The sequence below is a fragment of the Engystomops pustulosus genome, chromosome 3 (genome assembly GCF_040894005.1).
Source record: "Engystomops pustulosus chromosome 3, aEngPut4.maternal, whole genome shotgun sequence".
Taxonomy (NCBI): Eukaryota; Metazoa; Chordata; class Amphibia; order Anura; family Leptodactylidae; genus Engystomops; species Engystomops pustulosus.
This window is the reverse complement of record NC_092413.1, coordinates 56,706,069-56,850,247: the sequence shown is the minus strand read 5'-3', so window position 1 is coordinate 56,850,247 and position 144,179 is coordinate 56,706,069. Positions and strand designations below refer to the sequence as shown.

Sequence of the window (144,179 nt, the reverse complement as noted above, 5' to 3'; positions counted from 1 at the left end):
GCAGAGGTTGAACAAAACAACTTACAGTTCTTTATTGGAATCGACAGGAACCGCAGCAACGTGCCTTAACAGAATGGTAGATTGCTGAGATGTAGTTGGAGGGAGCCACAGGATGTAGATCACCGGCCTGGATGCAATGGCAGGCTGGGAGATAGCTGTGTCCTGGAAGGATGCTTCAGCTTGTCCTGGGTTGCTTCAGGTATCACCCTTAAAGGTAGGATGATACCCCTTCCCTCACTATACTAGCTATTAGTTCCACTCTTCAGGCAGGGGCTAGGCTCACCTGCTCTGGTCTGGTATGCTAGCTGCACAGACTCCTCAGAGTCTGTACTGGAGTAACTCCAGTCTGCTTCTGAGCTACTGCTCAGCTAACTGCTCTCTTCTTCAGACTCCTGGGTCTGGCTGGAACTGAGCTCTAGAAGTTTCTTGAACAGGGATCTTGTAACTCCCCCTGGTCAGGTGGTGGCTGCTCCTCCAATTACATCTCAGCTCACAGAAACAGAGTGTAACACATGTGATTGGCTGACACATATTACATCACAGGAAACAATTAACTCCTGCCTTACCAGGCAGGATCTACCACTGCAGAGTTCATCTGTGTTATCTAGTGTTATGTAGTGACATGCTGTGAGGCTAATCAGACCCTACACAGGCTGCAAGCTACATGGTGGGATGTATTCGCAACCACTCCTCTGACTTGCATCGGCGAGGGTGTTGCAAATGTAACGGTGCACAGTGCTATCAGCTCCTTGCTCCACTACAGACCCTACAACACTGCACACTAGGGCTGAGAGCTCTGCAGATGGAGGTAAAGTCAATACATCAAGGAGGTGCCTTAAATTGGGTTGAATTTCTGCATTCTGTCTGGCTGGGGATATGGGTCCCAGAGGTGGAACCCAACCTATCATGTATTAATTACATATCCTGTGCATATGTTATAAATATAAGAGAATACCCTTTTAAATTTAGGGGCCACAATGACTGGATATAAGAGATGGGGAGTTCTTTCTATAGCTGCATATGATAAGAATTGTTATTTTATGCAGCAAAAGCATGTGGGGGTATACTGTAAGAATGGATGCTACAGAGAATTTGAAACATGCAACTTTGGGCCCATGCCCCAGATCTTTTATGACCCCAGCAACGGCCCTGGTTGAATGAACATATAACCGGCACAATTTGACCATTCTAAATTTCACCTCCATTTCGATTCAATTACTATGAAGATCTCAAGGGTTTAACAATCTTTCTAAAAGATGTTTCTGATAGTTTGAGGGATGCACATTTCATTCAAAACTAATAGTCAATTCTGAAATCCCGGAAAAGCGATATTCAATTTGTAAGCCGAGTGACATCAAAATAAATTATCCAGACATTTCAAAAATTATGAAACTGTAAAGGAGACATATGGGAAATGTTATTCAGCAATTTATTTAGGTGGTAAATCTATCTGCCTGAAAACGCAATGATTTTGAATTTCATGATTTTTTCTTTTTTTGTAAATAAACGCAAAACTTATGAGCCAAAATTTACCACTAAAATGAAGTACAACATGTGGGGAAAAAAAACTATCTCAGAATCGCTTTGATAAGTAACAGTGTTCAAAAGGTATAACCATATAAAGGGACACAAGTCAGCATCCAAAAAATGGGACTGAGCCTTAAGCTACAAAATGCCTGCGTCCTTAAGGGGTTAAAGGAAACCTCTATTCCTTTATAAATAAAATTAAGGAAACACTGCTAAGTGCACAAGTAGCATTAAAATGGAATAGTTATGCACACCTAATCCTGTATTGAAAAACAATCACCTGAAAAATGTTTCCTGACGAAGAAGGTATTTGCAAGAGGAGCCATTGGTAAAGAAAGCACACTCTCTCACAAATGCTAAAACATGAATGAATAAAACAGTATATGACCAATGTTCAACTCTCCTTTTGGCATCACAGATATAAAATTCTAAATAATTATATTCCAAAATAATAAAAGGCATGAAAAAACAGTACTTTCAAGTTGGAGGTCACGTACACCACTCCACCCAGTTTCCGAAATGGAAGACTCTCAGTGCTTCAGGGCTTGACAATTACTCCCAGTCTTAATATATGATGTCGGCATTATTCCCTTTGCAAGATCTCACTTTTAAATGGGAAAGACAGTCATAGATCCTATTAATGAGCGGTATGCCGTGCAGATCACCACAGATAAGAGAGATAGAGAGTAATTATTGTCAAAATACTCACAAACATCATTTTAAAAATGTACATATAAAGATTAAAAGTTTCCACAGGACCCCACAGCACCTTGCCCGATCTCTGGTTTCACCTCTTCCGGATTCTTCCATACCCCAGAAGAATCTTCTACAGGATTGGGAGACAACATCCTATGGTCCAACAAGGAACCATTAAGATTACTCTGGTCTGATTGGATTTTTTGAAGGGTCCTTGGAATCTGAGTTAATAGCGGAAAAGGTATAGGCCATGTCCATGTCCTCTCTTAGAGAATGAGAGAAGAAACTCTGTTTGTGAATTTTTTTCTTGTAGCAAACAGGTCTACTGAAGAACATCCCCATCTTTGGGGCAAAGACTGGATGACTGCTTTGTTCTCACGAGAGGAGACCAAGACCTCTGCAGGAACTTCCCCATCCAGTTAGGCTTGAATGTGTTTGAAAAAATAGCATATGAGATGGATCCAAAGCTCCTCTGTTGAACAGATTTTATTCTTCTGTCCACCAATTTAAAGAGTGTTTTTCTTCTAATGGAATGACTCTCTTGAGTTCTACATGATTCAGGTTTTTGTCCCAAATATACTGAATTTATATCTGAATAATTCTTGAGTGATTCTGAAAAGTCAGATGTTCCAAAAGTTTCATTGCAGATCGGATGCTGAATTAGAGTTATTACGACTTCTCTTTTGTTCTTTGGAACAAATGTTTTCTGAAGATGGGAATCCGGAATAACCACCAGAAATCTCTTCTTCATACTTGGGGTGAGATCTGACTAGCGATTTATTTTCCACCATAGACTTTCCAGTTTACGGATTATCCGGTCCCTGTGGCATAGGAGGGTTTCTGCCAAATTTGCTATAGTAAGAAGATCGTCAAGTTATTAGAATCCCTTCTATTCTAAGTGAAGATGTAACTTCCTTTATTCTTATTGAAAAAGTCCTTGGAGATTCCATAGGGTAGTGTCCCGAATTGAAACTGAAGAATCTGACCCTGAGGAGACTATGACAAATCTCAGTAGAGATGGGTACATGGTAGTTGGCCTCTTTAAAATTGATTGTGCACGTATGCAACTAGCATCCATCTTAAACTGTCCATAGGATTGTGTAATGGGGAAGCATCATCAAATGGAAGGTCCATTTGGACCACTTTAGATACTTTACCTCTCACCATGGAGAAATTTTGGAGGACCAAGTCTGATTTATTGGAAAGACTCTTTCTTTTCATTTTCAGACCCCTAATTAATTAAACCTGAATTAATCTAGGTTCAATAACATCCACTACATTTAGCCCCTTAGTGACCACCCATACGGTTTCTCCGGCAGTCACTAAAGGGCCTTAGGCTAGGTTTCTCTGGATCAGATTTCTTCCAGATCGGAATGAGTTCCAATTCGGCTGTTAACCCGTTAGATGCCGCAGTCAATGCTGACGTGGTCACCATCACTAAGATGTACATGGTAAAATAAAAAATGTATTCATTTTTGAAAGTGGGAGCGATAAACAGAAAGTAAAATGGAAAAAGCCCATCTGGGACAGGGGGTTAAAATGCCCCCGATACCATAAGATAAAAAGTTTACAAATTCTCTGGGATAAAGGTTTTGTGGCACCTGAGGCCACATTCACAAGTGGCATTTTGGTTGCATTTGGAAACACAATCCAAAGGCTCCACTCGTGATAACATATTTTGGTAACATTGTGTTTCTAACACATTAACTAAACGCGAATAAAATACAATCTTACCTCAACATGCAATCACGGGTTGAAAATATGCCATATGTGAACGTGGCCCCAGGGGCTCTTCAAACATTTCATGGCACCTGAAAACTATTCTGCCCTACAAAAGCTCAATGGTGCTCCTCCCCTTCTACGCCCCACCGTGTAACTGGACAGCGGGTTACATCCACATATGGGATATCCTCTTACTCGTAAAAAGCTGCACCATATATTTGTAAATGCATTTTCTACTTTTATTCAACTAATGTAGGTAAATTTTGTGGCAAAATGAATGTATTAATGATAAATATAAGTGAATTCCAAATCAAACCTTCATTTTGTTTGAAGTTCTGTGAAATACATAAAGCAGTGGTGGCTAGCCTATGGCACGGGTGCCAGAGGCGGCACTCCGTGCCCTTTCTGTGGGCACCCGGGCCAGTGCCCTAGCGCACCAGAGAGGACTCAAAGAATTTTCCTGCAGTTCCAAGTAACTTGGAAGCAAAGCTGCTGCTTTCAATGATATTTTAAAGTGACTTACTTGGCTATTTGGAGGACCTCCTGCTGGCCACATGATTCTCTTTGTACAGAGAGACACTGGAAAGAAGCTACAATGATGCAAATTTTCCCTCCTTCTTTCTACTGTGTTGGTGTCCTCAGGAGGCCAGTATGATTGAACATTGTTGAGCAGCAGGCAGCAGTAAGTTACCTCTTTAATTTTCGGTTGGCACCTCATGATAAATGAGGGTTTGGGGTTGCAGTTTGGGCACTCGGTTTGCTAAAAGGTTTGCCATCACTGACATAAAGGGATAACAAACGTCCTACCTGCAGTTTTGAATAGTTTGAACAGTGAAGTTAATAGAACAGGGTGATATGATGGGGTTTCTATTAACAGAACTTCCAAAACCCCTATAGAAGTTTGAGAGAATGCTGTTCTATTTCTGATCTTTCTAGTGTCGTAATAAAACAAAAGGACACATAAAAGGTCACCAACACATAGCTGAGAGATGGTAAATGTTAGTTAGTAACCAATTTGGGTAGTAAGATTATCAGTTTGAAAAACAGAACATTTTGAAGTTTACCAAATTCACCTTTTTTCATAAATAAATGCCAAATATATGAATCAAAATTTACCACTAACTTGAAGTACAAAATGTAATTGAAAAAAAAATTCAAAAACACTTGATAAAGTTAATGCCTTCTAAATGCCTTATAACCTGACATAGTAAAACATGCTGGTTTTGAAAAATTAGGCCTTGGTGCAAATGAGCTTGGCCACTAAGGGGTTAAAGTACTTATTACTGCTTTAAAAAGGTCATTCAAGTACTTGGTAGAACTTTGTTTTTCAGTGGCAATAGATACTGAATCATCTAGCAGTGAGTTTTTCCAAGAGTAGGATCGATCTATTTCTATCTGATCTTGACAATGTATTTGCTGGTCTAGACCTTTTACGATGAGGTTTAGAGGTTTGGGATTGAGGAACAAAACCTGCAACAGAGGGTCCCAAAGGCTGCCTTTAATTAATTAATTATAAAGGATATCTCTTAATGTAGAACTCATTTACTAAGGGCCCGATTCGCGTTTTCCCGACGTGTTACCTGAATATTTCCGATTTGCGCCGATTGTACCTGAATTGCCCCGGGATTTTGGCGCACGCGATCGGATTGTGGCGCATCGGCGCCGGCATGCGCGCGACGGAAACCGGGGGCGTGGCCGAACAAAAACCTGACGTATTCGGAAAAACCGCCGCATTTAAAAAACTAAAATGTGTCGCTTGGGAAGCGATTACCTTCACCTGGTCCAGCTCGGTGTATTCCAGTGCGTTCAGATGATTTTCAGCGCAGCAGCGCCACCTGGTGGACGGCGGAGGAACTACCTTCATAAATCCCGTCCGGACCCGAATCCTGTGCAGAGAACGCGCCGCTGGATCGCGAATGGGCCGGGTAAGTAAATCTGCCCCAAAGTGTTTTAGCATAAGCATCTGGTAATTTAGCTTTACAAATGCAACATTTCTTAGATTTTACAGCTGGTTTATTTTTATCTTTCTCCATTTTCTTTTTCTCTTTGTCCTTTGGTTTAGGTTTGTCCTCCTAGTACAAAGAGACAGAGATAAAATACTGCTTACAGGTAAAGAAATCCTATATAAGGCGAGTGTTACTCACACTATGACCAGGGAGGAGGACCCAGAATCATCCACAATAATAAATGGTGGCTAGAGCATACCCATTGCGTCAAGCAAAGCAAATAGACCAGAACCATTGCAGAAACCTTCTCCATCAATATTGGTACAGCAGTGAAACATAGCATAGAGCATTTTTAAACTTACCGCCCACAATGCTTATAAAAAAAAGTGCTTCAGAAATTTGTTACTTCTGGTTGCAACTCTCCATGTGTTATGCGACTGGAAGTGTGCTGTATAGTAGCTGTTTGGCACCCACACAACTGGAGTTGCCAACGAATGGAGCTACACACTGCACTTCCTCTTAGCAGCCATATCAATGTTTCAGGTATGGCTGCATGATGCCATGGAGCGGCTCACAGGGGGAATAGGAGGATGCTGCCTTAGGAGTTAGGAGCTCACTAACACCTAAGCCCCCCTCAGCTTAAACAAGAACCTACAGGAGGAAGGGGACTCTAGACCAAGCTTCTGAGGACCAGGAAGGAGGGAGTTTATCTATCACATCCCCTCCTGGTGACATGCACCATAAAAATAGCTACAATCACAACTTGTATAAACATACAATTGATACATAGAGAGTCCAGATGCAGCGCCATATTTAGACTTGATCCTGCCCTAGACACCCACGCTACTTATGCCCCCTATTGGTGTTATCAAGTTATCACTTATGTCCATAAATGTTACAAAGCTATTGGAAAAAAGCTATAAAGGTCAGCTGTCCATTTGGGCACAATTTTTGGTGCCAATTGACTCCAGTCCCTACCCTGGTCTATGTGCTATGACTTTTGATATTTTTAGTGTCTTTTTTTGCAACATTTTTTCAAGGGCAAAAAGCCACTTTAATAAATCAGAGGGAAGCGGAGCTCCAAATATTGACATAAATATGGCTCAAGGAGCCTGCCTCATATATTATCCTCATTGACATAAAAAAGCTGAAACTATTAAGCTACACTATTTATGATTATGTCTATGTAATAACTAAATCATAAATATATAATACAGTAACAAAAAGAAATAATGTTTGAATTATTTTAATAGTTTTCGCTATCAAAATTAACACGGCAATAATAAAGGCTACTGCTACATATTACAGAACAGACATACTATTGCACTTGGGAAATATATTTCGTAAAACCTGCTTTTAGTTTAATAGTAATAAATAATAATACAAATAAACAACAATTAGTGAAATTATTAAATATTTTGTGTAACCTTGTTGATGTCCAACAACGACAACAACATGGGAATACTTAAGTAAATAAACAATAATAATAACAACAAATAAAAACAACAGTAAATAGTTATAAATAACAATATTAATTAAACCCTAAAAAGTATTGTTGCACACACATAACAACATAGTTAGAGGTTCAAAACTTCTTGCGACATGGTCTTTGGGATGAATTTGGTCAATTATATTGCCATAACTGAGAGCCCTGACATGGTCACTTTCAATTTCCAACATGGCCAAAGCATTAAGACGATCTTCAATCATGCTAGATCACAAATAGTTCTATACAGGCCGTCCCCGGGTTACATACAAGATATGGTCTGTAGGTTGGTTCTTAAGTTGAATTTGTATGTAAGTCGGAACTGTATATTTTATCATTGTAATCCCAGACAGAACTTTTTTGGTCTCTGTGACAATTGGATTTTAAAAATGTTGGATTGTCATAAGAATCAGGATTAACAATAAAGCTTTATTACAGACACCTTTGATAACTGTTACAGCTGTTTATTGTAGCCTAAGACTAAAGTACAGTAAATTACCAATATCCAGTGGTCCGTTTGTAACTAGGGGTCGTATGTAAGTCGAGTGTTCTTAAGTAGGGGACCGCCTGTATTTGTTTTAATGCAGAAAAAGAGCGTTCTGCAGAACAGTTAGTTGCCGAAGTACAACAAAACATTCTTAATGCAATGTCTACATTAGAATAAATGGTAGTAAGTTCTTCTTTATGAATCTGTCTGAGGTTTAAAAGTTGTTCACGCAAGTGAATGCATTCACCAATGAAGTCAGGCATCTCAAGGTCTGTTTTGTACATATCAACAAGTTTTTCAGCCTGCTCACTTATAACAAAAGTATCCAGTCTGGTTAAATTTCACAGAGTTTCAGCGCTCTAATTCACAAATTAGACTGTCCCAGATGACAAAGTGAGTATTTACATGGAAAGCTGTTAATAAATCTTGTTGAGTTTCACTTCTGCCAAACAGCCTTTTCCCAAATCTGTCAGGGTTCTGGGTCTGTGGACCCTCTGGACCACCGTGGGAGATGGTACTAGCCGACACCTGGGACCAGAGTCCAAGTGGCACCTAGTCTTCACCAGAGCCTGCCGCAAAGCGGGATGGTCTTGCTGCGGTGGGATGTCACCAGGTTGTTCCACAGTTGCGACTAGCCCACAGTGGCAGCCAAGGTAGAAATGCAGTGGGAGAACAGCAGTGGAAGGAACACAAACTCACAGCAGGAACACGGGAGCAGGAACACGGAACAGGAACAGACTGGAACACAGGAACAGACCAGAACACGGGAACACAGGAGCAGGAACTGGAACACAGGAACACAGAGGGGCTTTCACTTCACAAGAATGGCTTGATGATCCGTCGAGGAATGATGAGAGCCGCCAGATTAAATAGCAGAACCAGAAGTGGCCAGTGCGCTGGCCCTTTAAATCTCCGAGTGCCGGCGCACGTGTGTGGGGCCTAGGCCGTATGGGAGCGGGAGCATGGAGAGTTAAGTTCGGAGAGGGGCAGTGCCACGGATCGCTGGGCCACCCATGACAATCTCAGATCATACTCTTCCACACTGGATTTACTTTGGTTTCAAATGTATCAAACATTTCCCTGATCTGCTTGACATACTCTAAAAAAAGGCTAGTAAAGTTCTACCACAATACTCACATCTATATCTACCTGTAGTTATTTCTGACTTACAGCTTGAAATCTTTCTAGAATGGATCCCCACAGGTTTGCCATAAACAAAGTTTCAAGTCATTCTAGATGACTATACGTCTTTCTGAAGTGACACAGATCTTATACACCATGAACAGAGAAGTAATGCAAACAAAATTTAAACAAAAGGACAATAGCAATAACAAAGTTGAGACAACAGGTCCTTAATTAGAAGACTTGAGCAGTGTGGTAGTTTATTGCCTCCAAGTTATATTCCTGCTGTGTCTTGGGGATTTGTATCTTGCTCCTACTCACGATATTCCTCAGGTTTGGGGGGTCACCAAATTTGACCAAATTTATCCTGAAGCACACTTATTTTTGCTATGGGGAGAAAATCTACCTACAGAAGACTGGAACTGCCATGGGAACAAAGATGGCACCACAATATGCCAACCTCTTCATGGCACTAGAAAATTACTTCCTGGAATCCTGCCACATCAAACCCTTGGCCTACTACCGCTTTACTGATGATATTTTGTACATCTGGACAGGTTCAGAACAACAGATTATTAAATTTCATGAAAATTTCAACAAATTCCATGCTACAATAAAGCTAAAAATTTAACTTTTCACACAGTGAAATACATTTCTTGGACTACCATAAAAATACAGAATAACTGTATCCAGACGTCCCTATTTCAGAAACCTGTTAATCGGCCTTTATACCTGAGATGGGACAGCTTTCACCCTAAACATATAAAAAAATCCATCATCTACAGCCAGGCCATCCAATATAATCGGATCTACTCCAGTCCAACGTATAGAGACACTCATCTAAAGAATCTTAGAAAGACATACCTAAATCAGGGAGCCACCAGGATATCCAGAAGCCATCTTCCTCAATATAAAGAAAAGGTGAGCAACAATCGTGTACCACTGGTTGTGACTTACAATCCACATTTGGAAATACTAAGAACAACCTCAAGAAAACTCCATCACATACTCCACAAAGATGACCACCTAAAGACAATGTTCCCAGACCCTCCATTGCTGTGGTACAGGCAACCCCCATTGGACATTCCCACCTGAATCTCCTACATAAAAAAAACCAATCTCTAAGATACAGATGCAAATGATGTACAGAGCAGCACAGATCCTCTGGAGGACCCAGACAGCATGGAATGACATCACACTGCCTGCGTCCTGAAACAGAGCACAAGGAAAAAGAAGAGCCAGGAAAATGAAGAGACGCGAGCAGCCACGTGGGAGGGTGACTGGAATCAAGGTAAGTAATTGCTTTATATTTTCTAGAAATGGGTAATTAAACACACAGACAAGGGACTGCATAATATATAAGGGGGACTGTATATAATAGAAGAGGGGATCTATATAATTCAAGGGGGCTACATATTATATAATAAGAGAGGTTACATTTCATATAATAAGGGGAACTGCATATTATATAAGGGGTGTTGTATATTATAGGATAAAGGGGCTGTATAATATAAAAAGGGGGCTGTATATAATATAAGGGTACTGCATATTATATAATAAGGGGGCTACAGCCTCCATCCAGTATATAGCTAGATAGCCCCCTGTCCCCGCATATAGCCTGCCAGCCCCAGTATATAGCCTTCCAGGCTCAGTATATAGCCAGCTCATGCCCCAGTATATAGCCAGCCTGCCCCAAGTAGTATATAGCCAGCCAACCCCCAGTATAAAGCCAGCCTGTCCGCACTATATGGCCAGCTCTTGCCTAAGTATATAGGTGCCAGTCCCTAGTATATAGCCTACCCATCCCCAGTATTTAGCCTCCCAGCCCTTTCCCCCAGTATATAGCCAGCATCTGCACTCAGTATACAGCCAGCACCTGCCCCCAGTATACAGCCAGGCTCTGCCCTCAGAATACAGCCAGCCCCTGCCCCCAGTATTGCCAGTCCATTTCCGCCCCACACAGATACTGGCATTAGCTTTTGGGCATGGACTTTGATACATTTCAGAGCTTTCTTGGCTCTTTCTTCAGTAGCTACTTATAATTATTGTTGTACAATACAGCAGACACCTACCCTGTATGGAAAGAGCAGAGTCAATAAGCCTTCTCCATATACCTCTGACAGCATAAGAATATATATATATATACACCAGTCTTTTGCATGGGGTTTAAAAGTTATTTCTCCATTAAACCAGCAAACGCACATAATACAATTCACAAACAACTCACTTGATTTAGTATTTATAGTTGAAAATGATTCACATACCTAATGTTCAGCAAGTCATACAATGCAAGCTTAATAAAATTAACAACATTTCTAATTATCTGTTAAGTGGCTGTGTTATTTTTATTTTATATCATCAAGAAAACATTATTGAATTAATGAATTGCCACATAAAAGCCAATTAATAACAGTAAAATGATTTGTTATTTCACAGATAACAATAAAATTAATGTTTTGTTTACTTTCTGTAATAGGCTAGTAAACCATTTATGCAGATTTTAACCTTGCATAAAATAAAATAGATATTAGCCTGAAACAAGCGAACATTTTTTATTAAAAGCACCTGGCTTTATTGACATCCAAAGGCTATGTTTAACACCTCATAGTTTCGTTTAGTGTTTTGTTGTTTCCATAAAATAGCAAACTCGGCCGACCCATGGCAAAATGTAATAAGAAGAGCAGTAAAAATGATAATGGAAATCTTACGTATTTGTGTGTTGACTAACAATCCACAGCAGCATACAAATACAACTTTCATATAAAGCTCCAACATTAATACATACTGGCCCAGTTATTTGGTGGAGAAGCCATGTATTAATCCCACCCCTGGCAGTTTTTGAGCTTTTCCTCCCTGCACACCAGCTTTTCCCATCCCAACCACTGCCACGCAACTGCTATGGCATTAGATTCAGGATCATCATCATCGCGATCATCTGCCTCTGTAAACAAACAGAAACCCAGCAGTGATGGGAGGTGGCGAAGGTGAATAGGTGGCCTGAAGGAGGTGAATAGAAGTAGTTCATTGTTGTTAAATCCATTTTTTAAAATCCAGGACAACCCATGCAAGTGCGCAAGTAATTGTAATTTTACTATAGGCAAGTTGTCTTATCAAGAAACCCTCTTTTGAATACAACAGGAGCTGCAAATACTTGTCACAGGTAGACAACTCATTTTGCTAGGAAAATTCCCCACTGGCTTCTAATGTTCACTGATTTTTCAAGAAAAGGGAAGGACAATCAATTATAAATTACAGGTCAATATAATGATTTATCAGTTATATTGATTAATATATTTCACGTTTTCTAAGGTTATTTAATGTTTGACCATCCATTATTAATAAAATTATAGTAGATATAAAATGTGAGCTATTCTTTTACATAACCTACATCTTCAGTAGAATATAACTGAACCCATCATTGTAAAAATGCAGTGTACAGATCTTTACAAATCACGGGCTACATACATAATTAGAGACAAACACCTTTGCTTATCTAGACAGGATAGCAAAGGTACTGCCTAATTAATAGTGCAGTGTGGCCATCTAATTAGTAGCCCTTATATACTTCTGTGGTCTGTTTTCTGTGGTGGTTTGCAACCAAATCTTGTTGCAGTGAACTCAGCGGCTTATTTTGGCATCCAACCTATTTAATAGCAAACAGAAAAGCAAATGTGCAAGCTTTTTGCGAGTGTGCATTAATCATAAGTGGTGCAGTGTCCAAAGTGTGATTTAGGATTAAGGGACTTAAGCTTGAGGTAATTGCTGGTTTTGTTTGTGGTACACTTTTTCTGTGAATTCTTCTTTTCTTCCATATTTTCTCTTGCATTCCCCATTAGTACAATTGACTTCATAACTGGCAATGCTATACAGTGTACATCCTGTGCCATGTATGCTTTCCTTGAACAGCCGTTCGATGGGGAATACAGCTGTGTGGGATGTGTGAAAATTGTTCATCTGGAAGCCCAGATTCTGGATCTAAATAAACAAGTTTCAAGGCTGAGAGCAATTGACAATATGGAGAGAAGTTTGCTGGAACACAAACTCTCTGGGGAAGATTGTGTGGGGATGGAAGTGGGAGTGGGGATGGTAACATGTAAAAGGTGGGGTAGAGGGAACACTTGTTGGGAGTCTAGCCCTGATCTGGTACACCCAAATGCAAAGCTGGCGGATGAGGGGGATATCAGATCAGGAGTAGCAATGCTGCAGCAAGACATGTTCTCTAGCAACCAGGGGACTGTCTGCTCCAGTAAGAAGGGTAATGGCAGTGCAGGCAAGATCAGACAAGCGTTTGCCGGGTGTTCGGGTTCAGCATGTTGCTGATCAGGTTGACCGATTACTGGATGGGGCTGGTGGGGATCCAGCGATCATGTTCCACATTGGCACCAATTACAAAATAAGAGGTAGGTGGAAGGTCCTTGAAAATGATTTAGGTCATAACCTCACCGCAAGGACCTCAAAAGTAGTTTTCTCTGAAATACTACCTGTACCACGTGCCACACCAGAAAGGCAGTGGAAGATTAGGGAGGTAAATAAGTGGCTCAAAATTTGGTGTAGGAATAAGGGTTTCGGGTTTATGGAGAACTGGGAGAACTTTGTGGTCGGCTACCGGCTTTACAGTAGGGATGGGCTGCACCTCAATGGGGAGGGTGCAGCTGTTTTGGGGGAAAAAATGACTAGAAGGTTGGAGGAGCGTTTAAACTAGAGACATGGGGGAGGGCAACTATACTTGCAGGGCAAGAGGACAGTGTAGATAGAGAGCTGGGAAGAGTCATAGTCCATGTGGGAGGATGGGGGGGCTGGGATAGGATCAATGAATAAGAACCAAAGGAATAGGGATAGGGAATAACATATAAAGTGCATGTACACTAATGCCAGGAGCCTCACAAACAAAATGGAGGAACTGGAACTCTTAATGTTGGAGCACAAATATGATATAGTGGGTCATGGCTGGACAATAGCTATTACTGGGGTGTTTCTATAGATGGTTATAGTCTTTTAGAAATTATTTTATAAACAAAAAAGGGGGAGGGGTTTGTTTATATGTGAAATCTTGCCTCAAGCCCGTCTTGCAAGATGACATCAGTGACACAAATGAAAATGTGCGGTCCCTATGGGTGAAGATAAGGGGAGGGAAAAAGAATAATAAAATATTACTAGGGGTTTGTTATAAGGCTCCAAATATAATGAAGGCTGCAGAGGAACTGCTGATATGTCAAATGGATGTGGTTTCAAAGCATGGTGGGACTTCCAATACCCCAATATTGACTGGGAGGCAGAAACCTCCAGGTCCTTCAAAGGTAGCAGGTTTTTGTCAACAACAAAAGACAATTACCGTATATACTCGAGTATAAGCCGACCCGAGTATAAGCCGAGACCCCTAATTTTACCACCAAAAACTGGGAAAACATATTGACTCGAGTATAAGCCGAGGGTGGGAAATGCATTGGTCACAGACCCAGCCAAATACATAGCCAGCCAGCCCCCTATAATATACAGTTTGCCCCCAGTAGTATACAGCCTGCCCCCAGTAGTATACAGCCACCCCAGCCTGCCCCCAGTAGTATACAGCCACCCCAGCCTGCCCCCAGTAGTATACAGCCACCCCAGCCTGCCCCCAGTAGTATACAGCCAACCCAGCCTTCCCCCAATAGTATACAGCCACCCCAGCCTGCCCCCAGTAGTATACAGCCACCTCAGCCTGCCCCCCAGTAGTATACAGCCACCCAGCCTGCCCCCAGTAGTATACAGCCACCCAGCCTGCCCCCAGTAGTATACAGCCACCCCAGCCTGCCCCCAGTAGTATACAGCCACCCCAGCCTGCCCCCAGTAATATACAGCCACCCCAGCCTGCCCCCAGTAGTATACAGCCACCTCAGCCTGCCCCCCAGTAGTATACAGCCGCCCCAGCCTGCCCCCAGTAGTATACAACCACCCCAGCCTGCCCCCAGTAGTATACAGCCACCCCAGCCTGCCCCCAGTAGTATACAGCCACCCCAGCCTGCCCCCCAGTAGTATACAGCATGCCCCCAGTAGTATACAGCCACCCCAGCCTGCCCCCCAGTAGTATACAGCGTGCCCCCAGTAGTATACAGCGTGCCCCCAGTAGTATACAGCACTGCCCCCAGTAGTATACAGCACTGCCCCCAGTAGTATACAGCACTGCCCCCAGTAGTATACAGCCAGCCCAGAATTTAAAAAAAAAACAACGAACACTCTAAACTTTGGGAGGGCAAATTTTTAGCAGCTAAGGGAAGACTTTATAGGCATAAACTGGGACAATGTTCTCAAAGACAAAAGCACCCAAAAAATTGGACTTTTTCACAAATATTCTAAAAAAAAGGCCTGTGAGAAACACATACCATAGGTAAAAAGCATTAGAGAAACAAGAAAACGCCAATGTGGTAAAATAGTACTGTAAAGAGAGCAACAACTGAGAAAGATAAGGCGTTTAAAGGTGCTACATAAAGGTAGCCATGCGGCGTTACAGGATTATAGAGAGAAAAATAAATTCTGTAAAAAGCAGATAAAGGCCGCAAAAATAAGGACAGAGAGATATATCGCCAGGGAGAGCAAAAATAATCCCAAATTATTTTTCAAGTATATACATTTTAAGAAACTAAAATTTTAATAATTGAAGATTCTCTGAGGACTGGTTCTGTTCCACAGGACTAGTGCAAGGCAAATGTGGTACCAATATACAAAAAAGGATCAAAAAGCGATCCTGGAAATTACAGAACTGGGAGTCTAACTGCTGTTGTGGGAAAAAAATTTGAGGGGTTTGTTGGAGATGCTATCCTGGAGTGTCTCATTGTACATAACCTTATAACCCTATGTCAGCATGGTTTTATGAGGGATCGGTCCTGTCAGACTAATCTGATTGGCTTCTATGAGGAGGTAAGTTCCAGACTGGATCTGGGAGAGGCTGTGGATGTTGTATATCTGGACTTTTCCAAGGCATTTGACACCGTGCCGCATAAAAGGTTGGTACATAAAATGAGTCTGCTGGGACTAGGGGAAAACCTGTGTATTTGGGTATTTAATAGGCTTAGTGATAGAAAACAGAGGGTTGTCATTAATGGCACAGTAATTCTCAGATTTTAATAATACATTAATATTTTTATTAATGACCTTGTAGTGGATTTACACGGTCACAATTAAATATTTCATGATACTAAACTGATTCTAAGCTGTGTAAAGTAATTAATACTGAGGCCGATTGTATACCATTACAGAGGGATTTGTGGAAGCTTGAGGAGTGGGCAGAGAAATGGTTGATGAGGTTTAATGTAGATAAATGTAAAGTTATGCACTTGCAAAGCAAAGTGTTTTCTTATCCACTTACTATTATCTATGTCACAGTTAATTATAGTATTCAGCCAGACTGATTTTTAAGCCAAAAATGTGGGCAAATTATAGTTTGTTACTATGAGGCGTTCTAGCTGGTGAAGAGTTAGATGCTTAATGTATGAAGTGACACAACCCACTTAATTAAACACATTTTACTTGGAGACAGCCTGCATTGGGACTGCAGAGAGAGAGAGAGAGAGGACCAAATGCCCTTTTTGGCCCTGTTACATTTGTAGCTAACATATCTCAATAAAGCTTATAGACCAGGGGTCCCCAAACTTTTTACATAGGGGGCCGATCACTGTCCCTCTCAGACCGTTGGAGGGCCGGACTGAAGTTTAAAAATAAAAAAAATAAGAAATTACAGCGCTAGCGGTACATGCGACTGCATCCGTAATACACTGGGCCCCCCTCAATTAATTATTTAATATACTGCACCCCTTTGTGAACTATTTTATTTATTGGCCCAGTTAATGAATTAATTGGGTCAATTAATTATTAAATATGCTGCCCCCCCATTAATTACTAGACTGCCCCTCATAATTATTTCCTATGCTGCCCCCCACCATTAAAGGAAACCTACCACTTGAAGTGGGAGGTATAAGAAGGACATACCGAGCACCAGCTCAGGGTGAGCTGGCGCCGTAGCTTATTTTTGTTAGTGTTTTAAACCGCTGTATCGCAGTTTAAAACACTTTTTAAACTTTATGGCCGAAGCTGCTTCGGCGCAGGGAGGTACGCGCTCAGCGCATACCATGCGCACGGCTCTCCTTCACTTCCTAAGTAGCCGCGCGCATGGTAAGCGCCGAGCGCGTACCTCCCTGCGCCGAAGCAGCTTCGGCTATAAAGTTTAAAAAGTGTTTTAAACCGCGATACAGCGGTTTAAAACACTAACAAAAATAAGCTCCGGCACCAGCTCACCCTGAGCTGGTGCTCGGTATGTCCTTCTTATACCTGCCACTTCAAGTTTTCTATGCTGCCCCCCCGCCATTAATTATTTCCTAAGCTACCCCTCATAATAAATTATTTCCTATGCTGCCCCTCATAATTAATTATTTCCTATGCTGCCCCTCATAATAAATTATTTCCTATGCTACCCCTTATAATTTATTATTTCCTATGCTGCCCCTTATAATTTATTATTTCCTATGCTACCCCTTATGAGGAAATAATTAATTATGAGGGGCAGCATAGGAAATAATTAATTATGAGGGGCAGCATAGGAAATAATTAATTATGAGGGGCAGCATAGAAAATAATTAATTATGAGGGGCAGCATAGAAAATAATTAATTATGAGGGGCAGCATAGGAAATAATTAATTATTCCCTATGCTGCCTCCTCATAATTAATTATTTCCTATCCTGCTCCTCATAATTAATTATTTCCTATCCTGCTCCTCATAATTATTCCCTATGCTGCCCCTCCATTATTATTTTCTATAATGGCCCATAATCCATAATTTCATATATTAGGGCAGCCACAATGTTTCTACTGCTGTTTAAAAAAAAAAAATAAAAACCCTGTACTTACCTCTGGCTCCCGCATCTTCTTTCTTCTGGCTGCTGCCGGACAGGAAGCGGTACGCGGCCGCGTGATGACGTAATCACGCGGCCGCGCATCCAGGTTCAAGGAGCGATGTGCGCCGGGGTTGTCTTCCGGCCACATCGCTCCACCTGCAATAATAGTGCTCGAGCGGCCGTTTCCGGCCGCATCGAGCACTATTCAGTGACGGGCAGGAGCTTCCTGTCCGGATGGACGGAGGCCCCTGCCCGACTGCCGAACTGGATACGGCCCGACTGCCCTACTGGAGCGCCAGCCCGGGGGCCCCCAAATAACAAATCCAGATCCCGGGGCTCGGGGCTGGATGGGACGGGCCGTAGTTTGGGGACCCCTGTTATAGACCAATAACGCTGCAAAGATCAGAAAAACAAGCTCTTCTCAGCAATGTTCGGGACTAAAAGGACCCTGATGCTTCTCTCAATATAAACTTGGCTTTTCCTTAAATTTTCGGAGTCTCCATTTCTTTTTAATGAACACAAACATGTTTAGTATGCAAGCTGCTATGCTAAAGTAAATACATGCAATGTGTAGCAGCGAGATAGATGCATTAATACAAATTATACACTGAAGCTGCTTTTTAATTAAATTAAAAGAATGTAGATAAGAGATGCAGTGAAGAGGAAATATTTATTTCACCTATTTCTTTTTGGGAAAGACATAGTAAATTTTACAGAACAGTAAACTATAACTGTGTGGAAATAATGATTTCAATGTCTCCATCTGCACTGAAGGGGCCAGGATAAGGTCATGAAAACAATGTGGATGGGCAGTAAACCGATACCAGCTGTCCAATCAGTTTAATTAATATTTTACCATAATTAAACCACAATGTTCTTGCAAATCAACTAATTATATGATTGGAGATGATGTTCCCTAATTATAAAAATGTAAAAATAGACACTTACTCACAATTAAAGTAAAAGTAACAGGTTCACTAATTAGAGCAAAGCCTCATAGGTCAATGGACCACAAAGTGTCTTATGGCAGAGTTGGATTTTGTAAATTTGACACAAAATAACACTATAATGATTATTAGGATTTACAGCGGAGCAGGAGCTTATTATTTGGAGTATCTCAGCTGGCGTGATCGTTTAGCTGGCAAAAATTTATGATTTTGCAATTTAATAAGGAAAGAACAGAAGATAATTCCAGTGTGGAACTAATCTTCAGAGACTGAGGTTCAGCTGGTAGGTAGATAGGGTGATACTAATATTTAATTCATTTAACTCTAATAGAGTATTAAATTAATTGCGGTTAGAAAAATGGTTGCTGTTTTATTATGATTTAGGCATCTGTTAGAGATATCTGTTTTAAGTATTTTCCATTAAGTGTGTTTGAGACCTAAAGCGGGCTTTACACTTTAGATACCTGTAAACCTCATTCTGACTTCCCCTTTCTTGCTTGCATCAAGTTTTACATTTATTCTCATTTATACCACCGTCTCAGCAGTCAGACCCTGGAGAGATATTACATTTATCCCCTATCATGTGTATATGTAGGATAAGTGTAAAATTTGGCACAACTCCATAAAAGGGCATATGGTCAGATGTTTGCTCTAAATAAAAACATTTTAAAATTTTAAGTGATTCCTTCTCCTTCAATCCTATTGGCATGTATCTTTATTTGATACATGATGAACTTTAAGTGAATAATAGAGATGAGCGAGCACTAAAATGCTCGGGTACTCGTTATTCGAGACAAACTTTTCCCGATGCTCGTCTCGAATAACGAGCCCCATTGAAGTCAATGGGAGACTCGAGCATTTTTCAAGGGGACCAAGGATCTGCACAGGGAAGCTTGGCCAAGCACCTGGGAACCTCAGAAAAGGATGGAAACACCACGGAAATGGACAGGAAACAGCAGGGGCAGCATGCATGGATGCCTCTGAGGCTGCTTAATCTCACCATTATGCCAAAATTATGGGCAACAGCATGGCCATGACAGAGTGACCGAATGAGGCTAGATAGCATCTAAAACATCCAATAATTGCCCCTGACACTATAGGGGACTATGCAGAGGCAGCGGCAGCAGCGGCAGGCTAGAGAGTGTCTTGGCAACATACCCCAAATGGACTCAGGCTTAAAACCAATGGGTGGCAGAGAGGAACCAAAGGAGGTGAGCAAGAAGCGCTCAAATAATATCGGTAAATGATAAAAGTTTGCCAGTATATTTTGTCGATTACACAGCAGTCTGGCGACAAAGTTAACAAGTTTGATGAGGAAGCCATGAAAACAACCCAAAATTCTGCCTGACACAGCTCGTTTGATAAGGGGACCATGTATGGAGGCAGTGAACTAGTAGTAGATTAAAGGTGCTGCAGTTAAAACTATGTTAGTTGGATCTTGGGATGGAGCTGGCGCTCCGCTGCCAGGCGAGCTTTCGCCAATCCAAGCCCCTGTCTCTAGGCTACTCCCCAAACAGCACTTCTAAGAACCTTTTGTATAAGATCAAGTGTAGTAGCGTTCTTATAAGTTTGGGTTCTGGCTGGTGAGGGGAATGTAAACAGATGCGCAAGAAGCGCTGAAATAATATTGGTAAATGATAAAAGTTTGCCAGTATATTTTGTGGATTACACAGCAGGGTGGCGACAAAGTTAACAAGTTTGATGAGGAAGCCATGAAAACAACCCAAAATTCTGCCTGACACAGCTCATTTGATAAGGGGACCATGTATGGAGGCAGTGAACTAGTAGTAGATTAAAGGTGCTGCAGTTAAAAGTATGTTAGTTGAATCTTGGGATGGAGCTGGTGCTCCGCTGCCAGGCGAGCTTTCGCCAATCCAAGCCCCTGTCTCTAGGCTACTCCCCAAACAGCACTTCTAAGAACCTTTTGTATAAGATCAAGTGTAGTAGCGTTCTTATAAGTTTAGGATATGGCGGGTGAGGGGAATGTAAACAGATGCGCAAGAAGCGCTGAAATAATATTGGTAAATGATAAAAGTTTGCCAGTATATTTTGTGGATTACACAGCAGGGTGGCGACACAGTTAACAAGTTTGATGTGGAAGCCATGAAAACAACCCAAAATTCTGCCTGACACAGCTCGTTTGATAAGGGGATGATGTATGGAGGCAGCTATATGGACTACTTTTGGAGGCAGCTATGGCGATGACGTGTGGAGGTAGCAATGGAGACAACGTGTGAAGGCAGCTAAAAAGACGACGTGTGGAGGCTGCTATGGAGACAATGTAATTTGCATAGTGCCTGTATGTGGCAGTCCAAAAAAGTTTTCAAACCAGAGGAGCAGGTAGCTGGTCCTCCAGAAAAATTACATAGATTGAGTGCCTGTATGTGGCAGTCCAAAAAAGTTTTCAAACCAGAGGAGCAGGTAGCTGGTCCTCCAAAAAGATTAAATAAATTGAGTGCCTGTATGTGGCAGTCCAAAAAAGTTTTCAAACCAGAGGAGCAGGTAGCTGGTCCTCCAGAAAAATTACATAGATTGAGTGCCTGTATGTGGCAGTCCAAAAAAGTTTTCAGACCAGAGGAGCAGGTAGCTGGTCCTCCAAAAAGATTAAATAAATTGAGTGCCTGTATGTGGCAGTCCAAAAAAGTTTTCAAACGAGAGGAGCAGGTAGCTGGTCCTCCAGAAAAATTACATAGATTGAGTGCCTGTATGTGGCACTCCCAAAAATTGTTTAAAACAGAGGACAGGGTAATTGGCCCTCCAGAAAAATTAAATACATAGAGTACTATAGCCAGAGCCAGTTGGCCCTGGCAAAAAAATAGCCAGTTTCCTCTGCTTTAGTGTACAAAGAGGAGGAGAAGGAGGACAATGAGGAGGAGGAGTGTATACATTATTCAGGTTCAGCTTCTTTCACCTGGTGGAGAATGGAAATGCGGAGAAATCCAGGCTTTATTCATCTTGATAAGCGTCAGCCTGTCAGCGCTGTCAGTCGACAGGCGTGTACGCTTATCGGTGATGATGCCACCAGCTGCACTGAAAACCCGCTCGGACAACACGCTAGCGGCAGGGCAGGCAAGAACCTCCAAGGCGTACAGCGCCAGTTCGTGCCACATGTCCAGCTTTGAAACCCAGTAGTTGTAGGGAGCTGTGTGATCATTTAGGACGATGGTATGGTCAGCTACGTACTCCCTCACCATCTTTCTGTAAAGATCAGCCCTACTCTGCCGAGACTGGGGACAGGTGACAGTGTCTTGCTGGGGTGACATAAAACTGGCAAAGGCCTTGTAAAGCGTACCCCTGCCAGTGCTGGACAAGCTGCCTGCTCGCCTACTCTCCCTCGCTACTTGTCCCGCAGAAGTACGCCCTCTGCCGCTAGCGCTGTCAGAAGGGAAATACTGTTTCAGCTTGTGCACCAGGGCCTGCTGGTATTCATGCATTCTCACACTCCTTTCCTCTCCAGGGATGAGAGTGGAAAGATTTTGCTTGTACTGTGGGTCCAGGAGTGAATACCCAGTAATCGGTGCTGGAATAAATTCTTTGAACGCGAGGGTCACGGGATAGGCAGCTTAGCATGAAATCTGCCATATGCGCCAGAGTCCCAACCCGCAAGAATTCACTCCCCTCACTGGCCTGACTGTCCATTTCCTCCCCCTCCAACTCCTCCAACTCCTCTTCTTCTGCCCATACATGCTGAACAGTGAAGGACTGAACAATGGTCCCCTCTTCTGTCTCGCCAACATTCTCCTCCTCTTCCTCCTCCTCCTCATCCTCCTCCACCTCCACCTCCTCCGATATGCGCTGAGAAACAGACCTAAGGGTGCTTTGGCTATCAACAAGGGAATCTTCTTCCCCCGTCTCTTGTGACGAGCGCAAAGCTTCCGACTTCATGCTGACCAGAGAGTTTTTCAACAGGCCAAGCAGCGGGATGGTGAGGCTGATGATGGCGGCATCACCACTGACCATCTGTGTTGACTCCTCAAAGTTACTCAGCACCTGACAGATATCAGACATCCACGTCCACTCCTCATTGTAGACTTGAGGAAGCTGACTGACCTGACTACCAGTTCTGGTGGAAGTTGACATCTGGCAGTCTACAATCGCTCTGCGCTGCTGGTAAACTCTGGATAACATGGTCAGTGTTGAATTCCACCTCGTGGGCACGTCACACAACAGTCGGTGAGCGGGCAGTTGGAGGCGGCGCTGCGCTGCCCTGAGAGTGGCAGCATCTGTGCTGGACTTCCTGAAATGCGCACAGATGCAGCGCACCTTCGTGAGCAAATCAGACAGATTGGGGTATGTCTTGAGGAAACGCTGAACTATGAGATTTAACACATGGGCCAGGCATGGCACATGTGTCAGTCTGCCGAGTTGCAGAGCTGCCACCAGGTTACGGCCGTTGTCACACACAACCATGCCTGGCTTCAGGTTCAGGGTGCCAGCCACAGATCAGTCTGCGCCGTGATGCCCTGTAATAACTCTTGGGCGGTGTGCCTTTTATCGCCTAGGCTCAGCAGTTTGAGCATCGCCTGCTGTCGCTTAGCGATGGCACTGCTGCTGTGCCTAGAGCTACCGACTGATGGCGCCATGCCCACGGATGGTAATTCAGAGGAGGAGGTGGAGGAGGGGTGGGAGGAGGAGGAGGCATAGTAGGCCTTTGAGACCTGGACCGAGGTAGGCCCCGCAATCCTCGGCGTCGGCAGTATATGACCAGCCCCAGGGTTAGACTCGGTCCCAGCCTCCACCAAGTTAACCCAATGTGCCGTCAGCGATATATAGTGGCCCTGCCCGGCAGCACTCGGCCACGTGTCCGTGGTCAGGTGGACCTTGTCAGAAACAGCGTTGGTCAGGGCACGGAGGATGTTCTCTGACACGTGCTTGTGCAGGGCTGGGACGGCACATCGGGAAAAGTAGTGGCGGCTGGGGACCGAAAACCGAGGGGCGGCCGCCGCCATGAGGTTTCGAAAGGCCTCGGTCTCTACCAGCCTATAGGGCAGCATCCCCAGGCTAAGCAACTTGGAGATGTGGACGTTGAGGGCTTGGGCGTGTGGGTGGGTTGCGCTATACCTCCTTTTGCGCTCCAGCATCTGGGGTATGGAGAGCTGAACGCTGGTGGATGCTGTGGAGGATCGTGGAGGCGAAGATGGGGTTTTCGCACGGGAGGTGTTTGGGCCGGGGTCCTGGGCAGGGGGCTGACTAGCAGATGACACAGGGGAAGGAGCAGTGGTGTGCCCGGCCGGAGGTGAACGGGCTTGGTGCCATTGAGTGGGGTGTTTAGCATTCAGATGCCTGCGCATACTGGTGGTAGTTAAGCTAGTAGTGGTGGAACACCTGCTGATCCTGGTTTGGCAAAGGTTGCACACCACAGTCCGTCGGTCATCCGGTGTTTCTTTAAAGAACCTCCAGACTTCTGAAAATCTAGCCCTCGCCACGGGAGCTTGACTACGGGCAACATTTGGCGCTGATGCACCAGCTCTGGCCCTGCCTCTCCGTCTGGCCCCACCACTGCCTCTTCCAACCTGTTCTGCTATAGGACTCGCCTCCGTCTCAGAAGCACTGTGTTCACCCGGGCCTATCAACCCAGCTTGGGTCTGTCACCTCATCATCCTCCGATCCCTCAGTCTGCTCCCCCCTCGGACTTCCTGCCCTGACAACAACTTCACCACTGTCTGACAACCGTGTCTCCTCATCGTCCGACACCTCTTTACACACTTCTTCCACTACGTGAATAATGTCATCATCACCCACAGACTGCGACTGGTGGAAAACCTGGGCATCGGAAAATAGCTCAGCAGCAGCAGGACAAGTGGTTTGTGACTGTGGGAAGGGTCCAGAAAACAGTTCCTCAGAGTATGCCGGTTCAAATGCCAAATTTTGGTGGGAGGGGGCAGACTGGGGGGAAGGAGGCTGAGGTGGAGGAGCTGGAGGAGTGCCGATTTCGGTGACATGGGTGGACTGCGTGGAAGACTGACTGGTGGACAAATGGCTAGAAGCATTGTCTGCAATCCACGACATCACCTCTTCGCACTGTTCTGGCCTCAACAGTGCTCTACCACGAGTCCCAGTAACTTGAGACATGATGAACCTAGGGAGTGTACCTCTGCGGCGTTCCCCTGCTCCCCCATCAGCAGGTGGTGTCTCACCCCGCCCAGGACCACGGCCTCTGACCCCTGCAGTAGTTGGACGCCCACGTCCACGCCCTCGTCCTCTACCCCTAGCCCTCGGGTTAAACATTTTCCAAATTAAAGTGTAAACTTGAAAAAAAAAATTTTTTGTGTTTATTTTTTTTTAGTTTTTTATTTTTTTTAACAAAACGATGCTATCCTATTGCTATGGCTAGTTTCTAACTTACACTGACAGCACACAACTGGATTTTGTGCTTTGCAAGATGAGTTTGAGCTATAAAATGAAATAAAGGTAAAAAAAAAAATAAATCAGCAGACTCTGCCTAATTCTAATCAAACCCCTAATAAATTGTCCCACTTCGGTGTTTGAGGTGGATATGCGTGTCACTAAGAGCTAAACACAACGGTCGCAGGTCTCCCAGCAAATTCCTCACAGTATGGTACTACCTGCACTACTAGTGCCAGCAAGCCCAGCCACAAGCAAGCAAAAAAAACGAAAATATAACGCTATTGTAGGCCTAAGTAAGCCGTTGGGGTTCTCCTATGGCTATTTTGTAGCCTACAATGAGAGCACACTGCTTTGCAAGATGAGTTTGAGCTATAAAATGAAATACAGCTAAAAAAAAAAAAATCAGCAGACTCTGCCTAATTCTACTCAAACCCCTAATAAATTGTCCCACTTCGGTGTTGGAGGTGGATATGCGTGTCACTAAGAGCTAAACACAACGGTCGCAGGTCTCCCAGCAAATTCCTCACAGTATGGTACTAGCTGCACTACTAGTGCCAGCAAGGCCAGCCACAAGCAAACAAAAAAAAGGGAAATATAACGCTATTGTAGGCCTAAGTAAGCCGTTGGGGTTCTCCTATGGCTATTTTGTAGCCTACAATGAGAGCACACTGCTTTGCAAGAGGAGTTTGAGCTATAAAATGAAATACAGCTAAAAAAAAAAAAATCAGCAGACTCTGCCTAATTCTACTCAAACCCCTAATAAATTGTCCCACTTCGGTGTTGGAGGTTGATATGCGTGTCACTAAGAGCTAAACACAACGGTCGCAGGTCTCCCAGCAAATTCCTCACAGTATGGTACTAGCTGCACTACTAGTGCCAGCAAGCCCAGCCACAAGCAAACAAAAAAAAGGAAAATATAACGCTATTGTAGGCCTAAGTAAGCCGTTGGGGTTCTCCTATGGCTATTTTGTAGCCTACAATGAGAGCACACTGCTTTGCAAGAGGAGTTTGAGCTATAAAATGAAATACAGCTAAAAAAAAAAAAAATCAGCAGACTCTGCCTAATTCTACTCAAACCCCTAATAAATTGTCCCACTTTGGTGTTTGAGGTGGATATGTGTGTCACTAAGAGCTAAACACAACGGTAGCAAGTCCCCCTGCAAATTCCTCACAATATGGTACTAGCTGCACTACTAGTGCCAGCAAGCCCAGCCACAAGCAAATAAAAAAAAAAAAGTATAACGTTATTGTAGCCCTAAGAAGGGCTGTTGGGTTCTTGTAGAATCACTCCTGCCTAACACTATTCTAATAGAACACCCTAACGCTTTCCCTGACCAGCAGCAGCTCTCTCCCTAGCGGCATCCAGACACAGAATGATCTGAGCAGCGCAGGCAGGGGCTAGTCTATTCCAGGGTCACCTGATCTGGCCAGCCAACCACTGCTATCGACGTGTAAGGGTACCACGTCATGCTGGGTGGAGTGCCATGTCTCTTGGCTTGTGATTGGCTCTGTTTCTGGCCGCCAAAAAGCAAAACGGCGGGAGATGCCATTTTCTCGAGCGGGCGAAGTATTCGTCCGAGCAACGAGCAGTTTCGAGTACGCTAATGCTCGAACGAGCATCAAGCTCGGACGAGTATGTTCGCTCATCTCTAGTGAATAAGTTTCAAGTATGCAAAAGACATAGTATGGAGCACTATCTTAGCACGTCCATATAGGAGAAGGCGAAAGCCATGTTGGGCTGTGTAGGGATAGTGACTTGTAGCTAAGCACGTGGTGGTGCTCTAACTTCAAAGATATACAAACGTAGTCTTCATATACAGAGAAAAGGTTGGCACTCACCATTAGTAAAAACTTCTTGTCTTAAAGAGAGCAGGGGATTAGAGTGGTGGTGCCCGAAGGAGTGTCTGTGCACACACATAAATAAATTCTTCTAAAATCATCTGAGAGGTTAAGAACAGAAAGATGGTTGTGCCTATTGCACTCACCCCCATCCAGGCAAGAAACACTGATCGGACCTGTGAGGAAACTTCTGCCCTCTGTTTTGGCCTGTCAGGTAGAAGGTAGGAAGGCCTTCTCATTCCTGTCATTTCATCAATGACGCGTGGAGCTGTGGGTATGTCATCTGATTAGGCGGGGTTTAGAAGAAGACCTGCCTAAACAGATAAGCCACGAAAATAAGAAAGAACTCTTCTATGAGGAACCTGATAATGGACCCTGAGATACCCTGCAAGGGAATAGGGGGAACTTACTTTGTCTGGCAGCTTCTGCATGGTGGAGCAGACAGGTAACAGGAGGTCAGAGACAGACCACAGATACAGACAAAAAAGTAGTCGGCCAGAACTGGGTCAAAACCAAGATGGTGGCCAAGGCACAGAATGGAATCACTAAAGAGAGGTTGAGTAGATGTGGTAGAGGTCGTATACACAGATTAGCAAGTAATAACAGAAGATAACAGGTAAAAGGAGACTGGTAGAACAAGTAAGGTGTATACTGGGCAGGTATACAAAAGGAGCACCTCGATGCTACCTCCAGCAGCTAACTGATTTGGTGGTCCATCAATCTAGTAACCATTGCTGGACAGGCTTAGCCTGCAGAAAGCCGGGTGTGGCTCAATCAATCACAACACAGCAGCAACCTAAGCCACAGGTCGCACACACAAAAGGTAAATTAACCCCACCTAAGCATAAACATCCTGTGACCATGAGGGCCACCAATAAGACCTGACCAAAGAACACTTGGTATCAGCTAGCGGCTGTTCCGCTAGCACAGAATCGTGAACCTCCTCCAGTACCTTGCGGAATTGAGCGGTACAAACATCAATCCACATTAGTGTTTCAGCGTGACAGATCTTGACAATTAGCAATGTCACGAAGTCATGATCAAAAGTAGCTACAAGATTCTTAAAGGGGAACTCTCAGAGTTATTATCCTGAGCATTATCTTGCTTAGCCCCATGCACTTGATGAAATAAACTGAAAATCCCTTTATTTGGGCACTTAGACCTTGGGGAAATATCAGTCACACAGATGAAAGGCATATACAAGGGTAATGACTCTACAGACACTTAGTCAAAAACATGAGAACAATCAGAAATATATTCAGGCAATTAATTTTCCTTTATCTGATAGAAACAGGCAGTGGTGTGTAATGAGGGGAAAACTTAGGCCCCCATTCAAGTAGCTCCCCAGAACCCCAATCAAAGATGGATTATACAATAATAACTATCGGCAGGGTCGCATCTGCCATGAGGCTAGATGAAAATCTCACCTCGGGCGGCAGAATGCGGATCCCTTCAAAAGCGGCATTTTGACGCTCTAATGTGGACGATTCGGGAGCCCGTTGGCGCCCAAATCGCCCACCAGGTAAATCGCACCTTTCTCTTTAAGACACAGGTGCGATTTACATTCGGAGCAACGCAGCGCCTTTAAGGCTGCTGGCGTCGCTCCGTACCATGCAGGGACACAGGTGGCGGATGATGACGTCACGCCGCCTGTGTCTCTGAGCTGACGAGAGCTGCGTGTAGACGGGACCCGCGCTGTGGGAGCAGCCTACCGAGGTAAGCATAAGTTTTATTATTTTCATATACACTTTTTAATTAAATAGATATAAGTGGCTAATACTAATATAATGGGGTGGGGGGGCTGTATACATTTATACAGGGGCACATTATTCTTATACTCGGGGTGGGGGGGCTGTATACATTTATATGGGGGCACATTATTCTTATACTGGGGGTGGGGGGTTGTATATATTTATATGGGGGCACAGTATTTTTATACTGGGGGTTTGGGGTCTGTACACATTTATATGGGGTCACATTATTCTTATACTGGGGGTGGGGGGCTGTATACATTTATATGGGGGCACATTATTCATATACTGGGGGTGGGGGGCAGTATATATTTATAGGGGGCCACATTATTCTTATACTGGGGGTGGGAGCTTTATATATTTATATGGGGGCACATTATTCTTATACTGAGGGTGCTAGCTGTATATATTTATATGGGGGCACATTATTCTTATACTGGGGGTGGGAGGGCTGTATACATTTATATGGGGGTACATTATTCTTATACTTGGGGTGGGGGGTTGTATACATTTATATGGGGGCACATTATTCTTATACTGGGGGTGGGGGGCAGTATATATTTATATGGGGCCACATTATTCTTATACTGGGGGTGGGGGGCTGTATACATTTATATGGGGGTACATTATTCTTATACTGGGGGTGGGAGCTGTATATATTTATATGGGGGCACATTATTCTTATACTGGGGGTGGGGGGCTGTATAAATTTATATGGGGGTACATTATTCTTATACTGGGGGTGGGGGCTGTATATATTTATATGGGGGCACATTATTCTTATACTGGGGGTGGGGGGGCTGTATATATGCATTGGGGGGGTGCTATATATTTACATTGGTCAGGGGTAGCACTGAATATAAAATCATATGTAACATAACAGGGTGGGATATATTAGTTATAAGATACAATAGATTACTTTGCATCATGTAGACCAAATGTTGGGGGGGGTCTGTATTGGATTGGAGTGCTAATGAAGGGATGTTTTATATGTGGTGAGAGTGAGGTCAGTTGTGTTGTGAGGGGTATATATTATTTAGGAGCACAGTCTTGTTATCCAGGAGACTTCATACTGTAAGTGACTGTGGTATTTTTAGGGACGCCGGGTGGAGAGGCTGCACAGAGCTGAAGATATCTGGTAGTGAATTCAGCAGTGATACGTCATGAATGGAAGAACCCGGAATAAAGTCCTCCTGATGGAAGAGATTGTCATCTCTAAGGTACTAGATGCCACTAATGACTCCCAAAACCTGTAGCCAGTCACACAGTTTTCAGCATTTACTGAACAGGGAGCGGGGAAGGGGGGGGCAGCATTTGAAAAAATTCGCCTCAGGCAGCAAATATGCTAGAATCGGCCCTGACCATCGGATACCCCAAATAACACTGGAGGATAAATTATTAAAGACAAAAAACTCCAACTGCTCAGTGTGAACTGAGTCAACATGCGTGGAAACCTGAGGAGTCTTTAAACAAACTTTACCCCCCCCTTAAAGGCACAGAATCGACAGAGGGCTGATCAGGGTCTGTTCTGGCCTATCATCCATTTCTGAGTCCATGGTCAATTCGGACTGCTAGAGCCATAGTTCTAATGGCTAATCCATGCATCTCTAATAGGCTAAGAAAGTCCCTATTTACACTTGTGGAATTGTATACAATACTCCTCAGCAGAGAGTTTGCCTTGCAATAGGGAGAGGAGTTGAGATTCTGTAAGTGCAATGTAATCATATTTAGCAAAAATGGAACCTAAGCATCAAAAGAATATACACAGGGATGACTATTAATCTGCTCCTGGAGGAAGTTTCAAGGCCCAGGATTGGGGATATCCCTGAAATAGAGAGATCTGGGCTTGGGAGACAGTCGGTTTAATTTTAAAGTACATGAAACATGATTCCTGAAAGGTTTAACATTTTTCACAGTCACCTGAGAAACGATCTGGAAACAACATTTTCACTTTTTGCTGTTGGGCTGCAAGTGTTACTACAGAACTCAGAAACCAAGCCTGACAACCAGGGTCGGCTCCAGGTTTCAGTAGGCCCTTGGGCAACAGAGCCTTAGTGGGCCCCTTTGCAGTAAACTGCCGTAGCAGCATGGATTCATTATATACAGCCTCCTCACCCCCATAAATGAATTATATGCAGCCCCCCCCATGGATCAATTATAAACAGCCAAGGCCGCCATCACCACCCATAGTTTAATTATATGCAGCCCCCTCCTCATCCCCCATACAATATATCCAGCCCTCTCATCACCCATTCATTATATATAGCCCCATCCTCATACAGGGCTGGCCCATTCATTGTATACAGCCCCTCCTCACCCCCCCCCCCATTCATTTTATACAGCCCCCTCCTGATCCCTCCCCCCACTCATTGTATACAGCCCCCCCCCCCCATTTACGGGGCCAGCACCTGGACCAGGCTGCTGAGGACGGGGATGTGGCCACAAGTGGACCCTCGCAGCAGCTGTGGGCCCTGGCACTTGCCCGGGTTTGCCTGCTGCTGGTGCCAGCCCTGCTGACAACCCCTCAACCCGGTTCACAAGATCTATAATAGGACAGCAAAAAGGGAAGAAAAAAGCGCACACCTCGTATAATATTGCTAGAGAGGATGATATGGATCGTGTGGTCAGGTGGTAGTAGCAAGACTCTAACCGGGAATAAATGATGTATGCACTTATCTGATGGTTATGAGTCTGGCAGCCAATTGGAAATGATCACGTTCATCCAAAGACCAGGGTTATGGTGTCGTGAAAGAAGTATGCACAAGGACCTGAGTTGGGTGGTAGACCAGCGCCGTTATCACTCAAAAGAATGGCAGGATGTATCCGAAGATGTTTTTATTAAAGACACAACAGTGTCTTTAATAAAAACATCTTCGGATACATCCTGCCATTCTTTTGAGTGATAACGGCGCCGGTGTACCACCCGACTCAGGTCCTTGTGCATTTATTTATTAATGATATGGAGGTAGGAATTAATAGCACTGTGTCTATTTTTGTAGATGTGTAGTGTAATACAGACTATGGAGGATTTTCATAGGCTGCAGGGTGACTTGTACAAATGAAGTTCAATGTGGATAAATTTAAGGTTATGCACCTGGGGATTAATAAGCCACATGCAACATATGTCCTTGTGAGAGTAAATTTAGGAGAGTCCCTTGTTGAGAAGGGCCTGGGGGTACTAGTAGATCATAAATTAAATAACAGCATGCAATGTCAATCAGCTGCATCTAAAGCCAGCAAGATCTTGTTATGTACCAAAAGTGGTATGGACTCTTGGGATAGGGATGTAATATTACCACTGTACAAGGCATTGGTTGGGCATCACCTGGAATATGCCATCCAGTTCTGGTACCGCTCCATAAAAAGGATGCCCTTTATCTGGAGAAGGTACAACAAAGAGCCACAAAAATGACAATGAGCATGGAGGGTCCCATCATGGAGGGAGTTATGAGATAATATTAAAACATCTAGATTTATTTAGTCTGGAAAAGAGACTACATGATTAATTTATATAAATATATGAATGGTCCATACAAAAACAATAGAAAAAGAATCCAAACCGGCAACTGTCTCTTACACGCAGTATAGGGAAAGGCAACCCTCGGAGGTAACTGTGGAAAGTATACCCAGCCATAATCTCTTGCACGTGAGTGATACCGGGTGCACAACGTGGTGAAATATTTCTGGCAATATATCAGTCCATGTGAGAGATGAAAGAAATACAGGCACTCACCGGTGTAGTTCTACCTCTTTATTCACATGTGGCCAGCGTAAACGGGAGGGGCCGGACACACTACAGAAGACGACGGTCCGTTTCACATAGTGTGCGCTTTCTCAAGCCTGTGACATCTTGAGTAAGGCGAAGTTACGTCTTACGTGTGTTCCAGCAGTATCACCATGGTGATTCTAAACAAAAACTAGCATGCACACACATCTAGAAATTCGAGTTGTGAATCTCTTGTTCATAGAGTTATTATTCAGGTATGACGCGAATTCCTCGAAATCTATGGCGGAACCAGCCCACATGATGAAGACATTGGGGCAGATTTATCAAGCAGTCTGAAAGTCAGAATATTTCCAGTTGCCCATGGCAACCAATCACAGCTCAGCTTTCATTTCACCAGTGCTCATGAATATTTTAAAGGGGGGCTGTGATTGGTTGCCATGGGCAATTGGAAATATTCTGACTTTCAGACTGCTTGATAAATCTGCCCCATTGTCTACATAACTGAAAAAAGCATTAATTACACAAACAAAAGCATTGGGTCTGATTGGACTAAACGACCGTAATGAATTAAATGTGTGCTTATGAACTTTTGTCCTTTGAACTGCTACATGCTTTTTTGACCTGTGTCTGCCAACTAATATGTCTAAACTTATATTGCACTGTCTTGTTTTTATCATGAAGTGTGCTTTTGTTTATAATCACCATGGAACTCCGCCATGCTCAAGATGTCACAGGCTTGAGAAAGTGCACATTGCGCAAAATGGCCCGTAGTCTTCTTTGGCGTGTCCAGCACCGCCCGTTTACCGTGTCCGCGTGTGAATAAAGAAGTGAAACTACACCGGTGATTATCCGTATTTCTTTCATCTCTCACATGGATAGGTCTACACAAAAAGTATGGTGGAAAGTTGTTCCAGATTAAATCAAATCAAAAGACAAGGGGGCACTGTCTCCATCTGGAGAAAACAAGGTTTAATCACCAGAGACGACAGGGCTTTTTTAATATGACAACTGTCAATCTGTGGCATAGCCTGCCTCAGGTGGGACAACAGAGAGCTTCAAGAAGGGTCTGGAAGCCTTTTTACACCTAAATAACATTGATGGTAATGTTGTATAGAATTGTTTCCCCTAAATCCCTTCCACATCCAATCCCTTCCTTTCCTTGGTTGAACTTGATGGACATGTGTCTTTTTTCAGCCGTATAAACTATGATATTTAGAAGTTTGCATTTTTCCTCTCTGTGAACTGTACATGACTATGTTCAATCCAAAACAAGAAACACAGTTCATGTGCAGGCCACCAGCCATAGTCATGTTAACCAAACTCATTAGATCATAATGAGATATTGTTTAATGCAATGATTTGGAAAGGCAGAAACTCTACTGTGCCAAACTTAAAGCTTTATATGAGATTGGTACAGTAGCGCTCCATCTGATCTCACTTCATAATTTCTCACATCATAATTCACTATGCTTCTGTGAGTTTGATTCACACATCAATGATCAGTCCACAAAATGTGGGCAGCACACAGACCACATATCATCAACATAACATGACTCATTGGTGTCATTAGTGTTATTTAGGACATTATAGAGCAGGGGTAGGGAACCTATGGCTCGGGAGCCAGATGTGGCTCTTTTGTTGGCTGCATCTGGCTCTCAGACAGATCTTTAATAAATAGTGATGGCTGCTGTGTCTCTTAGACTGATCACTGGACACAGGCAGAGATGTTACCACTGCCTACGTCCTTTGTACAACCCAGGTGCCATCGCCGCCATCATCTAAGCCTGGGTCAAAGAGAAGAGTGTGGGAGAGATATGAGCTGGCTGCAGGGAGCGCTGGTAAATGAATATTCTTTTTTTTTTTTTTTTTGCTGTGACTTCCTATCTACTAGGGGCGTGTGCTGTGGCTACCTATCTACTGGGAGCATATAATGTGGCTACCTATCAACTTGGGGGCATGTGCTGTGGCTACTTATCGACTGGGAGTATGTTCTGTGGCTACCTATCTACTGGGAGTATGTTCTGTGGCTACCTATCTACTGGGAGTATGTTCTGTGGCTACCTATCTACTGGGAGTATGTGCTTTGGCTACCTATCTACTGGGAGAGATTTGCTGTGGCTACCTATATACTGGGGGACATGTGCTATGACTACCTATCTGGTAGCCACTGGTCTTTATAGGAACCCAGGAAGTGGGCAGCACCAATAAGCAGCGCACTGGCCCTTTAAATCCACAAGTGCTGGTGTGCGCGTGCTGGCCAGCTGGGAAGGGAGCCGGAAAGTGGTGGGTTGAGTGAGCTCGGAAAGGGGCTGGGGTGTGCCTGCGATCCGAGACCTAGATCACAGGGGCACCCGGGACACTCGCACTACCTATCTACTGGGGGTCATGTGAATATGGTACGGCTCTTACGAAATAACATTTTAAAATATGTGGCGTTCATGGCTCTCTCAGCCAAAAAGGTTCCTGACCCCTGTTATAGAGAAATAAGAAGGATTGATGCAAACAAAGCCCTTGGGTTATATAGAGGCTTACCATTCAGCTCCAACTGCCTCTCTTGCTCCTCTTGAACTTGGATCCTGCTACGCAGTACTTTATTATTGATCATATGATAACAAATCATCATAATGTGGAAATATGCCCAATTGATGAAAAGGATTCTCTGGTGATAGAAAACTAGGCCCTAACCTTCTGCTTGGTGGAAGTCTCAGTAAAGGGATCTAGGATCAAGAGAACAGGGGTCGTACATGCGCCTTCTGGTCCATTAATCTCTATGGCACTGACGGGAATAGCACTGTTGCGCATGCTCCAGCTCTATGGAGCTGACGGAGTTAGACAACTCCGTCTGCTTCATAGAGCTGGTGCATGTGCAAATGGCTGCTGAGAATAACAACAATAACAACAACAACAACAACAATAACAAGTAAAACCTGATAATATTATAGATGCCTCCTTTATCCTTTCTCTATATTATCTAATAGTCTGCTGAGTCCTCAGTAGAAGAACTCAGCAGCCTAAATGAAGCAATATAATGCAATGGTAGTAATGCAATGGTGGTAGCAAATGATACACTTCATTGGGTGTTAACATATATGTTAACAAATTATATTTTAATTTTCTCCTCAATAACGCAACTGGCTTCTCTGGTCATCTCTGTGCCATGGGGTTACAACAGAAGGTTCTTGTGATCCATAGGGTCCCATAACCGAGACCCCCATTGATAAGTAATTTAGGCCCCATTCTGTTCATAGGGCCTAACTTGCTTTCACTAGAGAACCTTTAAATATGTTGAAAAATGATTGCATGTAAATAATTAACACCTGCAATTGCTTTTTAGAGTTTGGAATAAAAAATAAGGTGAAAAGAGAAAAATATTAGTCAGGGAGGCAATGTCGATCTGCTTGACGTTTAAAGGGAGGCTACTTTGCATTTTAATAGCATTTCTTAAACAGTGCTAAAGCCATCTCTATTAAAGTCATGTATTGATTCCCTTTATGAATTACATTTCATACTGCAGTTCTCTATTGTGCTTATTCAACTCTCTAGCTGCAAGGGAATGAGGCTTCCAGAAAAGATAATAGAAAGTGTCCCCACTGGCTGAAAAAGGTTATTGCCAGGGCTTCTTTTCTGTATTTTTCTCATTAACATCTCTTCAGTTTAACTTTAACTCCCAGCAAAGGAACGTTGAATTTTCATGAGTTTAAAAAAAAAAAATTCTCACCAGTTTTTGTGCTTTACTCCTAAGATTCTGCATACTTAAAAGGTACATTTAAAGGATGCTCCTGTGTCACTTGGAGAGTTAACAATGATGTCAATCTATCTTCAGAAAATAACCTAATTTAATTGTTTTTATTATAAGCATATTTTTTAAATTCCACCTTTGAAATATTTTTTTCTTTTATTCTAGTTGCTTCATAAAAGGCGCACACTTACTTTATGCTATCAACTCCGGCCTCCCAACCAGCTGTATGTTAAAAAAAATCATATTTCCAGAAAACCCCTTGAAATAAATCATTATGTGGAGTGACTATGTGGTCACAGAATGAAAATTATAATTGGCAAAATGCAGCCCCAGGATAAACCAAATCATAAACACCCACTTTCAGAGGCGTTTACCAATTTTATGTATCGATTGGCCTCAAAGCTACAATACTTTTAGACTTTTCTAATCAGAGAAGTAAAAAGAGTTGAAATTGTGTCTAGGGCACTGAAAGTCACTGTACCTGCCCACCAATGGCGGATACGCATAGGCGTGTGCCCGGGGCCTTTGGATCTCCAGCAGCTCCTGGCCGCCCAAACCCTAATAGTAAGGATTTACCATACCAGCCCTCTGGTATATGTAAGTACCACAGCAGACACGTCCCATGCCTCCAGCAATGCCGCTGAAACCACACACAGGTCCTGTGCAGGGCTACATTAAGAGGAAAGGAATAATTCAGTACGGCATCAGTTAAAAATCTCTGAAGCCAGGAAGACGAAACCAACCTATGTGTGTTCACATGCCAAAATGGGTTCAGTGAAAAGTTACTGATGTGAAATCATTCATTTTGTGTCCTGTGTGCATGAGCAGCTATGAAGCCCTCCCGAGTGTGTCTCTAATACACATACAGACCCCACCCCACACTGTCCCCCACCAGTGCATTTCTGTAATATATAGTAGTATGTAATGAGTTTCCGCGGTGGGCGACGAATGTATTCAGAGGTTCTGCAGAGGCTGGCATGTGTACTGGGAGATTTGGCAGTGGCTGGCGCTTATTGGGAGGTTCTGCAGCTGGTGCGTGTCTTTAAATGCATTTCAAGCACATTGATAATAACTGCATTTAGCCTTATACAACATGTGCTGCTAATTCTTGTAAGAATGCAAGGTCAAAACATATATATACACATTTGGGAGGAGTTACTCTTCATCCACTTTAAACAAAAACTTAAGCACAATGTGTTAACCTGGCCTTACACACCCACCTGATTTTTCTTAATAGCATTCAGGCAACCTCAGGGGCCATTATTCAATTTAGGAAAAAGGATGGGGGGAGAGGAACAGATCACATCCACAATAAAAGAGGACAGGGGCACATGAAAAGGAACATACCTCGGGCGCAGGGGACAAGGGTCTTCTGTGTTTCTTCCAGTCTTTAATCTTCCTGCCTTCTCCCTCTGACTACAGAACCAGTGGGTTATACCATTACACAGAGGGGAAGCTGCTGTGTGGAATAACTAGCAGTCTGCAGTAAAGTCTCAGAGAGTTGGCTGTCACAGAGCAGCCTGCCGGGCCCCACTCTGTGCAGGGCCCATAGCAGCCTCTACAGCTGCTATTGCAGTAGTTCTGCCACTGGTAACAAGTCATGTTTACATGGCCACTAAATTTTCAATAAACTTTCTATAAAACATTACAAGTGAATTCAAGCAAGAAACACATCTTATCAGAGAAAAGTGCTAACTTCTTCTAATTACTTTGTCTTTTATCATGCTCTCTGTCCTATCATAGTTTTTTTTATTTCAGTGGTGAATTTTTGAGACATTTGGCAGCTCTTTTTTGCACCTTATGTATGATCATGTCTTTCTACTTGTGATACATGTTCAGTTTTTCCTATCCTGGCAGGCGCAAAATCCACATGGACGCAAGCCAAGTGAGGGGGTTATATGCAGGAGTGGAAACTACTGTAAATTGGATTTGAGGATGTGTTCTGCAGTTTTAAGCACTCTAGTTACACTTCAGGGAGAGTGCTAGGGTTTCCCGACGTTTTCGAAGATCGCGCTGGGGATTGCGTTGCACGGGATCGGATTGTGTCGCAATTGCCCCAGCTGTCACGCGACTCAAATCGGGGGGCGAGCCGATGGACGATCCTACGGATTAGTACAACGTTCCGGATTTAACATTTAAAATTGGGTCGCAAGCCAAGCACTTACATTCACCGGGAAGAAGAAGGTGAGGTGAACTCCGGCAGACTTGATCAGGGACGCAACAGATGCAGGATATCGGGCGCATGCTGGTAGTGAATCCCAGCAGACTTCATCCTCGTCGGACATTCCGGATCAGGGATCACGCATGGATGGGGTAAGTAAATGTGCCCCATGGTGTTATGGGTGAGGTCACACGTTGCATTTTGATTGCGTTTTGAAACAGCTGAGGAGAGGTGATTTGTCACGTTTACATTGCATTTTGCAAACGCAAATGTTCACAGTAATGTAATTAGACAAATCACCTCTCCTCAGCTGTTGTAATGTGTTTCAAAATGCAATCAAAACGCCACGTGTGACCTCACTCTTAGAAGTAACCAATACATTTTAAAAAATATATAAATGCAAAAATGTGTGAATTTTCCAAAAACAGGTTACTATGTAAAATTTTAAACATTTAAAGCATGTGAAATAATTCCAATTTACATGTTAAAACAGGGTTCATGAAAAAAAATCCTTCCTTTGCACCTGCCCTGGACCAGGTGCAAATTTGCGCCAAAATAGTTGCAAAAATAAGCCAAAAAAGTGATACATAAGTGAAAAGTTGCACGGAACATCTGGAAACTAAAGACACATAAGGCACACTGCACAAGGTGCAGACCAAGGGGTACAGCAAAAGTTGCAGTGAAAAGTTCCAAAAACGACAAAAGTCACAAAAATTAGACAATTTGACTAGCAGAAATAAAGATACATGTCCCCCATAATCTGCTTTTAACACTGACAATTCTGCTTAACTCCATTTTGCAGATGGACAGAATATCACCAAGTTATTAGATTACATAGAAGCTCTATAAAGAAGAAACTGAGGAGTCAGCAGAAGTTAGACCTCCGCCCACTGGCACCTGGGGGATTGCAAAACACCAAATAGACTAAAAAGAAAAAAGAAAAATCCTATAACAGAAAATTTCAAGTAACATCATGTCCAGTATCATTTTTCATAAACACACTGGAATACTAATTTCTGTAAAGCTTTCATGATGGCGCTTGTTTAGTCCTTGTTTACCCTATTCAGTTATCTTTACACAGAACATAAAACTTCAGAATGACCTATATGATCACTCATTGATTCATTCATTGGTTTTGCTTCAGTAAAGGATTACATAAAAAGTTAATTCTTTCTTTCCCATTACACCACCAATTAGATGGATGTTCTCATTTTACAGAAATCTATTAAAGAACATTAGCATCTTAATGACTTATCATCTGAATTGTAGATAAAAATATACCATCTAAATTCAACCTAGAATGTTACACTGGTAATTATAAGCTCAATTTTATTAAGGAGATGTGCCAAAAAAAAATCAGTTTTTACTTCATCTGAGATTTTATAAGGTCTAATGTTATTTCATGCTAGACTTGTTTGCTCATAGAAAAACCTATGGTACCCCTCAAGAAAAGGGGAAAAGATATGAGGTAAAAGAAATTGCTGACATTAAAAAGACAGAATTTTATTGAATATATGGTAAAAACATATAGCAAAGATACAACATTACTGTATATAAAAAAAAATTCAGTATGTTTGCTCATAGCAATACTGAAAGGGTTTTACTACTAAAAAGTAAAAAAGACAGATCAGAAATCCCATAATTGACTTAAAGTTTCCTTTGCTATGATACATGGACCACTACCTCACTCCATGTGACATTTATTCACATCATGATTCAGCAGTTAGTTCTCCTCTGAAACTATACATCCTGGATGGAATTGCAGCTCTCCTCTCACCAAGGCCTCATTCAGACGATCATGTGCTCGCCCATCATGGAGCTGCTCACCTCCTCCCCTCTCTATAATTTGCGCCCCACAACCTTTCTTATGGCCAAAGATAGAGCAAACTCTATCTTTTTTGTAGGCACAGCACAGAACAGTGAGTACACATTGTGCTCACCTTACCGAACCCAGGCAACATAGCCGATTATGAGAAAGTACATCCCTCTGATGGTTGTGTGTGTCAAGGAGATATTAATTGTGAATGTATAAGATTGGTTTAACTATTGGGTAATTACAAACTTTGTTTAAATATTTGGCATCTATTGAAGCGTCCAGGCAGCTTTTATGACATCCTGGAGCTTTAACAGCCTGATAACCTCTGACCTGAAGACTGGTCTGTTCAGACCCCAAAGGACATTTGGTCTCCCTTCCCCCCCCCCCCCCCCCTCTTCTGCATCAGGATTTGGAAACAAAAGACTGTTTAAATATTCCTGGACTCTCCCCCCTCATTAAAACTTTGCCCAATCGTGAATGACCCCCTGGACTAATTAATGAATGGGAGGTTCTGAAATCTGAACCAAACTGAGAAGTTATAAAACAATATGAAATCCATGAATTGGTGTTCACATTTTGGGGGCTGCTTGACAAGCTGAATGTGTCCCGTATTTCTCCCACCTCCAGGGATCAGGATTTACTTTAAGTTGTAAGTTTCTGTTATTTTTCTCCCTTTTTATTTTATAACTGTTTTGCCGTGTTGTGTGTCATTTTATTTTGTAATTCTTTTGTTTTTAATATCTTTTTATGCACTGATCAACTTTTTGTAATTAAAGCTTTTCACTTTAATTTTGGTCCCTGTATGCTCTGCGAACTCATAGCCTTGTTAACTGTGTGACTGCTGGAGTGCTGAGTGTGCATGTCTAGTGGTGTGACAAAGTGACTGCTTGAGAGCAAGAATTGATGTAGAGTGGGATACTTATTGGTCCCAGTATAAATGCAATAAGTGGTGGCAGCGGGTCTGGTCTGGTGCTGGAGCTGTATGAGGTGTGATTTAGGCTCAATTTGTGTCCTGAGTGAAAGGTGAGCGCAAGTTTGAGTAGGCTAAATTAACCCGTACAGTTGCACCCCACGTCACGTGACGAGGCGGCGGCGTCTTCGCCGTGACAAATTGGTTGGCAGCGGTGGGATAAATTCATTTTTGTCAGAGCATTAAGTGTTGGGATTAAGTAACTGACCCCTGCACTTAAGGACTAGTGGAATCCTTGCGAGGAGTACCCTAGTTTTACACGGACCAAATCAGTGCTGTTCTAAGACACACGTGCAAACAGTTCCCCTTCCCCGTTTTTCTTTTCTATCTTTTATTTGGCAAAGGTTGCACTCAGTGATGGCAACCATCTACAAGAGACAGAGCAAGGAGGCTCTAGTCCACCTCTGTGAGCAGAGAGGTATCGACCCGGCTGACAAGTCCAAAGAGCTGCTGGTTTGTGCTTTGATGGAGCAAGATGCAGAGCAAGGATCGGGCATGGCTCAAGGGAGCCAAGATATGGACATTAATCCTGGAAGAGTTTCCCCTGAGGCTACCCACAGCAGGAGCCCTCAGGAAGGCATGGATGTGTCTCTACAAATGGCCCTACAGCAGCTAGGTGAATGTGATCCTAGCCTGCGCCTGCAGCTTATCCTTCAGTTTAATCAGGCGGCCACAGAGCGAGAGAAGGAGAGAGCGGCCGCAGAGCGAGAGAAGGAGAGAGCGGCCGCAGAGCGAGAGAAGGAGAGAGCAGCAGCAGAGAGAGAGGAGAGAGCAGCCGCAGAGCGCCAGGCTGATAGAGAATTCAGGCTGGAAATGGCGCGTATTGAAAGGGGTATCAATTCTGTGCAACCCCAATCCCAAGATGTAAACCCCAAAAGACCTCGTCAAGAACGTTTTCCAGTACTGGACAAGGATGGGGACTTGGACATTTTTCTGCGATCTTTTGAGAAGACCTGCAGACAATACCATCTGCCCCGTGAGCAGTGGGCACAGTATTTGAGCCCAGGGCTAAGAGGCAAAGCCCTGGAAGTATTTGCTGACCTTCCTCTTGAGCTTGATGAGGACTATGATGCTATAAAAGCTGCTTTGATTAAAAAGTACAACCTAACTCCAGAGGTGTACCGCAAGAAATTCCGGAGCGTAAAGCGGGGACCAACTGACAGCTACGCTGATGCAGTAGGCAACTTACGGACTACCTTTCTACAGTGGACCCGAGGACTTTCTGTCAACAGCCGTGAGGATCTGGAGGATCTCATGATAAAAGATCAATTTCTGCACATTTGTCCTGTGGATGTACGACAGTTTGTTTGTGACAGGGAGCCTAAAACTGCGGATGAAGCTGCGCAGATTGCAGACTCCTATACTGCCAACCGGATGCCTGAAGCCAAGAGGGAAACATCCCCCCAAAGGTCCACCAGCTGGAAGGAAAAACAAGCCAGGATAACATCACAGCCTTCTGTCTCCAAAGTGGGTGAGAACATTACACTGAGGGAGTCTATAAATCAGGGGGATATGCGCAAATGTTTTATTTGTAACAAAGTGGGTCATCTGAGGTCTGCGTGCCCAGAGAGAGGGGCGACTGTCTACTCTACAGCACCAGTAGTCATGCTGCTTTCTGGTGATATGGACAAGTTACAACCCCATATGCAGACTGTGATAGTGGGTGATAGAGTCACCCAGGGATTAAGAGACTCAGGGGCAAGTTATTCATTGGTTCGCCCTGAGGTTATAAACCCTAAGGACATCATTCCAGAAAAGACTTTGCCTGTGAAGGGGATAACTGGATGCCATCCAGGAGTGCCCGTTGCCAAGGTTTTTATGGACTGGGGTGCTGGTAGAGGTATCAGACAAGTGGGAGTGTCACAAGAATTGCCTGTGGATGTATTGTTGGGAAATGATTTGGGAAAAATGACAACTGTGTATGTGCCTGATGTACAACCATCATATGAGAAAATGGGCAGAAGCCCAAGGGGACTGGTCTGGGAAGGAGGACAGGATAGCAAGAGCAAGGCTATGCCTGCTCCAGAACCAGAGGTGTCCCAGTATGAGGAAGCTACGGGGGAGGGGGTGGTGAATGGGCCCCCAGAGATAACCCTGCAGTCAGCAGATATGATGAAGGGTGTGAGAGGCTGCCAAGATGGAGTCTCTGAATCTGCACCTCAAAGCTCTAAGGTCCTGAGTGTGGATCTGGTGGATGCCATTACTCAAGGAGAGGTCCTAGAGCAGACAAGAGGTGTCAAGATGAGTAAGGCTCAGAGCATGAGCCACAAAGATGCCTCTACTCAGACTGGGGAGATGCAGTGTGTCTATGAGCCAAAGACAGCGTGTACACTAGAACCAGTGCTGAGAGAGGAGACTGGGGAGATGCAGTGTGTCTATGAGCCAAAGACAGATTATACACTAGAACCAGTGCTGATAGAGGAGATTGGGGTCCACAGTGAAGTTGGGTGCCCAGTGATGAGTGTTGCCAGTGCAGTTTTGAGGAGCGGTCAGGAAGTGGAGCAGGAGCATAGGGACTCTCAGGAGAGCGTTCCGTCAGTGGTCCAACCTAAGCCCTGTAGTATCAATGGTAGAGGGAGGAACCCCAATACCTGTACAGAAATAAGACCAATACATAATTTAACTGGATACAGTAGTCTTCCACTTAACTCCACTGGTATTTTGTCCAGCAGGGAGAGGGTTAAACATTTCACACTTGGGAGAGGGGACACAGAACTTAGTGTTTCTGCAGCACAAAGCCATAAAGTCAGCAGGGGGTCCCAGCACAGCAGTGTACAAGTGACCAGGGGAGATAGTACTTGGCCTTATACACAGGACAAAGGACCAGATGGTTGATGTGCCCAGGTAATCACATCTTATGGCAATGATTTTTATGGTACTGAACTTCTGCAATGTATTATTGGTAATTGGCTTGGGAAAATTTAAAATGGCGTGGGTCATTTCAAATTTGCCCAATCTTGAAAGGGGGAGGTGTCAAGGAGATATTAATTGTGAATGTATAAGATTGGTTTAACTATTGGGTAATTACAAACTTTGTTTAAATATTTGGCATCTATTGAAGCGTCCAGGCAGCTTTTATGACATCCTGGAGCTTTAACAGCCTGATAACCTCTGACCTGAAGACTGGTCTGTTCAGACCCCAAAGGACATTTGGTCTCCCTTCCCCCCCCCCCCCCCTCTTCTGCATCAGGATTTGGAAACAAAAGACTGTTTAAATATTCCTGGACTCTCCCCCCTCATTAAAACTTTGCCCAATCGTGAATGACCCCCTGGACTAATTAATGAATGGGAGGTTCTGAAATCTGAACCAAACTGAGAAGTTATAAAACAATATGAAATCCATGAATTGGTGTTCACATTTTGGGGGCTGCTTGACAAGCTGAATGTGTCCCGTATTTCTCCCACCTCCAGGGATCAGGATTTACTTTAAGTTGTAAGTTTCTGTTATTTTTCTCCCTTTTTATTTTATAACTGTTTTGCCGTGTTGTGTGTCATTTTATTTTGTAATTCTTTTGTTTTTAATATCTTTTTATGCACTGATCAACTTTTTGTAATTAAAGCTTTTCACTTTAATTTTGGTCCCTGTATGCTCTGCGAACTCATAGCCTTGTTAACTGTGTGACTGCTGGAGTGCTGAGTGTGCATGTCTAGTGGTGTGACAAAGTGACTGCTTGAGAGCAAGAATTGATGTAGAGTGGGATACTTATTGGTCCCAGTATAAATGCAATAAGTGGTGGCAGCGGGTCTGGTCTGGTGCTGGAGCTGTATGAGGTGTGATTTAGGCTCAATTTGTGTCCTGAGTGAAAGGTGAGCGCAAGTTTGAGTAGGCTAAATTAACCCGTACAGTTGCACCCCACGTCACGTGACGAGGCGGCGGCGTCCTCGCCGTGACAGTGTGCATGTGGCCTAAGCTTGCTGCAATGCTGCAAATCAGTACTGATGTTCTGTCAAGAAGCCCCTGCTGAAAAAGAAGTAGACCAAATAAACTTTCAATCTACAATACCATCAGCACAGACAAAGTAGAAATAGTACAGTAGAAGTTATGCAACCACTTGGGAGACCACAAAACAGTAAAAAGGGAAGAAATGTAAGTAATGTTGCAGTTTTGAGGACAGGGGTTTAAATAATAGGATTTGACACCAGAATACCCCCTTTAACTCTTCCCTGACCACCCACTGGCTAGACACATTAGCTGGTGTGGTCCCTGATTCTGCAGCAACGTCGGATACAGCCAGAAACCCTAGGGCATTGGTGGCAAACCTATGGCACTGGTGCCAGAGGTGGCACTTAGAGCCCTCTCTATGGGCACCCGCACAATCACCCGAGCACAGAGTTCGCCAGACAGGACTCGTGCTAATTGAATTTGTGCTGCTAATTAAATTCATGTTCTCTGCAGCGCTCTTGACAATGGATGTCCCTCCTGCCCCTCACACTGATTGATGCCCTCCCAGTAATTGATGTCCCCCAAAGCCCTCCCAGCAATCGATGTCCTTCCCAACTCCTTCAAAAACGGATATCCCCCCAAGCCCCCAACAATGGATACATCCCAGCTCCACAGAAATTGTTGTCCCCATCCCCAGCAATGGATGTGCCCATAGACCCCCAGCAATTGATGTCTCCCACAAATCCCCCAGAAATGAATGTTCCCATTACCCCATAGCAATGGATGTCATATGTAGCCCCCCATAAATTAATATTCCACCCCAGCCCCCCCCAGAGCAATAGATGTCGTCCACACTCCCTCCATAAATTGATATTCCCCAATTCCCACACCCCCGAGGAACAGATGTCCCCCCCAAAAGCCCCTCTCAGCAATTGATGTTACCCTCAGCCCAACTCCCAGCAATGGATGTGCCCCATAGATCCTCAGCAATTAATGTGCCCCCCTCTCAGCAATTGAAGTGTCCCACAACCCCCCCCCCCATGTTCCCATTACCTCCTAAGCAACGGATGTCATCCACAGCCTATCATTAGCTCCCCAGTAATTGATACCCCCCCCCACCAGCAATGGATATCCCCCCCCCCCCCCAGCAATGGTTCATACACCCACAGGAATTAATTGAATGTCCCCACAGCTCTCCAACAAATGATGCCCCTGGTCATTAAATGTCCCCCAAGAAAATTGATCCCCCCTAGCAACTTCCTACACTGTGAATTAAAAAAACAACCTAATGCTCACCTACCTTCCTTTCTTACCTCTCTCTTCGGTGTGCAGGACAAGTCACGGTGATGTCTCCAGCTCCTAGCACTGTAGTTAGCTGGTAGAAACAGGGGACCTGCTTTAATTACGTTGCCTTGTTTCCTGCCATTTGTAGTGACGTATGGTGCTGATGGGTCCGTTCTCCACTGCAGCACTCGCCTTTATCTGCGTCTGGAAGGGATGCAGATAGAAGTAAGAGTGGGGAGAGGACCTGGACAGTGGGGGCTCAGGCCAAAAGATCTGGGGCACAATTTTGATGTAGGATATTGTGTTTCTTTGTTTTTCTGGTGTTGTATCCCAGAAAATAGTTACCATAGCTGCAGTCCATGCTTTTTAAAGATATGTCTTGTGTATATGTCTGTGATTGTAATTGTAATGGTGTATGCATGTTGTATACAAATTACAATTTGGTAGCACTGTAAAGTGTATAAGTGATGCATGCCAGCGCATTTTCCTTCTGTTTTTCATTCTAACCCTATCCTTGCACTAAAAGTTTAGTTATCACTCCTAAGTCAATGAATTGCTAGGAAAGAATTTAGCTGCTTCACAACTTATGCTCCTCTCTCTAGAAGGGCAGAGTACAGGTTATGCCCTTTTTACCACCTTAAAAAAATATAAGTTAAAGAGGACCCGTCACCCCCGAAAAATACCCCCACCAAATTAGTTCCCCATAATCCTGTCCCCAGCCCCTTTATCTTTATTGAATTTTTATTAAAATATGTGTGCGCATTCTTATCAAATAAGAGGTTGGATTGTCGTACAGGTCCCCGGGCAGTCGGCCGTATTCATGAGGGGGCCGGCCGACACAACCCCTCCACGCCCTTTTCAGTCAGGGACCTGTAAGAATCGCCGGAGTTTCCTGGATACACTTTAATTATCCATAAGGAAGTGTAGTCCTGTCTGAAATAAAATGAAATGAAAAAATGAAAATAAAAACAAAACCCCCTGTGTTCTGGGCAGTAGCTCTTCTCCCCCTGATCTACTGGTGATTCTGACCATTGCTTGTCGACAAACTCTGGGATAAGTTTACTTTTACTTGCTACCTGAACCCAGCCCTGCCTCTCCATTTTTGAGTCATTGGGGCAGATTTACTTAACCGGTCCATTCGCGATCCAGCGGCACGTTCTCAGTCGAGGATTCGGGTCTTCCAACGATTCACTAAGGTAGTGCGCCCGATGTCCACCAGGTGTTGCTGCTGCGCCACTGTGTCGAGTGTCCCCGATTTCCGTCACATGCATGCCGGCGCCGATGCGCCACAATCCGATCGCGTGCGCCAAAAACCTGGGGCAACTCGGAGCAAATCGGTAATTTTCAGGCAAACCGGCGAAAAAACGCGATTCGGGCCCTTAGTAAATTTCCCCCATTATGAATTGCAAAGTTTTTGTATAGCTTCAGAGCTTCTCTCAACCTGTTGTACAAACTGAACTTGGTTTGCTGCATTGCTTTACTTCAATCAGTGCCTCCTGTTACAATTATTAAGCCTGGACTTTTCTTAGACTGTATTTGCTTTAGTAAACCCCAGATTAACAGACTGCCTCAGCGACTTGACTCCTAACATTGTTGTGTGCAATGGCCTAAACCTAAATGGGTATGTGCTGGGGTTGTGCAACATGCACTTGATAAATGGTGGATGGGACATAGCTGCATCCAAGCAAAATACATTCGCTTGCTGTTTGATTTGGTCATTTCCATTATGCATATAAAGATTGAAAACTTCTTCAAGTCTAAGAGAGGACAAGCAGTGTGGTATATACAGAATACAGTCTATGAATAACATATAATTTTGCTTAGAAAATGTAAACCCTAAGGTTTATCCTCATGACATTATATAGGATTCTAGGATCTACAATATAACACCTGGGGAAAGCTAGCAGTGGGCTAAATTCAGTTTAGGGTGACTGAGATAAGCTTTAGGGTGCTACTTGACACTAAGCGCAGCTATAACCCTTTGGGTGGAGTCCATTAAAATGTCACAGGCTGCGGCAGTGCATAGATTGACTACACTAGTCTAGTGCTGCACCAGATTCATCATTGTGATGACTGTCCGTTTTCACTTTTAAATTTGCTTTCAGGTGGTCTAAATTGTGGGCCACAACATGGCCCACCAGCTTTTTTTTTTTAGTGCACTGACAATTCCCTGTCTGGTTATGCCTCCTTTCCCATGAGACCATGCACCCTTGGTAGAGGCCAAGCCCCTTTGTTGGACGAGTCAGAAAAGTGCCAAAAAATAATGCATATGCATACATTGTCTTGGTGGTCTGTGGTAATAGCAAAACCTTGGGGCCATTGAACATATGAGAGTTTGGTCCTACAAACTTTGTTCAGCTCATGGCCGATACATCATGGCAGTTTAGTTTAGGTTTTGTTATTTAATTTTATATAGGTCATAATTGTGAAAATTGTCTTGAAACATTTGGCAATGTAAGCTTTAATCAGTTTTTTATCCCCAGTAAACACTAAAAAAAATCATGTAATGATGTACTACGATGTCCACTGTTTTAAAGTGGCAAAATAATTCACATCAGTGTGTAAATGTCAACTCCATTAATATGTTCCTGTTTAATGAACTTAAATGATTTTGTACTTTCAGAGATATAAAATTCATGAGGTTTTTATAGCTTCTTATGATTACCGAAAAAGAGGAAATGCATCAACAAGGCAGAAAACATAATTTCTAGGTTACAGATTACTGAATCTCCTTTTTAGAGGCTTATGCCTTAACAAATCCTTACTGTTATTAATATTAAATCTAAATATCACATTATCCTACACAATAAGACGATTTTAATGTTATATGGAACACAGACAGATGTTTCTCTTGGCACTAAGTGGCATCTGTCCCCCTTAGGCCCACATGGTAAAAGTGGGGGTTCTAAGTGGGTTGAACTTTACAGGATTTCACACAGATAACAACAAAATAGTTGCTCTTTTAGTCTCTATCAGATGACTACATTTTTGTTCTTATTTTGATCAATTAGAAGTCTATAGATAATTGTAAATGGACAGGTTTCTTTGTGCTGATGTTCAGGCCCCATGCATAGAGAGAAACTGTACTGAAAATGGTAAAACTCTGATTTAAAAAGAAAACATTTTAAAAGGATTACACTGATAGTATTGTACCATAAGGCTTGATTTACATGTGGTTTTAATGCATTATTTTAAAATCATGGTGTGTATAAAAAGAAGAAAGAGTGTAAAGGAGAAAGCAATGTCACATTTTGTATCTTCTTAACATAAACTTTTACTAGTAAATCCAACACTCCAGGCAAAGCTAAAACTATGTTGAGTGCTCTACCTTAGTGGGGCATACATGACTCATGGTTTCATCCTTTGGTGATACCTTTGTCAGGGTGCCTTGCACGAGGTGCGAGAGAATCCATCTTAATTTTTCCATTTTTTTCCTCTTATCTTCCTATTTGCTATGAATCATATGCCTATTCAGAGTATAATATTGGAAGATAGCACCAATGTCTGTCTCTGTATGCTGGGAAGACTTTATATTCTCATGAGTAAAGTAAGAGCCCTTAAGGGATTTTTCCATGGATTCAAGTTAGGCCCTATCCACAGGATAGAGCCTGACTTGCTGATTGGTGGGGGTCTCAGTGATGAGAACCCCACAGATCACGAAAACGAGGGGTCCGATAGTCAAACCCCTCGTTGCTCCAGGAGAGTAATGGAGCAGACGGCTGCACATGACCGTTCTGCTCCATACATCTCAATGGAACTGACGGACCCCTTCGCTTTCGTGGCCTAATTTGAATTTGTGGGAAAACTCCTTTAAGCATACAATCAGGGAGGCTCAACATATTAGACATTGCGTCAAAAGCCTCATGTAAAAAACCTCATTAGTACACTTTGTAGTTTCATTACCAGCAAATTGCCATGACCCTCTGAATGACATATAGATCCACACTGTAAATTATCAAGCACCCCCAATCTGCTATAAATAAAAAAAAACTGTAACAAACAAACTAAGAGAATAGCATATGAAGAACATAGAAAACTTCTGATTCAAATGTGTAAAACCTAGTACAAAAATGTCTGCAATATCTCTTCCATTTGCCATGGAGTTGTTTTAGCAGCATGAGTGCAGACTGAATTTTACACATTGGGGCAGATTTACTTACCCGGTCCTGTCGCGATCCTGCGGTGCGTTGTCTGACGGATTTTGGTCCTGCGTGATTCACGCAGCTTGCACGCCCAAGTTCCTGCATCTGTCGCTTCTGCGCCGAGGTCCGCCGGAGTTCACCTTCTTCTTCCTGGTGCATGTAAGTGTGTGGCTTGCAACACAATTCTAATTGTTAAATCCCACGTGTTGTCCGAATCCGTCGGGTTGCCTGACTGCCTGCCCCCCCCCCCCCATTTCTGACCCGTGCAAGCCGGGGCTGATGCGCCAAAATCCTGGGGCAATTAGGCGCACAACGGAAATCGTTGGGAAACCCGAAGGAAATAGTTGCCAAAAAATTGTGTGCAAACATAACTTTAAGTCTCTTTATTTTGTGTTTAGGGACAGTTAAGGATTTTTATCACTCTTATTTACATTTCTTTTTTATACACTGTAACTTTTTGGTGGCTAATACTGACATCAGTAAATACTGAATAAATATTACATTAATAAATATTTATCTGTGGGCGGAAGCAGTATAAACATATTTGTAAAATGCTTTGTTAAGAATCTGCTTTGTTTGTTTTTAAAAAAACACACGTTAAATAACATTAAATAAATAACGTTAACTAAATCCCCGCAATGGGTACTATTTTATAACAGAAGATCTTATCAAGTTCATCTTGTTTTTCCTTACTAGGTGTCATTCCCCCAGACGAAGCCGTTTCCGGGCGAAACACGTGTCGGGGTCTTTGCACACTACCAACGGTCTGTATGTGATCCATTTTTACCTATATGCATACTATGTGGGTTTCCCCCTTACTCAGTGCAATATATACTTTTGTAATTTGTATTAATCATTTTTGTATTATTACTAGCTGCCTTATCCTGGCATGTTAAGGAACCCTTGCTGCTATATGTCATAGTTTACTACTGGGTTTTGTGCAATTCTTTCTGTGTGTTGCCCTACTTCTGTTTGTCATTTAATATATGTATATAATAATAAAATGAAATTAATTTTTAACCACAAGGTTGTCTCTTAAAAGAATTCTATTGGCTATTTCAGTATGTGAGTTGCTTCTTTGGGTGGTTTGTGATCTGTGGCCCACTGACCACACCCCCTTTTTTCCTGTTGGTGTTTATTATTTTTCTTACTAGGCGTCAGTAAAAGTAAGAGACGGGGAGAAAACAATTTCTGTTAGATAGTAACGTTGATTGACTACTATAGTCAGGGAGAGAGCAGACAGGGCTAAAACTCAGTGCTCCAATCTGTGTAAACCAACACAGGGAGAGCAATAATAAAACCCTAGTCTGACTGGAATATGGATCTTCATTATCAACAGAGATATAACAGACCAATGGTCTCTTTACAGCCTATTTCTTTACTAACTAAAGAAATGCACCGATAAAGCATTTCACCCCATCTATGAGAGAGTGGCACCTCTGCACTGATCTCCCTCTCACTGCTGTTCCGATTGTAAATCCTAAATCCTACACACTGTAGAACGAAGCTGACCAAACTTCTGATGGAAATCTCCTTCAGCCCGCATCATAGCTTCTTCATCAATGTACACAGCAGGCCTTCTGGATGCTAGGAAGTATTGGACTTTTCGGAGACTCCAACCGATCACATACATGAGAAAACCGCAGACTGCAGCCGTAGATCTACCAACTCCTGCATTGCAGTGAACGTAAACAGTGTGGCCATTTTCCAGAAGTCCAAATAAGAGATATACAGCTTGTGGCAACACCCGGACTCTACCTATAAGAGGAGCAAAAAAACAAATATAAAAACAGTATTACAAAGTACAGACGGTCCCCTACTTAAGGACACCCAACTTACAGACGACCCCATAAGACGGACCCCTCTGCCCACTGTAACCTCTGGTGAAGCTCTCTGAATTAATTACTTTAGTCCCAGACTGCAATGATCAGCTGAAAGGTGTCTATAATCAAGCTTTATTGATAATCCTAGGTCCAATTATAGTAATTGTCACTGCGGCTAAAAAAAAATTTCTGGAGTTACAATTATAAAATATACAGTTCCAACTTACATACAAATTCAACTTAAGAACAAACCTATGGAACCTATCTTGTATGTAACCCGGGGACTGCCGGTATGTCAAATCACTTGTATAACAGCGTTTGTAACCATAATTCTTTACGTCAGATAAAAGTATTTTGTAGCTCGTATTCGATGTTACTGTTGCTTTCCTTTCATTTTTGAATTTTAAACTTAGATTTCAGATTTTGCAGTCTACTGGAAAGGGGTTTTAATTTTAGTCTACAATAAATATCAGGTTATGATTTGTGACTCCAGTCTTAGCTCTACAGGAACCCTGCTGCACTGTATCAACTTACTGCTATACTGAACAGAAGTCAATATATTCTTTGTAGCCAGTCAGTTTAATTGTGATAAATTCAGCAAGTTACTCCATGCTAGCTATAAACTTCATATTTCTTCTTCATGCAAGTCAGTAACTCATGTTTTACAGTATAGAATCCTTCATTCATCTTTAAAGTTTTCACTTAATTTTTTAATCTTATTATTTTGTTATCGCCAAGTAACTTAAATTAAAAAAAACTTTAAAATCGGCTTGTTATGTGCAGTTATCAAATATATGCATCATTAGTGTATAAACTCAAGAAACATTATCATAATATTATTGGTAATACTGACACAGAAAAAAATGTTCTTGATCCTCGCTCTGATATGTTTTTTATCTTCTTACAATATTAAAAGTCATGTTTCCATAACCTGGGAAATGAGGTAAATTGCTCTAAATAAAAGTAATTTATTCTTGATGTTTAATGGCACATACCTGTGAGACAAAATGTTCAGGAAGAATGATCGATGATGGCATTGATTTCTATTTCATTTGCTCATTAGGAAAGATTGAAGAAAGCTAATATGTTTTCATGTCTTTGTCACTGTGAGTTCCAGCTTAATTTACTAGTATACAATAGCTCTGCAACCGTGCTTACTCTTAAAGCCTTGTATTCTAAGATACTGTACAATGTAAATAACTTTTATGTGTTATACACGTTGTGAAAGACAGGTCCTACTGTAAATTATTCAGTTTTTCTTATGGATCTACAATATGATATATGGAGCGCTCCTAGGAATCTTTGGAAAATCTGATGGCTTGTTTAGAGGAAATGGCCACTATTAGTCACAATAACCTTTGCAATTTACTAAATGACAGAAATGTCCCTGCTGTTTCCTTTGAATATAAGAAAGAAAAATGTGATAATATACAGTGACAATAGACGGTTCTGCCTCATGGCATTTAAGTTACAAAAATATCTGTTAATACAATACCATTATTCACATTCTGAAAAAAAGTGATACCATAAATGTCCCTATGTCTTCACCATGAATTTATAGTCAGACTGGTGATCACTTTATGGCTGCCCAAGTTAAAGAATTCCATATGTATGGATACAACTGGGCTGGGGAGAAACAAATACTCTGTTCCACTTGGCTAAAATACTGCTAATGGATTAACATTATATGTCCAAAAATATATATTCCCAGATTGTTTTTTAAAAGGAAATCTATGATCAAAATCCATCATGATAAACCAGGGACAATTACCCATAGATCCAGGCACTGTGACTGTGGTTATCTTCTTATATTTGTTATTCATGCCGCCTTCTTTATAAAATCAAGGAGCCATTCCCCCTTCCACTGTGTGCTAAGACTTCCTCTGCTGAATTGAGATTACATCAGGCAGAGTGAGGGGGAAGTGCTGAGGGAGCAGGGGGAGACAGTCAAGTTGAAGTTGATTTCAGAAGGAAGGTGACCATGTATACAAAGATTACTACAGTCATGGTGGCTGGATCTATGAGTAAGTGTCCCTGGTTTATCATACTTAATTTTGATGATAGATTTCCTTTAAACAAACAATCTAGGAATATTTATTTTTGAACATATAATCTTAATCCATTAGCAGTATTCTAACCAAGAGGAATAGAGTATGTGTTTCACTTTCAATTCATTAAATTTGGCGATAAAGTGATTACCAGTCTGACTATAAAATCATGGGGGAACAGTGACTGCACACAATGGGGCTCATTTATTAAGGGCGGAGATGTCTGCGCTGGGATTGTGTAGCACAAAATCGTATTTTGGCCCAGCTGCACTGGCTTCCAAACAACACAAATTGGGGGGCGGGCCATTGGACGATCCGACTGATTAAGACTGAGCGCGGGATTTAACTTTCAAATTGTGTCGCAACCCCAAACACTTACAAGCACCCCGTAAAAGATGGTGAACTCTGTCAGACCTGAGCGGGGAAGCAACACATGCAGGATATCGGGCGCACCATCTTAGTGAATCGTGGTACAGTGCATTATCGATGGACAATGCACTTTCGGTGAACTCCAGTGGACAGGTTAGTAAATGAGCCCCAATGTTTTGCTGTAGTAATAAAACACCCTTATTTCTTCCTGCTTTCTTCTGCCCTGCCTAAAAGAACAGAGAGAACTCAAACACAAGCTGGAGGCAGAGGACACAAATCTGAAATGTTTCACATAGTATTTGAAGTGGGAGTAAAGGGACAGAATGCTTATGTCACTTATCCATCACTTCCTGGCCTTGGTCAGAACTTCCATATTTGAAGCATTCACCATTATTGGGTGTTGCTAAGGGAGAATGATGCTAGGTGTTGTCAGGAATGGAGAGATGGTATTCCCACACAGTAACGATGCTGATACCACTAAACAAGAGGTTGAGTATAAGCTGCACTGGGTGGAATTTCTAGTTCCAACATCTGGAGCAAAAGTTGCACACCCTTGTAAAAGAGGGGAGATACAGGTAAAAGATTCAGAGAATCCTGCTTGTAAATACCTGTTAAACTAGGTACATTTCTTAGAGACCCACAGTGACCCGTTTCAGTTGCCTGAGTTTTTGTGCTTCAGTTTTTGACTCTTTATATACAAAAGTAGCAATAAACTCCGATTTAGTTCAAATTCGCCTGCTAAAACCTTTAGCTCAAACTGGAGATATTATGATATTCTTATGTGACTATATAATACCAGAAATCCCTCAGGACACATACCTTCTGTACTCATATCAGGTGTAGGGATCCATATGTATGTCAGTCCGGCTTCATTATACAACCTGAACATGGTGTCTGGGCTCATGGGCTCAGAATACTTATTGCACCCTTTGGAATTGTGGATAACATCCCACTCTGTCTGGAAGTTCAGAACAGCAGTCACTCCTAATTCATGTCTCATCTTGATAGTAATGTGTTCAAGCTGCCGAGGGCAACTTCCAAGCCAGATATTGGGCAGTATTCTAGTTATAAGAAAAAAGCCACATATCTATCAAGAGACAGATATACTCCAACACTGTAAACTTACATTTAATAAACTCAAAAACAAAATGTTAACTTCTTATAAATCTAATTTATTTTATCAGCTTTTTTTTACAGATCTATAGAATATTTTTTTTTAACTATGTACACTCAAATTAGGTTGTAAAAGTGCAATAGGATGATAACTTAGTATTTATATTCTAAAACCAGGAATACAATGTATAATGGAAAGAAGGGGCAAAACTAGGAAAGCCTGGGCCCCAAAAATTGTGCCTACCTCTATCTTAGCATGGAAATTACAGGGCGAGATGCCCGCCTCTATCTAAGCATGAAAATTACAGGGTGAGATGTTTATCGCTGCATGCCTGCAGCAATAAAATTACCAATAATTACTCGGCTGCACCTGATATTTAAACAATAGAAAGTACAGCAGCAGACTGGGAAGCAATAATTCACATAAATGTATCTAATTGTGGATTGCCAATTTGTCATTTTACAAAGCTGTATGTGGGCTGAGGGACAAAATGCGAGTCTTACAACCAATTTCCTCCCCCGTCATGGCCCTGCTCACTTGAGTATAAGCCACTTTTTCAGCAAAGAACATTAAGGAGGCTGAAAACCAGTTATTTTCTAATTTGTCAAGAAAATTTCAGATTCAACTATTTTAGAAGCCCATTCAGTTATTAGAAACTCCCCACAAATGACCTACTTTTTAAACCTACACTCCTAAAACTATTCAAAACATCCTTTGGAAAGTTTGTTAACTCTTTAAGCATCTCGCATAACATACATAAAATGGAGGTTCTATATGGAATTTTCAAATTTTGACAATAAAATGTTTATATAGCTGTAAAATGTACATGTTCATGTTGGATAAATGGAATATCTTAGATGTTGTTGTGCAGTTTCTTATGAGTATAGTGATATCTTACCTGTTTATGTAAAACACTTTTTGGGCCCATAAGAGGCACAGAAGGAAAGGAGCGCCATACAGCTTTTGGAGATTGGTAAATTTGATTCCAGGTGCCATAACATATTGGAACAGTTCTTGAGGTACAAGAACTGTGGAAACCCCCACAAATTATGACATTTTTGAAACTGCCCCGCCCAAAGAATTTACCACAGGTATAGTTACCATTTTACCATCACAGATTAGTATTGGCTCATATGAGTGAAAATTGTTTTTACAAAAACATTACTTTGCCCCACAAATTCTTTCAGAAGGGGTTAAAGAAAAAAATGTACTCCATAGTTACCCAGTTTCTGTAGAATGCAGTAATATCAGACAATTGGTCACATACTGTTGTAGGGGCGCACCGTGTGGTTCAGGAGGGAAGGGGCGCCAATCAGTTTTTGGAGGAGAGATTTTGGAGCAGTCAGGTGCCCTGTCGTATTTGCTGAGCCCCTAAGATAGTAGGACAGTATATGAAACCCAAAGAGTGACCCTATATTGTAAACTAAACCCCTCACATAACACAGTAGCACAATTTTTTGGGGTTGTAATACCCCATAGATTATATTTTATTGACTTTTTAGGGGGGATTGAAAAAAAAATCTATTCTGTAAATTATTTTAAAATTTAGGTAAAATCTTTTTTGTTTTATATACCGTATTCCATAGATATCATGTTACTTATATTCTATGGGTAATTACAATTATGCTTGAGTCGCTTTGGCAGGAAAAAAAACTCATTTGGAGAGAAAAATCACTTGTTTTTTGCATTGCTATGTTCTAAGAGGTATAAGGCCCCTTCCACACTAGCGAGTGTGATGCGATGAACTCGCATCACACTCGCAACGCAAGCTACCGGGAACGCACGGCCCGAACGCTGCACCGCGGGAGTGAACTCAGCATGTCAGTTCACTCCCGCGGTGCAGCGTTCGGGCCGTGCGTTCCCGGCAGCTTGCGTTGCGAGTGTGATGCGAGTTCATCGCATCACACTCGCTAGTGTGGAAGGGGCCTAATAGTTTTATTTTTTTGTTGATTGAAATAATGTTTTTAGGGCTTATTTTTTGTGGGAAGAGTTGTACTTTTTGGGGATAAATGTGACTTTTTATTGCATTTTTTCTTTGGTGTGATGTGCCAGAAATATCATTTTTGGCATTTGTTTTTTATTTTTTCACAGTGTTCACCGTACATGGTAACACCTAATATGTGGGGATTTTTGTGATGATTTTCACTTGATGGTTGGCAGTGTATTATAACACGCAAAGATCGCAATCCGTGCCATCTCCTTGACACACCACAACAATGCCATGCTAACTAAGAGGGGTTAAATGCAGTTAAAAAGTTGACAGCAGGTGTGCTGAAACAAAAAACGACACCACTTGCTTTTAGTAAGTAGCAACATGCATTTTGACTTTTAACCTTGTAATGACCACGGTATCTGCTTGCAAAGCCATTCTAAGGCGCTGCATCAGTAGATGATTGCAGGACATCGGGTTCTGCTGGTGGCGGTACTGGGGTATTTAATCAGAATCAAAAAAGCTTAGATCCTGAGTGTTTAACCCCTTAGGCCCCTTCTCCACTGGCGTTTTTCACGCGCGAGTTCTGCGCGTGCATTTGACGCGCAGAACTTGCATTGCACTCTGTCCCATTGTATTCAATGGGTCTTTCTTCATTTGCGTGGTTTTGCACGCGCGTGCTTGCGTTCGTTTGCACGCGCGTCAAAATCGCAGCATGCTCTATTTTTGCGATTCACGCGCATTTTTCACGCCCCATTCAAGTCTATGGGGACGTATCAAAAACGCATTGCACTCGCAAACATTGCAAGTGCAATGCGAGTGCAATGCGTTTTAAACGTAAGGGTTGCTAGGTGACCAGTATAACAGTATTTCCCCTGCTCGCGAACGATCAATTAATTAAAAAAACACAATGAAGAACAGTGAAGAATAGAATAAAAACAGTGAACACAGTGAACACAGTGAATACAGGATCATTTAAGAGAAAAACACAGTGCAGAACACAGTGCAGAATAGATTACAGATGTTCGGCACATCTGCTTACTTGTCGGGAGATACGCGCGGAGCGGTGCGAACAAAATAGCATGTGAAGAACAATATATATGTGTGTAAAGAACACATTGCAGATGTTTCCATACATCTGCAATGTCTTCTTCACACATATATATTGTTCTTCACATGCTATTTTGTTCGCACCGCTCCGCGCGTATCTACCGACAAGTAAGCAGATGTGCCGAACATCTGTAATCTATTCTGCACTGTGTTCTGCACTGTGTTTTTCTCTTAAATGATCCTGTATTCACTGTGTTCACTGTGTTCACTGTTTTTATTCTATTCTTCAATGTTCTTCACATCTGCTAACTTGTCGGGAGATAATATACGCGCGCGGAACAGTGAAGAATAGATCGCAGATGTTTGCAACTTATCAGAAGACATTATTTTTCAATTAAATAAAACATTTTATTCCCGAACCTTGGTCCCTTTGAAAAAGTCCCATTGACTTAAAAAAACGCGCGTGAAAAACGCACCGAAAACGCAAAAAAACGCGAACAAAAATGAAACAAAAACGCAGCAAAAACGTCAGTTTTTCACGCATTGCACCCTGACGTGAAACGCAACGCTAGTGTGCAAGAGGCCTTAGACACTGCAGTCAAATATGGAGAGCAGTGTCTAAGTGGCTTCAGAGAGAGTGATACTTTTTTTATCTATACTATCTACACTCACCGGCCACTTTATTAGGTACACCATGCTAGTAACGGGTTGGACCCCCTTTTGCCTTCAGAACTGCCTCAATTCTTTGTGGCATAGATTCAACAAGGTGCTGGAAGCATTCCTCAGAGATTTTGGTCCATATTGACATGATGGCATCACACAGTTGCCGCAGATTTATCGGCTGCACATCCATGATGCGAATCTCCCGTTCCACCACATCCCAAAGATGCTCTATTGGATTGAGATCTGGTGACTGTGGAGGCCATTTGAGTACAGTGAACTCATTGTCATGTTCAAGAAACCAGTCTGAGATGATTCCAGCTTTATGACATGGCGCATTATCCTGCTGAAAGTAGCCATCAGATGTTGGGTACATTGTGGTCATAAAGGGATGGACATGGTCAGCAACAATACTCAGGTAGGCTGTGGCGTGGCAACGATGCTCAATTGGTACCAAGGGGCCCAAAGAGTGCCAAGAAAATATTCCCCACACCATGACACCACCACCACCAGCCTGAACCGTTGATACAAGACAGGATGGATCCATGCATACATGTTGTTGACGCCAAATTCTGACCCTACCATCCGAATGTCGCAGCAGAAATTGAGACTCATCAGACCAGGCAACGTTTTTCCAATCTTCTACTGTCCAATTTCGATGAGCTTGTGCAAATTGTAGCCTCAGTTTCCTGTTCTTAGCTGAAAGGAGTGGCACCCGGTGTGGTCTTCTGCTGCTGTAGCCCATCTGCCTCAAAGTTCGACGTACTCTGCGTTCAGAGATGCTCTTCTGCCTACCTTGGTTGTAACGGGTGGCGATTTGAGTCACTGTTGCCTATCTATCAGCTCGAACCAGTCTGCCCATTCTCCTCTGACCACTGGCATCAACAAGGCATTTCCGCCCACAGAACTGCCACTCACTGGATGTTTTTTCTTTTTCAGACCATTCTCTGTAAACCCTAGAGATGGTTGTGCGTGAAAATCCCAGTAGATCAGCAGTTTCTGAAATACTCAGACCAGCCCTTCTGGCACCAACAACCATGCCACGTTCAAAGGCACTGAAATCACCTTTCTTCCCCATACTGATGCTCGGTTTGAACTGCAGGAGATTGTCTTGACCATGTCTACATGCCTATATGCACCGAGTTGCCGCCATGTGATTGGCTGATTAGAAATTAAGTGTTAACGAGCAGTTGGACAGGTGTACCTAATAAAGTGGACGGTGAGTGTATATCTATACTTATATTTCCTTATAGTCTTCTCCAGTTGTAAGGGTTCAGATTAGAGAATCTGATCCCTTCAGCATCCAGAGAGGCACTAGGGCAGTGATGGCGAACCTTTTAGAGACCAAGTGCCCAAACTGCAAACCAAAGTCTACGCTATCATTGCAGAGTGCCAACCCGGCTATTGAGCCTATAATTACCGACAATCCCCCTCTATAAGGGACATATAATAAAGTAGTATCATGATAAATACCACCATACTGATAATAAACAGACCAATATCACTAATAATATCACTAAGCAGGAGCAAATACAGTGAGGAGCACTACCCCCATCCACTGAGGAGCAATACCCCCATCCCCTGAGGAGCACTACCCCCATCCACTGAGGAGCACTACCCCCATCCACTGAGGAGCACTACCCCCATCCACTGAGGAGCACTACCCCCATCCACTGAGGAGCACTACCCCCATCCACTGAGGAACACTACCCCCATCCACTGAGGAACACTACCCCCATCCACTGAGGAACACTACCCCCATCCACTGAGGAACACTACCCCCATCCACTGAGGATCACTACCCCCATCCAGTGAGGGACACTACCTCCATCCAGTGAGGGACACTACCCCCATCCAGTGAGGGACACTACCTCCATCCAGTGAGGAACACTACCCCCATCCACTGAGGAACACTACCCCCATCCACTGAGGAACACTACCCCCATCCACTGAGGAGCACTACCCCCATCCAGTGAGGATCACTACCCCCATCCAGTGAGGATCACTACCCCCATCCAGTGAGGGACACTACCTCCATCCAGTGAGGGACACTACCTCCATCCAGTGAGGAACACTACCGCCATCCAGTGAGGAACACTACCCCCAGCCAGTGAGGAACACTACCCCCATCCAGTGAGGATCACTACCCCCATCCAGTGAGGATCACTACCCCCATCCAGTGAGGGACACTACCTCCATCCAGTGAGGGACACTACCCCCATCCAGTGAGGGACACTACCTCCATCCAGTGAGGAACACTACCCCCATCCACTGAGGAACACTACCCCCATCCACTGAGGAACACTACCCCCATCCACTGAGGAGCACTACCCCCATCCAGTGAGGATCACTACCCCCATCCAGTGAGGATCACTACCCCCATCCAGTGAGGGACACTACCTCCATCCAGTGAGGGACACTACCTCCATCCAGTGAGGAACACTACCGCCATCCAGTGAGGAACACTACCCCCAGCCAGTGAGGAACACTACCCCCATCCAGTGAGGATCACTACCCCCATCCAGTGAGGATCACTACCCCCATCCAGTGAGGGACACTACCTCCATCCAGTGAGGAACACTACCGCCATCGAGTTAGGAACACTACCCCCAGCCAGTGAGGAACACTACCCCCAGCCAGTGAGGAACACTACCCCCAGCCAGTGAGGAACACTACCCCCATCCAGTGAGGAACACTACCCCCATCCAGTGAGGAACACTACCCCCATCCAGTGAGGAACACTACCCCCAGCCAGTGAGGAACACTACCCCCAGCCAGTGAGGAACACTACCCCCAGCCAGTGAGGATCACTACCCCCATCCAGTGAGGATCACTACCCCCATCCAGTGAGGGACACTACCTCCATCCAGTGAGGGACACTACCTCCATCCAGTGAGGGACACTACCTCCATCCAGTGAGGGACACTACCTCCATCCAGTGAGGGACACTACCTCCATCCAGTGAGGGACACTACCTCCATCCAGTGAGGAACACTACCTCCATCCAGTGAGGAACACTACCCCCATACAGTGAGGAACACTACCCCCATCCAGTGAGGATCACTACCCCCATCCAGTGAGGGACACTACCTCCATCCAGTGAGGGACACTACCTCCATCCAGTGAGGGACACTACCTCCATCCAGTGAGGATCACTACCCCCAGCCAGTGAGGGACACTACCCCCATACAGTGAGGAACACTACCCCCAGCCAGTGAGGAACACTACCCCCATCCAGTGAGGATCACTACCCCCATCCAGTGAGGGACACTACCTCCATCCAGTGAGGAACACTACCCCCATCTAGTGAAGAGCACTACCCCCATCCAGTGAGGAGCACTACCCCCATCTAGTGAAGAGCACTACCCCCAGCCAGTGAGGAGCACTACCCCCATCTAGTGAAGAGCACTACCCCCAGCCAGTGAGGAGCACTACCCCCATCTAGTGAAGAGCACTACCCCCATACAGTGACCAAATATCAGGGGCAATATGAAGGATTGTTGAATTCAATTTGGAGGGGGGCACCTGTGACATGCTGTCAGTGAGGGCAGTGTAGTGCACCCTGGCATCACTGGCAGCATGGCACAGCAACAAGGGATCCAGCCAGGGGCAGTATACATGTGGCCATGGGAAGCTGTCATAAAGGGCAGTTTGGGACACTAAACAATAAGGACCTGTAGTTGTTTAGTGTCCCAAAGCTGCCTGCTGCCTGTGTAACGCACACAGAACAGCTGCTGCTTCCATGTACTCACCGGGCGTTGTGTAAGCTCCGGATGTTCTGCCATCATTCTCACAGAGTTCCCGGCTGCAGGGGAGGAGGGGGAGGGAGTTGAGGGGCGGGCACTGACTTGCTCTGTGTCTAAGGCAGCACTTGTGAGCACAGAGCAGGTCAGATGCAGTCTACAGTATGAGAGATCACTGAAGCTCTCGGCAAGCGGCAGATTTTCCTGCATTGCCTGAGCTGCAGTGATTAACAGGGAAATGGAACGGGAAGATGGTACGCGTGCCCACAGAGAGGGCTGTGCGTGCCCTCTCTGGCACGCGTGCCATAGGTTCGCCACCACTGCACTAGGGTATTGAACCTCTCTCAAGTCTCTGGGTTAAAGATATCAAATAGTTGGCTATGAAATTAAATCTGCCCGTTTAGGTTGTCAAACTCCTAAATTTTGATTTTCAATCGAAGGATCAGATTCCTTATTTAGGTGTACATCTGGCCAAGTGGATTGATTCATTATATACTGCTAATTATCCCCACCCCACAACCACATTAATGAAGGATCTAACACAAAGGACCCCTTATAACCTATCAAGGTTCAGTAGAATCTATTCTATAAAGACAATCTTGCTTCCAACGCTTTTGTATATATTTGGACTTTGCCTACTCCCCTTAAAACTTTCAAGGACCTTGAACTTTCCAAGGGCCTTCCAATCCCTCGGCTTACTATGTATGCTCGACATTCACAGGGCAGTTTGGGTTATCCATGCCTTCAAAATTACTACTATGCTATTATGCTAGCATTTATTATTATACACTACAATATTGTCTTTCTTTTATCTTAGGTCCAAACTCCTGTTGTGGACAGAGATGGAATCCAGGGTATCTTTTCCACGTCCCCTCACCTCTTATTTTTTCCCCTCCCCTGGTCCTTTGCTCTTTGAAACAGGCATGGTAAGAGACAAACCTTGATATCACCCCAAAAGCCTCTATTTAATTTTGTGGGTAAATCAATTTTTATTGATTTAAATATTAAATATTTGAGCCTTTAGGTGGTGGTCCCCAAACGGTTCCTTAAAAGTGAGACATGAATTCCTGTAAATTAACACAATGGCAGCACTGACAGACAGTCAGTAGAGCAGTGGACATTAATTGCTAACCAAATAACTGGGCTAAGAGACAAGAAATTCTTGTTAAACTTGTTAAATAAAAGGATACATTTTTTTATCTTTTTTTTGTATACTTCTTTTTCATTATCCTGCCAAACAATAAAAAATTATGTATATATGCTGCATGCTTAAACCACTCTACATGCTTTATGTAACTGAGGAAGAGCTTGAAATGCGTTTTACTGAGCAAACCAATAAAGAAGTTTGATCGATACAAAGTTGCTACTTTGAGTGATTCTGGGAACCCCAATCCACTGAAGTTAACAGAGGCTAATGCACACCCCAGTAGCCTTAAAGGGGTATTCTCATCTGGGCATTCACATTCAGTTTCATTAATCTGCCATATATAAACATTTCTTCAATTAGATGTTATAAAAAAAAATGTTCCTGTGTGAAGATAATTTCTCATAAATGTAGTCATTTTGTCCCTTAGAAACAAGACTGCCTCCCTGGATATGGCCACCTCTGCTAGAGGGATTGCACAAAGAAACAAAAAGTTTTTGTACTTGAAATGTCTGGGAGTTCATGTCCCACAGCCACCCTGTGGTAATGATTGCTGAATCCAGGCGGTCAGGCAGGGCTCTATAACGCATGTCTGGCCACTGCTGCCAGAGTGTGACGTGGTCGTAACCGAGGAAGCTATCTCGTTTCTAAGGGACAACATGGCTATGTTTATAGGAAATTATCTTCACACAGGAACATTTTTTTTAATAACATCCAATTGAAGAAATGTTTATATATGGAAGATTAGTGAGACTGAATGTGAATGCCCAGACGAGAATACCCCTTTAAGGTTTTGATCCCTGAACAGTCTTGCAAAAGTAGTTGACTTAGTAGATAGGAAAGGAGTTTGTCTGTTTGACCTTTTCTGTGAGCAGGTTTTTCTTAAGTGGCAGCAGCTGCAAACTTTTTATCCTCTCTCTTGTCACGGGCACCCCCGCGATCCATACCACGGATCGCGGGTGCACCCGTGCCTCCGTTGCGGGCACCCTCGCGATCCATATCGCGGATCGCGGGTGCACCCGTGCCTCCCTCCGCTGCCCCAGTGCTGCTCCGGTGCACTCACCTCTCCTGGCTCCCGCTCCCGTCCGGACTGGGTCTCGCGCGCGGCCCCGCTCCCTAGGGCGCGCGCGCGGCACTGCCTCAAGATTTAAACGGCCAGCGCACAGGTGATTAGTATTGGTCATTTCCTGTTTTGTATATAACCCTTTGTTTCCCATCATTCCCTGCCGGATCTTTGTGCCTCTTAGCCTTAGAGAAAGCTTCCTAGCGAGTATTGCTGTGTTCCTGCGTATACCTGTATTCCTGCGTTCCAGTGTATTCCTGTGTGTTCCCGTTCCTGAGTCCTGTGTTGCCGTGTTACCTGTGTTCCTCCCTGTTGCTGTGTGCCTGTGTTCCCGTTCCCTCCTGCCTGGACCTCCTGTTGCTGACCCCGGACTTGAACCTGACGTTGCATCTCTGCCGCCTGCCCTGACCCTGTGCCTGGACCCGACTACGAGTTTGTCATCCGTTAAGGTACCTCGACCTCGGCTGCCACCGTGGGCTAGTCACACCTGGGAACGACCTAGTGGTATCCTGCCGCAGCAAGTCCAACCCGCTTTGCGGCGGGCTCTGGTGAAAACCAGGTGCCGCTAGGCTCCGGTTCCGGGTGTTGGCTAGTTACATCTCCCGCGGTGGTCCAGAGGATCCACTGATCCTAACAGTAAGATCCGGCCATGGATCCCGCCGAGGCTCCTTCTCCCAGTCAGCCTGATCTCGCCACCATCGTGATCCACCAGTCCCGGCAGATTGCAGCACAGCGGAATCAGCTAGAGCAAGTCACCGCCATGCTCCAACAACTACTTGCTACCCAACATCAGCAACAGTCTCCTGAAGCGGCCGCTGCGACCCCTGCTGCCCCGGCTTATCTTCCTGCTGCTGAACCCAGGCTACGCCTCTCTTTGCCCGGCAAGAATGATGGAGATCCAAAGATGTGCAGGGGCTTCATAACCCAGTGCTCCTTGCACATAGAACTGATGCCGTCGCAATTTGCCACAGAGCGGTCCAAGGTGGCATTTGTCCTCAGCCTTCTTTCCGGGAAAGCCCTGGCCTGGGCTACTCCGCTTTGGGACAGAGATGACCCGGTTGTGTCTAACCTCACTGCGTTTCTGTCAGAGTTCCGGTCAGTCTTCGAGGAACCAGCACGAGCCTCCTCTGCGGAGTCTGCATTGTTGAACTTGCGTCAGGGCAACTCATCGGTGGGAGAGTACGCAGTTCAATTCCGCACCCTGGCTTCTGAACTTGCGTGGAACGATGCAGCCCTCATCGCTACATTTAAGAAAGGGCTCTCTGCGCAGGTCAAGGACGCACTGGCAGCTCGGGATCTTCCATCTACTCTGAGTGACCTCATCACCTTGGCCACTCGAATTGATGTTCGGTTTAAGGAGCGAGCTGAGGAACTACGCTCCGAGTATCCCCAAGGCCGTGTTAGACGCATTCCTCGCCTGGCGCCAGTCTTCCAAAGGCCGCTCCAGGGCCCGCCTGAATCTTCTGCTGAGGAACCCATGCAGGTTGACCGAACCCGACTCACTCTACGAGAGCGTTCAAGACGCCGACAGGAGAACCTCTGTCTGTACTGTGCCAGCCCTGAGCATTTCATCGGTTCCTGTCCTGTCCGTCCTCAGCGTCCGGGAAACGCCAGCACCTAGGCTTCTTGGGAGAAGCGTCCCTAGGTGTAAATACAGCTTCTCCACGTCTGACTCTTCCCGTGCTCCTCAGCGTTGGCACCGGTACCCAGATCCAGGTTACTGCCTTCCTGGACTCGGGCTCTACAGCGAACTTCGTGGATGCAGCCTTGGTCTCTCGGCATCACTTCCCGGTGGTTCGTCTCGAGAAGCCATTGTCTATTGCCTCGGTCAATGGTCAGATTCTCTCCGTACCCATCTGGTTTCGCACGGAGCCCCTGCTTCTGCAAGTTGGTGCCCTACATCAAGAGAGACTTTCGTTTTTTGTGCTGCCCCAGAGCACATCTGCTCTACTGCTGGGTCTCCCCTGGTTGCAGCTTCATGCCCCTGTACTGGACTGGTCCTCCGGGCATATCCTCCGTTGGGGTCCGAACTGTGCTTCACGTTGTATGCAGATTCCCCGTCTGCTACCTGTGAGGACTTCGACTCTGGCTCCCAAGTCTCTGGAGGGTCTGCCAGCTTGTTATCGGGACTTTTCGGACGTTTTATCCAAGAAGCAGGCGGAGATTCTACCACCACATCGTCCCTATGATTGCCCTGTGGATCTTCTTCCTGGCGCCACTCCTCCCAGAGGTCGTGTCTACCCTCTTTCTGTACCTGAGTCTCTAGCCATGTCCGACTACATCAAGGAGAATCTGCAGAGGGGTTTTATACGCAAGTCCTCCTCTAAGGCTGGCGCAGGTTTTTTCTTCGTTACCAAGAAGGACGGCTCCCTACGTCCCTGTATAGACTATCGTGGGCTGAATAAGATCACGGTAAAAAACCGTTACCCCCTGCCGTTGATTACAGAACTCTTTGATCGCCTACGTGGTTCCAAGGTGTTCTCCAAGCTGGACCTCCGTGGTGCTTACAATCTCATCCGGATCCGCAAAGGTGATGAGTGGAAGACGGTGTTTAACACCCGTGACGGGCACTTTGAGTACCTAGTGATGCCCTTTGGACTGTGTAATGCCCCTGCTGTTTTTCAGGAGTTTGTGAACGACATTTTTCGGGACCTTCTTTATACTTGTGTCGTGGTCTACCTCGATGACATCTTGGTGTACTCTCCAGACCTTGAGTCCCACCAGGCACACGTACGACAAGTTCTAGGTCGACTTCGTGCCAATCACCTCTATGCCAAGTTAGAAAAATGCCTGTTTCACCAGCACTGCCTTCCCTTCCTTGGTTACATAATTTCCAACAGAGGCCTCCAGATGGACCCCGCGAAGCTGTCTGCAGTTCTTCAGTGGCCACGTCCTGAGGGTCTCCGAGCCATACAGAGGTTCCTGGGGTTTGCGAACTATTACCGTCAGTTTATTCCCCATTTCTCCACTCTGGTGTCCCCCATCGTGGCGCTCACCAAGAAGGGTGCCAATCCACGTGCCTGGTCTCCTGCTGCTGAAATGGCCTTCTCCAAGTTAAAGTCTGCTTTCTCCTCGGCTCCCGTACTCTCTAGGCCAGATACGGACAAACCCTTTCTTCTGGAGGTGGACGCATCCTCCATAGGAGCTGGAGCGGTGCTCACTCAGAAAGGGCCCAAGGGCCGAACTTTGACTTGCGGTTTCTTTTCCAAGACTTTTTCTCCAGCTGAGAGAAATTATTCCATTGGAGACAGAGAACTATTAGCCATCAAACTTGCTCTTGAAGAATGGCGATATCTTCTGGAGGGAGCTCTCCATCCTGTTTGTGTGTACACTGACCACAAGAATCTTCTGTACCTCCAGACAGCCCAGCGCCTGAATCCCAGGCAAGCCCGGTGGTCTTTGTTCTTCTCCCGCTTTGACTTGCTGATTCATTTTCGTCCGGCAGACAAGAATGTCAAGGCTGATGCTCTGTCCCGTTCGTCAGATGTTGTTGGAGATGAACCAGTTCCTCGGCACATAATTTCTCCTGATCAGCTTGTTGTTGCAGCTCCGGTGGACCTTCGGCAGCTGCCTCCTGGCAAGACGTATGTTAGACCTGCTCTCAGGAAGAGGATTCTGTCTTGGGAACATTCTTCTCGTCTGGCTGGGCACCCTGGGATGCAGCGCTCCTTGGCCCTCATCTCCCGCTATTACTGGTGGCCAGACCTGGTCAAAGATGTTCGGGAGTTTGTGGGATCCTGCTCCTCCTGTGCCCGCAATAAAGCCTCTCGTCTCAAACCGGCTGGACTGTTACTCCCGTTGCCGATACCCAGTCGCCCGTGGTCTCACGTGGCAATGGACTTTGTTACTGATTTGCCTGTCTCCTCAGGCAATACTGTCATCTGGGTGGTGACGGACCGGTTTTCCAAAATGTCCCATTTTGTTCCCCTTCCAGGTCTTCCGTCTTCTCCACAGCTTGCCAGTTTGTTCTTCAAACATATCTTCCGTCTGCATGGCCTTCCGCTTCACATTGTGTCCGATCGAGGAGTCCAGTTTGTCTCTAAATTCTGGCATTCTTTATGTAACCAACTGCAGGTCATCCTTGACTTTTCTTCTGCTTACCACCCTCAGTCGAATGGTCAAGTAGAGAGGGTGAACCAGACTTTGGGCTGCTACTTGCGCCACTTTGTCTCAGCCCGTCAAGACAATTGGACTGACCTTCTACCTTGGGCTGAGTTCTCTTACAATTCTCTGGACTCGGGATCTACTGTTTCGGCTCCGTTCTTCGTGGTCTATGGACGTATACCTCGCCCACCTCTCCCGCTGTCTACTCCCTCTGTTGTCCCTGCGGTGGAGGATCTGGTGCAGGATCTCAAGGCTGTTTGGGACCAGACCCGCCAGTCCCTTCTACGAGCTTCAGACCGTACCAAGACCCAGGCTGATAAAAGACGTCGAGCTCCTCCTGTCTTCTCTCCTGGTGACAAAGTATGGCTATCCTCCAGATACGTCCGGCTTAAGATACCCAGCTATAAACTTGGGCCCCGGTTCCTTGGCCCCTTTGAGGTAATCAAGCGCATTAATCAAGTGGCATACAAGCTCCGCCTTCCTCCATCTATGCGCATCCCGAACTCCTTTCATGTATCCCTCCTGAAGCCAGTCGTCTTGAACCGCTTCACCCAGCAATCCCCTCCTCCGGCTCCTGAGGCTGATTCTCCAGATGTATATGAAGTCAAGGAGGTTCTGGACATGAAGTTCGTAAGGGGTAAGCGGTTCTTCCTTGTAGATTGGAAGGGGTTCGGGCCTGAGGAGAGATCCTGGGAGCCTGAAGAGAATATTTTTGATCGGACTCTCCTCCAGAGGTTTCTTGGGACCAAGAAGAAGAGGGGGAGGCCGAAGGGGGGGGGGGGTACTGTCACGGGCACCCCCGCGATCCATATCGCGGATCGCGGGTGCACCCGTGCCTCCCTCCGCTGCCCCAGTGCTGCTCCGGTGCACTCACCTCTCCTGGCTCCCGCTCCTGTCCGGACTGGGTCTCGCGCGCGGCCCCGCTCCCTAGGGCGCGCGCGCGGCACTGCCTCAAGATTTAAAGGGCCAGCGCACAAGTGATTAGTATTGGTCATTTCCTGTTTTGTATATAACCCTTTGTTTCCCATCATTCCCCGCCGGATCTTTGTGCCTCTTAGCCTTAGAGAAAGCTTCCTAGCGAGTATTGCTGTGTTCCTGCGTATTCCTGTATTCCTGCGTTCCAGTGTATTCCTGTGTGTTCCCGTTCTTGAGTCCTGTGTTGCCGTGTTACCTGTGTTCCTCCCTGTTGCTGTGTGCCTGTGTTCCCGTTCCCTCCTGCCTGGACCTCCTGTTGCTGACCCCGGACTTGAACCTGACGTTGCATCTCTGCCGCCTGCCCTGACCCTGTGCCTGGACCCGACTACGAGTTTGTCATCCGTTAAGGTACCTCGACCTCGGCTGCCACCGTGGGCTAGTCACACCTGGGAACGACCTAGTGGTATCCTGCCGCAGCAAGTCCAACCCGCTTTGCGGCGGGCTCTGGTGAAAACCAGGTGCCGCTAGGCTCCGGTTCCGGGTGTTGGCTAGTTACATCTCCCGCGGTGGTCCAGAGGATCCACTGATCCTAACATCTCTCTAAGGATCCTAGTTCTTTAAATAATCTTACGGTATTAGAAGATACATGTGTAAATAAATCGAGGGGGGCCCAGGTAATATCTCCAAAATCTATTCTTGGTTCATAGACCCTGCAGGAAAGCTCTCTTATATGACTAAATGGGAGACAGAACTAGGAGAAGAATACCCATTGCAAGAGTGGCAAGATGCAGCAGAAAGCTGCTCTAAGCTTTCTTTCAATGTGTCTTTGATGGGGAGGGCTTTAACGTTTTAATGTGTCGGTATTTACAAGTAATTAATATTAAATTATTCCCAACCAATTTACAGAAACACGGAACGTGCACAAATATAAAATAAAATTGCAAACTCTTATACAAAAATGGGCTTATATAGAACTTTGGACATTATGTGAATGCTTAATAGTACCTAGAGAAATGCATGGCCTGATTATCTGCAATGTGAAAGTAGAAACCTGTAGTGTGCTTCATTTCATCAGTATGTCCAGAGGTTTCAATCCAATGTCCTATAGGATAGCAATAAACACCATCCACTATGTTACGGTCTTCGTAAACACAACAGCGGTCATGGTGAGGTCCATTACCTGCAAATATAAACATACCTTTGTAAGCCACAAAAAAAAAAAATAATACCCTGTTTAGAAGACCCTAAATACAAAACTTTCATGTGGGGCATGCTCTTGAGCTAAGCTTAGGGCCTGAGATGGTGGTACTCAGCAAATGGAATAAATTTGTGGTTAGTCATGAAACCTCCACTATATATAATCAATGCAGCAAAGTTGGGGATAACAATATGGAGGGCTAGAATGCTAAAATGTAACTTTTATTTATAAATCACATTAAAAACCCACACTTTAATGCAAATTGAAAAAAGTATGTAAAAAAAAAGGGTAACACTGAGTACACTTAGATGAATACCCGGCGGAAGTATAAGTCTGTGATAACAAAAACAAGCATGAACACCAATCAATATGGATTAGGTCACCAAGATAAATGGTCATCTCCTACCATGACTCAGGTGTCTCCAAGCTCAGCGGGTGGGTAGTGGGGGCAACGTGGAACTATCCTGTCCCTGAGGCCACCCCTTTAACTCCCGCCCTGACAAGGGCAGTCCACATCTGTACTTATCATTGATAATGTATGCCCCCTGTCAGCGCCACCTTCCCTGACGCGTTTCGTCACCAGACTCCTCAGAGGGATAAATACTGATGTCGCCGTCCGTTACTCTGGATTAGGCGTTCATGGAGCATATAAAGACATACAGTGATGGTGAAGCTTGTTGTCCACAATGCTTCAAAGATAACTGCACATCTCCTGTCCTGGTGGTGGACCCGGAGATTTCATGTGTAGGCTGGCAGTAGTGAGCGCCAGAGTACAGGCACTTCCGCCTTAAAAGGACCAACAGCCCCGCCTCCGCTAGCCCATGAATGGGCACACCTCCACCACTACCTTGCTCCTATAGGTCAAACCTTCGTCCGTTGTATGAGAGCGGCGGACCGCGTTGTAAACACCTCCTGTGACGGACCTGAGTGAGAAAGGCTGGCCAGGAACAAAAGGGGAGGAAGCGCGCATGCGCGGAATCGACGGGGGAGGTCTGAGATGGTGGTGCTTAAAGGACATCTAGCACCTGGATCAAGGATTGTAAAGCAAACACACTGACATACTGGTGTGTGCCCCTCTGGATGGATCTGCTCTTTTTTTAGCTTCTTATCCCCTGGTTTTTACAGAAAAAGGCAAATGATCCTTAGGGTTTCTGGTTTCCATAGGTGTTAATGGAGCCAGTAGCCTCTCAAGGCTTATTTGCATAATTTTAAAGCCTTTTTTTCTTAAAAAGAAGGGCATAGGAAGCTTAAAGAAGAGCAGGTCCTGCCAGAGGTGGGGGGCCAGTATGTCAGTGTGCCTTGTCTACAATCCTTCATTCTGGTGGTAGATTTCCTTTAACAGAAGACTAAATATACACTCACGGCCACTTTATTAGGTACACCATGCTAGTAACGGGTTGGACCCCATTTTGCCTTCAGAACTGCCTCAATTCTTCGTGGCATAGATTCAACAAAGTGCTGGAAGCATTCCTCAGAGATTTTGGTCCATATTGACATGATGGCATCACACAGTTGTCGCAGATTTGTCGGCTGCACATCCATGATGCGAATCTCCCGTTCCCCCACATCCCAAAGATGCTCTATTGGATTGAGATCTGGTGACTGTGGAGGCCATTTGAGTACAGTGAACTCATTGTCATGTTCAAGAAACCAGCCTGAGATGATTCCAGCTTTATGACATGGCGCATTATCCTGCTGAAAGTAGCCATCAGATGTTGGGTACATTGTGGTCATAAAGGGATGGACATGGTCAGCAACAATACTTAAGAAGGCTGTGGTGTTGCAACTATGCTCAATTGGTACCAAGGGGCCCAAAGAGTGCCAAGAAAATATTCACCACACCATGACACCACCACCAGCCTGAACCGTTGATACAAGGCAGGATGGATCCATGCTTTCATGTTGTTGACGCCAAATTCTGACCCTACCATCCGAATGTCGCAGCAGAAATCAAGACTCATCAGACCAGGCAACGTTTTTCCAATCTTCTACTGTCCAATTTCGATGAGCTTGTGCAAATTGTAGCCTCAGTTTCCTGTTCTTAGCTGAAAGGAGTGGCACCTGGTGTGGTCTTCTGCTGCTGTAGCCCATCTGCCTCAAAGTTCGACGTACTGTGCGTTCAGAGATGCTCTTCTGCCTACCTTGGTTGTAACGGGTGGCGATTTGAGTCACTGTTGCCTTTCTATCAGCTCGAACCAGTCAGCTCATTCTCCTCTGACCTCTGGCATCAACAAGGCATTTATGCCCACAGAACTGCCGCTCACTGGATGTTTTTTTCCTTTTCGGACCATTCTCTGTAAACCATAGAGATGGTTGTGCGTAAAAATCCCAGTAGATCAGCAGTTTCTTAAATACTCAGACCAGCCCTTCTGGCACCAACAACCATGCAATGTTCAAAGGCACTGAAATCACCTTTCTTCCCCATACTGATGCTTGGTTTGAACTGCAGGAGATTGTCTTGACCATGTCTACATGCTTAAATGCACTGAGTTGCCGCCATGTGATTGGCTGATTAGAAATTAAGTGTTATCAAGCAGTTGAACAGGTGTACCTAATAAAGTGGCCGGTGAGTGTAAAATTGCTGTGTTAAGTAATCACACATTCTGGAAAAAAGATAGTGTAGAGTTCAGTTTTTAATTTTCCCTTTAATGTCCACCAAAATGGAGCAGAAAACATACATCCTAGAAAGTCCACAAAACACAGGCTGCCATTTAAGTCCACTCATTAGGTCTTGCCAGAAGCAGGGCCTTATAGGTTTCTAAAAAAAAAAACCCTTGCACAGTGCTTATTAATGTAGTAATGTGTATTACATCTTAGTAATGTACACTAAGTAAACTGAACTTTTTTTTAAAGTAATGTAATGTACATGATAAAACATAAAAAAGTAAAATGTATTTTACGTGTAACTAAAATTCAAATAAAATAATACATGTATTCAAATTTCATTATGGACGTAACCACCTAATCTAAAGAATTAAGAAATTGAAAAATTCTTTCCAGGAAAAGTATTAAAACAATAAAAAATATTTCAAAGCATTGAAAAGTGTTCATTCCATCTCATAAGCAGTAAATAGAAGTCATTCAATGGGGCAGAGTTATCAAAAGTCTAGTAAGGTAAAACTAGACAGTCCTATGATGCACAAGATTCATATAAGAGTGTGATGCTGGACATACTTTGCATATCCTATTAGTTGGCTTATTTGGCACCTAAACACTGGGACAAAACTCTGTCAAGATACCATTATTTTTGGAGCAGAGACCTTTTTGGTGTGAAGCCACACCTGTGTTCATAACCCATGCTATGGAAATGTCATAATAGTAGTAGCAGTCCATGAAAACTGTCTAAAACCCTTGATAAATGTGATGTAGACAGTCTTTTTTAGAGCAAATTAGGACATGATCCTGTCATAAACAGATTAGTAAATCTGCTCCTTGGAATTGTAAGCATCCATAATAGTGGCAGTGGTAATTACAAATTCAACTCATCCCACAAATAATGTTATGGCTCTAGTAGCCACAAAAGCTACAAAAATAGTAACAATTGATAATTGAATACTTGAGGATGAAACAGAACATGAATTCGAAAGCTTACATGACACCATTTCACTCAATTCATTTCTAAAGGTTTTGCCAGAATAATAGAAATATTCCTCAACTACTAATCTCCACTTAATTGACCATCCATCATCTTCTCCAAAGCTGTGACACTAATGGTTTTCCAGACCAAATATTCTCAAAGATGTAGAAGTGACGGATGTCCAAGACTGGTAATTGTATATAATAAAACAAAATAAAATGTTTCCTTAAAAGTGAGACATGAATTGCTGCAAAGTAACACAATGGCAGCACTGACAATCCGTCATCGGAGGTGTGTAAAGATTCATTTGGGTTTAGAACACATTAAGCCTTTCATTTTTTCTAAAGTGATTAGGAGGCAGTGAACATTAATTGCTAACCAAATAACTGGGCTAAGAGACAAGAAATTCTTGCCACAGGCAGTTCATGTTGTACATGAAGACATCTCTCAATGCTGCCTGACAGCTGGCTTAAACCAATTGGGGGATGGTTGCAAAAACTATTGCTTTACTGCCTGGTTGTCTACAATGAAATTCTGACATCTTTATTTCTATAGGAATTTTCATTTTGTAGTTTAATAAATAGAGGGCTACTTTCACACGAACGTGTACCCACCGGGCTACGTTCGCCGCAAAGGAGAGGAGGAGTGGTGATCCCTCCCCTCCCCATTGTGATGAATGGCGCAGGGTCCCGTAACACCGGGAAAGATAGGACATGTCTGTGCAGCAGGTCTGCTGCACAGTATCGCTCTGTGTGCCCGTTGCTGTCTATGGGGGATATATGTATAGACTGCAAACACTGCACCTGTGGTTCGCCAGGGGAAAGACTTCCGAAGCCATTTGCTGGTGGCTTTAGGCTTCATGCAAATGAATGTAGAAATTGTCTGTGTGCTATCCGTTGATTCCATGGTTTCCAGTGGCCTGTATGTGAGCCTACTGCTGGTCCTTCTGGCGCGTTTTTTGTTAGAGGGAAGTTTTCCGCATGTACAGAAGCTCAAGGTCCCCTGCTGGCTTCATTGAGCCTTGGGAACCACTGCGCCTTTGTGGGCCATGCCGTCGTGTTGACAGGCAGCATGGACGTTAACAGAGGCTACTCCATGCCCCAGTAGCCTCTGCAAGTAATTAACATAAAAATATTAAAAAGTATTAAAACTCAGGGGTTAGGCTCTAGAAAATAATAAAAGGTGATTAAAGATTAGTTACTTTTAGGAAATCTACCATCAGGACCTATTAAATAAGTAGATTCTCGATTGTAGATCTACTATAAGCCAATTGAAAAACGGACTGTGCCATGGCCAGATTTCACCGATCGATTACTGTGAAGAGGATGAGACTCAGTGATATGTGCATCACAGTGATATGTACATGACTCCATGGTGTTTTCCACCCATGTTACTTAATCTGTTTAGGTCAGTTGGCACCTATCTGTGGTGGCTCGGGATATACAATATGACTATATCCAAACAGAGTTGTATTGAAAGCTTCACATATGGCAAATTTGTTTAGAGGGAATCTGTCACTACATGTTACTCCATTAAAGGGAACCTGCTAGCAGTAACCTAATAAACCACAACATGTATGTTGCGGAGCTGCTGAACACCTTCTAGATCATGTTTTTTTCAATGACCCGGTGTAGTGGTCGTATAAAGTCAAGGAGGCGGAGATTTTAATACTGAAGTCAAGTTTCTTCCTCAGAAAGTCCCATTCACAGTAATTGATGTTCCTACATACAGATACATAACTAACCAAATTTCCTGAAGTCCAATGCAGGATGTCAATTACAGAGGAGGAGGAGGAGGCATTCAGAGCTCCCCATCTTGACTTCAGTGTTAAACTCTATGCCTCCTTGATTTTATACAACCAATTTATTTTCTGGATGATGCCATCCACTGGACCATGAAAGAAACAAAAACTAGAAGGTTTTATGCTATTTGACAATACACTGGTAAGGTAATGGTTTATTAGGTGAATTGCTAATAACAGGTACCCTTCTATTCTTTATATGAAATTTCACCTGTTTACCTGGGAAAAAAAGTTATATTTTGCCTTAGATGAGTCAAGTTTAAAGGCTGCACTTCAGATGCACCTGTCTTCTGTTCTGAAGTACATGCTTTTGGTGTCATGTAAGAATCGCATCTTCTAAATCACAACAGGCTTATGATTCTGTAATTTACAGTTAAAGACATTGTTGGAAATGTGAGCTGCAGATAAAAATCCTTCACAGCCTTCACAGAATCACAAGCTGAATCTTAAAAATTTGATTCTTATCTTTAATAAGGGACTAACAAAAGACATGTTACTAGGTACTATAGAAATGAAGATAGGAGAGTCTGAAATGACCCTCAGCTGAATCCCACACAGGTCAACATCTGCAGTTTGTATGTTCTCTCCATGTTTGCATGGGTTTCCTCCGGTTTCCTCCCACACTCCAAAAAACATACTTTTAGGTTGTTTAGTTTGTGACCCCCATGGGGACAGGGACCGATTTGACAAGCTTTGTGCAGCGCTGCGTAATCTGTGTGCGCTATATAAATAAAGAATTAATACTGTTAAGTGTGACCTTTCTAAAACAAAAAAAAAAAAAAACAAGATGGATTTAGAGAAATCTAGATGGCAATCATAAAATGAAAGGTCTTTGATGGTGCCATTTGTGGACAAATTGCCTTGAAGGCTTTTTTTTAGCTATAAACATTCAACAACATTCAAGAGAAAGCTAAATATATAAAAATAATGAAGGTTTGATGGAATTTCACAATAAATTGGTACCAAAATCTAGACCAAGGTCATTAATGTTTTCTTGCCTCAAGCACCAGAAGATTAAATTAGTCACTCAAGGTCATCCAAACTTAAAAGCGATTCACAAAGGTCTCCTAGGAAAGTGGGAGTACAAGGTTCATTATTCAAAAGCTCACCTGATAACCGATGCAATCTGATAAAGTAATTTACACTGAGAGATGCCAAGGTGTAATTAACTTACATTAACCCAAAGTGTCATTAACCTACCTTCCGAATTAATTGGCAGGAACACAGCAAAATTCAGCTATACCTAAACTACAAAGTGAGCCATAACTGTAAATAATAGGCTTTCAAAATCAAATCATTTATTACAGTTACTATTTTTGGATGAAAGATGCCATATAATGTCACAAAAACTTGGTTCAGTACAGTTATCAATTTAGTGCAGAAAACACACAATGAGGTTTCAATGATGATAATCAAACTATTATGCTTATACTATCTTTCAATATAGAATTATGGAAAATGAATTATCTCAAACTATCAATTATTATCTATTAGCACATAGATTGTAATAGAAAAAAAGATACAATCCAGCACTTGTACATAATAAAATTACTTTCCTCTTTATTGAATAATCATATAAAATTGGTCACCATATAGTGGTATCTACAAACAGCTGTTTGTGGATACCACTATATGCTGACCAATTTTATATGATGTGTAATACCAATGTATTGGCAATCTTTTTTGTTAAAATAGTTTCCCCAACAATAATCTGCTCACAATGAACCAAAAAGCACATGACCTTTGGGATTGTTCACCTGCAAAATACTTGGTATTTAGTCACTTTGGGCTTCTTATGCATTTTTTTATTAACTTCCATCAATAAGCCAGAATCTCTTCACATTTGAGTCAAACTGTCATCTGGAAAGAGATTTTCGTGGTTTTTCCATTACAAAATGTATGGCATTTCCACTGCAAATAAAAAAGAGGTAGCTGGGCATGTGTCACGGTGCTCCTGCTACCCACATGTCGGCACACCCGTGCCCTTCGAGTGGCGGGGGCCCTCCCTGACCTTGCTTACCTCTCCACGCTCCTGCTCCTGTTCTGGCTTTCCAGCACCCGTGTCCCCATTCCCTAGGGCGCACGCGCACCAGCAAACTTAAAGGGTCACCACTGATTGGCGCTGGCCACTTTCCAGGATTGTTTAAAAGCCGGATTCTCCGAGCATTCCCTGCCGGATATTTGCGCTCAGTGCCTCAAAGAAAGCCATTTCCTGTGTGTTATTCCCATGTATTGACCTTCTGTTGTGACCCCGGACCTGACCTCCAATGCCAGTCCTAACCTCCTGCTCCGTCTCTAACCCTGAACCTTTGCCGCCTGTCTTGACTTGCTGCCTGTCCGACCATGAGATTGCCTGCTGACTTTGTACGTCGACCTTGGCTGCCACCATGGACAAGTCGCACCTGTGGAAAGACCTGGTGGTACCACGCCGCAGCAAGACCAACCTGCTCAGATTCCGGTCCCAGGTGTGTCATCTGACAGCATGCACATCTTCCGCAATATACATTTAATGCTAAGGGAGTTCAGAAAACACTTCAGAAAATGCAATTGCATTTGAGTTTGCCATTACCCAATAAGCAAGGTTGGGGAGGCTGGCATATCTACTTCAATCCAAAACTAGAAAAATGGTAGCATTATTTGTAGAGAGAGTTAATGTACAAAAATAATTGTGCCGAGTTTGCTTAGATTGTTGAAGAAAAATCGTTCAGATCCATCTTCAGGGAGGAACAGATGAGTGGGATGAGAAACACAGAATGAAACCTTAAGCTCATTGGAGCTCTGGCTTGACACGAAATGCTTCCGCTCGCCGAGAGCTCCAGTGATCTACCTGTCAGCTGCATCTGCCTAGCTCTACTACCTCCCCATCATCCACTGAATCGGAAAGATGGAAGAGAGTGAGGCAGAATGACCGACGTACACTGCAGCAGCGCTGAGCAGTAATAAGTCATAAGTGCAGTCACTCAGTAGGAGGTCATTAGCTGCTCTGTGTGTTTTTCACAGACAGCAGTTGAGTGTCCAAAGTTGTAAATTCTTAAAGAGCACCTGTTAGGTGGCTTTGGGACACTAAACAACTATAAGTCTTTAATGTTTAGTGTCCTCAATTGCCCTGTATGAAAGCTATCCATAGCCACATATATACTTCCCTTGGCCCAGATCTCTTGTGGCTGTGCTATACTGCCAGTGACCCCAGGGTGCACTACACTGCCCTCACTGACAGCAGGGCACAGGCGCGGAGAGGTCCATACCAAGGAAATATATGTGTGGCCAAAGACAGCTGTCATGTGCTGATTTAACTTTGCTGTTCAGTGCCTGCAAACATGCATGTAATATTCCTCACTGTATGGCGGTAGTATTTCTCACTGTATGGTGACCATATTCCTTACTGCATAAGGGTAGTATTCCTCACTGTAGGGCAGTAATATTCCTCACTGTATAAGTTTAGTATTCCTCACTGTATGACGCTAATATCCCTCACAGTATGGCGGTAATATTCCTCACTGTATGGCGGTAATATTCCTCACAGTATAAGGGTAGTATTCCTCACGTATGACAGTAATACTCCTCGCTGTATGGGAGTAATATTCCTCACTGTATCGCGGTAATATTCCTCACTGTATTACGGTATTGCTAGTGCTTCATCTGCTGCGACACAGACATCAGCTACACAAGTACCTGACATGCTGTGTTCTCCTGTACACATGTGAGACAGATATCAGCTACACATGTACCTGACATGCTCTCTTCTCCCATACTCATGGCTGCATCCTGTAGAAGTTGAATCTCTGATACACACAGACTGCAGAGGGCATGGCTGCCAGAACCAGATAGTACAGAGAGGATGCAGCACCAGGAGTGTCTCATCATTATACAGGCTATCAGTCATGTGTATAGGATCATCTCATACACACACAGGCTGCAGGGGGCGTGGACGCCAGCACCAGGGGTGTCACTTCATTATACAGGCTGTCAGTCAAGCACTGGGGGGCGTGGCTGTGCCCAAAACTCATGAATAAGCTGGACTGCTGAATATGAAAATGAGTCATTGGACCCAAGTCAGGTTGTTTGCATACAGTTTTAGGATCTCTTAGGGGCAATGCTTTCTCTTTAAATGACCGAATCCGATATCTGGACATATTGGGGCACATTTAATAAGGGCCTTGTGCCAGTTTTCTGTCAGACTTTTCACATTCTTTTTAGTGCAAACTGCTTGCACAGGCATTTAAGAATTTTCTGCACCACAAATGTGTCCTACGCGACCCTCTTGTGGCGCAGCTGCACTAGGCATCATGCGACACAAATTAGAGGGAGCTCCGGTGCGCAGTCAGACCGTGCACCTAATTTAACATGCAAAGTCCAACAGATTTGAGTTACACGCCCCATGTTAAAGGTGCACCCAAAAAAAAAGTGATGCACTATCTCAGTGCAGTGCAGAGGGCGACATATTCATAAAGACCGTGCACCAAAAATCCAGAATCTGCCACACTACACAAGAAACCGCATTTATAGCAGCTTGTACAGTTAATAAATGTGCCCCATCATGTAATTTTTACTTAGCTGAATGGTAGAAAAGCCGTATGGCACACACTCTCTCTGGCAGATTATCATCTTCTAGCTGCAGCCGATACAATACAGTGATACTTCAATGCATGTATCTTAGAAGTGAAAACGTCTACTGGGTTCTGTAGTACTACAAGGAAAGTACTGTATGTGATGTGGTTACAGAAAATTTCTCCTACATTCGGGCTTCAAATTTTCTATTCTCAGTGCTTTAGCGTGGAGATAGTCCAAAAAGCATTAATCCTTGAACAACCAGGCCCTTTTTTGTTTTTGCGTTTCCATTTTTTACTTCCCACCTTCAAAAATCTAAAACCCTAGAGATGTGTGAGAGCTTGTTTTCTTCCTAACAAATTACACTTTATAGGGATGGTATTTAATATTCCATGTCATATATGGGGAAGCAGGATAAAAACCCAAATCCAGTGAAAAAAATGCATTGGCTCCATTTTCTTGTGGGCTTGGATTTTACAGCTTTCACTGTGCTCCCCAAATGACATGTTTCCTTTATTCCTTGGATCCGTCCGATCACAGGGATACCAAATTTATATAGGATTTTATAATGTCTTCATACATTTACAAAAATTAAAACCTCCTGTACAAAAAAAAAATATATTAATTTTGCACACACAGCCCTGACTTCCATGCCTGGAACAGTGGCTCCCTTGCAGGTGACTTTCTGCTTTAGTGGTGAATTAGGGGAACTCCTTGTATAGTAAGCACCCAGACGTGTAGGATTTTATTAATGTTTTGATGCCTGTGTGTAAAGGCTGTCGTTTGTTAATACCTGCTGCTTGAATAAATGCAGAAGAGACCTGTTTTGGACTGAACTTTGGTGTCACTGGGGCTTATTTACTAAGGCCCCTTTTACACTTGCGTTTTTCACGCGTGCTTTTGACGCGCAGAACTTGCTTTGCACTCTGACCCATTGTAATCAAAGGGTCTTTTCAGACTTGCATTTTTTTTTTACGCGTGTTTAAATCTTGACGTGCTCTACTTTTGCAAGTCACGCGCGTGATAAACGCACCATGCAAGTCTATGGAGATCAGGGCCAGATTAAGGGTGGTGGGGGCCCCTGGGAGCCTTTCTCACAATTTTTTGTAAATGTTGCTTGTAATACACGCACCCCCATCCCCGTAAAGAATATATACAGCCTCCCAGTAAACAGTGCCACCCCATTAACATATAAAATACATACAGTGTGCTGCTGTGTGTTAAAAAATATATACAGTGTGCTGCAATATAATATGAATTGACATTATAAAACATGTAATGTATGTAAACATATACAATTTTTCCGCATATAATTGAACGTTCCTGCCTCCTCCTCCTGAGCCTCCTCTCAACCTTTGTCCAATAAACTCTGCAGGTGGCACAAAGACAGCATTGTGGTCCCTGCATCATTTAGAGAGCGTCGCTACTCTTGGAATCAATTATATAAACCGAGAAAATACACTCCCTACATTTGTATTATATGTATACACACACACACACACACATATATATATATACATACACACACACACATATATATACACACACACACATATATATGCACACACACACTGTACCCACCCTGACACATGCACACACTACATATATACTGTATACACACACTGACAGGAGGCTCAGTGGTGCGCCCCTGACCAAAACACATAGTTGGTGATACAGGCAGCCATGTGTCCACCCGATTCACCCACACTTGGTGGGGGCCCCTTTAAAGGCAAAGTGGTGGGGGCCCCGGGGCTCGAGCCCCGGAAGCCCCCCCTATGATCCGGCTCTGATGGAGATGCATCAAAAACGCATTGCACTCTGAGACACTTGCAAGTGCAATGCAAGTGCAATGGTTTTTCACGCATCAATTGCCATAGAAAAGATAGAGCTCAGTCCTGAGTCCTTTCACACGCATTACCTGCGCGTGAAAAACGCATTGAAATTGCATTGAAAATGCGCGTTAAAAACTGAGACACTGAACAAACTCTGGAAGATGGCACTCAATCAAATTTGAATAATAATTGCTTTTTATTTTTGTACAAATCCACAGAATAGCATGACATTTCGGTCAAAATGACCTTCTTCAGATGCGGATTGTACTTGTAAAAAGTGCTTGTTAGGTCGGAGGAGAGGAGCGGTGTCCGCCGCTCTGGACCTTAGCTGTATGGCATCCACGTTCTGGTCTCAGACCTCAGTTCTGCATGAACGGGGCTGGGACTCTAGTTTGGCACCATTACACAAGGAGTGCTGTGAAATTCCTGTTATTTACTGAACAAACTATGACTGAAAACTGACTGAACTCTGATGCAAAACGTAAGTTTTTCACTGACCAAACCCTGATCGCACACTGATCAAACTCTGACGTGATCTGCAACACAAGTGTTGAAGGGGCCTAAGGGTCGCAGATCACACTTACATCGGACTGTTCGCCGTTTTGACAGGTACGCATTTAACAGGTGTCTGCGCTGGGATTGTGTTGCACACGATCGGATTGTGGCACAGCTGCACTGGCTTTCATGCGGCAGAAATTGGAGGGCGTACAGTCGGACGATCCAACTAATTCAGACTGAGCGTTGGATTTAACTTTAAAATTGTGTTGCAAGACATGTACTTACATACACCAGGAAGAAGATGGTGAACACTGTTGGACCTGAGCGGGAAAGCAACACATGCAGGATAATGTGCGCACAATCTTAGTGAATCGTCGGACAATGCACTTTAGGTGAACTCAGTTGGACGGGTACGTAAATCTCCCACTGTCTTGAACTGCATCACAAATCTCCGCTACCTCAGTCTCTACTGGGCCAAATCTCCCACATTATTTATATCAGTTCTAGGGAAAAGGGGTGATTTGATTTTTCTGGTTCTTTAAAATTTTTTTTTTTTTTTTTTACTTTTTTTCTGCTATTTTTTAGAACCCCTAGGGTACTTTTACCCTGATTGATCCTACCATATACTGCCATACTACTATATGCCAACATTAGGGTAAAGGGGTTAAGCAAAGCAGTTAAAGGGGTAATCTCACCTGAGCATTCACATTCAGTTGCATTAATATACCATTTATAAGCATTTCTTCAATTAGATGTTATTAAAAAAAAAATGTTCCTGTGTGAAGATAATTTCCCATAAATGTAGTGATGTGGTCCCTTGGTAACAAGACTGTGTCCTTGGATACGACCACCTCTGCTGGAAGGATTGTACAAAGAAACAAAATATTTTGTATATGAAATGTCCGGGGGTTACTGCATGTCCCACACCCGTCCTGTGGTAATAATTGCTGAAACCAATCGGTCGGACAGTACTTAATAGCGCAAATGTGAGGTGGTCATATCCGAGGAAGCTATCTCGTTTCTAAGGGACAACATGTCTACATTTATGAGAAATTATCTTCACACAGGAACATTTTTTTATTAACATCCAATTGAAGAAATGTTTACATATGGCAAATTAATTTAATTAAATGTGAATGCCCAGATGGGAAAACCCCTTTAAGTATAAATGGTCAGGTCCAAGTGCAAACCAGCTCCAAAGAAGTCTCAGGATGTTAACTATATGTGTTTCGGAACCTCTACTTACTCCTTCCTCAGTAGTTGGCATTTTATGGCATTTAGCAGATATTTATACTCTAATATGGGTATATTTAAAACCTGGACAAGAAGTACTTATTTCTTTTCCCCTATTTAGGAAACTATGGTTAAAATAAAGAATGATAAAACAATGATAAAGATAAAACAAATAGATACTGTAAATATTATGTTTCTTCTATGGGAGAAATATACACATACTGTACACATGGTACAGTCCGCCATCGTCATCGGGGAGTGGCGATCCGTCGCCATGGTAGCCTTGGGTCTCACGAAGACCCGAGGATACTTCGGGTTAACCCATGCATTACAATGTGCTATCAGCACATTGTAATGTATGAGGAATAAAATCCCTATATACTGCCATACTACAGATGATAGGATCTTGCAGACAACCTAGGGTTAAAGTACCCTAGGGAGTCTGAAAAATAGTAAAAAATTGTAAAATTAAAAAAATAAATAAATAAATATGTATAATAAAAAAACCTAAAAACTCAAATCACCCCCTTTCCCTAGAACTGATATAAATATAAATAAACAGTAAAAATCATAAACACATTAGGTATTGCCGCATCTGAAAATGCTCGATCTATCAAAATATGACGGTTTTTCACTGTGTTTAACCCCGCAACGGAAAATCGCGCCCAAAGTAAACGTCATCAAAATCCGCAAAAAACGACACCACCCACAGCTCAATACACCAAAGTATAAAAAAAATCATTAGCGGCTGAAGATTGCAAAATCCCCCCCCCCCCAACATTTTTGTACAGGAGGTTTTCATTTTTTTAAATGTATGAAAACATTATAAAACCTATGTAAATTTGTTATGGCATGGAATATTAAATACCACCATTTTGAAGTGTAATTTGTTACACAGAAAATAAGTTGTCACACAGCTCTGTACATGTAAAAATTAAGTTACAGATTTTTGAAGTTGGGGAGTAAAAAATGAAAACGAAAAAGGTCTGCGCGGTAAGGGGTTAAGATAGGTTTTGTTTTTTTCCTCATCGGAAGGAATCTCATGGATTGAATTGAGGAACATCTAGTTACATTTTGTTTCTTGTTGTTAAGTTGCTGCATTCTCATTCTTAATCTTCTACATACACTTTGGGAATTGGTTTATGTAATATAGTTGCATAAATCTGCCTGCTGCTATATTGCATGACTATTAGATATTTTTCTCTCTTTCAAAAGTAAGAATAATAATCTTTATTTATATAGCACCATTGTATTCCATAGCACTTTACAAATCATAGGGGACATATACAAATAAAATAAGACAGTAGTGAGGGCCCTGCTCGCAAGAGCTTACAGTCTGATGATGAGGGGGTGACAAAAGAGGTTTAAGAGCTTATAATTGCTCTAGCTATTCTTTATAAGGGAACGGAATAAAATATTAAAGGGAACCTGTCACCTGGGACCTCATTTTCACTAAAGACAGGTTGCAGGTGCTTATTACACCTGCAGTGCAAAAATGCCTCTCTGCCTTTTTTAAGCATTTGCATTACAGTATAATTGTGTGTTATAACTTACCTTGCACCTTGAAAAAATCCTGGGGTAGTCACAGGGGTTGGGCTTTGGTTTGGATGCATTTATAAAAACAACATGTTCAAATTAAGGAAGAGAATAATCTAAGATCACTGGCAGATTAAAGAGCACAACTTGGGCGATAGTCTGAGATGAGACAGGAGAGGTAGGGAGGTGCAGCGCTGTGCAGAGCTTTGTGGATGAAGATTATTATTTTAAGCTACATTCACACGAATGTATGGGGGATGTATATATGGCCAAGGTATATACAGCCGATATACGTCCCCCATACATTTCAATAGCCTCAAGGCGACCTACGGGAGCGGTATGGTGCAGCACAGGTGAGGCACCGTACCGCTCCGTACCCCGTGAAAAGATAGGCTGTGCGCCATATATCCCTATGGAGAGGGGCGGGGGTGAGCAGCGCTCACCTCCATCTCCTCTCCCCGCGCGCTACCGGGTGCCTGCCGCGCTACGCTACTGCGGGCAACGGCAGTGTGCATGTAGCTTTAAACTATATTTGGAAGGACATAGGCAACCAGTGCAATGACTGACACAGACAGGGGGCATTCGTATAGCGTTTGGTCAGAAAAGCCTTGCTGCTGCATAAAGAATAGATTGCAGAGGAGAGAGTTTAGTGAGTGGAAGACCGATTTGTTGGGAGTTACAGTAGTCTAAGAGTGAATCATAACAACAATTAGCATTTTTAGAGGTTTCAATGTACGAAATGGGTGGATGTTTCTTTTTTTTTTAGATGAATGCGGCAAGAGCGAGCAAGTGGTTGAATATACAGTGCAAAGGAGAGTTCAGAGTCCAGCACAACCTCCAAGACAGCCGGCCTTGGAGTATTTGTAGTATTATGTGACCGACTTCACATTAATAGTTACGAATGTATTATATGGGCTGACAGGCATACTATGAGAATCAGCCTCTGGCAAGATCTAAAAGGCAAATGGTGATGGCATGGATGACATTGGGGCAGATGATGCCGACTTAAATACCCGAAGAGATTCATTGTATTATGGAAATTACAGCTTTTAGATTGATTTACTGTTCACAATATCATTTCATTAAGGAATACTGAGTGGAACTTCTCATGCAAACTATATAAATGATGATCATCATGTAACATTTTGATAAGTTATGATTGTATTAGCATAAATAAACTTAAGTACCCAGAGGAATGGAGAAAAAAAGAAAAATAGAATATGCTTGATATGCAAGATGCAGCTAATGCTTACTGGATATTCTAATGTCAGAACACTGCAGATATTTCCATTTGGCCAATGTAAAAGAAACTATCAATTTTTTACAATTTGCAACTGCATATACAGTAATTTTTTTTTTTTGCAGACCAGTCATTAATAGGACTTAATGAGATCAAATAAATATAGTAGAAGAATATGCTTACTTTTTAATGACTACAAAAAGGTCAACATTTTGCTTCTAGTGCTTGGGAAATGCAAGATCCCTAAAGGTAGTTTCCTTAGTCTCCTTTTCATAGCCGCCTTATTCTAACAACTCTGTGTCTATTTACTTATAGGAAATATTGTGTAAATTTTTTTACATGGTGCCTTGTGTTACATTCACAATCAGTGATCTGATTGCAGGTCCTTCAGCCTTCTAACAATACCAAAATGTACACCATGTGATCACATGAAATCAAAGCAGCCTCCACGAAGGATGGAAAGGAGTAGAAGTCCATGGAGGCTGCTGTGACTTCATGTGGCCAGATGCATGTATGTGGTACAGTTTTCTATTGTTAAGAGGCTAAAGGACCTGAGATTATGTCACCCTGGTCACATGAAGTGAACTACTAAATAGCAAGGAGACATAAGGCATGAGGAGGAGTAGATGGGAGGGGTCAGTCAATCAGGACACACCCCCTCTGATGTCAGCTAATAGAGCTCTATAGGAACCTGCCACTGGCTGTAAATGTGCAAATGTGGTGACAGGTTCCCTTTAAAAAGGCAAAATAATAAAATTTGATTTGTTAGCATCATTGTATCAGCTTATAGAGGGAGGTTGGATACAGTGAATAAACATGGGCTTATCTGTAATAGGTAAGTAAAGAAACATACATAAGGATCTGTTCTCTGTACTGAATGCACAGCTGTTGCTGTTGAAACAAAAAAAAACTCAATGAAGCCCCAATAAACCTGATTAAGGTAATACAGTCGGTTGCTATTATAACTGGCAGCCATGACGGAAATGTGAACATGGCCCTTGCCAATATTTTATCAGAATAATAATGTTTAACACAATTGGTAAAATTCTAAGATATTGGATAGGCAATTTTTCTAAGCTTCTGGGAGGGCACACATTTACGGTAGGATTGCATTCACAAATAATTTCTCATCTAATTCATAGAGACGTTGACAAATGTTTTTGACAAATGGGAATTGACCTTTAATTAGTGCCAAAAAAGGTGGCAGCTGGCAAGGTACAAGAGATCTGGTGTATAGGGAAATTGAATCCGTTAACACTGTGGCTGGCAAAATATGTAAGATGCAGCCGTTTTTGCCTGTGTATGGACAGCCAGTAACTAATGTTGCTTAGCTGTTATAGGCTTCTAATAAATGATTGTCACATTCCCTAGATCCAGCAAATATGGTTTCATTTGCTCTTCTTATGAGTTATAGTCATTAACTGTCTGTTAGTTCTCTTTGGCGTTTTCATAGCCTATTCTGATTGGTACCTAGATTTATCATGAAATACTTCGACATCACCAATGATCAAACACTGCCCTCTCCAGTTTCTAAGTTGCTGCAACTCTTTAAATTTCATCATGAGGCTTTGCTTACAGGAGACACTGTCTTCATTTTTATTTATTACTTATGCTTATGTAACACAAGATACTCTGTATATCAAGCAAATCTATACAAACAAGAGCAGGGGTGCACAACTTTTTTAGGCCTAAGGGCCGCATTGTCAAGCCGCTATCCTTCAAGGGGCCGCACTATTATTCAAAACCCTAGATGTGCCAAAAAAACAAAGTACAGAGTAAATTCCCCCCAGAAACCACTACTTCATAATACTGTATTTATATAATAAGTAATATAGCCCTCAGAGCAGACTACAACAAGACAATTTTAATGATGGTAGAAATTGTCTGAACCCTTGCAGCAGGTTATTGTGAATAACGGCCTGCACACAGGGGCTCTGGTAGTCCCTAGTACTGTGCCCTCCCTGCAGCCAAGCAGGTATTCATATTTATTATTTGCTTCACAGGATTCTAGCCTTTTTTCTGCCAGAGGTGAAAAGACTATAACTACAATAATACTGTCCCCTATGTCCAAGAATATAACTACAGGCGGTCCCCTACTTAAGGACACCCGACTTACAGACAACCCATAGTTACAGACGGACCCCTCTGCCCACTGAGACCTCTGTTGAAGTCTCTGGATGCTTTACTATACTCCCAGGCTGCAATAATCAGCTGTAAGGTGTCTGTAATGAAGCTTTATTGATAATCCTTGGTCCAATTACACCAAAAATTTTGAAACTCCAATTGTCACTGGGGCAAAAGAAAAAAAATTGTCTAGAACTTCCATTATAAAATATACAGTTTCGACTTACATACAAATTCAACTTAAGAACAAACCTCCAGACCCTATCTTGTATGTAACCCGGGGACTGCCTGTACTATAATACTGCCCCCTTTGTCCAAGAATATAACTACTATAATACTGCCCCCTTTGTACAAGAATATTTCTGCTATAATACTGCCCCTTTATTCAAGAATATAACTACTATATAGCTACCTTTCGTTTTTAGCCATGTATTGTGCGGTTTACTCATCGCAAATGTATTGGGGGATAGAATGTCTCCCAATGTTTTAGCTTTGGTGGATACGTAGGAGATGCCCCCTGACAAAATACTTCTGAGGGTGGGTTCGTGATTTAAAACAGGTAAGTGGCACATAATGATTTTAATAATGTCATAGAATTGGGCACTATACTGAATGCTTTTTTCTTTGGTAAAAGATAAGTGGAGCGAGGTTTAGCATTGACTATATTGATAGCTCTTCTACAGGAATTCTTAGAGTATCCCCTGGATTTTAATCTCTGAGTAATGACATAGCATTGCTTTTTGTACTCATTATCAGTGGAACATGCCCTCCTAGGCCTGATGAATTCTCTTAATGGGAGATTTTTGATGGTATGGGGGGGCATGGCAACTGGTAGAATGTAAGAGGGTATTACCCGATGTTTTCTTTCGGAATAGCGAGGTCTGTACTTTGTTAGTACTGGTGTCCCCTATTAAGGTCATATCCAAAAACGAAATTGTGCTTTTCTGATATTCAAAAGTAAAACGTAAATTGTATGGATTATCATTAATGTAGTTGATGAAGGAGTTGACTGTCAGTGATTGCAATAGAACAAGTTGCAGAAAAAGCTTCTCTTATCCAGAGAGGCTTATTGGATTCTAAGTTTAGATACCAGGTTTCCAAAAGGTTTAAACTACAAACAAGATCTACTTTATTTTTATTATATTTCTTTTAAAAATTAGACTTTTCCATTTACCTGTAGTTTAACAGCTGTGAGTGCGAGGTTCACACCTGCCTAGGGGTGTGTTACCTGCACGCCGGAAACCTGCCACACCACAAGTCCTACAACACAATTTAAAAATCTCATGCGGACCACAGCACAATAGGTATGACTGAGGACTAACATGAAAAAGTCCGAAACGTGTCATCGCTGTCCTTTTTTCTTTTGATTTCTTGTCTCGTTTTCCTTGGATGTTTTTCTATGTCCATGCTTTTTCACGATGTATGTTTTTAAGATGAAGATTAAAGTTTGGAATATGTTTTAAACTATTTTTCTACTTTCAACTTATGCTGTATCCCAACACTACTAAGTGTCTTTTCTCTCCTGCTATAACTACTATAATACTCTCCTCACTCAGACAGCCCTCTCCTGCCCTCAGTTCTAATCCCCCCTGCTGCCCCCAGTTCTAGTCCCTCCCTGCTGCCCCCAGTTCTAGTCCCTCCCTGCTGCCCCCAGTTCTAGAACCCTCTGCTGCCCCCAGTTCTAGTCCCCTACCCTGCTGCCCCCAGTTCTAGTCCCCTACCCTGCTGCCCCCAGTTCTAGTCCCCTACCCTGCTGCTCCCAGTTCTAGTCCCCTACCCTGCTGCTCCTAGTTCTAGTCCCCTACCCTGCTGCTCCCAGTTCTAGTCCCCTACCCTGCTGCTCCCAGTTCTAGTCCCCTACCCTGCTGCTCCCAGTTCTAGTCCCCTACCCTGCTGCTCCCAGTTCTAGTCCCCTACCCTGCTGCCCCCAGTTCTAGTCCCCTACCCTGCTGCCCCCAGTTCTAGTCCCCTACCCTGCTGCCCCCAGTTCTAGTCCCCTACCCTGCTGCCCCCAGTTCTAGTCCCCTACCCTGCTGCCCCCAGTTCTAGTCCCCTACCCTGCTGCCCCCAATTCTAGTCCCCTACCCTGTTGCCCCCAATTCTAGTCCCCTACCCTGTTGCCCCCAATTCTAGTCCCCTACCCTGTTGCCCCCAGTTCTAGTCCCCTACCCTGCTGCCCCCAGTTCTAGTCCCCCCCCGGCTGCCCCCTGTTCTAGCCCCCCCCCCCCCCGGCTCCTGTCGTTCACATGAAAGAGCCGACTTTTTAAAAACAGCGTGGCTATTTGAACCGGGCAGCAGCTAAAAATGACATTCCTGGTTACAGGTACACTTTAACCACCTGCATCTCTGGTTCTGCAGTTCCCACTACCAACAAGCCTGATGCAGGCTGATAGATTCTTTTAAAAAGCATGTTTTATGCTACAGGAAATTACATACAGAATAGGTTCTTTAGGTTTGCACTTAAGTTGAATATGTATATAAGTCTGAACGGGTATATTTTATAATTGTAGCTCCAAACAAAATGTTTTTTTGTTTCTGTGACAATTGGATATTAAACAATTTTGTGCTGTCACAAAACCTGGATTATCAATAAACTTCATTACAGGCACCTTACAGCTGATCATTGAATCCTGGAGCTAAAGTAAACATCCAGAAAGCTTCACCAGAGGTCACAGGGGGCAGAGAGGTCCATCTGTAACTAGGGGTCGTTTATAAGTCTGTTTTTAAGTCAAGGACCACCTGCACTCTAAAAACCTACTATAATTCCTCTCCCTGCAGCCTCTAAATTGGAGTCATCTCAGGTAAAACATGAGTCTTCTCTGCTTATATTTATATGACTTCGGAGAAGATTTTTATAGGTTAATTGGTGAGATTTCACATAAAAGAGGGCATGTTCGATAGGACATTTCATACTCTACCCGAGGAGACTAGTAGTTTAATGAAATACAAACTGGTAACAGTATCTTTAACAGCACTGTTCCTATTTCTGCTCCACTGTGTAACTAATTAATTGATATTCTAAACGTGGATTTTTTTGTAAAATATAATGCTTTACATTGAAAGATACTTTTTTTTACATTGCACAAGAATATCTTTTACAAAAGATTTTAATTTATGACAGGTTAAACACACAAAACTTTTGGTTGTTATTTCCCCTTTAGTTAAAAGGTATTCCAGGAATAAACATAATTCATACACAAATGGGTCTTTAAAATATAAGCGAATATGTAATTACAGTAGTTGTTGTTTAAAATTTTTCTCCCCTTATCAGAAAAATATAAACTGTAATGAAGAATTAAAATGCTACATGCCTTTTAAACAGTTCTGTGCAAAGGAGATACTGGACACAAGATGGCCGCTGGTCACGTGTCCGCATCACATGTCCTGCGCCTGTCTAGGCAGGTCATGTGATCACCACTATGTTTGGCTGTAGTGGTTTTTAGTTGAAGTGCATCCAGTATGGCCAGTGTTGAGGTGAGACGTCATCTCGGTGAGGTAATGTGCAGTGATGGCAGTTACACACCACTACTTTGGTAACAGAGAAAGACAGTCTGTTACATCATTACTGGGAGCAGAGCATAAGAGTGAGGAGCTGTTACTGAGAACTGAGAGATTATGGGACATGTAGTTTCCAGTGGTGGCCATCTTTGTGATAACTCCGCCTACTTTAGAAAGCCCATGCCATTTTGTGAATCATAAAATCAAACTATTTAAGTTTCATTTTGTGATTAATGACATTGAGTTCTGTTATATTCATTTATTTATAGCATTATGAGTTTTGGGTATTAGACGTTCATATTCCCGGAATATATCTTTTAGCTAAGTTTTAGACTGCATGTTCTGCTGTGTGGACTCACCATACGGTGAGCGTAAAAACACAAAAAAAAACCTCACAAAAATTATTACATTTTCACATCTGACCGCATAAAAAGCGCATAAAAAGTGATCAAAAAAGTAAAATTTACCCCAACAGGATACCAAGAAAAAGTACAGCTTGTCCCACAAAAAATGAGCACTAAACCAGCTCTGTAAACAAAAAATATAAATGTTCTGCCCATTGTTACATGGTGATACAAAAACAAACATATTTCTCACAAAATGAGTTCTATATTCTGCAAATCAAGTTTACCATAAAAAAAAGCCATATAAATTGGGTATTGCCGTAATCATGATGACCCATAGAATAAAGATAACACATTGGAGCAGATTTATCAATCAGTCTGAAAGTCAGAATATTTCCAGTTGCCCATGGCAACCAATCACAGCTCAGCTTTCATTTTACCAGTGCTCATGAATATTTTAAAGGGGAGCTGTGATTGGTTTCCATGGGCAACTAGAAATATTCTGACTTTCAGACTGCTTGATAAATCTGCCCCATTATTTAAAAAAAAAAAATGCTAAAAACCATAAACAAGAATTAATGATCTTTTTAACCACCACCAAGAAAGAGTTAGTAAAATCTGATTATTAGCTATTGAGCCCCCCGTAAATGATGTACCTGAAAAGTGGATCTCATCCACAAAAAAAATAATCTCCCATATGTACAAATTACAAAAAAAAAATTATAGCCTGTAAAATGTGACATTGCAGATCTGCTCTGAATGGCGCTGCTTCCCTTCTATGCCCGGCCGTGTGCCCATACAGCAGTTTACCACCACATATGGGGCATACTCATACTCGGAAGAAATTGGGTATCAGTCTTTTTGGAGTTTTTCGTCATTTAATACTTTGTGACGGTTTAATTTTTGGCCAAAATTAATACATTGTCTATGTATTGGCTGCATAAAACCCTATGCCGATATAAAGCAGACATTCCGGAAATCTTAGTTATAAAGTTACTTGGGTGCTATAACTATCTGCCTGAAAAAGCAGAAAATTTGGAACTTTGAAAATGAATACTTTTTTGAAATTTTTGCCAAATTTCAATTTTTTTCATAACTAAACACAAAAGATATCATCGAAATTTTTCTATTACTTTGAAGTACAATGTGTGACGGTAAAACAATCTCAAAATCCCCTGGATATGTTAAAGCGTCACGAAGTTATAACCTCCTTTAATGATACAGGGCAAATTTTAAAAATCAGGCCTGGTCCTAAAGGTCTAAAATGGCTTAAACACAAAGGGGTTAAAAACATTCAAATCAAAAAATTATTTAAAAAAAAGGCACCCAAATTAGGCTGATTTAGCTACAGTTCTAAAGCAAAAAAGATTTTACAGTCATATAATGTTACAGAGGTGACTTATAGCATCTTACACAATATAAAGGTAAACAGTGACACCTAATGGTTACATGACTGTCTGGAGTAAGGATGTCAGAATACAACTTTAATACTATGACATTTCCATTGCACACCAGACTTACGGTAATTAGTAGTGATTATTTGAATTTTAGGATTTTGCAGATCCATAATATTTATTTACAAAATGAATGGCACTTTTAACACTTTTAATGGATACTGAAAATTGTGAAAGTAAAATACAGTAAGAGGCAAATGCTAAAAATAAAAGAAAAATTAATTCTGAAAAAAAAAAGAAGGTCAGCAAAACTATAAATCACAAAAAAATGTACTTAGGAAAGAAGATTAACCCCTTAGGGACTAAGCTATTTTAGGGATTAAGAACTAAGATGAAAGCATGATCTAACAGGCACCAATATACACTCACCGGCCACTTTATTAGGCACACCTGTCCAACTGCTCGTTAACACTTAATTTCTAATCAGCCAATCACATGGCGGCAACTCGGTGCATTTAGGCATGTAGATATGGTCAAGACAATCTCCTGTAGTTCAAATCGAGCATCAGTATGGGGAAGAAACGTGATTTGAGTGCCTTTGAACGTGGCATGGTTGTTGGTGCCAGAAGGGCTGGTCTGAGTATTTCAGAAACTGCTGATCTACTGGGATTTTCACGCACAACCATCTCTAGGGTTTACAGAGAATGGTCCGAAAAAGAAAAAACATCCAGTGAGCGGCAGTTCTGTGGGCGCAAATGCCTTGTTGATGCCAGAGGTCAGAGGAGAATGGGCAGACTGGTTTGAGCTGATAGAAAGGCAACAGTGACTCAAATCACCACCCGTTACAACCAAGGTAGGCAGAAGAGCATCTCTGAATGCACAGTACGTCGAACTTTGAGGCAGATGGGCTACAGCAGCAGAAGACCACACCAGGTGCCACTCCTTTCAGCTAAGAACAGGAAATTGAGGCTACAATTTGCACAAGCTCATCGAAATTGGACAGTAGGAGATTGGAAAAACGTTGCCTGGTCTGATGAGTCTCGATTTCTGCTGCGACATTCGGATGGTAGGGTCAGAATTTGGCGTCAACAACATGAAAGCATGGATCCATCCTGCCTTGTATCAACGGTTCAGGCTGGTGGTGGTGGTGTCATGGTGTGGGGAATATTTTCTTGGCACTCTTTGGGCCCTTTGGTACCAATTGAGCATTGTTGCAATGCCACAGCCTACCTGAGTATTGTTGCTGACCATATCCATCCCTTTATGACCACAATGTACCCAACATCTGATGGCTACTTTCAGCAGGATAATGCGCCATGTCATAAAGCTGGAATCATCTCAGACTGGTTTCTTGAACATGACAATGAGTTCACTGTACTCAAATGGCCTCCACAGTCACCAGATCTCAATCCAATAGAGCATCTTTGGGGTGTGGTGGAACGGGAGATTCGCATCATGGATGTGCAGCCGACAAATATGCGCCAACTGTGTGATGCCATCATGTCAATATGGACCAAAATCTCTGAGGAATGCTTCCAGCACCTTGTTGAATCTATGCCACAAAGAATTGAAGCAGTTCTGAAGGCAAAAGGGGGTCCAACCCGTTACTAGCATGGTGTACCTAATAAAGTGGCCGGTGAGTGTAACTGACAGAGAACGGTGCACACCACACCTTTGTGTACCGCACTGCAGGAGAGGACACAGGCCGGCGTGTGGGATGATGTCATCACGCAAGCCAGCCTGTGTTACTATAGACAGTGCGGCTGGAGAAGGAAGAGGAGCTGCAGGGGAACGCCAGGGATGGAGGTAAGTGCCAAGTTTATTATTTTTGTCGGTTTAATCGCTGTATAGACTACTGGTGGAAGCAGCTATGTTTACTGGGGGAGAGGCTGTGTATACTACAAGGGGGGAGAGACAAAGCGGGGGGGGGCTGTGTATAATACGGGGGAGAGAGGCTGTGCATACTAGGGGGGGGAGTGGCAGCGTATACTGCGGGGGGGAGGAGAGAGGCTGCGCATACTGCAGGGGGGAGGAGAGAGTCTGTGTATACTACGGGGGAGAGAGAGGCTGTGCATACTACGGGGGGAGAGAGAGGCTGTGCATACTACGGGGGGAGAGAGAGGCTGTGCATACTACGGGGGGAGAGAGAGGCTGTGCATACTACGGGGGGAGAGAGAGGCTGTGCATACTACGGGGGGAGAGAGAGGCTGTGCATACTACGGGGGGAGAGAGAGGCTGTGCATACTACGGGGGGAGAGAGAGGCTGTGCATACTACGGGGGGAGAGAGAAGCTGTGCATACTACGGGGGGAGAGAGAAGCTGTGCATACTACGGGGGGAGAGAGAAGTTGTGCATACTACGGGGGGAGAGAGAGGCTGTGTATACTACGGAGGGAGAGAGGCTGTGTATACTACGGGGGGAGAGAGAAGCTGTGCATACTACGGGGGGAGAGAGAGGCTGTGTATACTACAGGGGGAGAGAGAAGCTGTGCATACTACGGGGGGAGAGAGAGGCTGTGCATACTACGGGGGGAGAGAGAGGCTGTGGATACTACGGGGGGAGAGAAAGGCTGTGTATACTACGGTGGGAGAGAAAGGCTGTGTATACTACGGGGGAGAGAGAGGCTGTGTATACAAATTATGCTGCTAAGAAATACCATTTGTAGGGTGAACTTTTGTAACACTACAATGGCTTCTCCACAGTTGGTGTAGTGTTTTGCTCCATAGCAAAAGCAGGTCTCAAGTGCACACCACAACCTACAAACCTAAAGCTGACAGTGTTTGGATCTCATACAGAGCCTGATTTCGTCACTAAAGACAATGGGGCAGATTTACTTACCCGGTCCATTCGCGATCCAGTGGCGCATTCTGTGCAGTGGATTCGGGTCTTCCGGCGATTCACTAAGGCAGTTCCTCCGACGTCCACCAGATGTCGCTGCTGCGCTGAAGTTCCCCGAGGTCTGCCGGAATGCACCATCCTATACCTAGTTTTTTTTAAATGCGGCGGTTTTTCCGAATCCGTCGGGTTGTTGTTCGGCCACGCCCCCCGATTTCCGTCGCGTGCATGTTGGCGCCGATGTGCCATAATCCGATCACATGCGCCAAAAACCCGGGGCAATACAGGGAAAATCAGCGCAAAACGGAAATATTCGGGTAACACGTCGGGAAAACGCGAATCGGCCCCTTAGTAAATGACCCCCAATATGGTTTTCCATGTACAACATTACTGCAGTGGGGATTATGGCAGCCTCTGAATTGCAGGGAACATAATGGGCGTTGTCGTCTGAATGGTGGACAACAAAAATTGTGGAAGCTGACTTTGCTTGTTAGCAAATAAATCAAATCCCTCTGCTGGTGGCCTGCCTGGGTTAGAGCCTGTTTGCCTTGTGTACATGTCCTTATATAACCCACTGTTCTCAGCACCTCCTAACAGCTAAGGTCATGATTACCTGGGCAATTTGTCAAAAAGAACATACTGCAAAATTTGATTCCATCATAGAGTCATGTCTAGCAGATTCGTACAGTAGCGCTCAGGCCCTTTGCTTGATAACCCTTTCCAGTGAATTCAGTTCATATGTTCAATGTGGGAAATGCAGCAGCACTTGAATATGGTTTCTCAGGCTCAAAATTTTGCATTTGCAGAACCAGTCTAAGAAATAAAAGTAGATTATGCAGAATGGAAAATTGGTAGAAACTACAAGATGTTTGTCAAAAAAATCTTATTCCAATAATCTTCCAAAATGTTGTTACTCATAATACTAGTGTTGTAGAATTTACGGTATATAAAATGTAAATAAAATTAAAAACACATCAGGAAACAATTACCTACTTTAGATAAGAACTTGGAGGGCGTGTTCACACTTTGCGCTTTGGTTTCGTTTGCATTGCGTTTAAAAACGCAATACAACAGCTGAGGAGAGGTGATTTGCCTAATTACATTAATATTTACATTTGTTAACGTAATGTTAACACATGTGTTAACAAAACCACATGCGTTTATGCATTGTTAACGTATGCGTTAACAATGAGTTAACGCATGCGTTTTGTAAACGCAAACGTTAACAGTAATGTAATTAGGCAAATCACCTCATCTCAGCTGTTGTAATGCGTTTTAAAACGCAATGAAAACGCAACCAAAGCGCAACGTGTGAACGTGCCCTGAAGACTACCACATATTCCGAATCGCATAGTCTGAAGAACACTGCAGTTGCAGTCTGCTTAAAGACGTTAACAAAAGGATGCATGCCACACCTGTTGTCTTAGGAAAGCAAGAAATCTAGCACTGGTCCTGGAAGTCTATTAAAACAATACGTTTATTAAAACTTGTCAAAATCTGCCACAAGCTACATGCAAGTTATCAACACATTTTGGTCTTAATCGTGATCACGATAATTATCTTGATTAAGGCTTTGGCTGAAACAGGTGTATGTTACATGGGACTGCATGTCTGGTGGGGACCGAGCTGTATGTTACATAGGACTGCCTGTCTGGTGTGGGCTGAGGTGTATTTTACATAGGACTGCATATTTGGTAGGTGTTGAGGTAAATATATAGCTGTATTACTGGGGGGTGAGATGGCTGTGTATAAATGTACTACTGGGGTGAGGCTGCTGTATATAGATTTATTACTTGGGGGGGGCAGCTGTATAAAGATGTATTACTGGGGGATTGGCGGTTGTATATATGTGTATTACTGGGGGTTAGCAGCTGTATATGGATGTATTACTGGATGTGAGGCGGCTGTATATAGATGTGTTACTTGAGGGGAGGTGGATGTATATAGATGTATTACTGGGGGCTTGGCAGCTGTATATCGATGTATTACTAGGGGGTTGGTGGCTGTATGAAGATGTATTACCTTATTATCTGGGGAGGGATTTTGGCGGCTGTATATATGGTGTATTCAGAGTGGGCCCTATCTAATGGCTTACTGAAGTGGGGTGGGGGCTATCCTTTTATGGTTTACTGAGGGGGGGGGGGGCAGGCCCTTTCTAATGACTTACTGAGAGGGGGTGCCTTATCTAATAGATTACTGAGAGGTCCCGATCTAAAATAAGATATGTGCTGTGTGCATAGGGATTTGTTCATAGTATTTTTTATAGTCCGGCCCTCCAACGGTCTGGGGGACAGTGTACGGGCCCGCTATGTAAACAGTTTGGGGACCTCTGGTAATGCATAAGACCTTATTTAGTATTTGTATCATACTAAACCAGAAAACAGTAGTAATTAATTTCAAATTATAATTTTGGCAGTTTACAGTTATCATACTCTGTGGAGGCTGCATAAAATATTACAGAATGCCCCAGATATGACAGCCAAAATGGAACTATTTGGCTCACAATAAGGTAAACAAAATGGTTCCATGTTGCAGATTGTAATAAATAAATGCACAGACGTCTCATAACAATACATATTCATAAATCAGATGAGTATATTAATTGACCTACTTCTACTTGATGAAATACTTGTACATTTTCTCAGCTAATGATCACATTTTTTAGAGCCTCTGGGAACCCACAATCTAAATTATGGCTGTGGTATGATTCATGATACATACAGAGCGACTGATGCAATATGTAATACAGATAAAGAGGGGATAAACAGTATAAGAAAAGGTTTTTCAAATAGCTTCCATTTAAGTCAAAGTACATTTTTTAAAAATCATGCAAGTTGATGAATCACACTGTAAAAATGAAAACTGAAAAAGTATCTATTGAATAAACGCAAACACAATTAAACAAAAATGTCCTTCGAGTAGGTTATGTTTTTTGTGCTCATCACTATAAATCAACTTGCTGCTATTGAGCAAGAGAATAATTTTTTTCTAATAATTGTGCCAACAGTTGTTGTCTTCTCAGCAAGCTGCTTGCCTATTGCCCTGTAGCCCATCCAAGCCTTGTGTATGTCTACAATTTTGGCACTGGTGTCCTTAGATAGCTCTTTGGTCTTGCCCATGGTGGAGAGTTTGGAATGTGATCGAGTGTGTGGTAAGGTGTCTTTTATACAGGAAACAGGTTCAAATGGGTCTAACTAATACAGGTAACAAGTGCAGAGTAGGAGGAGCTTCTTAAGGAAAAACTAACACTGGGGCTGGAGTCACACACTGCGTTTTGTTTGCGTTTAACCCCTTAAGGACGCAGCCATTTTGTAGCTTAAGGCTCAGTCCCATTTTTTGGATTCTGACCTGCGTTTCTTTATATGGTTATAACTTTTGAACACTGTTACTTATCAAAACGATTCTGAGATTGTTTTTTACCCACATGTTGTACTTCATTTTAGTGGTAAATTTTGGCTGATAAGTTTTGCGTTTATTTACAAAAAAAAAGAAAATATGATGAATTTTCTGAAAAATTTGCCATTTTTGAAATTTGAAATCATTGCGTTTTCAGGCAGATAGATGTACCACCTAAATAAATTGCTGAATAACATTTCCCATATGTCTACTTTACATTTTCACCATTTTTGAAATGTCTGGATAATTTATTTTGATGTCACGTGGCTTACAAATCGAATAGCGCTTTTCCGGATTTTCAGAATTGACTATTTTGGGGATAAATACAGTTTTGAATGAAAATTTACATATTTAGCATCAAAACTCCCCATATAACCAACCCAATTTCAAATCTGCACCCCTCAAGCTATCAGAAACAGATTTTACGAAGATTGTTAACCCCTTGAGATCTTCATAGTAATTACATCAAAATGGAGGCGAAATTTAGAATAGTCAAATTGTGCCGGTTATACGTTCATTTAGCCCTAAAATTTACACATTTCCAAAAGATAAAAATACAAAACCCACCATACAATTTGTTCTGCAATTTCTCCCGAGTACAGAGACCCCCCACATGTGGCCGTGACTTGTTTTATGGGGGCACAACGAGGCGCAGAAGGGAAGGAGCACCCTGCAGCTGCCAGGATTTTACTTTCCTCATTGGCCTCTTTTGAAGGCTATAAAATTTTCGCTTTTGCGATATTAGGGCCATGTGACGGCATTTTTTTTGCGGGATGAGATGCTTTTTCCAATGTTACCATTTTGGGGTTGGTATCACCTATTGTTGAAAATTTAGGAACTTCTTTTTGAGAGCAGGAGTAGAAAAGCATCAATTCTCTACTGTTTTTTTTACTTTTTTTTTTGTGGTGTTCACCGTATAGACTAATAATCATGTTATCTTCATTCTATGGGTCGATACGATAACGGGGATACCAGACACGAATATATTTTCTTGCGTTTTACTAAATTTGTAAAATAAAACCCTATTGTGGGGAAAAATCTAACATTTTTGTATTGCCATCTTCCAAGTGGCATAACTTTGTTACGTTTTTGGCTACGGAGCTGGTTGATGGCTTGTTTTTTGCGGGACACGTTGTACTTTGCACCAGTATCATTCTAGAGTACATATGTTTTTTTGATCACTTTTTATAGCATTTTTTGTGGGATTGAATAGGTAAAAATCATAATTTTTGGAGGGTTTATAACAGTTTTCTTTTACGGCGTTCATCGTGCGGGTTCAATAATTATTTATTTTTATTCTACGGGTTGTTACGGACGCAGTGATACTATATATGTGGGGTTTGTGTTATGATTTAGACTTTTTTTTTAGTTATATGGCTCTTTATATGTTTTGGGGCTTTTGGGCATTTTTGGTGATTTATTACTTTATTTTTTTATTGAATAATATTTTTTTTACTTTTTCACTTTTTCCACCATGGAAAATGAACAAGCAATCATCTGATTGCTTGTTCATAATAATACCCTGCAATACTTATGTATTGCAGGGCATTATCAGTGTCAACCTATGCACTTGCAGACGCCATCTTACCGGCAGTTCCTGCAGGTAACACTGGGGTCCAGATCGGACCCCAGTGATACCGTAGCAATGATCGGTGCCCCCCGAAAATGATTCGGGGGGGCCGATCGTGGGGGAAAGACACCCCAGATGCATGTTAGATGGCGCGGTCGCGATGACCGCAGCATTTAACGGGTTAATCACCCGCGATCAACTCCGATCGCGGGTGTTACACTGGGGTGCCGGCTATCAGTCACAGCCGGCACCCCGTGTTTCCCGATGCCGGTTCGGCTTCAAATCTTGAGCTGAACCGGCATCGGCTCAGCGTCCGATATATCGGACGCTGAGCGCTAAGTCACTGAGCTCAGCGTCCGATATATCGGACGCTGAGCGTTAAGAGGTTAATGCATGAGTTTTCAAAAAGCTGAATAGGAGATATGCCTAATTAATTTGGTATCAACATTGCATTTACAAAGTGTTAACACAATTGTAACTCACGCATTAACAAAGCATTAACAAGCGCATGCATTACCATCGATTTAACAAAGCGTTAACACATGCGATTTGTAAGCACAATGTTGACACCAATGTAATTAACCAATGTAACTGTGAGAGTGTGAAAACGGCACGTGTGCCACCACCCTAAGGGTGAAGACACACATGGCGTTTTTAGGCCGTTTTTGGGCCGCTTTTACTAAGTGCGTTTTCAGATCGTTAAAAACGCATGCATTAAAAAACGCATCCGTTTTTAAAAAACGGATGCGTTTTTTAATGCATGCGTTTTTAACGATCTGAAAACGCACTTAGTAAAAGTGGCCCAAAAACGGCCCAAAAACGCCATGTGTGTCTTCACCCTAAGGGCGCTTTCACATGATGTGTGGCGTTTTTTTAATGCGTTTCTGACGCATTACAAAGGCTTCAGCCTTGATCACATGCTGAGGTTACATTGCATTTTAGCAGATGCAGTGGAAACGCAACATAATCTTAGAATGTGATCAAGGTTGAAGCCTTTGGAATGCGTCAAAAATGCATCCAAAAACGCGAAGGAGCTTAGTTTTGTTAGTGTTTTAAACCGCAGTATCGCGGTTTAAAACACTTTTTAAACTTTATGGCCGAAGCTGCTTCGGCGCAGGGAGGTACGCGCTCGGAGCTGACCGTGCACGCGGCTACATAGGAAGTGAAGGAGAGCCGTGCGCACGGTTGCGCGCACGGTGCGCTGGGCGCGTACCTCCCTGTGCCGAAGCAGCTTCGGCCATAAAGTTTAAAAAGTATTTTAACAAAACTAAACTCCGGCACCAGCTCACCCTGAGCTGGTGCTCAGTAGTTCCCCCTTATACCTGCCACTTCAAGTGGTAGGTTTCCTTTAAGGAACTGGGCAAAACTTAAGGAAGCATGGACACTGCTCCCAGTACTGACTGGTTCAGCCGTCCATCACCCAAGCCACAGCTGCATACAAAACTAGCTCAAGCACACACCCAAGGAAAGATCCAGAAAAGGAACTGTCAATCACAAGCAGCTCTGGGTGTGGTTTTCAACCACAGAAGCCTGATCCCATTCAGAACAATTTGCAAGTTCCGACAGACTGTTTGCACATTACCTTGAGTTACCAATCAGTCTCCAGCCTGTTTCACATTATTCTGTGATCATGGGACGAGTGCAGTGCCACGGGCTGATCACTATGCTGGGGATTGAATTATTTTGATATATGATACACAGAGTTCTTAGTTCCTCGATTTGTAGTAGGACCGAAAAAGTAGAGCAAGTGGCACATTGTAACAGCTCATCAGTAAATCCACCATATATTGCAATACAGCTATATTGCAGTATAAGGTAAGAACGATCAGACCCCCTAGGTTCAAAAAAAAAAAAACCTAGGGGGTCTGCAAATACAGTAAAAAAAAAAAAAAAAAAAAAAAAATGATAGCTCGCTATGGAAAGGGGGGAGGGGGGGAGTAGCGCTCACCCATTCCTTCTCCAGCCTGTGTATATGTAGCCTAAGACCGCAACTGATGGAATATGGCACTATTCCTAATTTGCTATTTTTCCTGTTTTTCCTTAATGCAGGAACTCAAAGGCCAAGTACTTATGCATTCTATTTTTCAGTGAGAAGTGGGAAATATTTAACATGTAAACATAAATTTTTTTTCATAAACATTACTTCATTAATGGTCACTACACCAAATAATTTTATGCTCAGCACCTTCCCAAACCAACACGCCAGCTTCTTTTTTGATAAACTTGAACCAGAATTTTTCCATGAATGGCTCTTCCAATAATACCTCTCCCACCCAAAGTGATGGTTCAATGGTGGACAGCGGACAGCGAGTGGGCTTCATTGGTACAGCAAACTGAGGGTCCCAGGCTCCCATCTCTGCCCTTGATCCAAGCACTAACAGTTCAGTGTCTGTGTGACTGAGAGTGATGACGACACCAAATCTGAACAACATCGGCTTCATGGTCACTACAAAAGATTATAGGAAAATTATAATAGGAAATTTTATGGAAAATGAGAGCGGTGGAGATTTTATATCCACTGCATACAAATTTAGGCTGCTATTTTACGGTGAATTTTACCCTTATAAAATGCGGATTTGCTAACAAATTTCCCAAAAGGTTCAACTGGGAACTTGAAAGATGTTACTAGAATTTCAACCAGGATTTTGCAGTGTGTGTGTGAGGTCATACCCTTAGGCTTTTATCATTGACGGTCAAATATCGAATATGTCTTACGTTTTATTACAAGAAGACCTGTCACCAGATTTTGACCACCCTGACTAACAATGCCTGCTGATAAAGGGTTACAATTCCTCCCCAAATCACCTAAAATAAGCTGTCAGTGGGGCACTGTACCTTAATTGCAGACATTTTTCTGATTAAATTAGCTTTTGTGACTCATGTCTGGTGTTTGTGACTCTTCTATATCTCAGGCTGGCAGTGATCCACGCCCCATTATTCTGACTGACAGCTCTGTGTCTCCTCTGCCTCCTTGCACTTAGGGACCGTCTGCTACTATTCAACTACAGACATATAAAGCTTTATGTAAAGATGGGAAATATTGTGTCAATTTTTTTACACGGTGCCTTGTGTTACATTCATGACATATGACCAGTGACATCATTGCAGGTCCTTTAGCCTTCTAAGAATAGCAAACTGTACACCAGCACCAACTGTTGGTGTACACTGTACACCAACTGTACACAGCAGTCTCCATGGCGGATGAAAAGGAGTAGAAGTGCATGGAGGCAGCTGTAACTTTATGTTGTCAGATACATGTATGAGGTTTGCTATTGCTAAGAGACTAAAGTACCAGAGATTATGTCACTCTGGAAATCCTCCGATAAAACTAGCAGACACTGACTAGGAGGTGGTGACTGCCACATGAAGCTTGGCAGTCACCGCTCGCCTATGTACTTTGCGGCAGAGTCTGCTAGTTTTAACAGAGGGTTACGAGAAAGCTAGCAGTTTACCACTGCTAAAAATGGGAGTGCCTTTTTTATAGGTGACAGGTCCATTTTAAAGGTGCTAGACATGTTATAACTTGCTGATCAGTGGGAGCAGTCACAAACTCTGGGAAAGGTTGTATTTGAGCATTGCGGCTCCATTAAATGCAGTTGAACGGTTCTAACTAGCCAAATAATGGGCTCAGCCATTGCTGATGGTCCCATATAAAAGAATCGATCAGCAACCCTTCTGTATAACCTACAACTCCATTCAAGTATAAACATTATAGTCTTGTTACTTCTATGTAGTGTAAGTGTTCAGTGGTAGAATTACCTCTGGAATAACATTGAAAAAAACAATGCACAAAGGAATAATGCAGTGGCAGGTGTCTAGTAGTCATAAATGTAGTTGTGGCAAACATTTCATTTTCATCTAGAACTTGATTCCAACCTAATTGACACAATGGAATATATACTCGTATATAAGCCAATTTTTTCAGCACAAAAAATTTATGAAAAACCTCACCTCGGCTTATAGACGAGCCAATAAAAAAAATTAACTTATATACTAAAGCTTCGGCGGCCCCAATGCTCAGCGTGGCTCCTCTTCTGTCTTCGGCAACAGCCGGCATAGACGCGGCCATGTAATCTGCCGGCCGGTGCATTCTATGACGTCTGCAGCGGCCGCGTCGTATTATTCGCCTGTCAGCAGAGCGCATGTCCGCGTCTCTGGCAGCTGTTACAGAAGACTGAAGAGGAGCCGCGAGGAAGACAGAAGAGGAGCTGCGCCGACATCGGGGAGCCGCGCTCAGAATGGCGGCTGCCAGAGGGTGAGTATATAAGTATATTTTTTTAAGTGCTGGCTGTATACTACAGGGGGCTAGCTGGGCTGGCTATATACTACAGGGGGCTAGCTGGGCTGGCTGTATACTACAGGGGGCAGGCTGGCTGGCTTATACTCGGGTCGGCTTATACTCGAGTATATACGGTAAGTAAACTGAAAGCATATATATATATATATATATATATATATATATATATATATATATATATATATTCATTCTCCATCACTTATCTTACCAAATAAACTATGGCCCACATTTACTAAAAACTTTACAAACTGCAGTTTGCCTGTGTAGTGTGCAGGGTGTGCCAGATTCAGGAATTGAGGCGCACGTTCTTCATGAATCTGACGCCCCCTGCACTGCCCCGACAGAGTAAATCAACTTCCTTTTTGGTGCACTTTTAACATGGGGCGGGCAACACATTTCTGTTGGACTTTGCAGAACGCCCATTTCAGTGCAGAAATTTGTGTCGCATGAAGAATAGTGCAGCCGCGCCACAAACCGATTGCATGCGACACATGTGGCAAGGACACTTCTTAAATACATGTGCAAGCAGTTTGCACCTTAAAGAATGTACAAAGTCAGACAGAAAACTGGCGCACGGTCCTTAGTAAATGTGCCCCTATGTACATCTAAACATGGGGACAATAATATATACCAGGATATCTAATATATATATATATATATATATATACATATATATGTACACACACATACACCAGGAAAAGTCAAACACACAGATCTGATGCAAGTCTTTCTTATATATCTAATCTCTACGGAGCATCACTGCTGGTTTTGGCTCATTATAACTATATAATGATGAAATAACTGAGAGGAATTATGGAGTGGGGATAAACTTACATGGGCAGCGTTATAAATAGAGGACTGTCCTTGTTTGTGATGCAGGGCTTCCTATTAAACAGGAAGTGGGGCACAGAGCAGTGTGTCAGTGCTGTGGCAGCCATGTTACAGGTGGCAGAGGTGCTTACAATAACAAGTACATCAGCTGCTACAATTCAGAGCTGTAGTGTAATAGGTCATATCGTCACCAACCTCATCCTTAATTGGAAGTGCAGAGCCCTCAACCTCTTCCCCCTTTAATCCCTTTACGCCGCAGCCCTTTTTTGTTTTTTCATTTCCATTTTTCACTCCCCACCCTCAAAAATCTATAACTTTTTTATTTTTCCATGTACAGACTTGTGTGGCTGCTTGTTTTCTGCGTAACAAACTGCACTTTATAGTGATGGTATGGAATATTCCATGCCGTGAACTGGGAAGCAGGAAAAAAATCCAAATGCAGTGGAAATGGTGAAAAACGCATTTGTGTCGTTTTCTTGTGGGCTTGGATTTTACGGCTTTCCCTGAGCCCCGCAAATGACAGGTCTACTTTATTCTTTGAGTAACCAAGATACCACATTTGTATAGGTTTTCTAATGTTTTCATACATTTACAACAATTAAAACGTCCTATACAAATTTTTTTTTTAATTTTGCCATCTTCTGGCGCTAATAACTTTTTCATAGAGAGCTGTGGGTGGTGTCATTTTTTGTGACTTTTGATGATGTTTTCAATGCTACCATTTTTAGGACTGTACAACCTTTTGATCACTTTTTATTGAATTATTTTATAATTTTCAAAATTGCAAAAAAAAGTGCCATTTTTAGCCATCAGGTGCTATTTTCCGGTTTTACAGTGTTTACAGGCTTTAATACAGTGAAAAAAACTTTATTATATTTTGATAGATCAGTCATTTTTGGACGTGGCAAAAACTAATGTGTTTATGATTTTTACTGTTTATTTATATGGCTTCTAAGGATAAGGGGTGATTAGAATTTTTAGGTTTTTTTAATACAATTTTTTTTTTTTTTTTAAATTTTACTATTTTTCAGACCCCCCTACAGTACTTTAACCCTAGGTTGCCTGATTGATCCTGCCATATACTATCATACTACAGTATGGCAGTAAATGGGGATTTTCCTCCTCACATTACAAGGTGCAAATCGCACATGTAACTGGAAAAACAGTCATGTAACTGCATCCCTCCAGCACTTAAGATGCATTCCCTTTTAAATACAACCCTCTTGTCCCTTGAGTCCCAATAAATGACATCACTATTCCCATTCCACCTGCATACCTAGTCCAGTCCTGCCACACACTTTTACTTTTCAACTCCATAAAGTGAACCCTCAGCACAGATATCTTCTCTGCTTCTTGATGATGGCTCAGTTGTCCTATTTTGTCCTATATTAAGTTGAATTCTTTAAGCAGAGTTATTATCCATGCTTCATTTCTATAACATTTTGGGATAATTTTACAAGTTTGAGCAAAATCTGAAGTATTGATATCAATGTAGTTATGAGTTTTACTGATTATTAAATCAAACTGATTATAAAAGATTAAAAACATTGAAAGAGAAGTCTGCAATCCTAGTTTGTGCTTGTCACAGTTATGTTGCTTGTAAACTGGGACAATGACATCATAAAGGGCCTGGTTCTGATGGCAGCTGTGATCCTCTCAAGGAACCATCAAGAAATGGATTGTGCTTCCACTAAGTCATCTAATGATTCATAGAAAGCCCACATTGGAAGTGCAACATGATGTGGCTTTAGACAATGAGAAGTAGAGGTAGAGATGACCATAGCTAGGAATGGCTACAATGCTCATAATAAAGATTGTATAAACAGCCTGCGTCTGATAACAATGGACTGTGCTATTACACCTGGAGGGTTTAGGGCCATCCTTACAAGAAGACTCTAAGGACAGCTGCATGTCAATGCCCCCTGGAGATTCTCCCGGATCTGGGGGAAAGCAAATACTGAAATTACTTGTCCTGCAAGTTTATGTGATCCCTTAAGAAGAAGATATGGAATCAAGGATGCCACCTATTGACTCTACATTGTCGGATTGGCCAAGACAGTAGTGGAGGTGGTATGGGGATGGGCAATGTGTGTGGACTGTGTGTATGTATATAAGATGATATATAGGTCAATAAGAGCACTTTCTCCCCTGCCCTCTATCTATACACTTCCTTTGTCTCTGTACCTTACCAAGTTTATCCTTTGTGTATATTTCCCTGTAGTGTACCCTTAATAAATCCCCTTTAAAGAATCATTTGATTGTGATTTAAGATACAGACGGTCCCCTACTTAAGAACACCTGACTTACAGACGACCCCTAGTTACAAACGGACCTCTGAATGTTGCCAATTTACTGTGCTTTAGCCCTGGGCTACAATAAACAGCTATTACAGTTATCAAAGGTGTCTTCAATGAAGCTTTATTGTTAATCTTGGTTCTTATGAGAATCCAACATTTTTAAAATCCAATTGTTACAGAGAACCAAAAAATTTGGCTGGGGTTACAATGATAAAGTATACAGTTCCGACTTCCATACAAATTCAACTTAAAGGGAACCCGTCACTACTATTTTCACAAATACAGGTGGTGACAAGTTCCTATAGAGCTCTAGTAACTATCTGACACCCTTATTCTAGCTAAAAATTATTCCCCTAAGATTCCCATATATTCAACTTTATAGTTTGACCTGGTAACTAAGCATTACTACAGCGAGTCCAGGTGGGCGTGGCCTCCTCGGGCTGAATCCAGCAGCTTTTCTCCATCCCTATTGCTGTATGCTGCTATAATGTCTTGTGACCAGGGTGACATCATCGCAGGTCCTATAGCTTTTGTAGCATTAGGGACTGTACACCAAGCATATATGTCATGAAATCACAGCATATTTTATCACATGAAATCACAGCAGCCTGCATGGAAAGGAGTAGAAGTACATGGAGGCTGCTGTGATTGTTTTATGTGGTCAGATATGTACATGGGGTATAGTTTTCATATTAAGTAGCTTAAGGACCTTTGATGATGTCACCCTGGTCACATAACTCTGATTTTATGGGGATCTGAGGGAAACTACTTTTAGCTACAAGCAGGGTGTCAGATAGTTACTAGAGCTCTATTGGAACCTGCCACTACGGAACCTACCACTACTTGTATTTGTGAAAATAGTGGTGACGGGTTCCCTTTAAGAACAAACCTACAGAATGTATGTAACCCGGGGACTGCCTGTATATACAAATGTGATCGTGATTTTAGTGTATGTAAATGCTTATGCAATTTATGACTCATAAAGAAAAATGTGGATTCTATTGGTAAACTAATACTGCAGCTAGTCCGCTAAGATTCAACAATGATGGGCTGTTGACTAATTCCAGAGAAAAATTCTAGATACAGTCTTGAGGTTTTTGTCGATTTATGCAACTAAATATTTAGAAATAACATATACATATATATTGGTACCCTTTTCCCATCTCCGAGGATAATATTTTAGCTTTCTTGAGGTTTTAGAATGCAATGTGAAGGCGTACTTCCTCTATGGGCGAAGTTACAGAGGCCACTTGATGAATATGACGCGTTCAAGACGTCACACGCCGATAGGAAGGGTGGCTTTTAAATAGATCTATGATTCTGTGTGTAAGCAGACCATGACTGACCTCACATGAGCAAAACGGGTAGATCATTTTCCTGAGATGCTATGTATTCCTATGCACCTTGCCATGAAATATGCTTTTATTGGAACACAATAAAGAAAGAAATTTAGAATGTTAATATCCCGAAGCACTGGTGTTTTCTCTATGATTGTTAATTTTGAGTTAATTAGAAAATTTAATAAGAAAAAAGTACTATAAATTACAAAATAATAGTTTTTTTTCCACTTTAACCCCAAATAAGAATACAAATGAAAACATTTTTTTTTTACTTTTATTATGTTTTAACTACCTCTATGTGTCCCAAAAAAATCACCACAAAAATTTTTTAAGGTACCACGCAAAAAAAAAATTATGGTCCTTAAACCACCACTTACGGAAATTCGCTAAAAATGCCCGGTCACTAGAGTTTTTTCAGGCCGGGTCACAAAGGGGTTAAGGAAAAGAAGCTTCAACTACTGCTGCTAAACATCATTCTTTATTAATCCATTTAAAAGGCACACTTTTACATTGAATTAAGAGGTCTACATCTAGATGCAGCATCTACATGAATGTAAAATCTCCTTCAAAAAGTGCATTCAATTCCCTACATCCAGCCAATGCAATTATCCTCTTTTGCCCCTAGTCGCATCCTTTTAAGTAGGGTTATCCATGCTTCATTTTTTATAACATTTTAAAGACATTTCCAAAAGTTCCAGGACGTCCGATTATATCCGGCATAGATTCATTAACCTCCAACCTCTCCGAGTACGTGGATATAATACTTCAGGAATATGTTAAAGCACTACCAACTTACCTAAGAGACTCTACCCAACTGATCCTACAACTAAGAGACTTCAAATGGAATCCGACTTTTTATCTAATTACAATGGACGTAACTTCATTGTACACCAATATCGCTCATGATCTAGGCTTACATGCGATTAGCCAAGTCCTACAAAGGGACCAAAAAATGCCTAGAGAACAAGCGGACTTCATTTTAAAAGCCATTCAGTTCATCCTCAACCATAACGTCTTCTCCTTTCAAGACTCCATCTACTTACAGAAAAGAGGTACGGCGATGGGGACGAGATTCGCCCCTAGTTACGCAAACCTCTTCATGGGCGAGTTCGAGAAAAATTTCATCACAGACAATCCAAAATACAATAAACGGATACTATGGTTTAAACGGTACATTGATGACCTATTCCTGATCTGGGCTGGCACAGAGGAAGAAGCCCGTGAATTCCTCGAATCCATCAACGCGAATCAGTGGGGTATCACCCTCACATTGAACATCTCCTCCACCCATATCGAATATCTAGATCTCCTGATTTCCACAGACCACACTGGAACTAGACTAATCACGGAAACCTACTTCAAGTCGGTCGACGTGAACAGTTTTCTGGATTTCTCGAGCTCACACCACAGGAAATGGTTAAACAATGTACCATATAGCCAGTTCAGACGGGTAAGAAAAAATTGCACAAAAAATGAAACATTCATGAAACAGTCCGGAACATTAAAGGAACGATTCTTGCAGAAGGGCTATCCCCCCCCATGATTGAGGACGCTTTCCAGAGAGCAAACATCCTTACACAGGAAGAATGCCTCGCACCATCTAAAAAAACCCCTCTACCAGACAATCATTGGAATCTTAATTTTGTTACCGCCTACTCATCTGACCACACCATCATAAAGTCAGTTCTAAAGAAACACTGGTCTATCTTACAGAAAGACCCATATTTGGCAAAAATTATTCCAAACAACCCCAAACTCACCTACAAGAGAGCTCCTACTCTCAAAACACTGCTAGCACCAACTAAGTTACGTACTACAAAGAAAGGAGGAACCCAATATCCCCAAATAACAACCATGTTCCCATCCCTAACAGGATGCTACAAATGCAACAATCCCAGATGTTTGACGTGTGATGTCTTACAACATCGAACCCAGACATTCTCATCAAACACCACGAAGGAATCCTTCAAAATCCAAACTTTTGTAAATTGCTCTTCGGACCATATAGTCTATCTTCTGGAGTGCCCCTGCTCATTACAATACGTGGGTCGCACTATTAAATCCTTCAGAGAAAGAATTAATGCACACCGGAGCAAAACAAAAGCAGGCTACCAACTGCACAGCATTTCCAGGCACTTCAAAACACATCATAACAAGGATCTTTCCCTAATCAAAGCCACCATAATAGAACAGATCCCCAAACATCATCCCAACAGATTACAGCAACTTATCAAGAGAGAAAATTATTGGATCTACAAACTTAACACCATGAACCCTTATGGTCTCAATGAAAGCATTGAAAAAATCTAATGACCCTACTAAAGTATTCCCCCCCCCCATATAGACCCCCACTCCTCTAATTATCCACAAGTTCCTTCTTTCATCATCACAGGATTCACACTGTTCAGCATCATATTGCTCCTTCTCTTGTACCAAAGATTCCATCCCTCCTCAAACTTCTCCACTTCTAGATCAACCTTCTGGCCACCAATTATCAGAAAAACATATTGCTACCCACTCGCAATACTAGCGCACACACTTACCAGACATCCACACTCCACATTTCATTTTGAGTCTCCGAATCCTCCGATAACGGTGGCTGCGCATGCGCACACAGCACACCTTTCATCCACCCACAGAGCGCAAGCGCTCACTCCGCCCCGGCCCTATTTAAATCCCCAGCCAACAGCAACGACGATCACTCATCTCGCTGCTGCTGACCGAACCGGACCACACAACCATGTGAGTACGCTGCTAAGACAAACAGCTAAGCAACCCAGGGCCGCTTCCACTGCCATCCTAATGTCGTTTCCACTGACATCCCCACAGCAACGCAGGTAACAGACCAACCCGATACCTGATAACCGGCCGACGTCCCAGCTCAGTGCAGTAAAGGTTAGATATTATACAACCCTCCTTGTCTTACAACCATAACACTCATTCCTCTGTTTATTAATACACCTCACTCTTGATTTTAGTATCCACAAAACAGTACTGGTTTCCAAAAAAGATTTATTCATTCGATTTCTGACATACAGAAAAGTCACCTATGAGCTTTATGAGTTGTATCAATAGATGTTTTTTCTCTGTTATAACAATGAATCTAAACTTTTGTTATACCTCTTGACACTGGTTTTATAATAACGATTGTTTCTATCTATTATTATATCTTTTAACTATGTACACTCGGTAGTACTCTTACTTTATTTTATGTATTTTTATCGACTATAGACAATATATGTCATCTTTTATGATATTATAAATTGTACCCCTGTGTAAATTCCCCGTGAACACCCAAAATCTGATGATACACCATTACAACCTACAGAACCTCGTGGACCTAAAGAAGGGGTTAATCCACCCCGAAACGCGTTGTCCAATCTTTTACTGATGAATTCTTAAACTTACTATTTTTATGTGAAATAAATGTCTTTTCATTCAACGAACAACTTTCACTTTGCATATAAAGCTTCGTCGATATACGAAATTGTGAATAGCAGCGCGACCATCCACTACACAAATCTAGCAACATCTGAAGCATTGATGCCAATGTGCCTATGAGGCATGATTAATAAAGATTAAAAAACATTGAGGACATATCTGTACCCAAGGTTTCTGTTTAATTCTTTATACTGGTAGGCAGTTGGCTTCTTCTTAGGGGCTTGCATGTGCCATCTGTGTAAAAAGCTGGGCAATAGAGAAAATGGCTGACCCCAGGAGAAAATGTGAGAGCACAAAATGGAATGCTGTACATGTCACAGTTATATTCCTTGGAAACTGGGACCATGACATCACAAGGGGCCTGATCCTGCTGTCATCTTTGACAGTCTCACTTCTCATTCAAGTTTTTGAGTTTAGTTCTTCATGAAAGCAACAGGAGATGGTGTGTGCTACCCCTGTCAACGGAGGGTACATGGAGACCCCATAGGGGTAATGGGTCATGTCAGAAAATGAAGTCAGATGAACATTTAAAGCTTACGGCAGCAAATACACAATAGTCACATTGGGGCAAATTTACTTACCCGGTCCATTCGCGTTCCAGCGGCGGCTTCTCCGCTCTGGATTCGGGTCCGGCCGGGATTTAATAAGGTAGTTCTTCCGCCGTCCACCAGGTGGCGCTGCTGCGCTGAAAGTAAACTCATCGCGCCGGAATGCACCGAGCTGGACCAGGTGAAGGTAAGCGGTCCTTATGCGACACATTTTCGGTTTTTAAATGCGGCGGTTTTTCCGAATACGTCGGGTTTTCGTTCGGCCACGCCCCCCGATTTCCGTCGCGCGCATGCCAGCGCCGATGCGCCACAATCCGATCGCGTGCGCCAAAATCCCGGGGCAATTTAAGTACAAGCGGCGCAAAACGGAAATATTCGGGTAACACGTCGGGAAAACGCGAATCGGGCCCTTAATAAATGACCCCCATTATGTTCACTGCATGTGCCAAGATGATCATCAGTTTGAGGTGAGTGTCCCTGTGCCCTATGAAATTCCCTTTAGAACTACATTAAAATATGTTTATGGAGCATACTTCCAAGAGGACATGTCACAATCTAAATATCCCCCTCCCCATTCCCTAATCAATGCAAGGTAGCATCAGTCTAAGATGGATGCTTCTAGTGCTCAATACCAAGCAACAAATACATGAGTGAAACTCGGTCCTCATACAATTCATGACTACGTAGTTAAAAATACAACTCATTTTATTGAAGAATAAACTAAAAAGACCATTACAACATTACAATACAATATAATATAGAGTAAATCGTTCCCAGCAGTCCATCTAATGCCTTTGCACATCACAAAAACATGTAATCATACACTTTCGTTGGGCATCATCCATCATATGTGCAAACTGCTATAGTTTCATGATAAAGTGCCAGTGCCAATTTAGATCTATAGCAGCTTGACATACAGTCTCATAAAGTGCAAGTGCAAACAAATTGCCCATAGAATTACAACAAAATATAGAGCAAGTTAGGTATTCAATCCCCAAAAAGACTCCAAAGCAAATTATTAGTACTAAATTAACTTACCCATGGTATGTGTTTAAAGTGGGTGCAGGTGAAAATACCCCGACGTGCGTTTCACGTGTCCCCGCTTCCTTAGGGGGACCTGTGTTGATATGTGCATGGCCATGTCTTTTTTATAACCTTATAACCCGGCCGGATCTGGACACAAGATAGAGGCCACGACCGCGTCAATGCGGGGATGGCATCCATCGCGTCACATGACCCAGGCCGGGAGCTGACGCCACATCACTCCTCCCAGCTGTTCCGCCGATTCGCCCCCCCCCCCAAAACTAGCAGGAGATCGCAATCGCGAGCCTGGGAACTAGTTACCCAGGACTCCCGATGCGTCCCTGCCAAACGAGAGGGACAGATATCCAAAAAGAGCAGTGCCCACACTATATAAAAATGTACATAGAAATGGGGAAGAAAAGGGGAGATAGTAGAAGAGGAGGAAGGAAAAAATATGGAATCAGGAGGGCATGAGGATACAGAAATTGTATTGAACATGCAAAAATAAAGAGCGTTTATGGGCATTCCTCCTCTTCCCTACGACACGCTAAGGTTATAAAAAAAGACATGTCCATGCACATATCAACACAGGCCCCCTGAGGAAGCGGGGACACGTGAAACGCGCGTCGGGTATTTGCACCTGCACTCACTTTGAACATCTACCATCGGTAAGTTAATTCAGTACTAATAATAATTTGTTTTGGAGACTTTTTGGGGATTGAATACCTTGCTCTATATTTTGTTGTAATTCTATGGGCAATTTGTTTGCATTTGCACTTTATGATACTGTGGGGGTCATTTACTAAGGGCCGATTCGCGTTTTTGCAACGTGTTACCCGAATATTTCCAATTTGCGTCGATTTTCCCTGTATTGCCCCGGTATTTCGGCACATGCGATCGGATTGTGGCGCATCGGCGCCGGCATGCACACGACGGAAATCGGGGGCATGGCTGTAAAAAAAAAAGGACGGATTTGAAAAAAACGCCGCATTTAAAAAAATTTTAAAAAAGTGTCGCTGGACTCATGCTTACCTTCACCCACGATGGCTCAGTGAAGTTCAGTGCATTCCGATGGTCTTCAGCGCAGCAGCGACACCTGGTGGATGTCGGAGGAACTGCCTTAGTGAATCCCGGCCGCACCCGAATCCACCGCAGAGAATGCGCCGCTGGATCGCGAACGGACCAAGTAAGTAAATCTGCCCCTGTATGTCAAGCTGCTATAGATCTACAGTGGCACTGGCACTTTATCATGAAACTATGGCAGTTTACACATATGTTGATGCCCAATGAAAGTGTATGATTACATGTTTTTGTGATGTGCAGAGGCATTAGATGGACTGCCGTCAATTTACTCTATATTATATTGTATTGTAATGTTGTAATGGTCTTTTTAGCTTATTCTTCAATAAAATGAATTGTATTTTTAACTATGTACTCATTAATTGTATGAGGACCGGGTTTCACTCATGTATTTGTTGCTTGGTATTGAGTTGCTAATGGAGTGGGTTCAATTAAGATGTTTTTATTTAAAACATATGTTGTTTTCTTGTTTTGTGCTTATTATTTTGTTTGATGCTTCTAGTGCTAAAGTCTTCATTAATCCAATTAAAAGTTCCACTTTACTATATCTAGTGGAAACATCTACTTGGATATAAGACCTCCTTATTAAAGTGCATTTAGCTTCCTACATCCGACCAATTGTGCCATTTTCCTGTTTTCACCCCAAGTTGAATCCTTTTAAGTAGGCTTATCCATGCTACATTTTTATATCATTTTAGGGAAATTCCACAACATTTTAGCAACATCTGAAGCATTGATGTGAATGTAGTTATGAGTTCTGCAAACTGATAAATATTAAAAAAACATTAAAAGAGATGTATTCTCCCATGGTTTGTGCTTAATCTTTTTACTTGGCAGGCAGTTGCCTTCTTCTTTACCATGTGTCATCTGTGTATAAGATGATTGAAATGGTGATTCAAAATGGCTCTTCCCTGGGGAAAAGAAAAATCTAAATGGATGCCCCGTAAAAAAAGTGAGATTAATTAGCATAAAACGGAACACCTGCATTCACATTACCGTATGGGGGATGTACATACGTCCCCCATAGACGGCAATGGCCACATTGAGCGATACGGTGCAGCACATATGCTTTCTTTCCCCGTGCTACAGCCCACACTCTATGCATTTCTATGGAGAGAGGAGGGGCCATTGCCGTGTGGGCATATGTTCATGTGCACGCAGCCTTAAGCTGTTTGGAAACTGGGACAATGACATCATAAAGGGCCTGGTTCTGCTGGCAGCTGTGATTGTCTCAGTGCTCATTCGAGGTTTAGAGCTTTTCAAGGAGGCACCAGGTGATGGTTTTTACTAACTTGTCATCTGAAGGGTTCATGGGAATCCCAGGAGGTGTAATGGGTAATGTCAATAAAGGTAGTCCGAGTCAGATTTAAAGCTTATAGCAGCGCATAATGCTAAAAGCGCAAAAGTCACATCTTGTTCATTGAATGTGACAAGATGACCATCAGATTGAGGTGAGTCACCCCTTCCCTCTACCCCATCCCCTTTAGAACTACATAAAATATGTTTCTATGACGGCCCATCTGGAGGATTACCCCTTGACCTCTGCAGGGACAGGAAGAGAGGGGGTCCCTGTATTATAAACATCCCCTTCTCCTATACCAGGGGTCCCCAAACTTTTTACATAGGGGGCCGTTCATTGTCCCTCTCAGACCGTTGGAGGGCCGGATAAATTACTAGACTGTCCCTCATAATTAATTATTACCTATGCCCTCCCCCCACCATTAATTATTTCCTATGCTGCCCCTCCACCATTAGTTATTTTATATGTCCCCCCCCCAGCATTAGTTATTTTATATGTCCCCCCCCCCAGCATTAGTTATTTTATACAGCCCCCCACCATTAGTTATTTTATATACCCCCCTCCACCATTAGTTATTTTATATACCCCCCTCCACCATTAGTTATTTTATATACCCCCCCCACCATTAGTTATTTTATATGTCCCCACCCCCCGCACCATTATTTATTTTATATACCCCCCCACCATCAGTTATTTTATATGTCCCCCCCCCCGGCACCGTTAGTTATTTTATATGCCCCCCACCATTAGTTATTTTATATGATGCGCCCATAATGAATTATTTCATATATTAGGGCCCCCCGCTGGCACAATGTTTAAAAAAAATGTAAAAACCCTGTACTTACCTCTGGCTCCCGCGTCTTCTTTCTTCTTGCGGCTGCCGGACAGGAAAAGGTGCACGGCCGCGTGATGACGTCATCACGCGGCCGCGCATGCAGGTTCAAAGAGCGATGTGCGCCGGGGTGGTTTTCCGGCCACATCGCTCCACCTGCAATAATAGTGCTCGAGCGGACGTTTTCCGGCCGCATCGAGCACTATACTGTGACGGGCAGGAGCTTCCTGTCCGGATGGACGGAAGCCCCTGCCCGACTGCCGGGGGCCGCATAGAAACGGTCCGCGAGCCGCATGTGGCCCGCGGGCCGTAGTTTGGGGACCCCTGTCCTATACTATAGTTCTTCTCACTCCTAGGAGAAAGACAAGAAAGAGGAAATGAAGAATGATAAGTCCAAATCCAAGACTCCTCAATCCCGTAAATACATTAATATTTGTTTTAACAAGCTTCTTCTAAGAAACCAGTGTGCAAGGACTGTGTGGATAGCATCATGCGCGAGGAAAAAAATGTCTCTCATAGATTAACTAAGATCTATGTTTCAGTCCGAAGTAAAAAACACAGTTTAATCCCTCTTTTCAGAAGGGCCTCCTCCTAAAAAATTCAAAAGTAGACGAACAGGTCAAGAAGACCAACCTCCCTTTCAAGGACACGACTCAACTTAAGGACCCACTGGGCCGAAAATCAGACAGCGTCTTAAAAAAGACACAGCAGTCAGCGATGTTAAACCTGAAAGGAAACGTCGCCAGAACTATGGCCTGCTGGCTAAACGGTTAGAAAACCAAATCATTAGTGGAGCCTCAAAAGAAAAACTTCTGGAGAGTCTTCCGCTTCCAAAGTCGGCCACCACCATTCTCGCTGATGCCTTGGGTGAATGCATCAGGTTCTCAGCTAAGGAAGGAGCCCTTTCTAATGTAGCCCATAGAGCACAATGGTCAGGGGTTCGAAGTCAAACCTATGTGGTATATTATTCATGGGTGAATTCCTATTTGGTCTAGAGATGGACACTATGTTGGAGAAAGCGGTGGACAAAAAGAAGGGGTTCACAGAACCAAAATCCCAGAGGAAACATTCATTTCGTGATTCTCAAGACCAATTTCCATTTTTCAGTGGTAAAGGCAAACAAGCCAGGTGGAGGTACCCCAAAGGGTTAGAGGTAGGGGATACACTACCTCCCAAAGTAACCAGCTCAACCCTGCCAGAAAACAATGATGCCTGAAGACTTGCTATTTTCTCCTCCCAGTGGAACCAAAACATAAAGAATTTATGGATCTTAGGGGTAGCGCCAGAAGGTTACAAGATCGAACTGAACTCTCTGCCTCCTCAAACATTTGTGACAGCAAAAGTCTCTTCTCCGCAGCTCCATCATCTCATGTGGGAAGAAGTACAATCTCTTCTAAACAAGAATGTAATATCTCCTGTACCATCCCATCAAATGAGGAAGAGGTTCTACTCTCCCCTCTTTGTAATCCAGAAGCCAAACGGATCCTACAGGATGATTTTAAACCTAAAAAACTTGAAGACACATCAAATACAAAAAATTCAAGATGGAGTCCCTAAAGTCTACAACACCTTTAATTCTGAAAAATGCAGCCCTCTGCACCATATACCTGAAAGACGCGTACTACCACGTCCCAATCCACCACATCTCTCAAAAATACCTGAGATTCGCAGTCTTATCTCTAGAAAATCGAATGATGCACTATCAATTCAGAGCTATACCACTCAGGATCTCCTCAGCGCCCAGGCTATTCATGGCAGAGGTAGTAGCTACTCTAAGACTGAAGGATATTCTACTAATCCCTTATTTGGACAACCTCCTTTTAATATCCAGCTCAGAGGAAAATCTGATATCCCAGAGGGACACAACCATAGCAGTCCTAGAACATCTGGTTGGATAATAAATTACAAAAAAATCAAACATTCAAACCAGTACCAAATTAAAATTCCTGAGTATTCTAATGGACTCAGTGCATCAATGCTCACTCCTCCCAGAAAAGAAAGCTCTAAATCTTATGTCCCAGGTAATGAGTTTCCAAATCAAACAAAATTGTTCAGTCAGAGAAGCAATGAAACTTCTAGGACTTCTCACAGCCTGCATAGCCTGTGTTCCTTGGTCCCAGAACCACACATAGTAGATCTACAGAACTGGATCCTTATGTCTTGGAACAGAGATCTAAACCAGCCTGAGAAGGAAAATAAAGATCCCCCCTAAATGTGAAGAATTCTCTGAACAGGTGGAGAATCTAGCCAAAGGCTTAAAATGAAACAATTGTCCAATAACAAGATCTTGACAGATGCAAGCAAGACAGATTGGGGAGCAAAACTACCAGGGAAGCTGGTCCAAGGCCAATGTTCACAAGCAGACATATCCTCAAACTACAAGGAGTTAAAGGAAGTCCGGGGAAACCCTAAAGATATGCTCAAACCAATTACAGGGCCAAAACCTCAAAATATTATCAGACAACACCACAGTGGCCTATCTCAGACGTCAAAAGGGCACATGCTCTCCAACTCTTCTTAATCTCTCAAAAAAGATCTTCTCATGGGCAGAAGAAAACATTCTCTCCCTGACTGCAATCCATCTAAAGGGGTCAGAGAATAGGGAAGCGGACTTCCTAAGCAGGCACGCTCTGGACCCTCACAAGTGGTGCTTGAACAAGGAGGTGTTCTTTCAACTAACCCAAAGATGGGGAACCCCTCTTATAGACCTGTTCGCCAGAAAACAGAAAAGTGGACCATTACTTTTTTCTAGATGCCTTCAGTCACAGTTGGCATGTAAAGCTAGCTTACGCCTTCCCTCCATTTCCATTGCTCTCAAGGACAGTACAAAAAAAATTAGACAAGAAAATCTCAGGATTATTCTAATAGTGCCGCTCTGGCCGAAAAGAGCTGGTTTCTGGCATTGAGGAACATAGCGTTGGAAGAGCCAATTCTTCTCCATCGGAGGAGGGATCTCCTGTATCAAGGCGCTGTACAGTATATCATCCCAGCCCAGAAACATTCCAGCTATCGGATTGGATCCTGAGAAACAGATGTTAAGAGCTAAAGGTCTCTCAAATAAAGTCATTACTACGTTACAGGCAAGTAGGAAACCAGTCAAAAAAGATTTGCTTCTTTTTGCAATCCTGAAATTCCTAATCTATCTTCCAACATTCAGCAGAGACACCTGCTTCTACTGCCTTTATTAATCCAATTTGAAGTCACACTTTTTAATTGGGATGAAAGGACATTGGCAGAATTGGTTAGATGTATGGAACTAAATACACTTCCTGAAGGAAGTCTTACATCCAGGTAAATGCTTCCCTAGCGGTAAACCTTTTATTACAAAACAAGACTGGTGTTTAGCAGCAAAGGCAAGCAGCTCAGGCTGAAGCTACTAAGCCATGAGAAGGCTGTGTGTGTGGGGGTAGGGATGTCTAGATGATGACTGGTCCTGCTGGTATCATGTTCCAAAACATATTTGTATGTAGTACTAAGGGGGTGGGGTAGGGGACACTCACCTCAATGGGGATGTCATCTTCTCACCTGCAATGAACATATGATTTTTGCCTTATATTCTGCTATGAGCTTTAAATCTGCCTCAAAAGGGATAGCGCAAACCACCTCCTAATTCTACCAAGAAGAGCTTGAACGAGCAGTGAGACTATCACAGTTGCCAGCAGAACCAGGCACCTTATGATGTCACTGTCGCAGTTTCCAAACAGCTTAATTGTGACATGGGCTTCCGATTTATGCTAATTATCCTTACAGGTTCCTCTGGGGGCAGCCATTTTGAATTTTGTTCTTCAAGGAACAGCCAGTTTGAATCACCATTCCCAAGCTTCTAAGACACACAGGTGGAACATGCAAGCCCCTAAGACCTACCAGGTAAAAATATTAAACAAACACCAGGGATGTAGACATCTCTTAATGTTCTGATTTTCAGGGTACAAGGTTTATATACACTTTTGTTTAACTTCTGAAACTTTACCGTTTACCTTCTCAGCTCTGTCATAACACACCATCAGATCTGATGTGCCTCCCATCCCCTCCCCGGATAAAGAACTTATCTGCTCTGCTCACAATGTGTAGCTCTGCTCACAATGTGATGTGTTGTTTGCCAGCAGGAAGTGAGTGTGTGTGAGCTCATCCTGGAATGCAGAGGGGAGGGGCCACTGCAGGGAGGAGAGAAGAGATCAGCTCCACAGTGTCAGACAAAATATCTGCCAACCCTAAAGTCAGAAGATACAGGGTCGGAGATCAGTGGCAACTGAAATTGTGTACACCAGAACTAAAAGAGACAGGTTGGAATAGGTAAAATAATTATAAGTCCTGTTACAAGAATGTTGTACTTTTATTGTACTATTAGAATTAAATACCCATTTTTTTTTTATACACAATCTTTTGCTTTTCCGGATTGTTTTTATAGCATACCAGTTGTGCTCTATTTTTCCCGTTTCTATTTCACAAAATTGTTTACAGGCATCATTTATTGATATCCGGTGTATTTGAGCCTTGGGAGGTGCTTCCTACATCCGAGAAGCTGGTGTCTTTGGATCCATCAGAAACCATCTAAACACTGGATTGGAACAATCAACTGAACCCCAGGTTGGGCCTCACAAGCAAAACCACCAAGAAATAATCAGGTGAGTATGTAGTGTATGACCTAAAAGACAACCCTTCCAGACTATATCACCCGAGGCGCCATCTTCTGTTTTTTCTTCTTTTATCCTAGGTTGGAATTATATGTGAAATGCAGTATTTGTGTTAATAACAGTGAATTAGAAAATGTGTTATTTTGTTATTCTGAGTATATTTTAGAAACTTGTCTTCGTGGAAATATCCCTTTAAAAGGATTTAACTCAGGGCAAAAACAGGACAATGGCACAATTGGTTGGATGTAGGCAACTAAATGCACTTTATGAAGGAGGCCTTCCCCTAGATGTAGACATTTCATTCCAATGAAAAAGTGTGACTTGGTACACTTTGTGTACATTGGATTAATAAAATCTGGTGTTTGGCAGCAGAAGCAAGCTTCTCAGGCCGATACTACTTTGCATTCAGAAAACTCGTCCTGAGGATGTCTATATTATGGCTTGTCCTGTTGGTAATCTGCTACAAAAACAAATTTGCATGTGTACTACATACAAATTTGTTTTTGTAGCAGATTACCAAAAGGATAAGTCATAATGTAAGGGAATGGGGAAGGGGAAAGGGGGCAATCTCTATATGACAGTCATCTTGTCCCATGCAATGAACATGCTATGACCTTTGTGTTTTCAGCATTTTGGGTCTCCTGTAAGATTTAAATCTTCCTCAGACTACCTTTCTTGACATGATACATCACCCCTCCTGGGGTTTCCATGAGCCCTCAGATGACAGAGGCAGCATAAACCATCTCTTTAATAAGCAGTGGGGCAGTCACAACTGTCAGCAGAACAGGCACTTTATGATGTCATTGTCCCAGTTTCCAAGCAGTTTAACTGTAAACGTGCAAAAGTTTTAATGTATGCAAATTAGCCTCAGTTTCTTCTGGGCGCAGCCATTTTAATTTTTTGTCTGCAGGCAGCTATTTTGAATCACCATTGCCAAACCTCTCATGACACACAAATGGCACTTGAAAGCCTCAAAAAAGAAGACATCTGCCTACCATGTAACAAGGTTAAGGACAAAACAAGGGTGCAGAGTTTGAATGAGAATTGAGACTATCACAGCTGCCAGTAGAACCATTCCCTTATTATTCATTCAAGCATTTTAAGCTTTATTAATAAGTTTGCATAACTCATACCTACATTATCATCAATGCTTCCGATGTTGTTAAAAACTTGTGGAATTGTCCTAAAATGTTATATAAATGGAGCATGTATAATCCTACGTAAAATGATTCAATTAGGGCAAAAGAGGACAATGGCAGAATTTGTTGCATGCAGAGAACCAAACTTAATAAAGGTGGTCTTACATCCTGGTAGATGCTTTCCCAAACGCAGATCTTTCATTCCAATGAAAAAGTACTGTATATACCCGTGTACAATTCAAGTTTTCAGCACAAATAATGTGCTGAGAAAAAACAACTCTGCTTATACACGAATATCTAAAAAACAAAAAAAAAACCTTGCATACTTATCCACCAGTGTTCCCCGGGGCTCTCTATACGTTCTGCCCGTGTACACACCAGGACATCATCATTGGCTGTGTAATAGAGTGTACTGGGTAGAGCGCAAGGACGTGAGGGAACCAAAAAGATTTTAGAATTCATCACTGGCTTCATAGGAATCTGCAGCATAGAACAGGATGACACCAAATTCAGCACATATCGCTTTATGCTCTTGGTCTATTGATGTGGCCTTTAACCCCTTTCTGAAGGACTTGCCGCATTGTGACGTAGTACGACGTCCAGCTTCTGGCACCGACTGCCTAACGGCACAGGTGCCAGAAGCTGCGTATGTTGGCTGTATATTATGGCCTACACTGGTCACTAACAGCCACGATCTGAGATTTTTGTGTATAAAGACAAATCATGCTACAATAGGACTCATATTAAAGTAAGGCCAAGACCACTTTATACATAGTTTGATAACACTAATGTCGAATATGGATACTTTGTGTTATTCTGATTTTAATACGGAAGTTTTATGCAATAATAAATTGCCAGATCTCATTATACAATCTTATAGCTTTGTGTCAGCTAGATTTGTTCTAAAGCACAGTATGTAGAAGAGTGTATCTATGTGTGAGTGCCAACCTCCATCTACAACCAATGGAGACTCATTGTTGAACAGCAATACCTAAATTCTTGAAAAATAGATGCATTTAAAATTGAATAAAATAAAAAAAAGGTCACTCTTCAGCAGAAACATTGTATGTCTTGCATATTACTATCAGGAAGGAGGACAGGGCGCTCCGTAGTGCTTATAAAGATGGAAATTCTTACACTGTCCATAGTCTTGTGCAGACTTCCAATCACTTATCCTCAGGTTGGGGTGCCCACCTGGGCTAAATCTTGGTAAATAAACCAATTTCTAAAGGTACAACTACATTATGGAAAATTATCTTCACATAGGTATATTATTTTTATTAACATCTAATTTAAGGAATGTATATATATGACAGGTGAATTAAATGTGAATACACAATTTAGACATGACCTACACAGATGGTTAGGGACAACTGACTATAGTAACAGTGATTCATCATTTAGGCGATGTTGTGCTAGGATAACAATTTAGACAATAAGAAGTTTATGATAAAAGATAAAAAAAAAAATGGTAATGGACGTAAACACGATCCATATATGACAGATTGTGTCCACCTCTGGGACCTGCACTTTCCTAGAGAAAAGGGGTCCTCCTGCCCGCAGCCAGACTCAATGAGGAGGCTGCACACACATATTCTTACACTGGCTGTCATTTAACATGGAAACTCACCCACCCACAATTCTTGATTAGTAAAAATAGTTTTGGGTCTTTTCACCTCAAGAATGAACAAGTTAACATTATTCCATAAGTGGCAAAATCCATGATGAAAAACCTGCAGTTTACAGTTTCCTTAACAACAGATTAAATGTACAGCAACAGACATAAGAACCAAACATATTTATTCTCTGCAGTTTATTTACCGTGTTGAGTCAGAAATTAAATCTATAAAAAAGTTGTATATGTAACAGCGATTAAGAAATGATGAGCATCACATCAATAACTGTTACATTAATTGAAATCGACATTCATAAATATTTATTTACCATATCTACAGAATAATTTGAAATTTAAAAAAAAAAAAAAGGAAAAAAATAAAATTTAACCACCAAAAAAATTACACCGGCCCGCACAATTGCACTTAACTCTAGGAATATTTTTTTAGTTTTTTTTTTTTTTTTTTGCAGCAGCACTATAGGATTTCCTTTGTTAAAAAAAAAACAAAAGGACAAGATTAAACATTTAAAGGAGCACACCCACAAAAATGATTACATTTCATGCTTGTTGCATGACATAAATTGTGAAGGTAATTTTTTTGTCTGTTTTAATGGGTCTTCTGCTCCCTTTTGATCCTGCTTTTATCATGTGGCTATCAGACTCAAACCAAGTCTTATGTGTGGAACGGTCAGTCAGTTTCTCCATTCATTTAGATAACATATTTAATTGAGTCATTGAAATGACCAAAGAAACCGACTTCTTGCCGCTGTATCACTTGGAGAATCACTGTGCACGTCCCATAACACAGCTGTGGACCAGAACTGCGTGGACAATTATTTCATGTACCTGTCCAAAGGGTACTAGGGAGTCAATACGTTTTGTGGTATTGCTTCTTTAAACTCAGGAAAGTTATGACTCTAAGAGGAAACGAAGATCTATAAAATGCATCGAAGACTTGGCTCCATTGTGGAAATCCCAAACCGTGTCAAGCCTATTACACATGGTTGTTGACTGGAAATTCAAGCATAAAAGACTCCCAAGAGTACGCCTTCAGAGGATTCTACCTACCTCTAGTGTACATAAATACAAAAAAAAACATTTATAAGACATCAAAGAAGGGAAAATTAAAAAACAAGACACTAAAAATTGTTGATTTAAGATGATTTTATATTCACCTTGACTTCAGCTTGCTGGTTGGATTTTCCTGACACTTAGGTAAAAATTCATCTGAATAAAAAATATCCCCAAACAAGAAAACTGTCTCACCAGCCATATAACTTCTCATTTTAGAAAAGAACTATGCATATTTCCAGACTGCCTGGTTTCAATAGTCAGAGATAAAAAGAGCGCACGTGATTGAAACCCTCTGTTTTTTTTCTCACTTAGGATAAACTGTTAGACATAAAGGTAATACACTGAGGAATTTAAGAAAATATGTTAACCCTTAACATTGCAAAGGATGTCCATTATAAAGGGATATATGGACTAACAAAAGTAAAAGTTATCCTCTAAGAAGACGAAGACAGCAAGAGAAAACTGTCCTGATGTTGTCCTTTTGCTTATTGTAAAATAATTCCAGGTTGGCTTCAATACACAGACATGGGAATGATAAGTGTTCCAGAATGATAACAGTCATGTGCTATATACATAGAGTCAGGGGGAAGAGATCATGTAAATGCTGCTCTCTCTCAATAGATGCTAATATCATAAAAAAGTTAGAACTTTAATTGCTTTGTTGATCCCTTCTATGTCAGACGGCCTGCACCATATTGCCATAAAGAATAATGTCCCCTGACGAGCTCTGGGTTTAATATATACACATAGGCGTAATACACACCAAATGTTTGGGAGGAAGACTCCTCTCACCAATCCATCCAGCATTACACTTCACCACTGTACCAAATGAACACAGTATCCTCACACTCCGGTGTACAAAGATAGAAAATAAATGTACAATAAAAAGATGGGATAAATAAGAAGCGGCTTCTTTGTCTTGAACTCTTCTCCCACTAATAAAGATGCAGCGCTGTAAGCCGCCCAGAACACTCCAAACAGCTGAAAGAGAAATACTCAGATCAGTGCACAGCACAAGACAGAGGGAAGGTTAAATGCAGCATTCTGTCCAGAGCCAAATAGTCTATTTGGTTTCCCATGAATACGACTAACTCATCCTTCCTGTCAGGTCAGATTCCCTAGCTACTTGCGCTGGCAACCATGTAGCCCACAAACCACTCAGTGCTCCTCCTCATCACCACGGATCCAGGAATCTCAAAAACTTTTCACCTTGGACCCAACACCTTGGACCCCCACTGCTGCCGGCTGAACTCCCTAGCGTCCAAATACCAGACCTGAGTCAGTCCTCTCCCTCATCGCACTGCTCACCTCGGACCCCAGGTAAACAGGACAGTGGATCATCATGGCCGTCTGGCCTCTCTGGCACCTGATCGCTGGTGTTGCAGCGGACCTCTCCGACACTTCACCATCGTAATACTTGGCGCCTGGTTCCGGGAAGCTCCCAGCATGGTCGCCTCGGCTGCCAAAGATCACTGGACCCCTCCCCTCCATCATGGCTGATTGACTTCACCAGCGCCAGACTTCCTGACCTGTAATGGACCTCTCCAGGGCTCCTCCATAAGCCAGAACGCCAAACCTCGTTGCAGATTACCTCCTCAGTGCAATTCACAGACCCTCATCTCATGTCACGTGGTTCCTGGAGGTCCCCAGTGCCATTGGCTGAGCAAGCATATATGTGACATAGTAGGGGTGTGAGTGATTGGTTACGTGTGACATAAAGGGATAATTTTTAAGTGATTAGGAGGTCAAAAGGGCACAATTTTTATATTCTGTTGACCTACAGCTGCTACAAAGAGTTGCTAAATTTATCCTTGTTCACTGCCATATTACCATATATACCAATGTACAAAAAATGTGCTGAAAAACCTCACCCCTGCTTATACACAAGTCAAAAAATAAACTTAATACTCACCCTCTGGCGCCCGGATCCTTGGCATGGCTCCTGATGGCTCCTCCTCTCCATTTCTTCTCTTTGCGGCAGAGTCGCTTCCATGCGATCTGCCGGCCGGCGCACACTATGATACGGTAGCGTGCGCCGGCTGATCGCATGGAAACGACTCTACCGGCTATTACAGCAAAGACAAGAAAGAAGAGGAGCCACGCCAAGGATCAGGAGCTGCACCTAGCATTGGGGGTGAGCGAGTATCGCCAGAGGGTGAGTATTAAGTTTATTTTTATTTATGTGCTTGGCTGGCTGTACACTACACCCGCAGCTTATACTCGAGTCAATAGGTTTTCCCAGTTTTTGGTGGTAAAATTAGGGGTCTCGGCTTATACTCGAGTATATACGGTATGTTATTCACCTCCCCGAATCTAGCGGCCAAAACTGCTTTAGGCTTCAGGCTCCACTAAGCATTAATCTGCAGCCACCATCTGGTACTTATTTGTGATGTCAACCAAATTATACAGGCCATGTCCATGTATACAAACAGTCAAAACCTAACACTACTTCTCAGAGGTCACTCTGCTACTCTCGGCAGTCGTATCAGTACCATCCATTCCACAGTCTCCACCATAACTAATGTGTATATGGTGGTATATTGTATTCCGCAGTGATTTAAAAGTCATAGTTTGCATTTGGAGTTTCGTTCTAGTTTCCTCATAGATTTCAATGTTTTTATTTAGAATATGGATTTTGTGTCCCATGTGGATGTACTTGATTCTTGTGTCACTTGGATTACAGTCACACAAAACAAATTTGTGAATAAATAAATTTTTTTCATTGAGAACTCCTTACCTTGATTACTGTAGACACAATTTCAAAGGATCGAACAACTATCAGTGCAGGGACAATAACAATTAATGGAAGTAAGGAGTATCCTATTACACCAAGCACTTGGCCGTAAGACACCTACAGACAGAAAAAAGGGAAATGAATGATAGCCATGTTTGCCGTAGATCTATTTTGCACTAGATTTTCACAACTCTTACCAAGTAAATAAATACTATGTCTATTTTTTTATGAAAGAATATACTTCGGAGATGGGAAAGAGTATGGGTTACCTAATACAGAGCACGCAGAGTAATCCTAGTGTGTTGTAGAAGAACGTTTCCTGGGATAGAAAACCTATTATAAATCTCTCACTGGGGGTAAAGGAATACACAAGGAATAAACTCTCTTGTTCCTCTGTTACCCGGTTCTAACACTTGCCCCAAATAACTTTAAAATCTTGGCAAAGTTTATGGAGTAGAATCACAGCTGAAACTGCAAGGGTTGGCTGAAAGTGGATAAAACCTATGGTACAAGACCTAATCATTTACAGAGCTGCAACGCAGACCCCATTGGCTTAGCTGCTGCGGGTATTTGTGTTTGTTTGGGTCAGATAATGGCTTTGGTATCTGTACATACTCAGAAATGCCCTAATATGTCGGATAGTGCCCTGAGATGCAGTTATTGGATCACTATCTGTTTGTGTTGAGATGTCAGAAAACACAGACCATGCTGTAATTCCAGCTTGAAGCCTTGGATACGACTGGAGCAGTCCATCACTACAGGCACTACCATGGCTAGATCCCTAAAACCCCATCCCACGATTGGTTCGACCATTCTCCACTGTCAATCAGAAACAGTTAGGTAAAGGATATTGCCCAAACACTCACTGTTGACCCGATACTAGGCCAACCCGACTTCCTTCCAGGATGTGAGGACATTGTATTCAAACAATGGAGACAAGAAGGTAAATTCAGGGTAGAACACTTCAGTAGGGATTCGGCGTGGTTCTCAACTCAACAGCTAATAGAGTTTACAGACCCTTGCCCACTAGGAGCATGGAAAGCCCAACAGTTGCAACATTATTTGAACTCTTTACCCCCTAGCTCTCAATTCTCCAAAAACCCAAACTCATTTGAAATCCTTTGTACCAGCACAGGGACATTACGCTATACGCTCTCCTCTGCATACTTATGTCTCCTATCCATTACTGATGACCCCGGTGCATACTTGACAAAATGGGAAACTGACCACTCGAACTGACCACGTGAACAGAAGTCTTTGAGCTACATCACAGCACTTCGGTAAGTTCACAATATCAGGAAGCGGGTTATAAACTCATGGCCAAAAGGTATAGGGTCCCAACCCGGTTACACACCATTTTCCCACAAGTGCCTGCCACATGCTGGAGATGCAGAGATAATGAGGGATCCTTCCTCCACATGTTTTGGTCATACCCAATTCTGGCAAGACCTACAACGTCTTATCTCGTAAGTATGTGGAGACTCACTAAGGTTGGATCCTCCTCTTCTATTCCTCCACCATTGTGACATCTTGACGTGAACAGACAAATACTCTCTGCTACGATTCCTAATAATGGCGGCCCGGTCTTGCTTTCCAATACTTTGGAAACAGACCACTCCTCCGACAATAGCCATGTGGGACAATAACATCAATGACATCATGCATATGGAAGATCTCACCTCCTTGCTTCATGGCACGTACGCAAAGTTCAATAAAATCTGGCAATCGTGGATCCTTTTTCAGCAATCTGCCTCTCCTTCCGTCTCTCTTGGCTAACCTCTCCCCTCTCCCCCTGGTCTGGACGCCCCCTCCCTGTACTTTGCCTTTCGTTGTAACCTACACCCTCTTTTTTATCTTTTTGGTCTCATTTCTTTTACTGTTTTCAGTATTGATTTGGGGGGGCTTTTTGGAGAGACTGTGGGTTCATAGGGCTCTCCTATTGCTCTGTTCCCTAAAACTATCAAATTGGCTGGAGGGCTGTGGAGGCTGGAAAGTGGACGCTTATGAGCAGTATTTAATTTGATTAAATGTTACTTATACTGTCATTTCTGATTCAAATATTACCCATTGTCACATTATTATTGTTTTCTTCATGTATATCGTTAATGTGATGACAATCCTGGCTTTTACCTGTGTTCCTGTTACCAATAAAAAGCAAATTATATAAAAAAAATTAAAACACTGACCAGAGGGACTGGCAAAAGCATCTCTTAGTTTATTTTACCCTATACTGATATTTTTACAATATTGTTTTCACCTGTCTTAGACCCTGGGGACATTTTAGTTTATGACTGCTTTTAGAGTCCAAAACTATTCCAGTAACTTACTAAACACTTTAAATGAACATCAAAATCAAGCATGATAAACCAGTTGCACTGTTGTTATTCATGGCCTCCTTCCTTTCAAAATAAGCTTTTGCAATTTTTCTTATGAGTCCATGGGGCTCTGGTGGGTGTTTCCAGAACCCCTCTGGGAACACCACTGAAAGAGCCCCTCTGGCTCATAAGCATAATTTTTGAAGGAAGGAGGCCATGGATAACAAATATAAGAAGATTACCACACCACAGTGTCTGGATTTATGAGTAAGTGACCCTGGTTTATCATGATGGATTTTGATGGTAGATTTCGTTTAAACTAAACCTAAAATCACAGATATACCTAATATGGTAGTTCCAATGACAGGTTTCTGTACCGTTTCCCAGCCCTATGCTATTTGTAATTAAAGTTTTATTGTTTTAGAATCTTATATATATGCAGATAAACTCATGAGGCTAGTAGCCTCTTTCAATCCCTACTGCAGATTCTCTTTAGCATGCAGTTCGCTGTAGCTGTGCGCACTTGCCTGCGATGCCAGAGTTCTTTGCATGCGCAATAGCTCCGGCAACAAGGCCGCGTCACTGCGAATGGTGCACTTGTCTGTGACGCCTGAGCTACTGCTCGCTGTAGCTGCACGCTGAAAGAGGCTACTGGGGCATGGAGTAGCCACAATAAAAATTTAAATTAAAAAAAGCATAGGGCAGTGATGGCAAACCTTTTAGGCACCAAGTGTCCAAACTACAACCAAAACCCACGTATTTCTCGCAAAGTGCAAAAACAATTTAAGCAGTAACTTATTAAGGCACCTGAGGACACCAATACACTAGAAGGAAGAAGAAGTTTCAGAATATAATTTTGGCTTCCTTTCAGGGCCGTGGGCTGCCGGGGACTGCAAAAGGCCTTGAGTCCTGTCTGGCAAAATCTGCTTGGGTGACGGCATGGGTGCCCATAGAGAGGACTCTGAGTGCCACCTCCGACATTCGTGCCATAGGTTCGCCACCACTAGCATAGGGACTGTATAGGAACCTGCCATTGGATCTACGTGATTGTAGGTTTCATTTACATAATAGATTATATATCAGAGACAAACTAATATTTGTAGGTATTCAGTAGGCTTATAATTAAAGGGATTGAGCTGTGACAGCAATCTGGTGGGAACAGCAGAGCGCCTGCTACAGAAGGAGTTTCAGGCTGTAGAAGATGCAGTGGCATCAGTATACAAACAGAGACCAACACCCTTGCTGAACAGAGCTTCAGTGTAGGGGAGAATAAGCTCTTTATTTTTTTTCTCCCCCCACCATCTCCGCAAATCTAATAATGGTGCAGTAACTTATAGCAACATAATTATTATTTACTTACTTCCCCACCAAGGACTCTTGCAAGTAGGAAGATGGTCAAAGATCCAAATATCCAAATCGTAATGATCCAAGAAACAACCTTTACAGAATAAATACATGTATGTTAGAAATCTGTACTCTTTTTAACAAGTTCAACATTAAAAAGAAGTTTACATCCATCTGTATTGTGAGCGACTCCAAAAAAAAAGCGAAAATGTGGATCAACCCCCATGGTGAACCTAGTGCTGAACTAAATCTGGCTACAACAAATACCTACCGATAACACAATATAGTAAGAAACATAAGAGGGGATTCATCAATGCTTCTTCACCAGATTTATGGCATAGAAGCATTGAAATTATCGCAATTTCTTGTACACTTCAAGAAATTGTGATTATTTGGGAAACTACACCACTTTCACGCCATGTGGCTATGGAGGGGGCATGGCTGGCGGTGGAGCTGGCGGCATACGGCGTTCCTGCTGCATGCATGGAGTGCTGGCATAGGATAAATTACCCCCATACAGAGTGTGTTCTCAGTTACTTTTTCTACATTACTGGTAACTGGGGCCATCTAGATACCGCGTGGACACGTGCTGGGGCCATCTAGATACCGCGTGGACACGTGCTGGGGCCATCTAGATACCGCGTGGACACGTGCTGGGGCCATCTAGATACCGCGTGGACACGTGCTGGGGCCATCTAGATACCGCGTGGACACGTGCTGGGGCCATCTAGATACCGCGTGGACACGTGCTGGGGCCATCTAGATACCGCGTGGACACGTGCTGGGGCCATCTAGATACCGCGTGGACACGTGCTGGGGCCATCTAGATACCGCGTGGACACGTGCTGGGGCCATCTAGATACCGCGTGGACACGTGCTGGGGCCATCTAGATACCGCGTGGACACGTGCTGGGGCCATCTAGATACCGCGTGGACACGTGCTGGGGCCATCTAGATACCGCGTGGACACGTGCTGGGGCCATCTAGATACCGCGTGGACACGTGCTGGGGCCATCTAGATACCGCGTGGACACGTGCTGGGGCCATCTAGATACCGCGTGGACACGTGCTGGGGCCATCTAGATACCGCGTGGACACGTGCTGGGGCCATCTAGATACCGCGTGGACACGTGCTGGGGCAATCTAGATACCGCGTGGACACGTGCTGGGGCCATATAGATACCGCGTGGACACGTGCTGGGGCCATATAGATACCGCGTGGAGAAGCTGAAGGTGCATATAGATTTTTTTTTTTCTTTTTCAGACTGATAAGGCCTGACCAAGAACATGCAATAGTAAAAACATTGCTATGTTCTCACACCTAGTAACTGCTCTTCAAAGTAGAGCCTTCATGTACATGTTTAAATCATATACAAGGAATACTTGAGGAATAATAAATAACACCGAAAACTACTACAAAATCTGAAGGGCCAACCTACGTGAACCAACATCACATGAAAACTTACCCTAAACTGTCCATATAGGGATATCATGGAAAAGAACAGAACAACAGCAAGTGGTCCCCAGAAGTCAGGGTTGTCTCGTACTACTTGTCTGTTAAATCCAAGGGATGGCATTGGCATAAGAACACAGCGTATTTTGTAGTAAATGTCTTTAAGGTCTATGTCCAATTCCTCTCTACAAAACAAATACATAAAATCACTCAGATAATAACTCAGTTATAATTAAAGGGGTTGTTGAGGAGTACAATATGTTGTATATGCTTAAGGGGGGCGAGGGGGTGTTTAAAAAAAAAAAAAAAAGGGGTTACTTAGGCTTACTTCCCTCTATCCCCATTCCCAAAGACACAGAGGCCGGTGGTGCAATCCCATCCACACTGCTGGTCTCTGTATACAGACAAGATCTGACAGTGAAAGGAACAGGGAGAAAGATGATAATCTCTTTTTATTTTTAAAAATCTCCACATTTTTAAAGCCACATTCAAAACTTGTACTCCTGAACAACCCATTTAATATTTCTACACAGAACAGTGCTGTACATTGAATAAGAAGTTCCCACACACAACACAATGAGAACAAAAAGACAAAATACACATCATCTCAACCATCTCAAGCTCGCTACCACCTTCATCAATACAAAAATGAAAAAGTTTTGGGTTTGAGAACATTGAGTCCTCAAGGCCAAAAGTGTGTGTGTGCTCCTGGTTTCAGCACTGGGCTTGTTTTCATTTTAGCCTTTTTCACTCACCATAAAGCTGTTTATGACAGCTATGTGAGGGCTTGTTTTCTGTGGACAAATAGCACCGTTATGTTTTATGCAATGTGCTGAGAGGCTGGAAATACATTAAGTTGTACCATTTTCTTACAGTGGTTTTATTGCTTCCACTGTGCTGTCGAAACACAATGACACATTGCACGTTTATTCTTTGGGTCATCTTACAATCGTGGACTATTTTTAAAACCTTTAAAAAGAAAAAAGTAAAAACATTCTCCAGATTGCTAATCTTTTTTTTATCTTTGTGTGATTTTTCACTGAAGAACCCATTTTGCCCTATGGACACATACAGATTGGCTTTCTTTTCCTGGCTTCAGTGATTTTTTTCACGGATACCTTACTGACCCATTCCTTTCAATAGGCTTTTTAACACTTCATTTTTTTTTTTCACTGATCCAATGTTTTCAGTGAACACAAAACAGGTTCTGAAGTGATGACTGATCAGTTAAATTAAACTGAAGTGTGAAAGAGCCCATTGAAAATAAAGGGTCAGTAAGGCAGCAGTGAAAAATCACTGAAGCCAGGAAAAGAAAGCCAATCTGTATGTGTCCATAAGCCAAAATGGGTTCAGAGAAAAATCAGCCTAAAGGTGAAAGCAGCCTAAAGGGTAGTAATTGAGAGATGAGACATTTTAGATCAATTAGGTGAATTTATTACTCTTTAATCAGTTATTATTGATTTTGTTTTGGAAGGGAGAAACAGGGAAAAAACATCTAGACATTTAGATTTTTCTCTGAATACTGGAAAAATATTTTTATATTCTTCAATAGTAATGAAGTAACTGGAGTTAATGAATAACAGACCTGCTAGCCTTTTCAGAAGCTCCCACTATCATGACAATCTATTGCAAGTGCAGTGGTTGCATTCAACTGTGGCATCTAAGGTGTTAACAGCTACAATCATTCCCAAGGTCATTCCATTCAGCCTTCCCAACACTGTGACTTCATAGTATGTCATGTGTCAGGAATGGAGTTCCAGCAATTTGAGCCCCGAATCTCCTTTTATTACATCTTACAGGACCAGAAACTAGAAGAGCCATTTACTACAACCTGCATGCCACATATGAGGGGTGGGAAGCAGGGACGTGAATAGCGGGGACCACCAACTTAACTATAGCCTCTGCCGGAAAAACAGCAAGGGAGGGGAGAATATTGAGGCTGGCGTTTAAAAAGCTAGTCTAAATTAAATTCCCCCTAATTGACCATGGGCGTAGGTGAAAATGGTTAAAATGATAGCAAAAAAAAAAAAGATATTCAGTGGTCAGTGAGTTATAAAATTAAAACAAAGTTCAAGCACCACTTATCCCATTACAATGCCAGGGATTCACATCCTCAGTGGTCATGTGTTGTCAACTCACATTTAGAGCTCGGTAGGTGCAGAGTGTCATTTGTGAAACTTAATGCACACATAAAAGCCAATATAATTTAGCTTTTGTGATTGCATGTCCTACAATGAAAACATTACACCTATGTATTACATATAGACAATAGTTTGAGAAGAGCTAAAATAACAACAACCTAGAACAAACACTTACAAGAGAGGCTTATTGTCTTCAGGATCATTTTCTTCTACTTCTAGCAACCACCCATACCCTCTCTGTCGAAGAAAAGTTGTGGCTGTTGAGTCTCTTGTGAAATCTCCGCCAAGGTTTAACTTTACATCAGGTGCAGCTATGGATCCACTGAGGTCTATGAAGAGAAAAAAAAACTGATTAAAGCAAAAAGGAAAGATCATCTTGTGTTGGACAATAATAGTAAACATGGAACAATGCATTCATCGGTCACTGCTGAAGTATCCATTCTACCTGCCAACACTTTACAACGAGCTGCTGTGTGTGTACATAAGAAGTATTAACATACTTGGCCACCACCTGTCCCCTCTACAGACTATGAGGGACATTTATTATTCTGTCGTTGTTTGCACTAAAATAGTGTCTGCACCACATTTATAAAAGGTTATAGACTGTTTTCTTGCTTTCCTACCACTAGCTTGACAGAAGAGGCATGGCCTTGTGCCAAAAAGGTCAGTGTGCCAGAAATACTCCTGACCGGAGCAAGAATTGCCCTAACTTTCTGGCATAAAGTGAGCCAACTAATGGGATGTGCCGAGTATGACTAGAAAGTCTTACATTGCACCAGATTAATCTTCCAGCACCAGGCACTTATATGCATATGGTGCAGAATAAGACTAGTCTAACTCTGCACAGTCTACATTTTATAAATCTCCCCCTATATTGCTATTGTCTGCTTGAGCAAGTGGGTAGCTGATATGTCTTCCATATACTGCATATATGGATGAGGAAATAATGGAGGGCAGCTCTCTTTCACTCCAGCAATTTACTATTCCTTCCTCTCAATAAACTCATCCTTTAGTGGGCCAAACACTCAAGACATATTCTAGCAGTGTTTGTGGATCAATGATGAGTTTAAGTGAAAAAGGGATGAAAGTTTTCTATTTTCCATTAACCTGTTGATTTACAGTATGTAAAGTTTGTTAAAGCAAAAGTGGCCTCTAAAAGTTCCTTGAGGGATTTTCACTGGATTAAATCTGCATTTTTAGACAACTTTGTTTTCTCTCTCCACTCTAGTAACCCAGTGGTCAATTACAGGGTACAAAGCACTGACCACTGAGACCACAGCTTTATGGTGCTATGGTACGGCGGGCAACGGCCGTCTGAATGTAGCCTAAAGTAAATGTTTATACAACTTTCAAGCCCTTTGAATTTCACATCTACAGAATCCATGTGAGTAAATGGCAGAATATTATTATTTTCTTCAGAAACTCCTTATGGTTTGTTTTTGTTGGTTTTTTTTTCCAAAAAATATCATCTAGCAAAATTGGCTTCATAATATACTATATAAATAATATAGTATATAAATATATTGGGTGCCCTAATAATGGGTAGGTGGCTGCCCTGCAGGGAGGTGGTGAAAAAACACAAGTAAACCCTGGGCACCATGTACTGACAATTGTGTACACAGGTTTACAGCAACCTAACCCTGTGTTCACAACACTTGGATATATATAAACACTAGTAGATTGAGAGGTGCTTTTGTGCTCAGTTGTCCTACAGATAAGGATATACATTGATATCATTTACAACAATACCATACACGGAGTAGATGCAATCAAATTACACCTCCAATAGCAAGCCAGCATCACTGAAAGAAGCACTCCGAACTCCACTGTGTACAATAGGCTACTTTAGAATATTACATGGGCTCTAACGTATGCCTCTTGTTTTCCTGCACTTTGGGGGCACTTGAAGCTGTAGCCAAAACTCTGTTACACAACTTATTCAAGACCACTTCTAAATATGTATGTATAGGCACAGTCTTACAATTTCAATAGAGAGCTGTGTTGCGCAAGTTGCCCCCAGGATACTTGCTGACTGTCAGGTTTTGGACTCTTCTCAAAGGACCATTTTGGTTCCTTACTATACTATTATATGCTTTCCCTTTTGGAGACTACATATCCCATGATGCCCCTGGTTAATTAAGAGGTGGGGGTCATCACGCTGCTCTAAAAAGGACCTGTCTGCTAAATAAAACAATCTTGCTGCACATACTAAAAGAAAAAGCTCCCTAGACCTCCCCCAGTTATCGCACTGTTAAATCTCTAGCTTTATCGGAACACACCAAAAAGCTGTGAAATGCTGAGGTAAGTAGCAGTCTGATTGCTGGACCTACTACCTTCCAGCAGTCAGCTGTATTCACAACTGGTATATACATTTCCAGTCAATGAGAAAGGGACTCGAAGCTTCATTGCAGATACATTTTCTAACTCTTACAGCTGTTCATTGCAGCCTAAAGTTCAGTAAATTATCAGCATCCAGAGAGCTTCACCAGAGGCAACAGTGGGCTGAGAGGTCAGTTTATAATTAGGAGTTGTCTGTAAGTCAGGGGTCCTAAAGTCAGGGACCATCTGTATATAAGATGCAGCCGCCAACTAGGAGGAAGCAGTGTACAGCTGCTGAATCTCATGGGAGACCATGATAATTCTGTGCAAGTTTTTACAGAAAGGGCTGTGTCCCTTGCTCGTGAACGTGTGGTATACACAGGCTGTGCACCTGTTGTCCGTTTTTGCAGATTGTGATCATTAAGTTGCCAAGCCATTTAACCACCAAGAGTTCTGAACAGATTTGCAAAATGGACCCCACATATGGCACCCACATTGCATCCATGTTTTTCACTATCCCATGGACTTCTAAGGGACGCCTTGAGATAAAAACATCCGGACAACCCCATTAAGTGAAGAGGGGATGTAGCCCTTGTAGTTTTTGCACAGCCATTCACTCAAATGATAGGCAGCCTTTAAGTTTATATGTGAATCAGATCTCATCAGCCAAGGCTGTGGTGTGCTGAGGTAAATACAATGATACTGCCGCCAAGCTGGGGAACCTGCGGCAGCAGATCAGGCTTCTGTCTTGCTTTGAGGCTTTGAATGGCGCAGGACCAAAAACATATCACCCCCCACCCACCATTGCTGCACAATACTGAACATAGCAATGTGAGTATACTGGGCCAGGCAGAACACCGTTTATAGAAATGGCACACATCAGTGTAGCCCCACAATATACATACACACTATATGTATACAGGCAGAGGGTATCCTGATCTGCAGACACGACTTTATTAGAGGTAATGACAGAGCAGGGTGTCAGGTGTGAGCAGCACACAGCACTACAAGTGTCAGCACTAGGCCTCACCTTCCGCCTCGGTGGATGACACGAAGGTGAAGTCCCCAGGATTGTTGTTATGGGGGTGCAGGGAAGGGCCCGGCGGCTGCATCCTTCTGCTGCTGCTGCTGGGGGTGATGTTAGTGACGGTAGTGACGTTTCAGGCCAGCTCCACAGGATCTACGTGGGGTGGAGAGCGCCTTGACGTCACACACATACCAGGACACCAGCGTCCCGCCCCCTGCTCTTACGTCACCGCCAGACAAACAGCTAATACAGGTCAGGTACAGCGAGAGAAGATGCAAGTAGAGAAGAAGCGCAACTACTTCTGCCTAGATGCTCCGCCCTCACAGCCACGCAGCGTGTGGACACATCCGGATTCTCTTCCGGAGTTTATCTTTCCACTTGGTGTTGTTGTTGACTTGTTAATAAGTTATGTGGTTAATAAAGTTTTTATTGTTTAAATAAAAAAGTAGGAAACAGGAAGCGGCACACATCCTATGCACAGTTATGTCAGAGGAATAATATCGTCATAAATAATAATAATTCCTTTATTTATATAGCGCATACAGGTTACGCAGCGCTGCACAGAGCTTCCCAAATCAGTCCCTGTCGCCAATGGGGCTCACAGTGTAATCGACCTACCAGTATGTTTTGGAGTGTGATTATTATTAAAGATGGATCTTTTCCTTACTTATTATTTTACTAAACACCTATAGAGGGTTTTACAAGGAGCTTTCCAAATAGTTAAAGCAGGGAAGCTGGAAAAAAATTTCAAATGTAGTGACATTGCGCATTTGCGTCACTTTGTTCTGGATTCTGTTTTTACGACTTACACTGAGCACTCCAATTGCAGTACAGGCGGCCCCCCACTTAAGAACCCCCGACTTACAGACGACCCCTAGTTACAAAAACGGACCTCTGGATATTGGTAATTTACTGTACTTTAGCCCTAGGCTTCAATGATTAGCTGTAACAGTTATCAATGGTGTCTGTAATGAAGCTTTATTGTTAATCCTGATTCTTATGACAATCCAACATTTTGAAAATCCAATTGTCTGACCAAAAAAATTCTGGCTGGGGTTACAATTATAAAATATACAGTTCCGACTTACATACAAATTCAACTTAAGAACAAACCTAGAGAACCTATCTTGTATGTAACCCGGGGACTGCCTGTATATGGCTTTCTTACATAGAATCGTAACTGGCTCATCGTAACAACTTCAGAAACCATGCAGCCCTGGGTCTGACGACTGTCATGGCCACCGTAACAACTTCAGAAACCATGCAGCCCTGGGTCTGACGACTGTCATGGCCACCGATCGCACTCCCCAATGACATCAGGGGGAGCGCCGATCTCAACAAAGAAGGAGGCCCATGCGCGGCTGTCTTTTAGACGCCGCAGGAGTCTTTGCCGGTGGCAATCAAGGGGTTAACACCCACGATTGGTGCTAGCAATATGCAGAAAACCCTATGGGGCATATTTATCAGAGCCTCTGCGCCACTTCAGTAAAATGCTAGATTATTGCTAGGACTTGCAATTATTTTGCCACCTTCACGCCAGTGGGGGGTTAGACACGGCCGGCCGGGAGTGGGCCGGCGCGGGGCGTTACTGCCCCCACGCCGGAGCATTCACTGCTTTCATATGTAAAACTGATTTAAAAAGAAATAAGTAGTAAAAATCATAAACCTCTTAGGTATCACTGCTTCCAAAAATGTATACAAACTATCAAAATATAATAACAGTTTTTTCCGGCATTGAACCCCATAACAGAAAATAGTGGCCAAATGTTTGTATTGCTGCTTTTCTGCCACATAATAAATTTAATAAAAAGTGATCAAAAGGTCATACATTCCCCAAAATTGTAGCAAAAAAAAACTTAAGCTCATCCCCGAAATATGACACCTCAAACAGCTCCATATGAAAAATTTATTAGCGCCAGAAGAAACAACATTTTTATGTACCATTGGTTTTAAAGAGGTTATCCGAGATTAATAAATAAAATAGGACCATGCTGGAGCGATCTTTTTAAAAATAATAAACGTGTACTCACCACCTCGGCACTGCTGATGTCCTGTGCCACGGTCCGCCACTGCCATACGTCCCTATCTCTCAGCATTGCAGGGCGCCGGGAGACGGTGTGGGCTTCTGTGCCCCTGTAAACAAAGAGGGGCACGGATTAAACAGACCGTGGGACATCAACAGCACTGGAAAAGGTGAATACACGTTTATTATTTTTAAAAAGCCTGCTCCAGCCCTAATTTATTTATCAATCTTGGATGACCCACTAATTTTTTGAAAAATGTATAAAAACATAATCAAAGCTACCGCATATACTCGAATATAAGCCAAGTTTTTCAGCACAATAAATG

At 42.8% G+C, this 144,179-nt stretch overlaps 2 protein-coding genes and 2 long non-coding RNA genes across 7 annotated transcripts; 2 read left to right on the top strand and 2 right to left on the bottom strand.

The window, feature by feature from the left end:
- Positions 1 to 50,827: 50,827 nt before the first annotated feature.
- Positions 50,828 to 115,774, bottom strand: EPM2A (EPM2A glucan phosphatase, laforin). Of its 4 annotated transcripts, none has more exons than XM_072140856.1 (5): positions 115,418 to 115,774; positions 105,232 to 105,492; positions 71,428 to 71,602; positions 55,519 to 55,760; positions 50,828 to 52,217 (listed from the first exon to the last, which is right to left on the bottom strand). In XM_072140856.1, the coding sequence occupies exons 2-5, from the start codon at positions 105,485 to 105,487 to the stop codon at positions 51,940 to 51,942; spliced, it is 951 nt and encodes a 316-aa protein (XP_071996957.1). In that variant the 5' UTR covers positions 105,488 to 105,492; positions 115,418 to 115,774; the 3' UTR covers positions 50,828 to 51,939. The 4 variants fall into 4 exon arrangements, with proteins under 4 accessions (XP_071996957.1, XP_071996956.1, XP_071996954.1 ...); XM_072140855.1 differs by lacking the exon at positions 115,418 to 115,774 and adding an exon at positions 109,451 to 109,696; XM_072140853.1 differs by lacking the exon at positions 115,418 to 115,774 and adding an exon at positions 109,473 to 109,696.
- A 454-nt stretch (positions 115,775 to 116,228) lies between these two features.
- Positions 116,229 to 124,089, top strand: LOC140121375 (uncharacterized). Its single transcript, XR_011854075.1, has 3 exons — positions 116,229 to 116,267; positions 123,786 to 123,902; positions 124,021 to 124,089. It is a non-coding gene; the product is annotated as an uncharacterized lncRNA (long non-coding RNA).
- An 18-nt stretch (positions 124,090 to 124,107) lies between these two features.
- Positions 124,108 to 125,694, top strand: LOC140121376 (uncharacterized). The gene is made up of 3 exons (XR_011854076.1): positions 124,108 to 124,328; positions 124,497 to 124,660; positions 125,580 to 125,694. It is a non-coding gene; the product is annotated as an uncharacterized lncRNA (long non-coding RNA).
- Positions 125,695 to 127,606: 1,912 nt separating this feature from the next.
- YIPF4 (Yip1 domain family member 4) lies at positions 127,607 to 142,140 on the bottom strand. The gene is made up of 6 exons (XM_072140857.1): positions 141,834 to 142,140; positions 138,660 to 138,813; positions 136,357 to 136,528; positions 134,907 to 134,984; positions 131,235 to 131,348; positions 127,607 to 129,478 (listed from the first exon to the last, which is right to left on the bottom strand). Exons 1-6 carry the CDS (start codon positions 141,913 to 141,915, stop codon positions 129,341 to 129,343), a joined length of 738 nt encoding a protein of 245 aa, XP_071996958.1. The 5' UTR covers positions 141,916 to 142,140; the 3' UTR covers positions 127,607 to 129,340.
- Positions 142,141 to 144,179: the final 2,039 nt, after the last annotated feature.

Coding starts and splice junctions, on each gene's coding strand:
- EPM2A (XM_072140853.1), bottom strand. Junction 55,761..71,427: donor CAGGCCATGCATTTCTCTAG/GTACTATTAAGC, acceptor TCTTATAACTAG/AATACTGCCCAATATCTGGC. Junction 52,218..55,518: donor ACCTGATATGAGTACAGAAG/GTATGTGTCCTG, acceptor CTCCTCTTATAG/GTAGAGTCCGGGTGTTGCCA.
- YIPF4 (XM_072140857.1), bottom strand. CDS start 141,915: ATGCAGCCGCCGGGCCCTTCCCTGCACCCCCATAACAACAATCCTGGG. Junction 138,814..141,833: donor GTCATCCACCGAGGCGGAAG/GTGAGGCCTAGT, acceptor TTCTCTTCATAG/ACCTCAGTGGATCCATAGCT. Junction 129,479..131,234: donor TTGTGTCTACAGTAATCAAG/GTAAGGAGTTCT, acceptor TTTCTCTTTCAG/CTGTTTGGAGTGTTCTGGGC.